Genomic DNA, 144,179 nt, shown 5'->3' on the forward strand with positions numbered 1-144,179 from the left:
CAAGACGCATTCTTCGACCTAGTGTTAGCAAAAAGAAAGGGAAGGCGAAACAAGGAAGCATTTTTTCAGAAAGAAACCTCACGGAAGTTCAAGTCAAACAAGTAATAAACTGGAATCAAGATGAACCAGACAACAACAACAAACGAGGGGGACCTCAAGGCGGTGGCGGCTGGCCTGAAACAGCAGCAAGGGAGCCATGAGTTTCACCCTCTGGAACTGTCAAGGGCTAGGGCCAGACTTGACAGTGCGAGCTTTGAAAGGGCTCATCCAGTAACACAGGCCCACTGTTGTATTTCTAATGGAGACAAAAATGAAATGCAACAGTATTGATAGAATTAGAAGAAGATTGGGTTTCTGTAATGGTTTTAATGTACCACTGGTTAGAACTGCAGGAGGCCTTAGTCTCTGGTGGGATCACTCTGCAACCGTAAACATCCTTTACACCAACGCCCATTTAATTGACACTACTGTGCATGTCAATGGTTTGCTTGTGCCTTGTCATATGTCATGGGTCTATAGTACCCCATATCGGGATCAAAAAGTCGACTTTTGGAGATGGATGGAGAATATGCTTACACCGCAGAATCATCCTTGGTTTGTTGGTGGGGACTTTAACGAGTAGATCTGGAATCATGAGAAGGAAGGCGGGATGGAGGATGTTGCAGGGAAACAGTTGTTTCTGCTGGACTTTATAAACTCAGTTGGGCTTACATACTTGGGCTTCTAAGGACCTGCATATACTTGGAGAGCCATGAGAAGAAATCAGTCGTTGATCCAGGAAAGATTGGACCGCGGTCTTGCCAACCCCAGTTGGCTGGAGCAATGGCCACACGCCAAAGTTACTCATGGGCTAGTCATTGGCTCGGATCATTGTCCCCTAATTGTCATTGCCAAGCCTAAGAGAAGTTCCAAAAAAAAAACAATTTATGTTCCAGGCTACTTGGTTAGAGCATCAAGAGTGTCGTGCTATCATTGAGGAATGCTGGAGAAATCCATTACAGGGACCTTGGCTACAACAATTCCAGTGTAAATTGGGTAGATGCAGACGTCTCCTATCAGAATGAAAAAGGCAATGCTTGAGCAATAATAAGAAGCAGATTAGGGACTTGACTCAAGAATTAGATGATATGCAACATGATTGGTTGGCTAATGCAACAAGAATGAAACCGATAATTACCAAGATCAACACTCTGTGGGACAGAGAGGAAAAATATTGGCACCAAAAATCCAGAATTTATTGGCTTAAGGCCGGGGACGCAAACACCAAATTTTTCCACTTGTCAACTATTCAGAGGAGACGACGTAACACAATTGACTGCATACAAGATGAGGATGGTCGATGGAGCATGGATGAGATTGGTGTGAGAAGAACATTTAATAAATATTTTGAGAAGCTTTTTACTACTGATGGGCCACGTGACATGGAAAGTGTTCTTAGTTGCATGGATTGTGTTATCAATGAGGAAATGAATGATACCCTTCTAAGCCCAATCTCTCTCCAAGAAGTCAAGAATGTTGTTTATGATATGGGAGCTCTCAAACCCCAGGACCAGACGGTTTCCAGAGGGTGTTTGATCAAAACTTTTGGCAGCAAATATATTTAGAGGTCTAAGGCATAGCAGTGGATTTTCTCAATGGTTCTTGTAATCCCAAGGCTCTAAACCACACAAATTTTGTTCTTATTCCCAAAATTTAGGAACCTCTATCGGTCTCCCAGTATTGACCCATCAGTTTATGCAACTTCTCTTACAAAATTCTCTCAAAGGTGTTGGCCAATAGAATCAAGCCCCTACTAGTGATCATGTATGAAGCCCAAAGTGCCTTTGTTGCTAAACGACAAATTCAAGATAATATCTTAATTGCCCATGAAGTCTTCCACTTCCTCAAGCTCAGAAAGGCCAAAAAATCTTTTGAAATGGGAATAAAACTTGACATGAACAAAGCCTACGATAGGGTGGAATGGGATTTCTTGAGGGAGGTTATGCTGAAAATGGGTTTCCATAGTCGCTGGGTTCATCTGATCATGAGATGTGTCACTACCGTAACCTTCTCGGTGGTGCTTAATGGCCAACCTGGAAAGAAGTTTATGCCATCCAAAAGAATCCATCAAGGAGACCCCCTCTCCCCATACCTCTTTTTATTTGTAAGTGAGGCCTTCTCCTGCCTAATCCAAAAATCAGTTATTACTAATCATTTGCGGGGCATTAAAATCAGCAACCCGGGGCCGGTCCTATCTCATCTCCTCTTTGCTGATGACTCCCTGTTTTTCCTCAAGGCTTCTCAACTCAATTTCCAGAACATGATGCGGTTGTTGCATGCGTACTGCACTGCTTCTGGATAGTCCATCAACTTCAACAAATCCAACATTTATTTTGGTCAAAATGTGCCGGCTGTTCTCAAACATAATATCTGCAATACCTTTAGGATGGATGTAGTTACAGATCCCGGCAAGTACCTCAACCTTCCTACCATATGGGGAAGGGCCAAAATAGAAGCTCTTGCTTACATCAAGGAGAGAATCAAGAAGAAGATTGGGAGCTGGAAGCATAATATGTTATCTCAAGCTAGCCGAGAGGTCTTAATCAAGGCTGTTGGCGCTAAAACTAGACAGGTAGTAAATAGACCAACTTAAAGATGAGGTGAATGTTGAAGGTGAGGACCCTCGGTATGTGAAAGGATTCGGTAAGCAGGTAAATATGCATACAGAAGACAAATGTACGTGGTTCACCCGAATAATGGGCTACGTCCACGGAGAAGTATGTTCTCATTACGATAATGTGAGTATACATTGTACATAGGTTTAGACTCAAGGAGAAGAGGAAGAATACCGAAGGCCGAAGGCTGATGCCGAAGGCTGGAGGCCGAAGACAGATGCCGAAGGCTGAGGATCTGGTATGATCCGTGGGTTTTTAAGTGGGCTTATGGGTAAGCCCATGAGGCCCCAGTAACCTGTCCAAACTCCCCATCTTCTCTCTTGAAGGGGAGAGCTCTCCTTTTATAAAGAAGGGAGAGTCCCCTCCTCTTGTGTTTTGTCGATGTGGGACTCCCTTCCCTTTGGCTTGGGAGTGTTTGGGTAGTGCTTGGCCAGATATTGTACAAACAGGAGTCCCCCAAATTCCCGATTAAGGAGGTACTTCTTGATTGGGGACTTGTAGTCATTAATGCACTGGCCAAGTAATGCTTCAGCTCATTCTTCAGCAGTCTGATGGCTGATGGCCGATGCCGAAGGTCGATAGCCGATGGCCGAAGGCTGATGGCCGATGGCTGATGGCGCCGAAGGCTGATGGCCGATGCCGAAGGTCGATAGCCAATGGTCGAAGACTGATGGTCGATGCCGAAGGTCAATAGCCGATGGCCAATGCCGAAGGTCGATAGCCAATGACCGAAGGCTGATAGCCGATGGCTGATGGCGCCATAAGGGATAAGTGTCTCCTGGAAGGTGCCGTTCGGCATGGCTTTGAGAAAAGGCGCTGGAGAAGTGTCTCCTGGAAGGTGTCGTTCGGCATGGCTTTGAGAAAAGGTCGAAGGCTGATGGACGATGGCGAATGCTGATGGCCGATAGCCGATGGCTGATGGCCGAAGGCTGATGGCCGATGCCGAAGGTCGATAGCCGAATCATTGGGGGGATGTGAAGATATCGCACGCGCCGAATGATGATGGGGTGCCGAATCATTGGGGGGATGTGAAGACATCGCACGCACCAAATGATGATGGGTGCCGAAGGCCGAAGGCAGATGCCGATCATTGGGGGGATGTGAAGACATCGCACGCGCCAAATGATGATGGGTGCCGAAGGCCGAAGGCAGATGCCGAATCATTGGGGGGATGTGAAGACATCGCACGCGCCGAATGATGATGGGGTGCCGAAGGCCGAAGGCAGATGCCGAATCATTTTAGGGATGTAAAGACATCGCACGCGCCGAATGATGATGGGGTGCCGAAGGCAGATGCCGAATCATTGGGGGGATGTGAGGACATCGCACGCGCCGAATGATGATGGGGTGCCGAAGGCCGAAGGCAGATGCCGAATCATTGGGGGGATGTGAAGACATCGCACGCGCCGAATGATGATGGGGTGTCGAAGGCCGAAGGCAGATGCCGAATCATTTGGGGGATGTGAAGACATCGCACGCGCCGAATGATGATGGGGTGCCGAATCATTGGGGGGATGTGAAGATATCGCACGCGCCGAATGATGCAAGGGTGCCGAAGGCCGAAGGCCGATTGTAAGAGGTGCCGAGGGCATGGCTCAAAAGGGTGCCGAGAGCACTCGTGAAGGAGAACGACATAGCGTTTTGTGTCGCTTCCCACAGACGGCGCCAAACTGTTGGTGCTAAAACTAGATAGGTAGTAAATAGACCAACTTAAAGATGAGGTGAATGTTGAAGGTGAGGACCCTCGATATGTGAAAGGATTCGGTAAGCAGGTAAACATGCATACAGAAAACAAATGTACGTGGTTCACCCGAATAATGGGCTACGTCCACGGAGAAGTACGTTCTCATTACGATAATGTGAGTATATATTGCACATAGGTTTAGACTCAAGGAGAAGAGAAAGAATACCGAAGGCCGAAGGCTGATGCCGAAGGCCGATGCCGAAGGCTGGAGGCCGAAGACAGATGCCGAAGGCTGGAGGCCGAAGGCTGAGGATCTGGTATGATCCGTGGGTTTTTAAGTGGGCTCATGGGTAAGCCCATGAGGCCCCAGTAACCTGCCCAAACTCCCCATCTTCTCTCTTGAAGGGGAGAGGTCTCCTTTTATAAAGAAGGGAGAGTCCCCTCCTCTTGTGTTTTGTCGATGTGGGACTCCCTTCCCTTTGGCTTGGGAGTGTTTGGGGAGTGCTTGGCCAGATATTGTACAAACAAAGGCAATGGTCCAAGCTATTCCGACATATCCAATGAATGTGTTCAAACTCCCTACTGCAACATGCAAGGAAATTGACTCTCTTTTAGCCTGTTTCTGGTGGGGCCATAGTGAGATGGATGCCAAGACTCATTAGGTCAGCTGGAAGTCTTTGGGTTTGTCTAAATTAAAGGGTGGAATGGGTTTTAGAAGTATCCAGGATTTTAATGTTGCCCTTTTAGCAAAACAAAGCTGGAGAATCCTCCACGAACCTGATGCTCTGTGGGTCCAAGTTTTGAGAGGAAGATACTTCCTTGATGGTAATTTTTTAGAGGCCAGGAAAGGGGGGAGATCCTCATGGGCATGGGCTAGCATCTTGGAGGGGCGTGATGTAATCAAGCAGGGACTCCAATGGCAAATAACAAATGGCTCACAAACTAAACTCTGGAAAGACCGTTGGATTCCTAGCCTTCCTGGGACCCTTGAGGGAGACAATAGCAGGGGCCATTTGGATGACACCTTAGTTGGGTCTATCATTGATCATTAAATAGGTACTTGGAATTTGGATTCAATCCGCCACATGATTTCTGACGATGAGGAAATTTCTATCCTGAGAAATCCCATTGGTCACAGGGAGGACATAGACCGCGTAATTTGGCCATATGAGAAAAGTGGCAAGTACACTGTTAAATCTGGCTATCATTGGGTGCATCACAAAAACCAAGTATTGAACCATCAACATCCTTCAACCTCCATAGAAACAGCCTCGCAACAAATGACAACCTGTGCAAAAGAATAATCAGACAATCCCCCATTTGCCCCATTTGCGAGTCGCATGAGGAGACACTTGAGCATCTTTTGCTTCTATGTCCTTGGGTTAAAAGTGTATGGTTTGGGGGCTGCCTCTCTTACAGAGTCAACCCTCAGGAAGTCACCAATATTGGCCAATGGTTCTCCAATATTCTCAAGATCTATGCAAAAAGCAAGGATGAGTTAAGGTGGGTCACAACACAGGTTGCTTTCACCTGGTGGAACATATGGAAAACCTGGTGTAATGCTGTATTTGAGCATCAAAGACCATCCCCAAAAGCGACAATTTATGCTACCTCAACGGGTGTAACCAGCTTCCTTGCTGCCCAAACGACTCATACCCGCAACAACATTCTGAGTTTGAACAACCATCAAACTACTCCCTCTGTCTGGTCACCCCCATCTGGAAATACAGTCAAAGTCAACGTGGATGCTGCTTGGAACCCGAGAAATGGCAAGGCCAGACTTGGAATCATAATTAGAGACTCCCAACCCAAGTTCATCGCTGCAAAGATAGCTCAAATCACCACAAATTTTGTTAATTAGAGACTACTTATTTTGTTACCTAAATACTGTACTTATCTTTTGGGATATATAAGTTGGTCTCCATTGATACTTGAGTAGAATAATAGTTTTAGGTTGAGGAGTGTAGTCACTGTCCTTAAGAGTAGATTTCGCCCCTCGGAGACAATGTCTCGGTGTAGCAAGGTTGTATGGCGCCCTACCCTCCAGGATACAACAACCTATATATGACCCTTATAAGCGTACACTCGCAATACTTGGGTCGGATGAACAACTCGAATCTTCCCCTTGATAAAAGAAAACAAATTGGAACACAAACTTAAGAATGCGGAGGAGAAAATAATGAAGAAAGGTGCCTAAAATCTCTCTCAAACGTTTTTTCTTTTTGGCGTATATATGCTTATTGACTCCAGTGAATGTTGGGTTATTAACCAAGCAATTAAACCACATTTGCACGTTAAGAACAAAACTGAAGGCTATTGCTCAAATAGTAAAATCTGATTCCAACTAAGCAATTAACTCATTCAAAGCTTTGGAATCACAACCTTCAACGACTATTGTAAACCAAATGCATTTAACTTAATTAAATGATAACATAAATTGATACAAAAAGTTAATGGAAATAGACCAATTAAAACCACAAAAGCGATATCAAAACCGACAACAAATTAATGTCCAATTTATTTAAAACCAATACTAAAGAAGTTTATAATTTTCATAAAATAGAATTAAACCAAACATTTAAAATTTCTCTTTCAACATAAATTAGATACATTAATTTTATATTTTGAAATACTCACAAAAATTCCAACAATACATACAATGCTTACACCTCACATGGTTAAATATTCCAACTCATGCTTTAACAAGAATTGACAAACTATATGCATGCAACACGTCAACTTTGAACAGAATGCTTAGTAAGCATAAGGGCCTTTCTAATGCTTTTGTAAAGTGTAAAAATATATAATAAATATTACATAGGACTGAAATGAATTAATATAGTGAAAGCCATGCAATATGATTTGATAAGGTATGCTATACTAGTTAATAGCCAGACTCCACATATCACGTGGCTTGCCATGAAAAAAAAAATATATAAATATATATTATCAATTATATAGTATGCAAAGGTTAAATATATATATAATTGATATAGTATGCAAAGGTTAAATATATATATATATTAAAAATACAGGGTTTCACATGACTTGGTCTTGCTTAAGAACCGAGTAAAGTTTCAAGCTTTCATGGCGGCAACATCATCTTAAATTTGGAATGAGTGATGAAAATAGTCACTCTGTGTTTTTCCCAAATAAGTATGAGGACGTTTCTTTTTCTTTTTTTCTTTTATAAAAAACAGTTTATGGGAAGGGGAGGCTACCCAATCCCAGGGTCAAGGCATACCAAGGCCTCTTTGAGGACTTACAAAGGGGGTCTTAGCCCCTTTTTCGGTTTTAACAGAATACCCACCAAGAGGGGTTATTGTCGGCCGCATGACTCGAAACTAGACCTTCATAGCGAAGAGAACTATCCTTATAACGGGAGGTTTCTAGATTATATAATTCCCTTCTCAATGATCAATAAGTGTTTTATTTTTTTTAATCAATGTAAGCTGGGCTTTCATTAACGAAGAGGATGTACTTCAGTTTTACTTTAGCTTGGGGGTGTCAGTGCTGGCGTGGCTTTCCTTTCTGGGAGCCAAACTTTGTATGTGATCAATGAGTATGAGAAGGCCAAGTTCTTGGGTTAGTGTTGAAGGAAATGGGAAAATGTATTAGGATTAGATACACCAAGAGTTTGATCCCTTCCTTCCAATGTAAAGAAAATGTATCATAATTTAAGGATGCCACTTGTCATGAGAATTTTCTTACTTTCTAGTTATCTATCTATACGACTAAGTTATGATAGGAAGGTGGGAGAAAGTTTGGTAAACCAGTTGTTTAATGTTAAGAGTATTTCAGTGGCTAGTTCGGGCAAGAAGCCCCTTAGGCCCCGAATTCCGTTTTCAGCGGCCGAAGCTTGTCAGGTCAAGCGGTGGGCTTCACTAGCTTGGGCAAGCCCAAAGGCAAGACTTACCTGGGCTGCTATTTGGGCAAGCTAACCTCACGTTGACGTTATTGTGACGACAACAATCAATTTAAATACTGAAAAAGTTGAAGAAAAAACTAAAAATTTCAGAATTTTTTTATCTATAAATACCTAGACATATCTTCACTTCCCACACCAAAACTCCATACAAATTCCTCTCCTCGTATCTCATGTGAATAGTGGTTGCCCTTGGGTTGCCATGGCAATGTGTGGGAATGCATCAAAAAAATTGCCAAGGAAGTTATTATTCACATGAACATTAACTTCTCTTACCTCCCCTTGCCTTTTACCATGGCAAATGAGTGAAAGTGCTCTAATAGGACAACATTGACACTTCACACCTGCTAGAGGGAACCCTTTATTGTCAACCGGAGTGAGTAAAAGGGCAATTTCGTTATTTAAATATAGAGTAAATTGAATAATAATAATAATAATAATGTAAAAGTTAGGGCAGAATAATTAAACAATACATTTACGAACTTTCTAATAATCCTATACTAACTTTATAAACGAATACATTTGAAGTTATTTTTGTGGAGCCACTCTGTATTGTGATTTAATATCAGATTTAATAATCCAAATTGTCTATATTCACACATCCTTCTTTCATTTCTTTCATCGCATATTAATTTAGGGAACTTTAGCGAGGTGATCTCTCATGTGAGTAGGAATACATCAATTGTAAAAGACCTTCTCTCATTACCTTAATATTACATCTCATGTTAATTTTTCAAGGAAAAGCTTCAGGTTTTTAACTACCAACTCAAGTCACTGTTCGTAGTGTTCGAGGTTTTATATGTCTAAATGGTCTACATCCAAAATATATTAGTCTTTGTACACTGTGCTCCCAAGCACCAAAAGAGTGAAAATAAATAAATAAATCGCTATGTATGGATTTGAACCATCTACATTGTGCAATTTAATACTTTAAGTTACATCAAATCCAGATCACAAGGACATGTTTCAGATTTGAATTTTAACAAGTCACATTCCATCCTTTCGGTTGGGTCCCAACCCAACAGTTGGAACAAGTGCAACAGTCAGAAGGATATGCTTCCATTTGTGTTTAGAGACGACCCATCGTATCTTGATCAAGAAAACAACAATAAATTATGGAGGAGTGTTAGCTTCAGTTACGCGTGGGCGTGTGTCGCATTAGAGATGAGTCAATAATTGTGTGGGGAACACAGAAATCAAAGGCTCGGAATGCATTACGCGTCTACTCGCAACTGATGCTAACACTTTCCCTAGATTCTGAATGTCAAGACCGCATTATCTGCATTAACAAGAAGCTGCAAGTTTTGGAGAAAGATCAACATTCTAATTTGCCATTCAACCAACACAAATACACAAACTTATATTACTCTGTTGCATGTGCATCAGTCAAGGGGCATGCCGAGGTATTGAACCAATACAAACAACAAAATGATATGAATACATCTAGAGTGTCTAAACTACAACATTGTTCAGGCAAGAATTGGCTCCTTATGCAGAAGTGGCAGCTACTTCAGTTTTCCTTTTTTCTTCTTTCAGTTTCTTCCAGTTCTCTGCATTATCTACTATTTCACCAGTTTTGATGAGGTAGCGAACTCGTTGTCCATTTTCCAGAATCTTATGACCCACTCGACTTGCTACATCCTTTTCTTTTGAGTAAAGCATCACATTCGAGCTGTGGATAGCTCCTTCTACCTGGAATATGAAATTTAAAATGTTTCTTTGTAATTAAATGAAACTAGTAAACGAGAAAACATAAGAACCAATATGTTGATGAGTACACATTTTAAGAAAGAAAAAGAACCTTAATAATCTGTCCTGGTTCACCCTCTTCCCTGCTCTTCATATGCTTCGTCTTCAAGTTAATGTCTTTAACTATCACAGTGCTATTGTGCTTATAGATCTTTGTTATCTCTCCAGTTTTACCCTTTTCATGCCCAGATATGACTTTCACCGTATCTCCAACCTTAACATGCATTTTGTGTAAAACAGGAAGGCTGTTTGGCTTGCATTCCTTCCGCTCCCATCGCTTGAGCTGTGCGAGGACAAAAAAGCAACATTTCAGGAAAATGGATGAGCAGCCCAATAAGCTACATGAGAACCCATATTACAAAATAGATTTTTCAAAAGAAAAGGATGTTAAATTATGTGAACCATGCCAAGTGAATTGAAACAAAGTTTTATCTTGGTTTAGCCAGAACAAAATCAAGATAAAGACCTCTCCACCACATTCATGGATAAGTTGCAACAAAATGCCCACTGTATGGCTCTTCTAAAACCAGATGGCTTCGGAGAGTGGAATATCCCATTTAGTGGTAAATTTTGGAGAAAATTATAAGTGAAATTGCATAATAGAAGATTGCTTCCAAAAAAATTACAAGGAGAGCACTACTTTTTTTTTTTCCAAGAGAGAGGAGAGCACCACTTTTAGAAACTAGTAAGTCAGCAATTTCATTACCATCTTTCTCACTCACTTTTTTATCCTAAATTCATAAATCTTTTATTTTTGTTTAAACAGTTATCATATTCTGGTTCTGTACAACAAATAAGTTATTGACAAAGATAAAGAAAAACAAATATTGGTAGAGATAGGACTGGTGATACTAACCTTCACTACAATGAGGCAAGGCTTCGCTGTTAAATTAGCCTGCACATAACACAAGTAGACAAATTGTTATGAAATGGTTTTTTTTATCCTCCCAGTGATCCGTGATTCAAACTCATGCTACAGCGTGAGTAGAATAAAAAAAATTCTCATCACTTTGATATTTAACAATTTTGTTTCTCTCAGATGACAGAAAGAACCAAATATAAAACAAAACCAATATAGAAATATGAGCTCATTAAAAAAAAAATACAACAAAGCATATACTTTAACAAACTTACTAGTAAACTTAAAACAAATTATCAAAATATAACATGATACATTTTGTTTCAAAACTTTATTAGATCCCATTTTTGAGACATTTACATAAAACCATGAAAAGAAATAAAACCATTCTAGTAGAATGAACTGATCGGTGTCACAGTCAGTATGTGGGTTACAAAAAGCCTGCTCACGACTGTGTAAACAGAATGCAAGATCACAAAATGAAGCCAACTCATCATTAAACCGAAAGCTAAAGGTTTATCCAGCTAAAGCATTATTTCATGCAATTAGTTTCATGTCAGTGAAGTAAAAACTATTCATCCACTATATAGGGCAACTATTTTCACTCACAAACCTGGAAAACAAAAAAAAAACAATCCTTTACTAGATGTCATTAAATGCTACCACAAATACCAGGGGAGAAGCTAATCTACAGGGTGTTAGCACATTTTCATTCTTAGGTAGTGGGAATAGCATACGGTAATTGTAGTCAAAGTTTCATTAAGAAACAAAACACTAAGCACCTACTACTAAATCTTATACACAACAAATTCCAAAATGGTCTACCGGCAATCTTCCTTCACTATTAAAACCTCTTAATCAAACCGGCATCCGGTTTCTATTCAAATTTCCAACAGAAGCTTACAAATCTTCAATACCAACTTGGAACATTTTGAATAAACAATCCACCAATGTCAGAACCATAACCAAAAGAACAGTTTCTTCAAATTTTACAAATAACCCATTAAAACATTATCCATTTCCTTATCATCTCTCCAATTCATAGAAAGCCCAGTTTGACATCTTAATCAAGGAATCCAATTTCACAGAGTAAAGGAAAATCACATCAATTTGCACGAACCACTAGAACAAAGAGCTAGTCAAATTTTAAGCAAGACCCATTTCAGTGTTACAAGCAAAAATAACGGAAATACAGAAATAACAAGTTTGAACTTCCAATCCTGACAATGTGAGTATTATTTTTATTTTAGCAGAACTTTTTCACAATGAGTTGAAATTGAAAGCAACAAAATAAAAGAAATTTGATATAAGAATTGAAGGAGAAACCGAAATCGTACCGGGACAGGGTAAAGAGTAGGGGGTAACAGTCGTTGGCCCAGAAAGGAGTTAGAGGAGAGAGAAAGAGAGGTCATGGAGCTCTGAAGTGCAGCCATGGCTGCCATTTTCGTTGCTTGCGTGTACTAGGCTGTGATTGAGAAATGGATAATACAGAGCAGAGCTTAAAAGAGTGTAAACTTGTTGCAATATAGGATTGGAACGAAAACGACGAAGTAGCTGTTTCTTACTCACAGATGGGTTTGGAGGGAGCAAGGGACTATATGTAATTCGGGCCTTATTAGATTTTAGTGAAGAGACGAAGTAAAGCCCAACTCAACTTTTGGGTAAGGGTGATTTTATGGACACCCAAGAATTGTTGGACAACCAGAACTTATCTGTGGTATTCGTGTTGAATTTTTTTTTTTTAATACAAGCGATTGTCTAAATTACTCTAAATTAATCTAATATGTGGAGAAGGGGACTGGAACTTGAATACAAGGGGGCGATTAACTGGCCTATGGTGATGTTCCCAATTTTTATTTATTTTTTGGGTGGAAAAGGTTTGCCTTTTGGTTCAAATTACATAGGAAAGCCAACATGTTGAATAAGTACAAACGTTTTGTAGGATATTAAAATAATAAATTATATAACACTGCAAATAAGGGGAAGTAAGTTCCTTCATTTCCATTGCTTGAGAACGGTATACAAATTAGAAACCTGTCATTTGAGCAAAACAGGGAGGAAGAAAGAGAAAAAGATATGTTACAGAGTAAAAATGCTGAACTGAAATCCTGTGTCACTCGAGCAGAAATCAGAACTACTTGAAATCTGCTAGTTCTAGCCCATCAATGACTGCACATGTATCAAAAGAGCAAAGCCAAAAAACCAAGAAATTTGAAAAAAAAAATGAACAAAAGGGAAAACTATCGTCTATACTTCATAGGTATCAGCTATGCTGTCCGCGGACTCCTCCCTTCGATGTTCAGCCATTTGGATTTTGGTTTCCGGTTGGTTCACGTCGATTGCGACTTCATCTGTTACGGATGACATGGATTTCATGTGCTTCCTGTTGTGCCTCATTTTGAGCATCCGTGATAGCACTTGTACAATGTCTCTCATGGAAGGCCGTTTCTTTGGGGCACGGTTGACACATTTATATGCAAGAGCTGCCACTTCGTTGAGCTCTTGCATATGGAAGTTCCCATTAAGATGGGAATCCACAATTTCTTCCCACCCAACTTTCCCCTCCGTATTCATCGCGGCCTATTTTTCACATAGAAAGTTAATTAGATGAGCAAATAAATAACATTAATTGGATTTTAAGTGGATGTGTACTTCTGCAACAAAAGTCCACGACAGTCTTCCCCTTAGTTTGTTCTTCTAAAACTATACAATTGCAGCTATTTTCTTCATATATATAGACAACCTAGCCAAGTAAAAGTGCGAGCATAAAAAGATACACACATGCACGAAAATACAGCTATGTATCACTATAGCAGACAGACACAAAAATGAAATAGTATCAAAGAACATTATGCAAGTGTAATAGATAAAAAGCTGCCAAAACAATGTCTAATGATCTCTTTATGTTCCTGGGTTATCAATATTGTCACATGGTCAAATCAACCTTAAAATTCCCTTCCCTGTTTCATCTATCCCCTGTGTGTGACCGTGTGCGGTGAGGAGGGGGGGTAGGGGAGAGAGAGAGAGATCTTACAAGCTCAACATATTCCATGAGACCTTGTTGAGGATTTCTTCCAGCTATGAGTTCAAAGAGCAAAACTCCAAAGCTGTAAACGTCACTTTTCTTGGTGAAATTCCTTGTAGATATATACTCAGGATCAAGATAACCAAACGTGCCCCTAATATTAGCTGCATGTTTGTCCACCATTTCTTCTCTTGAAAGTCCAAAATCAGCTACCTGCTTGATCCAGAATAACCCTCTATAATATCATAATTGGCAGCCTAACCTTTTATAAGTTTTATTACTTTAAGTTCATAAATATATGCATATATTAAACAAGTATGTAAAATCCAAAATGCAAAAATTTCTTCCATATTTGGAAAGTAAATCAAATACGCCCTTTACACAGTGTGATATCTTTATGAATCTGCTTGTGGAAAAATGATTCTACAAAATTAAAACACATACCCTGGCTCTCATGGACTGATCCAACAGAATATTGGAAGATTTAATATCGCGGTGTATTACAGGAGGAACTGCCTGGAGTGGAAAATTAAAGTTCAATAAATAAACACCTTGAGCATAAACAGAAACAACAAATCAACAAATAAACACCTTTGAGCATAAACACATGCACAGGCACAAAAGCAATTCATTATGTTTTAGTACAGTAAGATTGACATACTCCATCATGAAGATACTCCAAGCCTCTTGCTACATCTAAAGCTATAAGAACCCTCAAATCCCAGCTCAACGGCTCATGCTTTTCACCTGCACAAAGAAAAGCATGTTATTCTCAATTAAACATCTTGCATATCAAATCTGCATTTTCTTTCAAATTTCAATCTTGTTCTTCTTTCTATTCCTATGTAAACTGAATGCACTAAGACATAGTTAACATCATCCTTTCCAACAATAATTGCAAAGTTAACAATTCACAGCAGTCATTACATGAACAGAAGTGGAATAAGAATATTTCAGAACAGTGACCATTAAAACAAACATAAAAACTTGAGTGATAACCCTAAGAAATTCCATTAAAAGAAACATATTTGAAGTTCTATAGTCATCTTACTGTATAAATGAGAGGCCAAGCTGCCTTTACTCATGTAGACATATATAAGCATATGTTGCCCTTTTTCTGCACAATATCCAATTAGGTTCACGAGGTTTCTGTGATGCAACCTTCCCAATAGCTTAACCTGAGGGGAAAAGATTAAGAAGAAGAAGGTGAGGGACTATAATTGATGAAACAATCCAGAATAGCTTGTATACTTAAAAATGAAATTCATTACATGACATTAATCAAAACATCCTGATGCCATTTAAGAAAGCAAAATACGAATATTTTTCTAAAAGACAGAAGCGAATTGGTTAAGAGTATAAACAATTACTTTGTAGGGACCCTAAAAACAGTAAAATATTAAATGAACATTACCTCAGTCTGGAACTCTTTCTCCCCTTGTTTAGAATCAGTTGCAAGAACTTTAACTGCAACAGTCTCACCAGTTGACATCTGAGCTTTGTACACAGGACCAAACGCACCTTGCCCTATCAATGTTGTAAAGTTATAGGTTGCTTTTTGCAGATCCCTGTATGAATCCAATTAACAAATTAAACTAATATGCCAAATGCGAAAGGGGGTCAAGAACTTAGGTGTGCAAAAATAAACCACCTCTCCTTTAAGAAGAATAAAATATAAAAATTCATTGTAAATTTCAATAGAAAAACTACTAGGCGGTTAAGACTTCAGATTCAGAAGCAAGAAATATACAGTCACTTCATGACGAAACATCTAGTCTTTTTGCAGTTACAAATGTATGGCACTAGGCATCTCACATAACAGTTGAAGCAAAGTATAGTTAATGTCTACACATTTCTTGCTAGTTTGATTGAGTCTACGTGTTTTAGGTAAATGTACACTATCAGGGAACACATTCCTCTGAAATTCAAGGACTCTGTTATAACAATCATAACAAAGTAATGTGGGGTAAACTCTAACAAGCATTCAAGCTATCTACTGTATTCACAAAGATTGATCCTCTGGTGAATGTTTACGACAAGTACCCCAGTTGGTTTCTATCACGTATACAGGCTCAGAATTCAGCCATTACCAATTAGTCAACTCATTATCACTAAGATTCTAAAGATAGAATGCTAAATAATTCCAATAAACATTATTCATATCTTTCCATATGGGACAAGCAAGGATATGATAGAAAGCATATCATCTAAATCAAGAACTAAGGTGCAAGAGAGGAATAGTTTTTCTGGAGACATTACTTGTAAGAATACTCAGGTATTCCAGACATTGAGACCACATTACTCTTCTTAAATCCTTCAAGCCAGAAGGAGGAACCATTGCGTCCGGATTTTACAGGTGAATCTGGACCAACAGTCGAGTCTGACAATATAGTACAAGAGTCAGCACCATTAGCACGGATAGGAATAGTGGCTGTCCTCCGAGAACTGCTGTTCCCTATCTGCAAGCGCCTCCTATGGTACCTAATGCAGAAGAATCCAGAAATTGCCAAAAGCACTCCAATCACTACCCCTATAGATACCCCGATTATCAGCCCAGCCGGCTCACCTTTCATCTCCTCAAATGTACTTTAGTGCCTATTCAATGATCAAAGCCATTGAAGAACCTGCAAAATGACCAATGGACTTGAAAGTTGTGAGGTCAATTTTGAACAATTTGTTTGATATGCACAGCCATCAAAGAAGTCAAAATAAAATAACAAACTCCAAATTATGTATACAAAAAAATCTAGTATTCAAGGAGAAAAACTGTATCTTAAATAATGCAATTTTAACTCCCAGTTCCAAGTTTGAACATGAAATCAACGTTGGACAAGTATAACCTCGTCAATTCACTTTTAGCTTCAAACTAGTTCAAACTCAACTCTGTTTACATTAAAAGCCTTGTAACAGTACTAAGACAGAAAAACAGTTACACGATTAGTATTTTCTCTTTTCTGGGGGCCGAGGGGGAGGGGAGTAAAAACCCAAACAGTTTTTTTTTCAAAATAAAAGCTTAATTAATGTGGGAAAAGCAAAAATCAACAGCACTAAGTAAGATATCAAATGTATAGTGACAGAAAATTACTTGATCTGCTTCCCATTTAACCAAATCAAACTGAACAGAGATCTCCCATACCAAATCAAATTCATGGATATAATCGAAAATCTAAGAAATGGGTCAACCACAAATCCAACAATGCTCTGTTTGGTTGCTCATAAAACCAGGAAAAGAAAGTACAGCATAATCATAAAAAGAAATTAAAATAAACACCCATGTAGCCTAATGCAAGTTATATTGGACCTACTTAAAGTCAGTTTCACTTTTCTTTCCTTTCATTCAACTCGACTTTTCTTTTCTCGGCAACCAAACAGAGATTCAAGAAAAACCCACCAACAGATCATGGCCAGGAAAACAGAAACAACAGAAATTGAACAGCAAAAAGAAGCAAAATCAAAACAAAAAGAATAAATCAAACCAAAACATTGACGTGCAGCTTTAGTGTTTTTACTAACACGCTTTGGATATTACCTGTATATGCTGAGAAACAGTTACGTGATTTGCTGGAGTAAGGAAAAGAACAAGTGAAAGTGTCGAGACTTGAGAGAGAGAGAGAGATTCCAAGGATGAAAAAAGCGAATATGATTATGATGCAGGAAATGAAAATATTTGAAGGGAAACAGAGAAAATCAAAAAGAAAGTTGGTGTGAGAAAGTAATGAAGGAAATGCAGAAAGAAAGCGGAACAGTGAATGATTAATGGTATATGTATAAATATAATGGTGATGGCTGAATATATGTATAAATATAACCGTGACTCGTGAGTCGCCGCTGACATAATGAAATGAAACGCGCCGCCCATTTTTTTTTTTGGTAAAAAAAGGGCGCCTCCCTATTGCCCCTAAAAATGGCCTCGGTTTGTGCGTGGATGGACCAATATGCCCTAAGTCTTCGGATTTGTGATTTTTCAACGTAAGAAAGTAAATGGTAATACAACTTTAGATATTATATTATTAGGCTGTCAATCTATTAATCCGAGTCGTAAACAAGATGGATATTGTTGATTAGGGTGTCAATCAGAATCGTGCACGAGGTGGATTTTGTTAATGAGGTTGTCAACCCAAATTGTAACGAGGTGAATTTTATTTGAGTATGTAACGAGGTGTTAAAGTTATGATGTGTAACAAAAGAACTTTATTTGTAATAAATATGTATTAGTTGAGAGAGACTATTGATTTCAATATATGAAAATTGGTGGGTGCGCCAATTTGATCACTATCCATGGAATGCAGGAATGGTCCAAGAGTTACACATAAATTTGTGGGTCTGACTTTGTCACCTTGAACGAGCAATAGGTTGCATTTGGCTGTCTAATAAGAGATTAGTAGATTGAGTTTATGGATAGGTGACGTTGACTTTAATAGTATTTATTTTCATGTTGGCCTTGGTATGAGTTTTAATTTTGATATCATTAATCAAGAAAATTGGTGGATATGGCAACAAAATTCAAGGTTTCAATGTCATTCGGCATGTAAATCCTGGGTCAAATTAAATGAACAAAAAAAAAAAGGCATGTAAATAATGGGACCAGATAATCTGTGAGAAATTGTTGGCTAATGACTTGGTATAGAAGAAAGTCAAATTATGAATTTTCTGCTGCGAAAACTACGATATACTAAATAGCAATCTACGCACGAGGTGTTTGTAATTAATAATAATTCCCATGAATACATTGCATGATTGCATCAGCTAAAAAGGTCATTCAACGGTTCAATCAAAACGAAAATAGGGTCATTCTCTTTGCTATCAGGGTTTAGGTTTGAGTTTCGCTATCGACAATCTCTTTTAGTGGGTAATTTGTAAAAACTTAAAAAAGGGATATGACTCTCTCTGTAAGTTCTCAAAGAAGCCTTAGTATGCCCTGATATTGGGATAGAGTAACCTCCTCTCCCCCTAAACTTTTCTTCATAAAAAGCAAAAGAAAATACCTCTCTCTTCTTTCTCTTTCTCTCTCTTAAAACAAAAAGAAGACCACTATGCAACGCAAAATTTGATACTTATTCTCTTTTAAGTTTTGGCCACAATCCTCGTTAAAAAAGTGTAATCCTCTTTAGTTAATGGAGTTGTTTAAATCCTTCTGAGTTGATTCAGAATTTCCTCTTGATAATAATAGATCATACCCACACGATACGTTGGAAAATACGATGGAGTTCATATAATAATAACATGTTGTAAAAATTATGTAGAAAATGACATGCGAGGATCAAAGTGGTAAGTACGTTAGAAGTGGGTTAATGTAATTGTCATGCTATTTCTAATTTCTAACCCACGCGATGTGTTAGAAATATGATGGATGTCATAAACTTGAAAATGAATCAAAATGTCACTATCATGGACTAATTCTTGCTGCAATTTGAGTAGAGGACGATGAATATGCAATTGATGCCACATATTAATTCAAGATTACTATCGATATAATCAGTGAAATAGGAGCTTGGGTTATGAATTTTATATTGATGTGCTCAGAATATGTGGGAGGGAGGGAGTTGTTGTTGTTGACCTTAGCAGTTAATGGGTATGAAAAAACTGAGACTGGTGGTGGAGCAACTGTCAACCAAACACACCTAATGGAAGATGAAAACGAAGAAGAAATGATAATCAAAGCAAAGAACATATTTAAGGTGATCACAAGTTAACCCCACAAATGACCTCAATGAAAATGACTGCCTTAGATTAATGTCATGATTAAGATTTGAATTTAAGTTAGTTTAAGAAATTAAGTACAGCAATAATATCATCTTAGACGGTTCCAATTGGTCTGACGCACCCACCTCATGCATCTGTCTGTACCAAAAGTCTTGAATTGCCTGATGAATTAACGTAAGCTTTTACTATTTTTAGGTTAGTCTAAACAATATCATGGTATTAATAATATTGATGTTGCCCCTGTGGATAAGTGTTTGTATATATTCTGTCACATCATTCAATTTCTTCAATTCATGAGTAGCTGTAGTAGCTTTGGACATTAATTAGGATGCAGTCACTTGGAGAGAGATACACATGCACATGCACGGATTATATCACGTGACCACACTTATGTATTGTATAATAATTTTTGTTTATTTTGTTAAAACAAGTTTTAAGTCTAAACTCGAGCCAAGAAATTATGAGAGGAACTTGATTCTAGTTTACTTTATAAAATAAATAAAAACAATGTTGTGTTTTACGCATAATTGGCTGAAAATTAACACAATAAAACATAAGTATAAAAAGCGTACAAACTTGAGAATAAATATATAAACACTACTGATCAAGTAATAGACGTGTTCAAAGACTAATAGAACTATTTCTATCATATTTACTGATCATTTTTCTTGTTAAGATGGGACTTACGTACATAAATGAAAAACATCTGTATAAGATATTGTAAGATATGAGATAAACAATATGTAGTTTGGAAATACAATATACACCTACGTAACATCACGAATACTTGCCCCTTATTATAATCTGAAAATGTGGATTATAACAACAACAACTAGGCCACTCTTATTTCTCCAAATTCCGTGGTGTGGACGTCACGACGGGGGTACTTAATATGATAGAAACAAATGCAACCAACACAGAATAAAACAATGCCAACTTGTTTTTTTTTTTTTTAATGCGGCAATGCCAACTTCTTGTTGTTGTATGTATGTATATTTATGAGACACATGGGGATGATCAAATGATATTATAGCAGAATGTTTTTGTGACGATGATATCGAAGATCAATGCAATGCTTCAAAAGCATACGCATAATGGAAATATTTTTGCTCACCACCACTTTAACTCAAAAGTGTATCTTCATCATCCTTCTCAATACTTAATACGTGTTCATGTGCATAACCATAATTAACTATTTGCTTTGTATTTATGGAATCATGGTTATGTTTATAAACACGCGTGTCAAGTATCGAGAATAATAATAATAATATACCTTGAATTAAAGTGATGAGCAAAAATACTCTCGACGCAGAATATGCAAAATAAGCATTTTTTTTAGGGTTTAAGTGAAAGAGAAGCAGATAAAAGGAAGCGAAAGGTTAATTAAGATCGTACTGCTAGTAAGTGTGTGAGGCGACTGGTGAGGGGCCGAACAGTGTTTGCAATGATGATGTTGTTGAAATGAGCAAATCTTGGATCGCCACCCTTCATCATCATCACTTTATTAACTAAAGCTAGGTGGGGAATTAATTTTCAGCTAAACGGTCGAGTGAGCTCAGACGAAAGTTCGAAAAAGAGAGGCTTCAAAGTAGCGCCTGTCCCTATACCCAGTCTACAACTGCTAAGTTTCTTGAGGAAAATTTTCAAAGACCACCTTTTTTTTTTCTAAGAATTATTTCTATTGCTTCATAAATTTTCTCTTTTTATATCAATTAGGATTCGAACTTTGGATCTCTTCCAACATAATACGTGTAGTTTACAGATAATTTCACATATTCATGTCCTAAAGTCCTGGTATTAATCGTCGGGATTTTTTCGTGACTCAAGCCTTACCATATATAAGGCCTTTAACCTAATGACATAATTGAGTATGTAACATAGAATTTTCTTGTTATTCACAAAAAATAAAAATTACAACCATATGAACCCATGAATTTTTTATTATAATGAAACAAATATCCGTGGGTCAAGTTGAAGCATTGAACTACACTAGAGTGGTGTAAAATTAGCAATGTATTTTTGCAGCAAGTTATATTTGAAACCAAATAAGATTTTCTTATTAATCGTGGGCTCTCCCAAAATATAATAATAAGTGCAAATTCGTAATGTCTCCGTACGGTGTGGTGGGTATTATATATGGTGTGTAGGAGTGGAGCACAAATAAAGTGTCACTTCCCCAATAATTATAAGCATCAAATATGCATAATATTATATATATATATATATATATATATATATGAGGGATTTTTAAAATAATTTTATTTGAGGGACATCATTTAGGGTATTCTACCAAAAAAAAAATTAACAATCCAAATCATCCATTTTTCACATCTTCATTCAGAGATCATCTTTGCAAAAAATCATGCAAATTGAAAATCAGTAAGACATCTAATTAAGACCAACAAAATTATTGAACACGGTGCTTCAAGAAAGTACTTAAATTTCAATAATTTAATTGAGTGGTCAAATGATATAGGATTCAAGTGTTTTTTTTTGTAGAAATGATATTTGAATGAATATCTACAAAATAGACTGTTTGGATTAGTAAAATAAAATGCGGAGTGAGCCCTATAAAGACCTTATTTGAGGAATCCTTTATTAGAAACGCGCTATATATATATACCATTGACTTTGCTCGCATTTAACTTGGATGCAAAGATACATAGATTATCGTGGCATGAGGTTGAAGCAAGCAAGCAAGCATAAGCATTGATGTCCTGTTGGTATCTTCTCTTGGCCAGGGGAGGGGTCCATGGGGCATGTGAGAAGAACATGTGGGAGCATGTGATGTCGTTCTCTTCACGTTCCCATAATCTCATTCCATATCTAGCTCTAAAAACAAACCTAGAACTAGAAGAGGGCCGCCGATACTTACTTGGCTTCAATTCAAACAAACAAATTTCCAAACTTTCAGAAGCTGCTAGGGTTTGAGAAAGACAAGAAGGCTTTTGTTGTTGGGAACTAGCTGGTGTTGGTTTTTGTTTGGGCTCTTGGCCATCTGTGTGGCAATAATTGGGCTTTACAAAGTGTAATTGGCGAGAAATGGGCCATGTATTTTTGTTGGACTGTCCAAAAACTACTAGGTCTAGATATCTCCAAAATCCTTTATTTATTGTGCTTTGCTTACCATTGTGTATTAATGCGAAAGATAGCTTTGACAATCCTTTTTATCGTTAGAAATAAGATCCATCTCATTCTTCTATATCAGCTGGTGTCTAGGAGTTGAGAGAACTTTCTGGTATTAACTAGAGCTCATGGTAGTCTTGTTGCTAGTTCCGTCCATGAGCACGTTTGAATGAATTTTGAAGAGCAATGGATCGGGCCTCACGGGCTGGGCTAAGGCCATTAAAAAACGATATATAAATTAATAATAATCTTCTAAATCAATAGAAGTGGACTGTAACATCGCTTGTTATTACAAACTATCGTTTATGAGGAGAATCTGAACACAATTTCAATTCAAACCATCAAAAGCTTTAAATAAATGGTTGATTACGTTTCATTTTTTTCCCTCTTTGCTGATATAGAATAAAGGGTAAGTTATTATGTTACAGTCGTGGAGACAAAAAAAAAAAAGCCTACGTTTCAGGGCACCGTGAAATAGTATTTGGAAGTCAGCCCTGGGATGATTGGATTCGACTTTCAGCAGAAGTGTTTCTTGGCTTTTTGCATCATTTTTCTCAGTCAAATTGCTCGACTTTCAGAAAAGATGAGTGGAGGAGGGTTGGTTTATATCAACTTCATAACCTTCCCGTATCATACAATCTTGAAAGAGCGGTCTATGTCTCCAGAAAGAGACTCAAGTCCATGTCAAATTTTTGGCAGAAATCAAAGCTCAAGTGGTGGAGGAGGCTCTTCAATCTGCTGAAATAAAAACCCGTTTTTTTTTTTGGTTCCACAATGGCATGCGCTGTCAGAAAGGTTTTGTTCTTCTCATTACTAGAATTAGCAAGTCAACCGGTAGGATTAAAATTGCGGGTCAAATTCGTCATGACATGTTTTATAAACAAGTGAATTTAGAATCAACCCGTCAACCCACGAAATATCCTACTTGACATGTTTACTTTTTTATTTTTTATTTTTATTAATAATAATAAATATGTGACGTGCATATATGGACATATTCAATTCCATTCCACCGTGTACCTTGGGATGTGGATTTCAACCCACCCAAAAGAAAACTCTTAGCCTAAGTCAATCTCCTCATTCTAATTCTCATTTCTTTTTGTCTCCTCTTAATAATTTGTTAAACATGTTACTTGTTAATAACATGTTTAACGCAACAAGAGTTGATCATTCTTGACTCATTCATTATCTAAACACGATATAAACCTGACATGACACGATCCATTGTCAGCCTTTTTTAATTGCTTGGGCTTCTTTCCCGCTCATTTCAAGCTTCCCAATAACCAATGGCGGAGCCACTCCTAGACCTGGAGTGGCCCTGGCCCCCCAAGATTTTTATCCCTTTTTTATTATATTATATATAATATGTAGAATTTGTAATAAACAACTTATAAATTAAGTTAAAATTTCCTCTAAAACAAATTAAACATGACTCAATTAGAAATATTTAATTCTAAATATGTAATTATTGAATACTTAGGTATTTTATATACTTGTATTTTCTACTTTCGCCCCCCCAACTTTACAATTCTAGCTCCGCCCATGCCAATAACCGACTTTCATGGGCAAAGAAAGAAAGCTAGGTGGTAAACTCAAGCATCTTAAGTTGAGATTAAGAGAAAAGAAAATACAATTTTAATAAACTTGAAATTTAATCATGCCACTGTGGACTATTTCTATGTTCTAATTTATTATGGGCCTTTGACCAGAAGAAGAAAAAAAAATTATTATGGGCCAAACATTTATAATTTTTATTTTTAAAAAAATGAGAGAGAAAAGAGGAAAGGTAAAGGCAATTGCACAACTCATCCATCCATATACCATGCACATGTGGAACGCATGCATTTGCCCATCTCATACATCAAACTTCCCATTGACATTTGATCTTAACAACCACAAATTTTGAATACCCAAGAAATAAATACTTTAGAATATGTTCAACTTTGAAAATGGAAGCAAATATTCGAGCACACTTTCAGGTGGGAAAATGAAAAGTTTACACACAAGAAAAAAAAAAAAAAACCTATGATCGCATAAACTTTAGGAATCTATTTTATTTCTTTATAATTTTATAAAATAAAAAAATAAAAAACTTAGGAGGTAGGACCCAATATGGAATATGAATTAATTATAGGGCAAAATTGCATGTGGTTGATTTTCCATTTTAATTCGAGAGCGTAGAAGTCAACAACATGAGGCATCATGTTTCAAATCCTGGACGTAGGTCAAAGCGAAGGCGCAGGTTTGACTTTCGATTCAATCCTGTCGCTATACCTCTAAATCTCGTATTCCAGCTGTATTCATCTGGGCCACACATCATTATCCAACTTGATAACAGTGGTGACGTGGCATGCAAATAGAATTAGAGCTACCTAGATTGTTCCTAATTAATCACGTTTGGGTTGTTATCCCCACAGGTGAGAAATGGGAACGCACTCTCTGCTCTCTAATTTTTCGTCTGTGGCTTTTCCCCACCAGCTTTGCACTTCCCATGTGATTCATAAATTCCCAGCGCTGACAAAATGAAACGGCCTGTGAATTTTTCGCGAGCCACAATAATAATATTAATATTAATATTTCTGTTATTATTTTCTAATTTATGTGGAAATTGGAAGATGCCAAATGCTCCTATAAGTATACGCGACTGAAGAGCAGTTTGGAAGCACGTGAAAATGGGTCAGATTATCTTGAGACCATAGACGACTTGAATGAATCCAAGTTGGGAAGGAGCAAATGAAAGTGGGTTTTAACTTTTAATACGATTGAACAATATGAATGGATATTGTTTCCTGCAGGCTCTGACTGTTATCCATAGCTGGGAAATGTAAGGTCCAAAATGAGTGGATACATTTGCCCAACACAACAAAAGTGGTAGAAGAAAAGTAGCCAAGGTTGCTTTAGGGTTAGGGTTCGGGATACAACCGAATACAGAGTTGTCAATGGATCGAGTATTGGATTGAGATCCGATTTGCATCCGATGTAATTAATTAATATGAGATGGATCTTGTGGCAAAATCTGATAATCTGATTATGTTATGAATCTGTTAACTCGTTAAATTAACGAAACAAATATAGATTTGACATAGTTCGATTTGATGTAATATATATTTTATTTTTACATACTAAATATGTACGTGCATGTAACAAAATATTGTGATTTTGTGTGTAAATAATAAGAATATTTTTCAACTTTTTAGGATAAAGGAATTCAGATCAAGTAATCTGATCCGATATCCAATAATTCAACAAATCGGATATGGATCTAGTTATAAATGATCCGTTGAATTATCGGATAAGATGGAGTTGAATTTTTTTCATCATCAGATCATATCGGATATAGGGTGATTCGATCTATCTTTGACCCATTTACAAGTATTTACATCAAGGATAAATTTTTCTATAGTGTCAGATGCATGACTAATGTCTTTCTTATATATTCATCACAAATCATTGTTGTCGGCATAGCAAAGGTTTCTGTCATTTTTTATAACCATAGCATATAATTCCTCAAATGATTATTATGCTAACATTATATTTAAGCTAACTTTGTCTTAATTCATCATAAGATCTTAGCTTTTGACACTTGCTTTTACATCCTCAACAATATAATGTAGATGTGGTGTGAACGACGAAAGTCCATAGAAATGTGTGCAAGTTGATCACATAGAATAGAAATGTGAAACATTGCTAAAGTGCTGGTTTTAGCTTATCAATCTTTGCCTCCAATTCCTTTATAACCATTTTAAACCTTGGTGACGCAAAAAGGCCAATAATCAAGGCCAAAATGAAAGTGAGATGAGATTAGATTTGATTTCGTTGGGACAAAGCCAAAACAAAGGTATCTGCTTTTCTGCCGAAAAATATATGATTGCAAAATTTTTAAGGATAAGACTATTCTATGATTTTGTTTGATATGATTGTGGCCTTTTTCCCCTCAGGTTCATTGTATGCCGTACCCAACATTCGTTAATCATATGTTGTTTGATTATTGAATATGATTTCATTTATAAATCACGGTTAACGCAATTTCCATATGAATTTGCATTTTTCAGTTATATGCACGGCTTTAAACATCGTCTCTGTAAAAAATCAATCACATCAAAAATTACCTTGTTCGACTGTTATTGGCCTCTCGGTCCACTGTGTTTTCATATTCTTCTTCTATCTTTTTTATGAATGCAAGTCTTTAGAACTCTAGAGTTGGGTGAAATGTGCATTACGTGTGTTTATTTTAATTTTTAGGTTTAGTCGATTTAAGTAAAGAATATTTGTTGAGTTTCTAAATATTTAACCAACGAACTTGTGTTTCTATTAAAAACTGAATAATTATACAACTAGTAAAGTGATTAAATAATTTTCAATTTAATTGATTTTTTTTTTTCATAAATGATCTTTGAAAGATGGCCTCGAAAATAAACACTTCTGATGAAAGTAGTTAATATATAAGATATTTAGTCATATACTCATTCTTAGCACTAATGATATAGATAAATCCGACACCATTTAATTTCTATAAACAAACCCAAAAATGAAAGATGGTCCTATTGAATTTAATTTTAATTATTAAATTATTTTGATGCCTTATTGAGTGTTTTGGTTTTGTTTTTTGTTTTTTTATGAGGTTTTTGGGTTGGGCTTGTTTTAAAAAATCAATGGCAATTTTGTAATTTATAAGAAGTTAAAAGCCTCTTGTTATGTTGTAAGTGGGATTTGGGTGTGTTTTTAAAGTTCATTTCATATAGATTTTTTTTATATATAAATAATTTGAGCCCCTATATTGGGTATAATAGTGAATCTCCCTTATGACATGTTTGCTAATATGTAATTAGATTAGGAGGAATTGAATTGAGGAGGAGTTGGATTGAGGAGAATTAGATTCTGAATTCATATTGAAGTTGTTTACTAAACCATATGGATTGAGGGGAGTTAGATTCCGAATTCCTATTGACGTTGTTTACTAAACTATATGAAATTGGGGTAGGAGTTGTACTAATTACTAAAATGTCCTCGTTGTTAGGTTAAAGTAAATGACAATTTTGAAAATTTTAAAATTGTGTGAGGATATAATCTATAAAAAAAAAAAAAAAAAAAATCCTAATAGTTTAGTTATATAGGAATTAGAATACCACCTCTTACCTAAGAATTGAATTCCTCCAAAATCGGGAATTCAATTCCTAATTTTATACGAGCCCCACTTATGTTTTTTTTTTTTTTTTTTTGAGGGGAAGCGATGGGTTTCATTCCATTCAACTGTGAAAAGTGTGTACAAAAGGGCATGTAAAGGTGGCAAGGAAGTATCTCCTTCAACTTGGGGGGGAAGTCGCTCAAACTAATGGTATGGCCAATGGGATTGCTGTCCGGTCTGGAAAAAATTATGGGAGGTTCTTGTTCCTCTGAAGGTCCGCATCTTTATTTGGAGAGCCGTGCTAAATATTCTGTCCACCAAAGTCAATTTGAAGAGGCGGGGCATCGCTGAGCTGGGGGGTATAACATGAGAATTGTATGGAGACAATAAAGGAGGAATGGCTCCGGCCTGAAAATGGCACTGCGCCTAGGGCAGTTACTGAAAAATTAAAAAGGACCTGGCTCCGATTGTTAGGGTGGAGTAGGTTAAATTTCAATTCATAATTAGTAAACACATCATTAATACATTTGTCAGAAAAGAGAAAACGAGGTATGTGGAATAAAAGACAAAGCTAGAAGACTGCCCTTTTGGTCTTTATTACAAGGAAAGAAGTGGGTGCCACGTCAGGTCAAAGAGTCAAAGGAAAGAATAAAGAAACTTATAAATTCCTCGTGGTAGCGCGTATGCTTCATTAGTGTCACTGCTGGCGTGGGCTCTTTTCGACCACCTTTGTTTGAAACTTTCATTAAATAATTATTTGACAATTTAAGTTGTAATTAAACTCGTCACGCTTTATGTCACGTGATCGTCATCGGTCAAACACGGCTGGATTCATGTCGTTGATTGGAATTGTACAGTTGTACATGTGGCAACAACTTGGATGTTAAGAAATAGCATACTAATCGACGGTTGAGATTAACTTATAAATCATAATCTGATGCTCACCACTTGATAATAGAAGCTAGCTAAACTCGCTTTCACCGTCACGTATCTCCACAAGAAGAGACCCAAAATCAATACTACTTTAATATAAATGCTTATTATCACAAAAGGTCCTTAAGGTTTACGAAACTATCAGATTGCATCCTTAATGTTTTTTTGTGTCACTCGTGGTCCTCAAGGTTAGTATGTATAATCACAAATGGTCCTTGCCGTTAGGTTCCGTCAAAAACTCCGTTAGTTTGCTGATGTGGCATATATACATATCACAAAACATCCCTAAGGTTTACACATCTATCACAAATGATCCTTGCGAAATTTTTTAATTTTTTAATTTAAAATTCATAAAATTTTGGTTTTCTTTTTTATATTATTTAAAAATATATATTGTATTTTAAATACATATGACACTATATTTTTGAAGATGTGGGCTCCACATATATGCCACACCAACAAACTAATGAAGTTTTTTTTAAAATAATTTAAAATTCATAAAATTTAAAAATGAAAAAAATCATTTATATAAGGATTTTAACCTTAAGGACCATTTATAATCCCTAAACCCTTGGTTTTTTTCATTTTTAAATTTTATGAATTTTAAATTATTTTTTAAAAACTCCATTAGTTTGTTGATGTGGCATCTATGTGGAGCCCACATCTAAAATAATATAGTGTCATGTGTATTTAAAATACAATATATATTTTTAAATAATTTAAAATTCATAAAATTTAAAAAATAAAACCAAAATTTTATGAATTTTAAATTTAAAAAATTTTAAAAATTTGCAGGGACCATTTGTGATAGGTGTGTAAACCTCAGGGATGTTTTGTGATATATATATATGCCACATCAGCAAACTAACGGAGTTTTTGACGGAATCTAACGGCAGGGACCATTTGTGATCATACATACTAACCTTAAGGACCACTAATGACACAAAAAAACATTAAGGATGAAATCTGATAGTTTCGTAAACCTTAGGGACCTTTTGTGATAATAAGCCTAATATAAAAAATGTTTCAAATGAGATCTAGAATTAATGTTAATTGGGTTATATATCTCTTTCTCTTTCTCTCCCTATTTTTGTCTAGATGTGCTTGAATCTAGGACTTTTTGGTTCGTTCTTTTTGTTATGGTGTTGTAAATTTTTGGGTGGTTGCAATTTCGGTGGTGATGTCCCTGTTTCCATGGTGGCAACGATGGTTTTGTTGGTTTTTTTTATTTTGGATCAGCCTTCTACCAAACCTTAGTTGTGCATGAACTCTGTTCGAGTTTTATGCGTGTTTGTGGTCTATTTTCAGGCATTTATGACGATTTGTTTTTGGTCCTGTATGACTTTGAGTTGAGGTATACCATTTGAGTTTGATATTGCCATTGAATTCTTGGTATTGATTGTAACCCTTTATGAATACCTTATGACTATTGTATTTATATTGCCTTTGTGGCGTGATTTATAAATACAGTATCTCCTTGATTTGTCATTGTCAAAAACAAAAAATTAGAGTTCATAAACTCGTTTATGTTGACTTAACAAACGCTCAGTTATAAAAATTGAATTTTGAGTTAATAGAGGGTTTAAAACAACAAAAGAAGTTCGTATATATTAAGCGAAGAAAGTCAAGAAGTTTGACAAAGTATTTTGAAGTCAAACTCAGGTCCACTTATTCACGCTCAAAGATCCAAGCTAGTAGAAATAATAATAATAATTTAATTTAATTTAATTAGACATGTTTTAACTCTCATGATCCTAAGTAAATCTTAAACTTTCCTTCTCAAGAAAATTCGCTTAGATTTTACCTTCTCACACTAGAAGACGATGTGACAGAAGGCCAGCCAAAGTCCAAAAAAGAAAAAAATAAAATAAAAATTTTGTTCAACAGTGTCTCACTTCCTGATCACAAGCGCGTATTGGCATCTCCACCATGGCTTTCAACAAACCCAAAAGCCAAACCCAAAAATCCAAAGCGAAGGAGAAAGAGAAGAGAAAGAGAACTCAAAAACCCAAGCGAAGGAGAAAAACAAAGAGAAAGAGCAAGGAATGTTCCGTGTTGTTCAAAGACTGGAGCTTGTGGTCGGCGCAACAGGTTACCCTATAACTTAAAATATAAAACCTCTCAGTCTCTGATCATATCCAAACGTGCAAAGTTGCATACTTTGCAAGTTGCATTTACTGTTCTACTGTTACTTCCGTACAAACTTGCCGTCAAAAACCCTCTCTCTCTCTCTCTCTCTCTCTCTCGTTCTCTCTTTCTCTTTCCTATATATACCTTCCAAGCCTAGCCTCCCTTTCTTCTTTCGAAAACTTAGCAAATTCAGAGCTGCCACAACTTGAAAACACAGGGTCTTGGACCTAACCGGAGGTTACCCACAACCAGAACTTGAAGTCCCAGCCAAAGACCAAAGATACCCAGAAGAAAGAAAGAGAAGACAAAGGTATTTATTCATATAAATTAGTTGTTCATATCATCTATGTATGTTGGTGTGTGTTTGAATTGATTGGTTTTGCAGTATGATTTGTTTGGTAGCTGAGAAAGTTGAGGTGAAAGGAAAGTTGGGTGGAAACTGAATTCTTATGAGCTTTTGTGTTGTTTGTGTGTATTCGGGGTTTTGGGAAATAGAAAAATCAGAGCGGGTAGCTGGTATTTGGCTTGACTGAGTGAGGAAAATCTTGGGTTTTTTGTGTTTTCATCTGTTTTCTATCTCCTTCTCAGAAAGCAAAAAACAGAGCGTGAGTGACTTTGGACCGTTTTGTGATTCGAAGTATTGGTTTTGCACAATCAGTTCAACTGGGTATGGTTTAAGGTTTTGGTTCCAAATGGAAAAAAAAAACTTCTAATTTATCCACTCGGAAGTTAATTCTTTGTTTTTTTTTCTTCTTTCTAATTCATTTGTGTGGATTACCATATAAATTGTATAGATTGACATAGTTTTGTCATTTCTGGAACTGTGTTCTCCATTTTAATGCAATACTTTTTTCTTGTTTGCTTTTTGTTGCTTTCTTTTGTACTGGGGGTCATACTGTTCTTGTATTTGGTCGATTTATGAGGTTGATTCATTGTCTGGCCTTAGGGTTCAATCTCCATATATTGATACCCATCCTTTATCTATCCACTATAGTTATCTCTTTCCAAAAAAAAAAACGAAAAAAGAAAGAAAGAATTCCACTGTAGGTATTTGTTAGTGAACTAACCAATCCATAGAAGGACTAGTGGTGCTTTTGGAAAACTAGAGGCCTTTCCCTGCTTCTTTGAGGGATTTTTGTCAGGGGGTAGGTGGTCATGTTGCCATGTGTTTTGAAAAAGTGTCAGGAATTAGGAAAGCCGGGAATTCTTAGTATAGATATGATCATATGACCTGCAGAAGCAATATTCCATGCCATAAAAGACATTCCAGGTATGATTTCTGGCGTAATAATAATCACTTAAAGAGGTAAAAATGTAAAAAAAACTCTCTGTTTTGTATGTTTATTTACTTGAGAAAACATTTAGACAAGAGAGTTTGTGATTTGGTGATAATTTCTGCTTCACAAAGTTTGGGTATATGAAAGTTTTCCCCTCATAATCTCTTGTTAATGGGATTTTTTCTGTGTCAATATTGCAGGTTGATTTTGTTATCTTGCAAGTTCAGAACTTTGATTCCTATTAGAAGATTGCAAAGCTGCCAACAGTTGTTTCTGGGAAAAGCTCCGAGGCTGATCCTATTATAGTTGATAATTATACCATCGGATTTCTTGTCGCATGGAATAGCTGATGCCAATCTCATAGCATGGACTCGCACCAACATTTTGGATTTGGTGTGACTGGTGCAGGATTTTCATATACAGCTCCACATTCCACTGTTCCATCTTTACCTACAAGGTTACTGGGGTCACTGAAATTTGATATAGGGAATTCACCAAATTCACCCTTTTCTACTCACTTTGATTCTGATACACTTACTACACTGAGTGACGGTCAGGAGCAGCACAGCTCCACGGAGAATCTCTCAGGAGCTAGCCCTTCCTGTAACTCTTCATTTGAAACAAACAGTTACATTCATCAATTAAGCTTCAGTCCTTCTGTGGTCTGTCGTCGAGACAGTCTGCAGCTCTATTCTGGCAGGACTTCTTTATTACAGGATGCAAATTCTAGCCAGAATATAAAACACGCTTTGCAGGAATTGGAGAGTACTTTAATGGGGCCTGACAATGAAGAAGAAGAAGTCACCACAACGAACACTTCTTTTGGAGAAAGTAGCAAGCTGCAGACACAGAGGTCCACTTCATGGATCCAGGAGCACCAGGGTTCACCTGTAGTTCAACGTCAGACATCTTTTGTCTCTAGGCAAAGGCAGTTGTGTGAATTTCAGATTGAGAAACGTCACAAAATAATAGATGAAGGGTCTCTGGGTTTACCAGCAGGTAATCTGAAGGAATTGCTGATTGCATGTGCTGGAGCTCTCTCTGACAACAACATTGATAGTTTTGATAAGTTGATTGAAAAGGCTAGAGGGGCTGTGTCTATCAGTGGAGAACCAATCCAGCGACTTGGAGCTTACTTGGTAGAAGGGCTGGTAGCAAGGAAGGAGGCATCGGGTGCCAATATTTACCGTGCCCTGAGGTGTAGAGAGCCTGAAAGCGATGACTTGCTCTCATACATGCAGATTCTGTATGAGATCTGCCCCTATTTAAAGTTTGGTTACATGGCAGCCAATGGGGCCATCGCTGAAGCCTGCAGAAATGAAGACCGCATCCACATTATAGACTTCCAGATTGCTCAGGGAAGCCAGTGGGTGACTCTCCTTCAAGCACTTGCAGCAAGACCCGGTGGGGCACCCCATGTACGGATTACAGGTATTGATGATCCTCTTTCTCAATATGCCCGTGGTGATGGATTGGAGGCAGTTGGGAGACGGCTGAAAGCTATCTCTGAGAAATTTAACATCCCAGTTGAATTTCATGGAGTGCCAGTTTTTGCACCTGATGTCACACAGGACATGCTTGATGTCAGGCCTGGAGAGGCTCTTGCTGTGAACTTTCCCCTGCAGCTTCATCACACACCAGATGAGAGTGTTGATGAGAACAATCCGAGGGATGGGCTGTTGAGAATGGTAAAGTCACTATCTCCAAAAGTGACCACTTTGGTGGAGCAAGAGTCAAACACAAACACAACCCCTTTCTTCAATAGGTTTGTGGAAACTCTCGAATACTACTTGGCAATGTTTGAGTCTATTGACGTGACCCTGCCGAGGAACAACAAGGAGAGGATCAACGTGGAGCAGCATTGTCTGGCAAGAGATATGGTGAACGTCATTGCTTGCGAGGGAAAGGAAAGGGTGGAACGCCATGAGCTCTTTGGCAAGTGGAAGTCCAGGTTGACAATGGCAGGGTTTCAGCAATACCCATTGAGCTCATATGTCAACTCTGTCATAAGGAGTCTGCTGAGGTGTTATTCGGAGCATTACACGCTGGTGGAGAGGGACGGGGCTATGCTGTTGGGATGGAAGGACAGGAACTTGATATCAGCTTCTGCCTGGCATTGAGTATATAAAATAAAGATACAGAGGTAGCAGTAGAAATAACCACTTCGGTTCTTTTTTTCCCTTTCCTTGATAGATTCATGATGGGAACACACATCCCTTTGCTTTAGTTCAGTGATGAGCGCTATGGTATCAGCCATGTTATATTTTCAATGACGTTGTTTTGGTTATTGTTAATACTTAGACAGGCTGACATTTGTAAGCTGATAGAGAAAAGGATCCCATACCATACCACCAAGCTTGTTACGGCTGTTCTTTATACATATTCTGTTTATCTGTTCTTTTGTTTCTTTGTCAGAGTTGTATATATGTGTACTTGTGATGCAGGGCTTTTTGTTTCTGTTCTTCTTGTCACAATGAATTTTTATTTTATTTTTTGTTTCTTTGTCAGAGTTGTTGATATGTGTACTTGTGATCCATTTTTGACTTCCATAGCTCATGATAGTTGATGAAAACTCATTCCACAATCAGAGCCTCAGCCCATTTCTTGTACAGTCCTCATATTCTGGTAAGCCCGTGAGGTCCATGATCTTTGCCCCTGTTGGAAAATTGTGGTGGTTATCTATTGCAGCCCTGTTGAAAGAAAATAGGGTGTAATTGTTATATTTATAGAAAATTCACAAATAATAAATGTAATTCAATAACAAACTTAGTGCCTACCGATGAGCGAAAACAATGCTTAAAAAACATAGAATATGAGTTAGAAAAATCTTATATCACATAACATCGCTACTATAATAGTAGTCTAAATCATAAGGTCCTGATGAACTAATGTTTGTGTTGAATTCTGTCCAACAAATGGAAGACTCAAACTCTCTTTATAACTCACAAATGATATGGAAACAATTAGATGATGTCATTTAAAAGAGTAATTAGAATCCATACACAAGTTTTAACATACACATATCCTTTTCACTTAAATTTAACATACACGCTAATGAGGTCTAACTGAGTGGAAAATGATTTGCAAACTAGAGGTCTCGGGTTCGAACTCCCATAGCATCTTAATTGTGTGTATGAGTTTAGACCATCGCTTATACTAAAAAAAAAAAAAAAAGTTAAACATACACAACCTATCGTTGATGAAAAAATTAGAATCCATTAAAAAGTCATGTATTAAAAGAAGTACCATTTCTATATAAAAAAAAAGAATAGTTTAATTCTTTTCAGTTAAATTTTCCAAAAATTATAGTAGTTTTCTCTATCACATACGTAAGTCAAAAGTAATGGATAATTTGAATATCTTTATTAAGTAAAGCCCCAAACATATCTTAGAAATCAACAGTACACACTCATTATTATTTGAATTTTGAAACATAGACTTATTAAACCCAATAAGCCCAAACATATCTTAGAAATCAACAGTAGACACCCAGCAAGGCAAGCTCTAGTTCTTTCTTCTTTCTCATACATACAATCCAAACTCATAGGCTCATAGTGGTGCCGGATCAATGAAATAAGAAGCAACACTATCTTTCATGACTTTTCCAACATGTGTGAAGCCATCATCTTTTTTGTAGAGGAGATCCGCCACTCTTGTTATATTAAGAACAAGTACAAGGATAGGCATTGGCACAGAGGTTGGCCTGAGGAACTCCTCGTTGATATCTTTCCACGAATCCACAATCTGTTTGTTGAAGGCATCAATTATTTCCTGATCATCTGACACCCCATATTGCTTCCTGTAACAATCCATGGCAGAAGCAACATGCCCTCTCTCTTTCTCAAACTGCAAAAATATAATCCAAAATTTGTGAATTGTAATTCTGCTTGTGTTAGATCATTGTTACTTTCTTAGGGCTGAGGCATTAAATTGGGTTCGTGATTTGTTTGAATTATCTGTAAAAGATTTGAACTTTTTGTTCTTGAAGCAAACTCTACCGTGGTTTTGGTCGGAGAAGCAAAGCGGTTTTGGATTTGAGAATTGTGGTTAGAGTGGTTATAAAAAAGAGTCTAATCCAGCTTGTCAGAGCAAAAGTAAGATAAGGGATTAATTGTGCTCTATAATAAGCAATAGGAACTCTATAAGGGAAATCGACAAGTACCTTGCTCGAAACAATGTCATCCATGAGCCTACCAATGGTATTGGAAGCTCTAAGAATTTTAGGGTCATTCAACAACCACTCAAAGGACTCCTTGGTTACAATGTCTCCCATGCCAAGTAAAGACATAGTTGTAAGTGTGGTGTGACCAGCAGATGCTGTAGCAACACGCATATATTCCTCCATGCTGGGGATGTATCCTTCGTGGAACCATTTGGCCTCATCAAAGTAAGCTTTAGCTGCATTTTTCCACTGCATATATGGGACATAAATAATACGTAAATTAATTTAAAAAGTGAAAAGTAAATTAAGCTGTGTGTTTAATTAGTTAATTATCACATACAGCTTCTTTTGCATAGTAAGCTCTGTATGCTCTTCCTTCCTTCACCATCTCCTCCTCAATTTCATTGAAAACATTCAAAAGCGTACGGTAGAATATTTGCATGTACTCTGGCAGTTCATCCATGCAATTGACATTCCATTTGTAAATTACACACACCATATTCATCTGAAGCATATCTACAAAGCAAAATAAAAATTTGGTTTGGTTTTGTTTTTATTTAGGGCTTCTTAGATTTAGATCTATGTCCAAAAAGATTAGTTGCCATTGGGTTTAGTCCGCGAGTTTTTGGTTTTAGATGTAGGTCTTTTGACATTTATTACTTTTTTTGTTGTGTCGATTTTACCATTTGAAGTAAATAAGGAAAACACATTGAAAATCTAAATTTAATGAATTATTTCATTGTAATTGAATTCCATAATTTAAATTTTGAATTCTTTCCTTGATAATATTCCTAAAATATGGATAAAATGCAATTTAATCAATAAAAAGTAAAGACCCACATATTATACCAATCGATCAGACAAGCACCCACATTAAATTATGTACATGACATACATGTAAATAATGTTATTATTAGCAACAAAAAAAACTTAGTGGTAAATTGTGTTACCTATAAGTTAGGAACATAAATTAGAAGACTACCTATAAGTCAGATACAAAAAATAGACAAATAAAATTATATGTTACCTATAAAAAAAAAGGTACATAAAATACTATTACACATTATCGAAAATATGAAAAAACATATATATATACCTATGCAATATGCAACATGCAATATGACATAAATGATTAGTACTCGATTCAAGTCATAAGAGGCAACATTGGAATAAAATTTAAAAATAAAAAATAAAAAGATTACACCAAAAAATATTTAAAAAGGAATGTAAATCTTATGCGGCACAAAAGGCAAAAGACTTGGATCAAAAGTCACCAAAAAATCCGAAGATTAAACCCTATTTCTCAATGGGAATTTGGATCTATATAAAATTTTCTATTTTATTTACTTATAAAAATTCATCAAACCTTTGAACTGCTTCCGTAAAGATCTCGAGTTCTTCAAATGTACCGAATGCATCGTAGATATCATCCATTACTGCTATCAGGGCAATCACTTTTGTGAGAATGTTTCTTCCAACGAGGTATTGAGGCTCAAAATAGACCCCCACAACCCAGAAGTATAACTCCACAATTCTGTCTCTTGCAAAAGGCAGCTTCCTTTTGAAGTCTACTTCTTTCCACCACCTAATTCATTGCTAATATTAGTTAATGAATTACTAATTTAATTACATGTGCTAATCTCACATAATTAAAAGATAACCTACCTAATAATCTCACTGAGCTCCTGTTTGTGCAAAGACTGAACAAGATTGAAATCTGACTTGGCAAGTTTTAATAGAGCTTCATTATGTGAAGCTTCATCTTGGTAGATGGACATGTACCGACGGGTGCATAACCTCTCGAGACTCTTTCGGAGCGGTCTCTCTAGGGCTTGAGCTATTTGTTCTGCCAGTTGATAACTTACATGGGTTGTTGCCGACTCCAGATGTTTTGTTGTGAAAACAAGAGCCTCTTCTAGTATATCTTCTCCATGCACCCTCAGATGCGTTGCTTCATAAAAGCTTAGCATTCCCGGCACATCAGCGATTAAGCTTTCCTTGAAGCCTCCATTTTTACTATCTTTGAACTTGTTGAATATTCCTGCTCGATTGCAGTAAATGGACACATAGCACATAAATATTAAGAAATTTTTTTGGCCAAATTCAATCATCACCACCATCATCATCATCATGGAAATGATTTGCAGCATATATATGTTCCAGTGCTTCTTCTATTTCCTTTTCAAAGTGGTACGCCACGCCTAGGCGCTGGATTGCATCAATTAGCTTCATCTGATTTGAAAAATCATCTCCACTGGTTGTGAACACTTCCCTCCTCACTACTAGTTTCAGTTCATCAACTTCTTCTTGCTTATGGGCATAATTTATCTGTACGTTAAATGAGCAAAATACATGTCAAATTTCTTTTGGAACCAAAACAAACAAACAAACATGCATTTAGTTATTGAAACATGATATATAAATTACAATATCTTCAGAATCATAATTGATAAACTGATCCCCCCAAATGCTCGGTTGGTAGTTTGCTGTCCGTCGAACAATTTGATCAGGCTTAGGAATTTTTGATTGAGATGCTGAACCAGCTTCTTGCGACATGATTTGTACTGGTGTAAAAGAATTTCAGATCTTTTGCTTTGCAAGTATGGAAAGATTGCTTATGTACTATTTATAGGGAAGGGATCGAATGTTTAAGGTTGTCCCTTATCTCTTGTCCGCGGGCCTGGCCAATTTGGAAGATATGGTCTTTATGTGCCCTTGCTCTTGTGGGACATCTTTTGTAATCTCAAGTGACCCTCGACCCACCATTTGTTCGAAACAATATCTTGTATAATATAATAGAATATATTGTTAGAAAATTATCATATTTGTATTTAATTTTTTTAATAATTGAATGGAAATTAAATTGTGGGACCCGTGACTTTAACTATATGACTTTTATGAATTTGTATGTATCCATTGAGAATAGTCATGTTCTTAACCGAGGAAAAATAAAATATTATTTATTTTGTTTGTGAATAAAATAATAATACTTTATGTGAAAAGTTGCATTGTTTCATAGAAATTGAAACATTACACTTCTTGGCTTAAGTTGCATTGTTTCATATGTGAAAAGTTGCTTTGTTTCATAGAAATTGAAACATTGCACTTCTTGGCTTAAGTTGCATTGTTTCAGAATAATTGAAACATTGCACTTCTTGGCTTATGGTTGCAACATGAAAAGGCACATTTGTTGATATTTTTCAGTCACATATTTTCTGAACAGAGGCCTTGTTGCCTATAAATAAAGAAGGTCCTACAACATTTCATTCATCCAATTGTCATCCAACAATAGTAGTTTTTAGAGCATTCATAGCATTATATTTTCAGAAATATAGTGAGTTAGTAAGAGAGAATTCATACACAAGTTTGAGTTTGCTTTTCTTGGGGATTGTAGTGCTACTTCAACAAGAAGTCGGTCGTTATATCCTGGGAGACGTTTGCCAAGCAAATCCTAAAAGCACCTGTGAGGAGGCAATTTCGTCTTAAGGAGATAGAACTAAGTTCTAGACTCGATAATTTATAAAGTATTCTTAACATTTTCCTTGTCATTATTTTATTATTTTATTTCAAATTTATAGTGAAGTTTTATTTTTGAAATTCTGTAAATATAGCAATTATCTTTATATTTTACCAACATATATATAAGGCTTTTAAATGAATCAGTACATAACAACAGAAAATACAGATACAAAAATTTGTATTAACCAAAAATACTAACTTGCAGAGATGATAGAGGCTAGCAGATTTAGGTCATTTTCACCCTTATCCTCTTATGTCATCAGAATTGGACTACTTATCCCGAATTTTCTAAAAATGTTAAGATAAAGAAAATATAAACGATGTAGATTTATTGCCAGAGAGGAATACTGAACTCTCAATGATTGTAGATTTATCGTCATAGATTCATATACTCTAAATTGAAGACTTTTCCAAGTGAAGCTTTTGGCTGCATCTACTCTAAATTGAAGATTCTTGATCAACATCAGTCAATTTAAAAGCGACTTTGATAACAACTTAACAAGTCTTTGGATTACAATTTGCACAAGATAATAAGAGGACATCGGATAACAAATGTATGTACGTGAAGTGAATTAGCCGAGCGATAATCAACTTGAGCGAGTGCCATTGAATAACTTGAGCGATTTTATTTTGTGATCAATATCTAGTGCTATTGAATAACTTGAGCGAGTGTAAAAAGAAGAAAATTGCTTCCGCATTTGTACAATTGACTGACTTGATCAATTTATTTGACTTTTCTATGAGGATTTGTACAACTTTTATAGAACGAAAGAGTAAACAACTCCTATAGTAGTGCCTACAACTATGCTATGCTATTTGCCCAATTACCATATTAAAATGTAGAAAATGAAATCAGCAGGCATCTGTTTTTTTTAAAAGTCAAATGGTAGGGACTGTGGCGTAGCCATAAAATTTTCATAGAAGGGCACCTCATATAGTGAAATATATTTTTCTTTAGGGTGATAATGAAACTACCTTTTTACTTGATACAAAATCCCTAAATTTTTTACTCCATTATTGTACATATTATATTAACTATCTACTCATCATGGATCCTAGAAAACAATCAAAATGAAATGTAATTTATTAAAAATACACAGTAAGAAAATTTGAATGGTAATTTAGAGTTGAAGTACGACAATAAGAGATTTCAAGGGGTAGCAATGATAGTGAGAAAAGGAAAATTAGAAAAATAAAAAGAAAGAAATGCATGGGCACTTCAAATTTTGGTTAGAAAAGTATGATTATATTAATAATACAATAGCCTAAAATAAAATTTGAGACGGGGCCTTGGGCCTCATCCACTGGGTAGGGAGATTGCATTCAACCACCTCTCTCAAAAACTCGTAAATCCAATCAACATGACAACTGTTATAAAATTAAGAGGATTTTGTTAAGAAATTTTGGAAGAAGAGAAAATAATTATGGAAAAACAATTCTAAAGAGCTCAACTATGAGTTCCTACTCATCTAATCTTGTATCTAGTGCTTCATTCTCATTAATTTTGGTGCCTATTTATAGGCATATGTAAAACACTATTCACTATAATTTAAAATATAATATAAGGTGGTGAGTCATATGGTAGGTTTCAATCATAACGGTAGGAATTTGTGGGGTAAGGATATAATGGTAGGGATGATCGGCAATGATGGGCATCCATATTATGATAGGTAATGATGGATATCCATATAAATCTTTGGTGATTTACAATAAGGATTTACAACACTTCCCTTTGGACGTCCACCATGCATGGAATATGCCTCATTAAAAGCCTTGCCAGTAAAACTCAGTGAGACAAAAACTGGCCGAAGGAAAAAAAAAGTACATAACCATGCGTAACATAAACATTGTCATGTGTATATAAAAATTACAATGTCTTTTGAATCATAATTCATAAACTGATCCCCTGAAATGCTCGGGTGGAAATTTGCCGTATGTCGAACAATTTGATCAGGCTTAGAACTTTGTGATTGAGCTGCTGAACCAGCTTCAAGCGACATGATTTGTACTGGTGTAAATTTTTTTAGATCTTTGCTCTGCAAGTATGAAAAGGATTGTTTATGTACTTGTTTTATAAGGAAGGGATGTCAACTTTTGAGTGGGATATCTTTTGTAATCTCAAGTGGGCTCAGACCATTTATCAGATTTAGGTCATTATTACCCTTATGCTCTTATCGTGTCCCTGCCAATCATAAGGGGATACTTTTTCTTTTTGTATGGGTAAATACCACGAGGTGTTCCCACATTTGAAGGGTGGGATTAATCCCCGCTCGGGGTTCAGCTTGCCCCTGCCCACAAAGTGCTTCCAACGGGTTTCGAACTCCTGCCATTGAGGCACTAGGTAGCTCGCCAGCTGGAGGTTGCAGTTTGCCAACCGCACCACAATTTTCGAAAGCAAGTTGTAGTTGCTATCATATATATACGAGGTACCCGACTCCAAGCCACCTTGTCAAAATTCAGACACAGACCCAAGAGGTTTGGTCTAGCGGAAATCCTGGCTAGTCATGCAAGTTGGGCGAATGTTAGCTAGATACTCTGTGAGATCCAGCGTTCGAAACTCAAGCTTGTAAAAAACACCCCCTGGGAGAGCTTTATTCGCAAATAGGTCCCGACTCGGAGTGGTTGGACACTTTGCCACCATTTTCTTCACCCAAAAAAAAAAAAAAAAAAAAAAGACACATGATTTTTATCTCATCAATCTGAGGCATAATACTCCAAGTGGGTTAACTGGTGATTTGCCCTCTGAACTTGTACATAACTTCCGATTTATCCCATATCCTTTTTATTTTATTATTATTATATATATATATATAGAAAATACAAGGAAAAACCCTTTTGACGACCAAACATATTTTGTCGCCTATTGTACGTTTTTGGTCACTCATTACGGTGGGTGACCAAATTTTGGTCAGAATCCAGTCGTCACTCAAGGCTCATTGTTAATACTCGAAATGGCGACCAAAAGCAACTTTGGTCGTTCATATTCATAAGCGACAAATAATTCTCGTTGCTGATTTCTCCCAATTTCGTTGCTAAGCCCTTGAATTATTGGCATGAAATTATAAGGGATGAGCGACCAAAGAAACAATTTGGTCACAGTTAACCTTTGGTGTCCTACAGTTTTGGTCTCTACTTTGGTCACTGAAAGTATGAGCAGACCTTGACAAAATAAAATTTGGTCCTGGAATATTGTCTAGTTCCAAGTTTTTGTCTAAAATGTTGAATTATTTGGTCGCCAATATTGAGTTATTTCGTCGCGGAGATTGCTTTTTTTATTTATTCTTTTGCTATAATTAAATTAATATAGTTTTAATAATAATTTTTTATTAAATGTCCCAAATAAAAATAGCTTAAGACTCATCCAACTAAAAAATTTACAAGTACATAACATACATTCACCATAAAAACATACCATACTACACAAAATTTCTTGGCAAAATAGTAATATACCATAATTAACAAATCATCAATGTCATAGCACCTGAGTTCAAAGTCATGTCTTATAAAAAAAAAATAAAACTTACATATTAAAAATAAAAATCATTTCAAGTCTCTTTCGACCAGCAACATTGCCTCACAAGCAAGAGAAACATATGCATCCATATATACCGAGCGGATTAACAACTTGAAAATAATAAACTCCTATCTACTTGTTGAATCAACATGAAGCATCATCCCTTCTCCCAGCTGCTCAAGCCAAACCAACCAAAACAAGGCCAATATTCTTATATGAAACCAAGCAAACCGCCAAGTCAAATTCACGACCTGCAAACATAAGCAAAACCCAACCACATATAAATTCATTCTAACTAATTCAGTCATGCTGATTCACAACTATAATAGAACCTCTGGTGTAAATTCTTTAGTTTATAAATATTATTTCCATATCAGAGTGAAGAAAATAATGAAAAAAAATTATTAAGAGGGAAGATAGTTCACCATAACACTTGAAAACTTGCCAAAGGGAAAAGGAGCAGCCAAGCTAGAATATGTTGAGCATGATAGGCAGCCTTCTGCAAGCATGTAGTTTTAATACTTTAGATGCCTACCTCTCAATGATCAGCGACCAATTTGTTGGTCGCTAAATCTGACAAAATTTTTGGGCAACAACTTTCATTTGCAGATGAACCAAGTAAACTTAGAGACCAAATATTTTGGTCGCATTTAATTTTAGATTTCGCGGTAACCAAAATTGAAAAAAAGGGGACCAAAATTGCATTTGGTCGCGAATTCATTGAACAGTGTCAAAATAGTTTGGTCGCCTTTCGAAAATATTTTGTCGCCAATCAGTTGGTTGAAGTCTTAACCCATGCCTAATCTCACGAAATATTTGGTGACGAAATTACAAAATGTCCTCTCTAATAACTCTATTGGGTGACCAAAGTTGCGTTGGTCACCAAAACTCTGGTCGCAGAAAAGGTTTGTTCTTGTAGTCACATCACATACGCTGATAATTATTTTCAGCAATTATTGGCTAAGAGGGGAAAGAGGGAGGGTTATGAGGAGGAAGTGTCATTGGGGGTTTTGAATTTTTTTTTTCCTTATATTATTTTAGAAGTGTTATAAGATTGATTGATCTTCCAGAGAAAACAAAAACAAAAAAACAAAAAAACAAAAAAACAAAAAAACAAAAAAACAAAAAAACAAAAAAACAAAAGAACAAAAACAAAAACAAAAACAGAAAAGAAAAGAAAAAGAAAAAGAACCTTTAAATTCTAATTAACAATTATTGATTGATGTGTTATCAGATTGGTTAAATTGTATATGCAGCGTATGTTTTATAGTATACTAAACCACCTTTTTTTAATAATTTGGCTGTTGGCTTTTGATTTTTGATTTGTTTGGTCATATTTTGTTTTGAGTTATTTGGTATTTCTTGTTTTAATGTCAGATTGTTGATTTGATGATGCATTATGTCAATTGCCAAGTATTGTATTTTGTATACGATTAATATGGTGGTTTTTGCTTAGTTAGTTGTTTCTTTACTAATGGCCAGTGGTTTTTTCTCTAAGTCCTTCGAAGTCATTTTACACAGAAATAAATTTGTCTTTAAAATTTTGGATATAAGATGGGTTAGAAAATAGGATATGGGTGAAAATAGCAACACTCGATACACATCAATCAATAATTGCTTATTAGAATTTAAAAGGTTCTGTTTTTTTTCTTTTTGGTTTTTCTTTTGATTTTCTGGCAGATTTCCATTATATTTGATCAATCCATCTTATAACACATAAATTATTGCATTAAATTATGCATCGGGCAAGCTTTCGATGTCAAATATTTTCATAACTATTATGTATGTCACGTCACATATGTTGATGATTATTGTAGCTGAGCATCTTCAAGGGAGTAAGTGTCACATCATATACGCTTATGAATCAATGGAGAAGTCAGGATTTCATGTGTGTGGGGGCCTTTTACAAATTATAAAGAATAAAAAATTCGAACTCACAATACATATGAAAAATAGTATATATCACATATGCCAAGAATTGTATTGCTTATTGGTTGCAATCATAAGCGTCCTCGACAAAAGGGATAGACAAATACATTCTAAGCAAGAAAAATTATTTTCAGCTATTATTGACTGAGAGGGGAGAGAGGGAGGGTTATGAGGTGGAAATGTCGTTTGGAATTTTGGAATTTATTTTTAAAGAGTTATAAGATTGATTGATTGGATGTAATGGGAATCTGCCAGAGAACCAAAAAAGAAAAACAAAAAAAGATAAGAAAAGAAAAAGAACCTTTAAATTCTAATAAGCAATTATTGATTGATGTGTTATTAGATTGGTTAAGTCGTATATGCAGCGTATGTTTTATAGTATACTACACCACCTTTTTTTACGATCATCAAGTTGGTCTTGTTTTATACAAAGTCATGTTGGGCTGCTGGGTCTCATGTTATTATAATTTCCTAACCTCTCATTTGTTGAAGTTCATGTGATTAGGGAGTCCTCTTTTTTGTCAAAATAATATAGCCGCGCAGCGTTACTATTTTATTTTACTATTTTATTCAATCATATCTTTGTAGAAAACAGTACACATTATTTGAAACATGGACTTATCAAACTCAATAACCATATCAATGAAAGGGCTAACCCAAAGCATTTGGGTCATCTTATTCAACCAGAGAATACAGAAAGCAAAGCTAATTGTTTTTCATACACACAATCCCAACTCATAGACAGTCCTCTCATGGTGGTGCCGGATCAATAAAATAACAAGCAACACCATCTTTCATGACTTTTTCCAACATGTGCGTAGCCATCATTTTTTTTGTAGAGGAGATCCACGACTCTTGTTAAATTAACAATACGTACAAGGATAGGCATTGGCATAGAAGTTGGTCTAAGGAACTCCTCGTTCATATCTTTCTGTTAGTTTAAGGGAGAAGAGGTTTAGGAAATGGTTGGTTTAGTGTTTAGGACACTAGCTTGACTATGAATAGAAAACTTTTGAAAGAGTAACAAAGTAATTTTATTTGAATAGAGGAGAAAAGGTACAAAGCTTAGATATAGGACAACTGCTAGTTTTTTCAGCTTTTAGCTTAATTACTTTGACTATGCTGTAGGCTTATTTATAGAGATCCTAGCCGACTATCTAAGTTGGCTTTTTGCTTACAGTAACCGACTTTATCTATGCCATTTCCAGCCACATATTGTAGCTTCAACTAGAACTTTCTACTAGCTTCAATTAAGTTAGTGACTAGTGTTTAGGGAATACATCCACTGACTTTGCATTCTAACTTATTCTAGAAAATTATGCTAGGTTGTAAAAATCACCACCAAATGTGCGTTAATGTTTAACACTTCTCCTTAATGCACGTTTGTGTGATTCCGAGCATGTTTTGTAGCATTTCGAATCTTGGTCTTGGAAGTGCCTTAGTGAAGATGTTTGCAATTTGCTCCTCTGTCTTGCAGTACTTGAGCTCAACTTCATTATTTGCTAAGACTTCTCGTAAGAAGTGATGCTTGATGGCGATATGCTTTGTCCTACTGTGGAACACTGGATTTTTTGCCATTGTTATAGCAGACTTGCTATCGCAAAGTATTTCAGTAACTTATGTTTGGCACTCCCTCATATCTTCAAGTTTTCTTCTGAGCCATATAGCTTGGCATGCTGTACTAGCTGCTGCTACTTACTCGGCTTCTGCTGATGATTGTGCCATAGTATCTTGTTTTCTTGATGACCATGAAAATATACCAGACCCAATTGTAAATGCATAGCCTGATGTGCTTTTCATGTCATCCACTAATCCAGCCCAATCACTGTTTGTGTAGCAAAATAATCTTGGATATGTAGTGGACTTATACCATATGCCATAGTCAATTGTGCCTTGCAAGTATCTTAATATTCTCTTTGCTGCTCCATAGTGTATTTAGCTTGGATTTTGCATAAATCTTGATAGTAAGCTTGTCGCGTACATGATGTTAGGTCTTGTTGTTGTTAAGTATAGTAAGCTCCCAATGAGCCTTCTATAAACTGATTCATTAGCTTTACTTGATCCATCTTCCTTTCTTAATTTCTCACTGGTGATAAGTGAAGTAGCCACAGTCTTGCACCTATACGTCTTGAATTCTTTTCAAAAGATTCTCAGTGTACTTTTTCTGGCATATGAAGATTCCATCTTCTTCTTGGTTTATTTCAATGCCCAAAAAATAGTGCATCAACCCAAGGTCACTCATCTCAAATGTTTTCATCATATCTTTTTTGAACTCTTGAATTATTTCTTCATTGTTTCCAGTGTAGATGAGGTCATCAACATATAGAGAGACGATCAAGATATCAGAGTTACCTTGAGTTTTGGTGTAGAGAGTAGGCTCGCTTTTGCCCCTCCTGAAGCATGCGTTGATGAAGTACTTGTCTATGCGGCTATTCCATGCTCATGGCGCTTGCTTGAGTCCGTACAAGGCTTTCTTTAGCTTGAGTGCTTTATCTACTTCTCCTTGCTCAATAAATCCTTTTGGTTGCTCCACATATATTTCTTCTTTGAGCTCTCCATTTAGAAATGCAGACTTTATGTCTAGCTGATAAATTCTCCATTTCTTTTGAGCTGCTAGTGCTACCAACGCTCTTATAGTGTCAAGTCTTGCAACTAGTGCAAAGGTCTCGTTATAGTGTATGTCTGGCTGCTACGAGTAGCCTTTAGCTACTAGCCTTGCCTTATGTTTTTGTATTGACCCATCAGGATTAAATTTGGTCTTATAGACCCATTTAACCCAATGATCTCTTTATCTTGTGGGCGATCAATGAGTTCCCATGTTTTGTTTTTTTTAATTGTTTTGATTTCTTCTTCCATAGCTTTTCTTCAGATTTCTTCTTTTACTGCAACTTCAAAACTTTCTGGTTCTATAGTTATGAAGTTGCAAGTTTCATATATATATATATATATATATATATATATATATATATATATATATATATATCTTGGAGTGATCTAGTTCTTTGTTATGGTTCTGGAGAGCCTTCATGTTGTATACATGGAGGAGTTGTAGGTGGTGGAGTCATACTTAGAGTTTCTTCAATTTCCTCTTTACCCGGTTGTGTTATAGTAACACTTTTCCTTTCAACTTTTTCTATCTCCTAGTTCCATGACTCCGATTCATCGAACTCAACATCTTGGCTTATCATGAACTTCTTAGTTCTTGGACTGTAGACTCGATAGCCTTTAGATTGGGAACTGTATCCTAGGAATATACCAACTTCATATTTTTCTTCTAGCTTGTGTCTTTTCTCCTTAGGAATGTGCACATAACAAATGCATCCAAATACTTTAAGATGCTTTGCTGATGGCTTTATAGTACTCCAAGTCTCAATAGTAGTTTTATTTTGTAAAGCTTTTTTTGGGCAACTATTTAGTAAGTATACTACTGTATATACAGCTTCTGTCTAGAATGTGTTTAGCAAGCCTTTTTCAAATATCATGGATCTTGCCATCTCCATGACAGTTCTTGACAGGACACGCCCCGAATTCCTCGAAACTCGAGACGAATCCTGTGGAAATTCCAGCATCACACTAATGCCGGGCTCACTTACTAAGAACCAAGACTTTCTGCCGAAAATTCGGTAGAGTCTCCCCTGTAAATTTGACTTTTCCCAAAATTTCAACTTGAAAATTTAAAACACAGTTTATAATCCAATTGGCAGCATGCACAAGTTATCAACATGTAAATACAAAATAGGCCTCCGGCCTTCAAATGGTTCGAAACAAACCAACAATGCTCCTAAGTCGAACAATGCATAAACCAAACAATTAATGCTCTCAAACAACTATACGAATACCCTCACAATCAATAAACCGGATTCAAATCCAATAACCACATCAGAATCCAATCACATACACAGAATCGATCGAACCTTTTAAACACAATAAAATTCGCGGCTGCACCTAGGTGAGACCCCAGGCTACCTACGTACCCTTGGACAAGGGATCAAGCCACACGTAGTTCTCATATCAATGGTCACAACTCCGATTCCGATAAAACAAAATGAACACACTCTCAATCTCTTTCTTTACATCAGTTCAATCCCGCAACCATACCCTATCCAAGGCGTATGTACATTGAACACATTATCAATTTCTTCCCTTTATATCAATTCTTTCCATGCAACCATACCCTATCCAAGGCGTATGTTGCCGAACAACACTTCCCAATCCAGGGCTTACACATTCATACATGTACAGGGTACTCACAAAGCACAATCTCACTGATCTCAACCCAAAATCAAATCCACATATACCAATATGTAACATGTATGCCTATAAAAGAGTATATAAGTACATATAATAACACCCACCTCTCACCATCATCATGTACTAGGGAAAAACAATCCAACTGGGGATTGTTGACTAGCTCACAAGTATCCGCCCCCAAATGGCCATGTGGCTAGGGACGAGCCGTCCAACTGGGGGACTAACTCAACCAGCACGTACGGACGAAGAATCAAGACCTGTATGCCTGAAACAGCCCTACGTGCGCAGACTACCCAATCAAGGGTCTACAGCAACATCCCGTCAAGGATGCCCCGGGTTCCGTCATATCCTGACCATATCCACAATTTCTATATATCAGTATCCAAGGGGAGGTACATATGATGATGCACATCATGAATTGGGGGAAACAGTCCAACAGGGGATTGTTGACTAGCTCACAAGTATCCGGCCTCAAATGCCCATGTGGCTAGGGATGAGCCGTCCAACTGGGGGACTAACTCTAACCCAGCACGTACGGACGAAGAATCAAGACCCGTATGCCTGGAACAGCCCTACGCGCGCAGACTACCTAATCAAGGGTCTACAGCAACATCCTGTCAAGGATCCCCTGGGTTCCATCATATCCAAACCATATCTAATCCATATCCATTTCCATATATTCCAGTGTCCATATCCACTGTTTCCAAGTACCCATTTCCACTGTTTCCAAGTGTCATCATCCAAGGGGAGGTACATATGATAGTGGAGTTCATAACCCTTATATAAATATTATATAGATAATATTCTGAAATTGATACTTAGGTGACGAGGGGTAAATTTAACTAAACAAACAAGACACAACAACTCAACAATCAAGAGAACACAAAGAGCGTGCCACAAAGTACCTGCAGCCCTAGAAGATTACTAGTGACAACCTAGGCACTCAGAAGGACCCATCAATCTAGGCATCCCCTGTGCTAGCAACAACTATGGTGAAAGTGTGTGAAGTCATCATTATCAAGTAAACAGCAAACAGCAGATATAGATGACTAGTCAACCACCAAGAACACAAACCCAGAAAAATTTACAGATATGCAAAACAGATTTTGTTTACCCAGAAACCCACCATTGGGAAAAACTGGGAGTCATCAACCGACTAGGCAATCCACTAAGTAGAAAAAGATTCTTACAAAGGAATACAAGCAAGCTCAAGCAAAACCTAGATCTATTTAGGAAGATGAGCTTTACCTCCTTTGTGCAATCTTCTTCTCCAACTTAGCAAAGCTTGAAGCTTAGTTCTTCATGGCAATGGCAGCTCCTTCTCCAACTCGTTCATCCCATGGCACTAGCTTGCAAGCTCCAACTCAAACCGAAACCAAACTTTGGATTCAAGGGAGAATGACCAAATTTCTTCAAGAAACCATACTCTTGAAGAAATCAGTCGTGAATTCGATCTAGATCTAAATGAGAGAATGATTTAAAAGGCTAGATGCAGATTCATATTTCAAAAGCAGTTTTTCAAAAAGAAATCAATTAGAAAGACTCATAGCTGAAATATATGGTTTACTCTTGAGGAAGAAGAAGAGAAAGATGGCAAGCCAATCTTTCCAAAACTTCCACACAAAAGAGACGGCTTCCAAATGAGGAATTCACTTGCCTTTACAGACAAAAGAATCCCTTAGGTCAGACTGACACATGGCAGTAGAGAGAGAAAAGAGAATAGGACAAAACAGATGGTTAACTAGCTGGAAATCCTACAGAGCAAGGATGACTAGTCATAATTTATGAAAACAGTTTTAAAAGCAAGGATGACTAGTCCATTAATCAAATATATAATATATTTCAATAAACCATTAAAACAATATGCATAAACTTTTACATTTGGTCAACCAGGCCCGTGGGGCCCACGACCACCGTTTTACGATCCGAAAGTTCCTATGGGTTCCACAAGTTCTAGGATACACGTCTTGCAAGTTTGGTCTAGATCGGATGATCGGATCACTCGCGATCTCACGATTGGACGGTTATTGTAAAACGCAAACTTTAACTTATTGAATCGGAACATCCAGGGCTCCGATTCATGATCCGCGAAATCCTACACGATCCTAGGAATATCTAGATCAACACTTACTAAATTGGAAGTGATCCAACGGTTCTAACATATCGAACCCGAAAATTACACAATATGTAAAATCCGTTCGGGGTTCAAACGTTATCCGAATTGAGATCCGCAAATTCCTACGCGCTCGTGAGAACCAAGAGATCATTTTAGGACACAATGATAGGCCAACACGTGGCCCACGCGCCACCCCACGCGCCGGCAGTGCGTGGGTGTCCAAAGAATTTCCGGCAATCGGAAAAACTCCAAACCGCCGGCCAAGCTTCCTACCCTAAGTAAAACACCTAATTTGGAACCACTTTTGTTCTTGGACCTACCCCAAAAAGTGGCTAGAAGTGGCCAGAATCGGAAGCCGAAACCGGCAGATTTTCTATCGCTTATTTAACTACCAAAATGCAGAAATTTCTTAAAACTAACACCACTAGCAGCAAGATCAGCTTGAGAGGTTCAAGATCCATACATGATTCGATCAAAACGGTGGCCGGAAACGCTGAAATGAGCTCCGCGAATTTTTCATGAATTTCAGCCGATTTTCTGCCAAATTCGGCAGATTCCGGCGGTTTCAACGGCTGGGCTTGACCGGAGAGGGAAGGGGGTGGCTGCCGGTTCATTTGGGTCCGATCCCGGGGCCAGCCATGGCCTGTAGCGGTGGCGGTGGCTCCAAGGAGCCACCACCTTAAGTTTTCAAAATGAATGAAAAATTGGATGATGTTATAGTCAGGTGACAAATAATGGATTTTGAAAACTTAAGGTGACATTTCGCTTAAATTTTTCTTTAAGGTGACAAATTGAAACTGATGTATAAGTTCAGGTGACATTTCTACAAAAATCCTTTTTTTTCTCTTAAGCTCTCATATCATCATGATCAATCTCACTCTCTCTCTTTGGTTTCTCCCACTAAAAAAAATTGATGGAGTTGTTGAAAACCGAATTCCACTGGTTACTAGTAGCAACCACTTTTTATTAATCAGATAACTTGTTTAATAACCTATTTAAGACGACCCGAATTTGACACGACATGTTTATTAAATGAATCGAGTTCAAATTGAGTATTCTTGACACGTTTATTATTCCAACACGACACGATTCATTACCAGCTCTAACCCTAATCCTGTCATGGGAGAAAAAAAAAACACAACTCCCTTTTGCCAAAACTCGTCCACATTCAACTAGATAATAATTTAATTTAGTAAACTTCTTTTGAGGAGTGTCACTTGCCCATGTTAGCTAATTAAACCATCAAACAAGTATTATATTCTTCTGCTTTATAACTCTTTTTCATCTTCCCAAGAAAACAAAAACATATTGGAAAGGCTATTTGCATGAAGGCTGCACGTGTACGAAAGCGGAAAAAAAAGAAAGAATATATTTTAATAAATTATATTAAAAATTTTGATAAAAAATCTACCTGAACCACAATATTTTATGGTGACTGCACGTTTTGGCTCAAGTTAACTGGTCTTCTACACTGCCTTATAATTAATCGAGCCATCTCATTAGAGCTAGACCTAGGTTTTCTTAAAGCATGAGGCGAACTATATATTAATTCAAATAACGATTATGCACGGCATCAATATATCTAATATATTTATTTGTGCAGAAAGGGAGAAGTCCAACAAGGTGAAACTTTTATTACACTAAGGGCCAGTTTAGGATTGTTGTCATTTTTAAAAAAAGTTACTTCTGATTTGCTTTGAAAATGATTAGCTGTAAAGTAAATCAGCTCCATGTTTGGTAAATAATTATTTTAAAGTATTGTTAGTACAAAAAGCAGTGTCAAAACCGTTTGGTAAATTTTAATATAAAACTATTGTAACTTTGAATAATGACTCAAATAAACATAATGTTGAAAGTGTTATGCGCTAATTATGTGCTGGTAGTGGAGGTGGTGAAAGACATGGAGGTGAAGATGGAGGTGAAAGAGGTGGTGGTGGTTATGGTTGTGGTGGAGGTGGACGTGGTGGTTGTGGTAGTGGTGGTGGTGGGGATGGTGGTTGTGGAGGTGGAGGTGGAGGTGGAGGAGGTGGTGGTGGTGGTGGCGGCGAAGGAGGATGTGGTGGTGGTGGCAGTGGCGATAGTGGCGGTGGTAGTGAAGGTGGAGGTGGTGTAATTTTAAAAAATTAATGATGGTATTTTGGGAATTTTAAAAATTCATTAAAGGCTTATATTTGCTTATTTTGAAAGCAGCTTTAAAAGCAACCTAGAGCCCGCTTTTAAAAGTTTTTGTCAAAAGGCCACTGCTTTTAAAATAATCGAGCTATTTTATTTTTACCAAACACCTTAAATTGTTTAACTTTAAGGTGAAGCAGATTTTTGAAAAAAAAAAAAAAAAAAAGGTGGAGCAGATTTTTGGCCAAAAAAAGTAATCCCAAACGAGACCTAAGTAAATCAAAATTTTATACAAAAGGAATTTAATTTAGTCAACGAGGCCTTGACTTGTAGACCCATGGTCTCAGGTTCGAATTCCCATAACACCTTAACAGTGTGTGTGTGAAAAACCTCATATCCCTTATAATTTAGACTATTGTTTATATTTAAAATAGTTAAAATAATAAATAAATAAAAAGCAAGTACAAACTGCAACTTCCAGCAACAAAAAAAGGATAAGATGTAATAGTGATTTACCATATAATGTGGTTTAGGCTTCAAAGTGCGTAAATTAGTATGGTTGTATCTTTAGTCGTTTATTGTTTTAGTTTGAGCGTTTGTTTGGTTTTTGTGTTTTTTATTATATATTCATGAAACTTTGTTGTATTTTAATTCTTGTACGTTATGATATTTATTTGCTTTAGTACCTCTCATTTTTTGTTACGACATTGCTTGTTCCTAAGTTTTAAACATTGAGGACAATGGTCATTTCTAAGTTTGGGAAGCGAGTTTAGCAAGTAAATTTAGTTTCTCTTAATTTTCTTGCTTGTTTTTCTGTTTTATTTGAGTCTTGCTTTTCTTTTTCCTTTCGAGTCGCTTTCCGAACACATATGATGAGATTGTGATGAATGTTTGCACGACTTGAATGAAAATGTGATTTAAAAAAAAAAAAATTATTATTCACTTAATAGCATCGTTCTAGCATGATATGTTTGAAAGCTTCTATGCACTTGCCATTTGTTTCATAATCCTCCAATTGAAGGATTTGTATGAGCCAAAGAGTTTATCAAGCATGAATTAGACTTGTATAACCATATAATGTGAGCTTTTGAGCCTTGTGCTTCAATTCATGAGTGTTATACACATACTCCTATTTTCTTGTCATCCAAGTTGTTGTTTGATCTCATTATTCATTGATTTGTTTGAGCACTTAAAAGTCATTCATTCTTATGCAATTTGATTACATGACATGTGAGAAATGATGTTAAAGCCCTCTTTGGATCGTTTGAGCCTTTCAAGCTAACCTTGTGCATGCTTAAGCATGATGTTCCATTGTGAACAACTTTGAGCCCACATGTAAACCTTTTCTTTCATTTTGCCAATTATATTTCCTCGCTTTAGCCTGAAAAACAAGTATTTACCTTTCTAGGGAACTCATGAGCTTTACTTGGGATGTGTTTTTCATGCTATGTTTGGGAAGAGGTGTTTCATATTCAAAAAACAAAAAAGAAAAAAAAAATAAAAAAAATCCACTCAATTGGTGAAAGAAAGGAGAAAAATTGTGGTTAAATGGCATTGATTTAAAATTCATTTTTGGGTTTCTTTATTGACCCTAAAAGTAAATTGGTGGTTGTTAAATGTAAGGAGTGTGAATCAAAATAAATGGAGTATAAGGCTTTATGGTCTAATTGATTATGTAAAAAGAAATATATCTCAGCATGATGATTCAAAGTCTTGTAATAAATTGTTGTATGCTCTCACATTGTGAGTTCCTTGGACTTTGTATTATCCATACATTTCATTTCTCACTCACCTTATACCCTTAGCCCCATTACAACTTATGCTAAAGACTTAAATTAATCCTAAATGTCATGTGGTTGAATTGTACTTATCTTACTACTTTTAGGTGTTTGGCATCCTTCTTGAGATTATATTCATGCATGTTCTTCATATTTTCATTACGAGTTAAATCCCTTATGGTTTAACTCTATTCTCATGTTTAAAACTGAGTGATGCATTATAGCCATCTTTTGAGTGATTCATTTGTGAGAGGACAACTTTGGTGAGAATTGAAGTTACATTTATGCTTGGTATGATTTTCGAAGTTGTGTGGAAACTGAAATTGAGGAATGAGTTGCAATTTGCTATCACACTACTACACTTTGAGCATGTTGTGTTTTGAACTTTTCCGCCTTATGAATGACCTTTAAAACCGAGTTTTTGTTGTGAAAACTTTTAAGGCATGTGCACGAATCATTCTCTTTTCGGAAAATGTTCAGAAAGATTGTTTTGAGTCTTGTTTCAGTTTTAGTTTTGCTCGAGGACTAGCAAAAGACCTAGGGTGTGGTTTGGTAGATTTACTAATTCCATGAAGAATTTTGGATACACTCAGAGTAATTCAGACCACACCCTGTTCTTGAAGCGTGATGAAAAAAAAAAACTCTATTAATTGTTTATGTGGATGGCATGGTCTTAACTGGAAACAATGCAGGAGAGCAACATAAGCTATAAAAGTATTTATCTCGGGAATTTGAGATGAAGGATTTAGGTGCTTTGAAATACTTCCTCGGAATTGAAGTAGCAAGGTCAAAAACTGGTATTTTTTTATGTCTCAAAGGAAGTATGCGACAGATTTATTCACTGAAATATGAATGCTAGGATGTAAGCCGGCCAACAAACCCATCAAGATGAATCACAAGTTGTGTGAAGATATGGACTAAGAGCCAAACAATAAAGAAAAATATCAGTGCCTTGTTGGAAGGTTGATATATTTGGCATACAAAAGACCAAATATTGAGTATGCTGTGTGTGTGGTTAGCCAGTTTATGCATTCACCCAGTGTTTCTCTTAAGAATGCAGGTGATCGGATCTTAAGATACTTAAAGTCAGCCTTTGGGAAGGGATTAATGTTTTTAAAGAATGAAAATCTCGAAGTTGTTGGATATACATATGCTAATTGGGCAGGTTCTATTACAGATAGACTCTCTATATTGGGTTACTTTACATTCATTGGAGGTAACCTAGTCACTTGGTGAAGTAAAAAACAAAATGTGGTTGCTCGATCTAATGCAGAAGCAAAGCATTGACGTATGGCTCAAGGAGTTTGTGCATTATTGTCGATTAGAGGGCTCTTGACTGAATTGGGTTTTAAACTAGAGAAGCCCATGCAATTACATTGTGATAACAAGTGAGCGATCGATATTGCTCATAATCCAGTTCAGCATGATCGAACAAAACATGTTGAAGTGCATCGACATTTCATCACAGAAAAAAAATGAGAACAAGATCATCTGCCTACCCTTTGTAAAATCATAAGATCAGTTAGCAGATGTCTTGACGAAAGCTGTCTGTGGACGAGTATTTTAAGACTCACTTACCAAGTTGGGCATTGTTAACGTGTATGCACCAACTTGAGGGTCAGTGTTGACGTGAGTTAACCTAACAAATCAAGGAGATTTATTTCCTAAGTTAATTAGGTGGTTTACTTTATTGTTTTCATATAGTTGACAAACCTTGTATAAAGAGGAGATATTCTTCTAATTAATTACTGTATCTATTTCCTTGTAAAGCACCCTTGTAAACTCTCCTATATATCTCCTTATGCAGAAGAATACAATTAACCTAGAGTATGAAAACCATATTCATATTTTAGCAATACATACAGATATATTTATATTAATGACAACATAAAACCTAACCATTATTTCAAATTTTTATTACCAAATAATGGCGGATACACCAACACTATATTAGCCTGAATATGGAATAGCAACAACTTTAAGAGGATATACTCTGTGAACGGTTGATCCAGTGGATTCAGTCATGTCTAAGTCCTCCCCTCTTCCCCATCAGGCAGCGCCTAGTCGAACTTGTGCACTAAATTTGCCAAAGCAATCTCTTGGACAACTATGGCAAACTGAATTCCTGGGCAAACTCTTCTGCCAGCCCCAAATGGAATGTAGTGGAATTCATTGCCTTTATAATCTATGGCACTGTCCAAGAACCTTTCTGGCTCGAACTCCTCTGGCTTGTTGTATGACTTGGGATCTCTTCCAATTTGCCATGCATTCACTATAACTTGTGTGTTGGCGTTAATGTCGTAGCCATTTATTTGTACATCTTGGGTCGATAGCCTGGGCAATAGCAATGGAACTGAAGGATGTAGGCGAAGAGTCTCCTTGATCACTGCCTTCAAGTAGTGCATTCCAACCAAATCATCCTCTGTAATTATGTCTGTTTTCTTGCCCACTATCCCCCTCACCTCATTCTGCAATTTTTCCATGACTCTTGGATGCCTTAAAATCTCGGACATTGTCCACTCTAAGAGTGCAAATGAGGTATCAGTGCCACCGACAAAAATATCCTACAAGAATTTTAACGGAAAAAATCGATTAAAAAATAGAGATATTTAGTCATATACCCATTCATAGCACTAAAACTATAAATAAACCATACACCATTTAATTTTGATTATTAAATTACTTTGATGCCCTATTGAGTGTTTTGGGCTTTTTTATGAGATTTTGGGGTTGAGTTTGTTTTAAGAAATCAATGGCAATTTTGTAATTTAAAAGAAGTTAAAAGCCTTTTTATTATGTTGTAAATGGGCTTTCAGTATGTTTCTAAAGTCCATTTTATATAGATTTTTTTTAAAAAAACATTTATAATTTGGGCTCCTATATCGGGTACAATAGCGAATCTCCCTAAAAATTAATGTAAAATTAGATATAAACCCAAAAGAATTGGGGTTCATTAGGAGTAACCCCACGTGTTGTTATCTATCTATATATCCATATATATATAAAGGTAGAAGGCCTTAAAAGTAAAACATCAAAAACCCTGAAAATGCTCATGCTTAAAATAAACAATTATACAAGGGATATTCTACTCTAAATTACGGGGAGGGGAATTCGAACTCTGGGATTGTGGTGATTAAAAAATAACCAGCTTTAAAAGAACATTTTGCAATTAGATAAATAACAAAAAATATGAAGATCGCACCCAACTTATGTCATCAGAATTGGACTTATTCCGAATTTTCCAAAAATGTTAAGATAAAGGCTGGTGGCATTTTGTCGTAGCAAACACTAGTTTGAATTAATAAAAGTCTGCAGCCAATCAAACCCTCTCAAAATATTGTTCACATCTAAGTGAAAGTGACAGCTCATACATTTCAACATTCTTTGTAATTATTGCTTTTAGTTTCCTTGATTGAAAGAATGTGAGAGAGAACCCGGCTGCTTCCTTCCAGCCATAGTCATCGAAAAGAACATCGGATAACAAATGTATGTAAAGTAGTGCGACTTTATTTATTTATTTATTTATTTTGTGATCAATATCTAGTGCTATTGCATAACTTGAGCGAGTGTAAAAAGAGAAAATCGCCTCCGCATCTGTACAATTGACTGACTTGATCGATTGACTGACTTGTACTACGTTTATAGAACGAAAGAGTTAAAAACTCCTATGCTATTTGCCCAATTTCCATATTAAAATGTAGAAAATGAAATCAGCAGGAATTTGTTTTTGTGTTTTTTTGGAGTCAGAAAATTTTCATAGGAGGGCACTTCATATATTGAAATATATTTTTCTTTAAGGTAATTTTTCACAGAGTTAGAATATGAAACCATTGATCTGCAAATTAAGGCCATTTTTTACTAGGGTAGACCCCATTAGTGTTAAGACTTAACTATTAAGCTTGAGTAAGAGTATAAATACTCTGTTTAGCTTTCTAAATCAATACAGTGAAAAATCTTCAAAACTATTCAGAAAAACATTTATGGTTTTCTCTCATTTTCTTAGCCTCTGTTTATTATTCTTACAAACAGAAAATATAAACGATGTAGATTTATTGCCAGAGAGTAATACTGAACTCTCAATGATTGTAGATTTATCGTCATAGATTCATCTACTCTAAATTGAAGACTTTTCCAAGTCAAGCTTTTGGCTGCATCTACTCTAAATTGAAGATTCTTAATCAACATCAATCAATTTAATAGCGACTTTGATAACAACTTTAACTTCTGTTTTGGGTTGGCCGTGGACTTGAAGAATTATCAAGTCTTTGGATTACAATTTGCACAAGATAAAAAGAGGACATCGGATAACAAATATATGTAAAGTGAATTGGCCGAGCGATAATCAACTTGAGCGACTTTATTTTGTGATCAATATCTAGTGCTATTGGATAACTTGAGCGAGTGTAAAAAGAAGTAAAACAAATTGATAGGTAACTAAAAGCAAAATAAATTATAAGTAAGAAGGTGAGCTTGGTACGGTGAAGGAAGACGCTGTCCTAATATCGTATTGACGATCTACAAGACTCCAAGATACGACCCTAATACACAAACTCAAGATCCGCTATGAGCACGTTCACATACAGATATGTTTCCAAGTCACATAATCATTGCCCAAAAATACTAATAGAAAGTAGAAAATATATATAAAAGTAGAAAAGGAGAGAATCAGATTGTGGTGGTGATTGTGGTATGTGATATTTTGATGGTATATGAATTGTGAAGGAGGAGTGACCTTTTATAGGCATCCAGGAGCATGTAACCTTCACCACATTAAACTAGGAAATTAAGGCATTCATTGTAGAAATAATACTTGAAAATTAAATATGTACAATCCCCATAATAAATAAAATAAAACAGCCAAAATAATTAAATAAATAAAACAGTTAAATTTTTAAACCTTTTAAAATTCCAGCAGAGTTTGCGGAAGTGGAGAACCATTTGTATATAAGGATGAGTTAAATTGCAAAAAGTGCTAAGGGCCCGTTCGGTAACGTTTTCGGAGAATGTTTTCTTAGAATATTTTCAGAAAATGAAAACAAGAAAACGAATTTGCATTTTCAAGAAATGAAAATGCGTCTGGTAGATTAATTAGAAAACATTTTCAGAAAACGAAACAATGAAAACGTGTATGGTAGTACAATTTGAAATAATAAATGCGAGTTATTTTTATGAAAACGTTTCACATTAGAATGAAAACAACTTTTTTAAGGCCTATTCGGTAATGTTTTATGGGGTTGTTTTCATTTTCAGAGAACAAAAATGAGGCAAAAACACGTTCGGTGGCCCAAAAACAGAAAACACTAAGAATGTTTTCATATAAAATGAAAACAAGTTCATATGTACTATTAAGCTTGGGTAAGAGTATAAATACTCTGTTTAGCTTTCTAAATCAATACAGTGAAAAATCTTTAGAACTATTCAAAAAAACATTTCTGGTTTTCTCTCATTTTCTTAGCCTTCTGTTTATTATTCTTACAAACAGAAAATATAAACGATGTAGATTTATTGCCAGAGAGTAATACTGAACTCTCTATGATTGTAGATTTATCGTCATAGATTCATCTACTCTAAATTGAAGACTTTTCCAAGTCAAGCTTTTGGTTGCATCTACTCTAAATTGAAGATTCTTGATCAACATCAGTAAATTTAATAGCGACTTTGATAACAACTTAACTTCTTTTTTGGGTTGTCCGTGGACTTGAAGAATTATCAAGTCTTTGGATTACAATTTGCACAAGATAATAAGAGGACATCGGATAACAAATGTATGTAAAGTGAATTAGCCGAGCGATAATCAACTTGAGCGAGTGCTATTGAATAACTTGAGCAAGTGTCAAAAGAAGAAAATCGCTTCCGCATCTGTACAATTGACTTATCTATGAGGATTTGTACAACTTTTAAAGAACGAAAGAGTAAAAACTCCTATAGTAGTGCCTACAACTATGCTATTTGCCCAATTTCCATATTAATTTAGAAAATGAAATCAGTAGGCATTTGTTTTTGTTTTTTTTTAAGAGTCAAATGGTAGGGACAGTGGTGTAGCCAGAAAATTTTCATAGAAGGGCACCTCATATAGTGAAATATATTTTTATTTAGGGTGATAATGAAACTAATTTTTTACTTGATACAAAATCCCTAAATTTTTTACTCCATTATTGTACACATTATATTAACTATCTACTCATCATAGATCCTAGGAAAAAAATCAAAATGAAATGTAATTTATTAAAAATACACACTAAGAAAATTTGAATGGTAATTTATCACTACAAAATTTAGAGTCGAAATACGACAATAAGAGATTTCAAAGGGTAGCAATGATAGTGAGAAAAGGAAAATTAGAAAAATACAAAGAAAGAAATGCTTGGGCACTTCAAATTTTGGTCAGAAAAGTATGATTATATTAATAATACAATAGCCTAAAATAAAATTTGAGAGGGGGCATATGCCCACCCTGGGCCTCAGCTCCCTCCGCCATTTGGTAGGAAGATTGCATTCATAAATTACGCCACTAGAGAAATACCAATACAATAACCACAATGGCGCCACTACAACTGCCTAAAAATGGATTACAAACAACACAAAAGGATCCATCGGCAACATCAAACTCATACACACATAGGACAAAAGACATGTTTGGAAAAACCAAGTATAGCACCCACAACCATTGGTGAATGAATCCAGGAATTTTTTAGCGGAGGTGTAATTTTGAAAGGCTAAAAGCTTTATAAAAAAAGATTGACAACCAAATATTCTCATATAAAAAATTGAACTATCCGAATTATTCGAAAGAGGATTTAGACATTTTCTCTTAAAATAACCTTTAACACTCTTCCTCAAGTTACTGTGTGTGTTGTCGATGCCTAAAATGCAAGTCTCAAATTAGGACAAACATGTTCTGGTGAATAAGGTGAATAAGTCAGCCAACTGATGAGGTGTTGAGATATGAGCAGTTCAAATCATGCCTGCTTGGAGTTTCTGATGTTACTAAATGACAATCAATTTCAATGTGCTTTAATCAGTTTATAATAGCTTTTTCTAGAAGCTCTTTAGTAGAAGTACGTTAAAAATATGATTAAAAATCCAAGTGCATTGTGATTTATGATGCACTGTGAAACAAGAAGCTATTACCCTCCATTTGCTTTTCGAAGCTGCAAATAGTTACGGATCAAGCTATAGTGGATAATACAAATATTCTTTATTAAGGTTTAGTTTCTGTCTGGCCCGAAACATAATAATACAGCATAGCAAGCCCAACAACCATCTCTCTCAAAAACTCGTAAATCCAATCAACATGACAACTGTTATAAAATTAAGAGGATTTTGGTTAGAAATTTGGAAGAAGAGAAAATAATTATGGAAGAACAATTCTCAAGAGCTCAACCATGAGTTCCTACTCATCTAGTCTTGTATCTAGTGCTTCATTCTCATTAATGTTGGTGCCTATGTATAGGCATATGTAATACTCTATTCACTACAATTTAAAATATAATATAGGGTGGTGAGTTATATGGTAGGTTTCAATCATAATGGTAAGAATTTGTGGGATATGGATATAATGGTAGGGATGATAGGCAATGATGGGCATCCATATTATGATAGGTAATGATGGGTATCCATATAAATCTTTGTTGATTTACAATAAGGATTTACAACACTCTTCTTTGGATGTCCACCATGCATGGAATATGCCTCATTAAAATCCTTGCCAGTAAAATCCAGTGAGACAAAAACTGGTCAAAGGGAAAAAGAGTAAATAACCATGCGTAACATAAAACATTGTCATGTGTATATTGAACATTGACAAGTGTGCAACACTGCCTCGTGAAAACCTTGCCAAGAAAAATCCAGTGGGATAAAAACCTGGACGAAGGAAAAAGAGTACAGTGTGTGAAGACCTTATTGATGGCATGCTCCCCTTGATGGTAGTAAAATATCTCACTACTACAAAAAACGAAATAGACGACGGGGATCCACCGTGGTTGTAATGCTTTGAAATCCATCGTTAAATCGACCGCCGTCTATTTGGGTGTCAAACTACGACGGCTTTTCACCGTCGTTGTTTATCTGTAAAGACGACGGTTTTTAAAGAAAATGGTCGTTGTTTAAAGGTAAAGATCGTTAATTATAGGATGAAAGACGACGGTTTTAAAAACCGTCGTGTATTGTATGTAAAGATGACGGTTTTTTATGAAAACAGTCATCTTTACATACAATAGACGACCATTTAAAAAAAAAATAGTCATCTTTACTTCACAATAGACGACCCTTTTTAAAAAAAACCGTCATCTTTACATATAATAGATGACCCTTTTTAAAAAAAACCGTCATCTTTACATATAATAGACTAATAGACGACCTTTTTTTATAAAAACCGCCATTAATTATCTGTAAAGATCATGATTTATTATAAAAACCGTCGTCTAATAAGTTCCCAAATTGCTACATTTTAGTTCTTTTTGATTTCCTATGATGCTATACAACGATTTTAACTAGAAAACCAACCATAATGCTTTGTTAATGAATATATACACTCAAAAATAGTTTTTTTTTTCTTCATAAAACTTGAAGATTCAATAGTTATTACATAGTTAACCAATCTTTATTTTACAACAAACATAATTCCTAACAAGACCTACGTACTCCTAATCCAAGCCTTCCTCATCCAAACATACAAATGATGCACAACTGAAGTCTCCTCCATCATCCCTGTAAACAAATCAAAATGAAAAAGAGAGAAAAAAAAAAGAAGCTAAGATTATAAACATAAAAAATTAGGTGGAAGAGAAATTTTACCATTGGACCATATTTCCATAGAAAACTTGTAAAATGAGCATAAAAAAGACCATCGAGAACCTGCAAAAGAAAAAATATATAAATAAAATGATAGTGAAACGAGAAGGTAACAAATTTTCAACAACAAAAAAACATACGACTCACATAGAAAACCTGCGAAAGAAAAAGTTATAAATCTGCAAGCTTCCTCCTCATCTCCTGATAATAAAATCAGAAAATCTAAAAAGAAACCAGAAATATAAAAAAAAAAATATAAACAAACCAGACAAATCAAGAGAGACAGAAAATTTGAAATCAGGGAGACAAAGAACATACTAGAAACGCAAAGAGACTAATCCAGAATTCACTAGCAAGATATAGAGGGGTATTGAGAGATTAGGTGACTTTCAAATCAAACCTTTCAACCAGCTTTGATTCTCAAATACAGAATCTCCCTCTACATCTTATGGATCTGTGAAAATCTCTCAACTCTTTCATTGATATCGATTTTTTGATGATTTTGTAGAGAGTTTCATGAGGGTGTTTTAGAGAGTGCAGGAGGGTTTCAAGGAGGGAGAGATAAGGTTTTCAGAGACGGGGGAAAATCTGAAAATTTGTCGAGCGCGAATTCACTTAAGTAGCCTTTTTTTAGCGTGTTTTAAAAGACGACGCTTGTTAATGAGAGATAAGGTTTTCAAAGACAGGTGAAAATTTGAAAATTTGTTGAGCGCGAATTCACTTAAGCGGCCATTTTTTAGCGTGTTTTAAAAGACGACGCTTTTTAAAAAAAAACTGTCATCTTTACATATAATAGACGACCATTTTTTTAAAAAAAACCGTCGTCTTTACATATAATAGACGACAGTTTTTTTTTATAAAAAGCGTCATCTTTACATATAATAGACGACCCTTTTTAAAAAAAACCGTCATCCTTACTTCACAATAAACGACCCTTTTTTACAAAAAATCGTCATCTTTACAAATAATAGACGACCCTTTTTTTAAAAACCGTCATCTTTACTTCACAATAGACGACCCTTTTTTACAAAAAAGCGTCATCTTTACATATAATAGACGACCCTTTTTTAAAAAAACCGTCATCTTTACTTCATAATAGACGACCCTTTTTTAAAAAAAACCGTCATCTTTACATATAATAGATGACAGTTTTTTCAAAACAACCATGTCTTTACCAAAAAAAGGACACTTGATTTTTAAAAGACGACGCTTGTCATATCTGCTGTCGTCGTTTTTTGGTCAGATTTTAACTCTGAAGAAAACCTTTTTAATAAGACGACGCTTTTTTATTTGTGTGCGTCGTTATAAAAAAATATTCAATAGTACCTCAGTTTTTTAGTTGTTTAAGTCACTTATACACAACGGTTTTTTTGTTACCATCGTCTTTTTAAACACAACGACGGTTTTTTCTTCTACCATCGTCTTTTTCTGGTCGTCTTTTTCACTTTTTGTAGTAGTGTCTTTAAGTCATAAGATAAACCATCTTTCTAAATATTGTGGTCGTCATAGCTTTGATACAACTTTAGTAAATAAATCAAGCTTTCAATTTGATGGATGCTTCCCCTGGCGAATTACTTTATTTTGATAACTGCATACTTGGATGACCTATCACAAATGATATTGATAACAATTTCTTCTCTCATAGAGTAGGCTTGCAGCGCATTTGCTCTTGTAACTTCAATTTATGGATGCTTATTATGATGAATGTCTCCCCCTGATATCTTCATGACTATTTTTCTGGAAAGGAAATAACCATCATGAATTCCTGTAAGTGACATGAAACCAATATATCTTTATAAGTAAATACACTTCAAGTGAATAATCTCTATGCAAATAAGAGAAGTTTTTAGAGTCCGCATATCTAATAAATCCTGGGCTATTTGTAAATCCACTTGAATAGAATATGCCCATATATATTGTTATGCGGAGATAGCGTTGAATATGCATCACATCACCCCCACCGTAATGGTGATGGAGCTGAGCTTGATTTGGAAATACCATGTCCGGTTTAGTATACTGCTAGGAAATCATTTAAGTGCTCAAAGGATAATCCACATAAAAATCATTCAATACTTTCTTAGTATAAGCCGATTGGTGGCCAAGAATCTCGTTGGCATAATGCTCGATCTTCAGGTCGAGACTCTATCTTGAACTCTTCAAGAGTTTTAACCAAGTATTAACTCTTCATGAGTTTTAATCAATTATTAACTCTTTAGGAGTTGTAATGTGTTGCAACATGTCATAATTAATGTACTCACTGAGGCAATTTATACTAAATCCATATTAATATTGAGTACAAAATTGGTGCTTCATGCACTTGTCCTTCAGGGACTTGCTTCATGCAATTTGAATCCTTCAGGGATTTTCTTTCAGGGATTACACTTCATGACCATGGTGATGGATTGGAGGTAGTTGGGAGACGGCTGAAAGCTATCTTTGAGAAATTTAACATCCTAGTTGAATTTCATGGAGTGCTAGTTTTTGCACCTGATGTCACACAGGACATGCTTGATGTCAGGCCTGTAGAGGCGCTTGCTGTGAAATTTCCCCTGCAGCTTCATCACACACCAGATGAGAGTGTTGATGAGAACAATCCTAGGGATGAGCTGCTGAGAATGATAAAGTCACTATTGTAAGTGTATACATTTTGTGTTTTTCTTTTGGCTTCCCTTGAAAATATTGTAATAGGACAATCATTGTAATTTCCCAAGCTCTAAGTTTAGATTAAGAATTACTTGTCTAGGTGTTTTTATTTGGCTACAATATGATGGACAACAATGCGTTTGACAAAGGTAATTTCTGCATTGCATCATATTGCATTCACTAAATTTCTTAAGATTATGACTAGTCATCTTTCTTTCGTATGACTAGTAAACCTTTGCATCAGTAGGATTTCTAGCTCACTGGTTTCCAGCTGGATCCTAACCAACTCTTTTGTCCTATTCTGTGAATTTTCTCTACTGCCATGTATACTATTCTAACCTAGGAATTTTTGGGTAAAAGCCAAAAGAATTCCTCATTTGGCAACCGTCTCTTTTGAGGGTAAGTTTTGGAAAATTTCTTTGCAAACTTTCTCTTCTTCTTCCTCAAGAGAAAATCATCATATTTTTCACCTTTGAGTTTTCCAAATTGATTTTTTGAAAACTGCATTTGAAATATGAAATATGCATCTAGCTAGATCAAACACTCTCTCATATATATCTAGGTCAGATTCAAGATTGATTTCTTCAGGAGTATGGTTTCTTGCCCACTTAAGCTCCAGTACCACATCAATCCCCTGTTGAGGAAGTCATTCAGGTAACATTTTTTTCCTGAAACTGATAACACTAATGAAATATCCCATGATGAGTTGATTTCAGAAGGCTCAAAACCTACATATCAGTTTCCAGAAAAGAAGAGCCGTGGCAAACCTTGAGTACAATATGAAGCAGATATTGTTATCTATCTATATATCCATATATATATATAGGTAGAAGGCCTTAAAAGTGAAATATCAAAAACCATGAAAATGCTCATGCGTTAAAAAAATAAATTTTTACAAGCAATATTCTACTCTAAATTACGGGGAGGGGGATTCGAACTCCGGTGCAGAGTGGGAGCACATCCACTCTAACTAACTTGGCTAAGCCCATGTTAGCTCTTCAATGAAATATTAGAACACCACAATCTAATATAATGAGGGTTGAATAGTAAAAAAAAGGCTTAAATGTTAAAATAGTCCCTATGTTATACTCATTTGGCCAATTTAGTCCCCGTGTTTTCAATTTGGCCAATTGAGCCCTTGTGTTTTATTCCGTTAGCCAATGTTGTACATTCCGTCCAAGTACCGTTAAAAAAATTAATAAAAAATTTATTAAGTTCACTTTATAAATAAAATAACAGAATAACAAAATTTTAAAAAAAATCTGGAAACCCAACAACCTCTATGTCATCTTCTTCTCCCATGCCGCCGCAGCCACCACCATAACCACCATCAGCAGTCCCAGTCACCACCCCATTCTCTCTCTCTCTCTCTCTCTCTCTCTCTCTCTCTCTCTCTCTTCTTGGCCGCATTACCCATGTATAAAAGATTTAAAGCCATTAAGTAGTGAAGGAGTGCTGTTGTTAATTATTATGTTAACTCGCAATTGTACGGGGCAATTAGTAATATAGCAAGACAAGTACGAGGTCGTACCCACGAAGACTGAGAAGTTCAAATTAGTTATGTACGTAGATTACCGAATTCAAGAAGTTAGGAAGTTAAGTCTAAAACAGAAATTAAAGTGAGAGTGATTGTGATTGTGAAAGGAAGTGAGCAAACTGAAATTGCGAATGAAAGCAAATAAACAAGTGTAACAAAGAGTGGTTTTAAGAGTTGGAAAACAGATTTGGAGACTAGGGCATTCGAATCACCATAACAATTCAATTCTGGGTTATATGGAGTCAAGTAACAAGTCTAATTCAGATTCAAAGATTGATTCTATCTAAAGTATGATTAGGCCATGGTGTTTGATCCTAACCTTGTGTTCCTAATTCCCTAATTTGATCATTTGTTGTCTAACCTAAAATTAAGCATTAGGAACCCATTAAGCATAGAAGAACAATTTAAACAACCAAGCATGTATCTAATCCCTGTTGTCGAATGTCCATACATACTCTTCCTATTCATAGTTCAATTCGAATTAAAGCATGGTGTCTACTCTTAATTCAAACCAAGATAGTTAACAAACAAGTTCTAATGGTGATCAATCATTCAAACAAGCATGTTAACTTATAAGCATAATGAATAAGAACATGAATCATGAATCAAACTTGAAACTCCAAACTTATAAACCCAGAATATTCATGTTAGGTTACATCGAAGCCCTAGTTATGGATTTAGTTACTCATAATGGAAAAGAAACTAAAATAGAAATGGGAAAACATAATGAATGCCATAAGAGTAGAAAAACCCTTTTCTGAAGTTCTTGTAGTGTCCAATGCTTCTCCAAGAGCTTCTCCACGTCTAGAAGGATGTATGAAGGATATGGAGGTGATTTGAGATGAGCTTGAGTGAGTGGTGATGGATGAGAAAGAGGAAATTCGTAGGGAAATGGAAGGGAGGTTTTCTGGAGCTGTTTTGGTGATTTTGGGGCAGTTTAGAGTATTGGGTTGATTGCTTGAGTGTTTGGGGTTGTGGGAATGTATGAGGATGATTTCTGGATGATGGAAGTGTGGAGGATGGCTGAAGTGAATTTTGTAGCTTGAAGACTCCTCTATTTATAGGGCTAAGAGGGAGGAACATCATGATGAAATCCAACACCACCATTCCTCATTTAATACAACCCATAACTCCCACTTCATCTTGTCTATGTTAGTGTGGTTGGAATCAATCCCATCCCATACTTCTTTTGCTGCACCTCAAGCTTTCTTCACATGGGATCAAAGGTGATCAATTGTGGCTGCCTTTTGCTGCCAACCCATGTGGTCTTCTTTTGGTTGTTGAACAAAAACGAGTCTTCTGAACCAGACTTGGTGTAGGAAGGCCAGAGGTTTCAAAACGTATCCAATGGGGCTCAAATCTGGATATGTTATAGTAGACACCCATTGGAACAACTTCTATGAAGAAAGTATTCCCATCGGAGCAGTAGAAATATGCGTTTTGGGCCTTGCAATTTGGCTGCCGAACAGAGACTGGAATTGACTTCATTTCATTTATGCTTTACATGCATGCACATGCTTTCTCTATAATAACTCCAGCATGTACCAACTTGATCCTTTAGAATTTCATAGCTAGAATGCCTCCCCACTTCACTCATTATGTTGGATCCAAAGTCAGTTGCAGCATGGGTGAGGCACATGGAGGCACATGACAAAGCTGGCAGCTGCAAATCCTCCTGAGCAGGGTTGAGTGTTGGGCGGGCTGAGCACTCCACAAATGTCCAATTGGGCTGAAATTTGGATATGTTGTACTAGACACCCATTGGAACAAGTTTCATGAAGATCTTCACCTCATCCAAGCCCCATAGCATGCTGATCCAAGGACAAGAAGCTGACCTACGAAATTGGGCTGGAAAGGAGTTGTAGCCAAAATGTGTTTGTCTTTAAGCCCTTCTTCCATTCACCCAAATCAAGCCTTAACATGCATGGATTGCATCATTTCCTATCCAAAGTCATCATTGTTACCTAAATGTCAATTAACTGAAAGATAAACACAAAAAGGATTAAAAGCACAAGTTTAACTCAAACACATAGCCAAATCATAAGCTAGAAGGGTACAAAATGATATACAATTATGAACCGATCAAATACCCCCAAACCTAGATTTTGCTAGTCCTCGAGCAAAACAACACAAAACAAAGTTAAAAACAAAAAGTTAACTAAACCACTTTCGTAGGTAACTCGATTGCATTGAGCGTATGCAACAAGCCTTTAAACCTCTAGGCATCCCTAGTAGGAGGAGTTGTGTCTCCTGAGGGTTTAACAGAAACGATACCCACAAACGCATTACTAACTCTACAAAACAAAGTGGTTAGTAAAACTTGAAATCAACTAATGAGAACGAAAGAAAACTTTAGTCATACCTCCAACACCGTAGAGTTGCCAAGATAGGTGATCAATCAGTGTGTAATGTGGAAGCTATAGCTTAAAGGCACACGGTTTCAAAGCAAGCACACTCAAACCTTGAATAAAGAACATGCTTCGACTCTAATTCTCACAGATAACACTCAATCACTCAGAACCAACGGTTTTATTCTCTCAAACAAGCTAAAGTGAGTATATGAAATAGAAGCACAATATTTGGTTAGATCTCATGAAGGGAATCAAATACTAAGAATAGAGATACACACATACCTACCAACACCCATGAATACATCCTCAAAGATCAGCTAGGTCTTTCACAAGGTTTGTAATGAAAGGTAAGGTTAGGGGAAATGGAAGAATTGGAAGAAAAAAACAGGTAACTTAAGAACATACCAAGGTTGCATTCTTCATTGATCTGCAAGGTAGCATTGACTTATAATGGCATGGCTGCAAACTTCATGGTACCACCTGGCATAGACTTTATTTATTTATTTATTTATTTTTATTTTTTTACACTTAGATCAAATCGAAACACTTTCATCTTCGTTGATTTGATCTGCATCTTCATTAACTTCATTGCACAGAATCACACCATCTTTCATTTAGGCACATGGCAGCAACTTCCTTGCTTCAAACTTTATCTTTGCACACCTTGGTATATTTCTAAGCTATAGGGTATGGCTACAATAGGTGAAGTATCTCAGATTGAGATACAAAGGTAGGGAAATGATGAGGGTGATAGAAGAAAAGGCTTTAAGTGTTTGGCTTCAAGAGGGTTGATGGAACACACATATAGGTAGGGTGAAAAGAAAGCACATCGAATGGTTATGCACACATAGCCTAGCATCACTTCAATGAGTTCATTCATGAATGAGAGTAAGCACATGATATCTGCAAAAGAGAATCATCCTTAGTATTCAATCAAAATGGAATAATGAGATCATTTAGAGTGAAATGAAGAAAATAAATTGGGATGAGAAGTAGAAACACTTTAAACCCTCTCAAGAAAGCAATTGGGCTCAATATAGCTCACTAGGGTAGTCTCCACTATTCTCCTTCGAGAATTTGAGCATGGTACTTTAGCCACCAGAATTCGAGGAGCCAAAGCTTTGTGAAGTGCAAAATTCTGATATGAAAACCTCAATGGCAGCTCCATAGCATCGATTGTATGACATTAAAAAAAAAAAATTAGTGACAAATGAACGAAAATTGAAAACACAAATGAATGAAATTTGAAAACCTTCCCCCCAGACCTGAATTGAACATTGTCCTCAATGTTAAAGCAAAGTAAAGATGATTGAGAACAAGTAAATGATAAAAGGAAAAGTTTAGAAAAAGTTTAGAAGAAAAAAAAAAAAAAAAATATATATATATATATATATATACAAGCAACTCACGGATGACCAGTTAAGGGCCTCAGAAAACACAGCCAGGGGATCCGGGAAGGTTGGAGGGGTCACAATGGTCCCGCTTAAAACCCAAACTTCTTAGACACCGAAGGTGTCGCCTAAAGAACTCCTAGACACTGTATTGACGGAGGTGCTCACTGGGGTTACCAAAAGTTAGCTCATATGAAAAAAAATTATTTAAAGAAACAGAAACTTAAAATGACTAAAATAAAAACAAAACAAGTAAAGAGAAAGGATAGAAATGCTCCCCCTTGATGCGATTAGGTCGATTGCTACCAAGCACCTTCTTCTTGAACACATGGGTTGCCTCCCAAGAAGCGCCTTAGTTACTGTCTTGGCAAGACATTATGTGATAAGCTAAGTTGATGGTACAAAGGGAAGTTGATCCACCACATGGCCTGTTTGAATGCCAGCTGAGATTCCCTCATAGAATGGCTTTAAACGTTGTCCATTTACTTTGAAAGTTGAGCCGTCTTTAGGGTTTTGAATCTCCACAGCTCCATAGGGAGAAACATTGACCACGGTGAATGGGCCTTGCCATCTAGACTTCAATTTTCCTGGAAAGAGACGCAATCGTGAGTTAAACAAAAGAACTGACATACCTTTGGAGAACTCTTTCCGTTGAATGTTTCTGTCATGGTAACTCTTGGTTCGTTCTTTGTAAAGCTTTGCATTCTCATAAGACTCATGTCTAATTTCTTCCAATTCATTGAGCTGAAACTTTCTTGCATGGCCTGCCTTGTCTAGATCAAAATTTAACTTCTTGATGGCCCAAAAAGCATTGTGTTCAAGCTCCATTGGCAGGTGACAAGCTTTCCCAAACACAAGACGATAAGGGCTCATCCCAATGGGAGTCTTATATGCAGTCCTATAAGCCCATAATGAATCATTGAGCTTGGCTGCCCAATCTTTCCTTGTATTGTTCACCACCTTCTCCAGGATGTGCTTAATTTCTCTATTGCTTATTTCCACTTGACCAGAAGTTTGCGGATGATATGGTGTAGAGACTCGATGGGTGATGTTGTACTTCTTCATGAGTGCTTCGAATGGCTTGTTACAGAAGTGGCTGCCTCCATCACTAATGACAGCCCTTGGAGTACCAAACCTTGTGAAAATATTATCCTTCAAGAACTTGAGCACCACCTTATGATCATTGGTTTTGGTGGCTATGGCTTCCACCCATTTAGACACATAATCAACAGCAACAAGTATGTAAGTACAACCAAAGGAAGATGGGAATGGTCCCATGAAATCAATACCCCACACATCGAAGAGCTCCACAACAAGTATGCTATTCAATGGCATTTCGTTCCTGCGACTTATGTTCCCCATCCTTTGACACCTATCACACTTAACACAAAAATTAAACGCATCTTTGAATAGAGTGGGCCAAAAGAAACCAGATTGGAGAATTTTAAGTGCTGTTTTCTTAGCTCCAAAGTGACCTCCACAAGCCAATTCGTGGCTATGCCTAAGTATGCTTTCTTGCTCTTCTTCTGGAACACATCTTCTGATGAGTTGATCCGGGCAATGCTTGAATAAGAAAGGTTCATCCCAGACATAATGTTTCACCATGGAAAAGAACTTCTTCTTGTCCTGAGAAGTTAGATCATTTCTAAGAACACCACAAGCAAGATAATTAACAAAATCAGCATACCATGGTTCTTTGACTTGGGCAGCATATAGTTGTTCATCAGGGAAAGTCTCATTCAAGGGTAGCACAGCTTCTCCTTTTTCTTCAACCACAATTCTGCTCAAATGATCAGCTACCACATTCTCACATCCCTTCTTGTCTCGAATTTCCAAATCGAACTCTTGCAGCAAGAGAATCCATCTAATTAAGCGTGGTTTTGCGTCCTTCTTAGTGAGCAAGTATCTAAGAGCTGCATGGTCAGAATAAACAATTACTTTAGAACCAACAAGATAAGAACGAAATTTTTCTAAAGCAAAAATCACAGCAAGGAACTCCTTCTCTGTTGTGGAGTAGTTGATTTGAGCATCATTCAAGGTCCGGCTAGCATAATGAATCACATGGGGGAGCTTGTTCTTCTTTTGACCTAAAACTGCACCAATAGCAAAGTCAGAGGCATCACACATTATTTCAAATGGTAAAGACCAATCTGGAGCTATGATAATAGGGGCTGAAGTTAGCTCCCTCTTCAAGGTAGTAAAGGCTTCCATGCAAGCTTCATTAAACTCAAAAACAGCATCCTTAGCAAGGAGATTACACAATGGCCTTGTAATGCTTGAGAAATTTTTGATGAACCTTCTATAGAATCCAGCATGACCTAGAAAGCTTCTAATTCCTTTCACAGAGGTAGGGGGTGGTAGATTTGAGATGAGATCGATCTTGGCTTTATCCACTTCAATTCCCTTGCTTGAAATCACATGGCCTAGCACAATGCCTTGTCTCACCATGAAGTGACACTTCTCCCAATTCAAAATCAGATTTGTTTCCTGGCATCTTTTAAGCACTAGAGACAAGTGGTGAAGACAATTATCAAAAGAGGAACCAAAAACTGAAAAATCATCCATAAATACCTCAATGAATCGTTCCACCATATCTGAAAAGATTGACATCATGCATCTTTGGAAAGTTGCTGGGGCATTGCACAAACCGAATGGCATCCTTCTATAAGCAAACGTACCAAATGGGCATGTGAATGTGGTTTTCTCTTGGTCTTCCGGAGCAATGGGAATTTGATTATAACCTGAAAAACCATCAAGAAAACAATAGTAAGCATGGCCAGATAAACGTTCAAGCATTTGATCAATAAAAGGCAAGGGGAAATGATCTTTTCTAGTGGATGTGTTCAACTTCCTGTAATCAATGCAAACTCTCCAACCAGTGATAGTTCGTGTAGGAACTATCTCATTCTTCTCATTCTTCACAACGGTGATTCCGGACTTCTTCGGAACAACTTGTACAGGGCTCACCCACTTAGAATCTGAAATTGGGTAGATGATTCCTACATCGAGTAGCTTTAAAACTTCAGCTCTAACCACCTCTTTCATGTTGGGATTTAGCCTCCTTTGGGCATCACGGGATGGTTTGCTGTCTTCTTCCATTAGAATCCGGTGCATGCACATGCTTGGACTAATTCCTTTGATGTCTGCTATGGTCCACCCAATGGCTGTTTTATGCTCTTTTAGAACCTTAATTAAGCTCTCTTCTTCATGTGAGGTGAGACCTGCAGCAATTATAACAGGGAGAGTTTCGTTAGCACCCAAATAAGTATATTTAAGATGATTGGGCAGTGGTTTAAGTTCTAGCTTTGGTGGGGTGATAATGGATGGCTCCAATTTCGTGGATGATGGTCCAAGAGGCTCGAGTGGTGGCCTAAAGGATGGTGGGTATGGTTGAAACACTTCTAAGGCAGCCACCACTTCTTGGAACTCCGGTTCACAAAGATCTTCCTCTTCTTGTGTTAAGACAGCTTCTAGAGCATCATTAGACTTTCTCTGCAAAATTTTGGAAGAAACCTCATGATCCACAACATCAATTGAAAAGCAAGAATCAAGAGAGATAGAAGGTTGAGATAGAGCATTAAGCATTTTAAATTCAACAGTTTCACCCAGAACAGTCATGGAAAGGGTGCTATCTTTCACTTTGATAACTGTGTCTGCAGTGGCCATGAATGGCCTGCCTAGGAGAATGCGATCAACATGATCTCCATTTGGATTGTCTTCCATGTCCATCACTACAAAATCAGCAGGGAGAATTAGTGTATTAACTTGAACTAAAATATCTTCTACAATACCTTTTGGATATTTTATAGAATGATCAGCTAGTTCAAGTCGTATTGAAGTCTTCTTCATCCCTTCTAAGCCAAGCTTTTGATACAATGAATATGGCATTAGGTTGACACTTGCTCCCAAGTCCAACATGGCTCTTCCAACCTTATTGCCTCCAATGTTAATGGGAATGTCAAAGCTGCCAGGATCAACTAGTTTTGGTGGAAGCTTCCTTTGCAACACAGCACTTACATTCTGGTCAAGCTTTACATCTTCATTTGGAGCGAAATTGAGCTTGTGAGTTTTCAAGTCCTTGATGAACTTTCCATATGCAGGAATCTGTTCAATAACATCAAGCAAAGGAAAATTGATATTAACTTTACTCAAAATATTATAAATCTCTTTAAAAGCCTTATCTTGCTTTGCTTTCTTAAGACGGCCTGGAAATGGAATCGGTGGAACATATGGAGCGGGTGGCACGTATCTATCTTCTTGAAGATGTGGTGGCACAAATTTGTCATCTCTCTTATGCAATTGGAATTGTTTGGATTCCTGAGAATCTGATTTGGCATTAGGAGCAGATTGAGAAGTTTTGAGATGTTCCCCTTCTGTAGCCGTGGTCTCCTCCTCTTCATCTTCTACAATCACAACATCATTTGAAAGATTAGAATCAACTTTACTATCAATGATCTTACCTGATCTGAGCACATGAATGGCCTTGGCTTCTTGGTTCTTTGGATTGATCTCGGTTTGGCTTGGCCATTTCCCAGGTGCTCTTTGAGTTATTTCAGCAGCTAATTGGCCTATTTGAACTTCCAATTTGGCAATGGCAGCTTGTGTAGTTTGCTGGAAATTGGATTGGTTGATTGCCATCTGCTTAACTATATCATCCAATGATGATGTTTGTTGTGGCTTTTGGAATGAAGGGGGATTGGCTTGATTCTGAGTATTCCTCCATGAAAGGTTTGGATGATTCCTCCAACCTGGATTATAACTTTGAGAGTATGGATCATTTCTTGGACCTTGGTTGTAGGAATTTACCAACTTAGCTTGCTCTTGCACAAATTCTGGATATCCAGCCCCAAGTGGACAAGCTATGGTAGCATGGTCAGGAGTTTCGCAAATACTACACACTTCCTTCGGAGGGCTTCTTGAGTTTAATGCAAGAAGAGCATCTAGCTTTTGTTCCAGTTTTGAAATCTGCACACTAGAAGCATCATTAGAACCACTAATAACACGTTTACCTCTTGTATCCGTATGTTGGGTCTCCATTGCTATCTCCTCAAAGAGTTCGTATGTTTCTTCTGGAGTTTTGGTTTTAAAAGAACCACCTGCAAAATTGGTGACTATATTATGACTAGAAGGGGTTAGTCCTTTATAAAACATACGCATTTGAAGCTTCAATGGAATCCCATGATGAGGACATTGGTTGAGCAGCCCATTGAATCTCTCCCATGCTTCACAAAACGATTCATCATCTTGCTGTGCAAATAACAAGATCTTATCCCTAAGCATGTCGGTCTTTTGCGTGGAGAAGTATTTCTCCAAGAACTTCTTTTGAATGGCAGCCCATGTAGTGAGTGAACCAGGCTTCAAAGAATTCAACCAATATTTCGCCTTATCCTTCAAAGTGTATGGAAACACTCTCATTCGAAGTTGATCTTCTGTCACACCTGTCAAGGGAAAAGAACTCACAACATTAAAAATATCCTTTATATGAGTTAATGGATCTTCATTAGGTAAACCATAAAAGGAAGGCAGCATATTAAGATGAGAAGATTTAAGCTCATAATTTCGAGCTACAGTGGGCAGCAAAATGCTTGAAGGAGATGCTGGAATTGTTGGGATATCAAGTTCTCCCATGAACTCATTGGCAGCCATCTCTTCTTCTTCTTCTTGGTCTGAACTTACTTCCGAATTTGAAGGTGAAGAACCAGGAAGTTCAGTGTGGAGAGCAATACTTGTAAATGTGGCAAGAGCTTGCTCTTTTGCAGTTGACAACTCTCTTTCTAGACGATTATGAACTTCAGAGATCACCCGGTTGGGTTGCAACGATGGTCCTGCGTTCAAAGATCTGGAGCGTTGGAACGAAGACCTCACTTGTTCAAGGAACGGTCTTTTAGACATAAACTACCTGAAACAGAAAATTAGATTAATTAGAAACACTAAAAAGAATAGGGTAACCTTGGGCACATAACCAAGGAAGAACTTTCGTTCAGTCCCCGGCAACGGCGCCAAAATTTGTTGTTAATTATTATGTTAACTCGCAATTGTACGGGGCAATTAGTAATATAGCAAGACAAGTACGAGGTCGTACCCACGAAGACTGAGAAGTTCAAATTAGTTATGTACGTAGATTACCGAATTCAAGAAGTTAGGAAGTTAAGTCTAAAACAGAAATTAAAGTGAGAGTGATTGTGATTGTGAAAGGAAGTGAGCAAACTGAAATTGCGAATGAAAGCAAATAAACAAGTGTAACAAAGAGTGGTTTTAAGAGTTGGAAAACAGATTTGGAGACTAGGGCATTCGAATCACCATAACAATTCAATTCTGGGTTATATGGAGTCAAGTAACAAGTCTAATTCAGATTCAAAGATTGATTCTATCTAAAGTATGATTAGGCCATGGTGTTTGATCCTAACCTTGTGTTCCTAATTCCCTAATTTGATCATTTGTTGTCTAACCTAAAATTAAGCATTAGGAACCCATTAAGCATAGAAGAACAATTTAAACAACCAAGCATGTATCTAATCCCTGTTGTCGAATGTCCATACATACTCTTCCTATTCATAGTTCAATTCGAATTAAAGCATGGTGTCTACTCTTAATTCAAACCAAGATAGTTAACAAACAAGTTCTAATGGTGATCAATCATTCAAACAAGCATGTTAACTTATAAGCATAATGAATAAGAACATGAATCATGAATCAAACTTGAAACTCCAAACTTATAAACCCAGAATATTCATGTTAGGTTACATCGAAGCCCTAGTTATGGATTTAGTTACTCATAATGGAAAAGAAACTAAAATAGAAATGGGAAAACATAATGAATGCCATAAGAGTAGAAAAACCCTTTTCTGAAGTTCTTGTAGTGTCCAATGCTTCTCCAAGAGCTTCTCCACGTCTAGAAGGATGTATGAAGGATATGGAGGTGATTTGAGATGAGCTTGAGTGAGTGGTGATGGATGAGAAAGAGGAAATTCGTAGGGAAATGGAAACGAGTCTTCTGAACCAGACTTGGTGTAGGAAGGCCAGAGGTTTCAAAACGTATCCAATGGGGCTCAAATCTGGATATGTTATAGTAGACACCCATTGGAACAACTTATATGAAGAAAGTATTCCCATCGGAGCAGTAGAAGTATGCGTTTTGGGCCTTGCAATTTGGCTGCCGAACAGAGACTGGAATTGACTTCATTTCATTTATGCTTTACATGCATGCACATGCTTTCTCTATAATAACTCCACCATGTACCAACTTGATCCTTTAGAATTTCATAGCTGGAATGCCTCCCCACTTCACTCATTATGTTGGATCCAAAGTCAGTTGCAGCATGGGTGAGGCACATGGAGGCACATGACAAAGCTGGCAGCTGCAAATCCTCCTGAGCAGGGTTGAGTGTTGGGCGGGCTGAGCACTCCACAAATGTCCAATTGGGCTGAAATTTGGATATGTTGTACTAGACACCCATTGGAACAAGTTTCATGAAGATCTTCACCTCATCCAAGCCCCATAGCATGCTGATCCAAGGCCAAGAAGCTGACCTACGAAATTGGGCTGGAAAGGAGTTGTAGCCAAAATGTGTTTGTCTTTAAGCCCTTCTTCCATTCACCCAAATCAAGCCTTAACATGCATGGATTGCATCATTTCCTATCCAAAGTCATCATTGTTACCTAAATGTCAATTAACTGAAAGATAAACACAAAAAGGATTAAAAGCACAAGTTTAACTCAAACACATAGCCAAATCATAAGCTAGAAGGGTACATAATGATATACAATTATGAACCGATCAAGTGCAACGTTTAATAATGAATGTTGATAGTGAAAGAATTTCTAAATATTATTTCAACTAACAAAAAATCTCTAATTATTTAAGAAACATAATGATTAATAGATAAAAAGAAAATGTACAAAAAGAATTGAGCAGGGAAGGGAGAGGAAAGAGAGATGGAGGAGTTGTGGGCATGGGTGGGATGAATCGGGGAGAGAGAATGGGGTGGTGGCTGGGACTGCTTATTGGGGTGGGGGTTGGGTGGTGGTGGTGGAATTAAATTTTCTTATTTTCTTATTTTCTTATTTTTATTGTAAACTGAACTTAATAATTTTCTTATTAATTTTTTAACGGTAGTTTGTTAGAATGGACAATATTGGTTAATGGAGTAAAACACAGGGGCTAAATTAGCCAAATTAAAAACACGGGGACTAAATTCACCAAATGAGTAAAACACAAGGACCATTTTAACATTTAAGCTTAAAAAAAACTATTTGCTAAATTACAAAATAAAAAACTCATTCAATCTAAATAATTAAGGGGAATAACCAAGGTGGTTGGTGTGAGTGGCTCGGCACTCTCATTCCTTAAGAGAGGTTAGGGGTTCGATCCCCGCTCTCGTATGGAGTCACCACTTTGGCCAACACTTTACCCCTTACGGGCCGACCCGGTGTGAGCGGGGATTAGTCTGGGTTGTGGTTAAGGCTTAAAGGTGCCACCCATAGTTGGGGCCCATCCAGGACCACCTCGTGGTTCAGACAAAAAAAAAAATAATTAAGGGGAATTAGTTATTTTCCACTCCACCCTCATATCTCTCTCCCTACTACAAAATAAAAAACCTCATCTCTCTTTAAAAAAAACAAAAATTTCTTTTTATATATCCATATATTAATCTAATTGAAAGAGGCTAGTAATATTAAAAACAACAGATTTTGGAAAAACCTAATAGAAGTCAAACATTTTGGACTTGCCCTTTATAAACAAAAGGCATGGGATGACACAACTATTTATATCATATTTTCCTACCAGATAAAAGTTATGGGTCCCATCCATGTGAGAGAAGTCGTTAAGAACTAACGTGGAATTTTACGAGTGACCAAAACATCTTTTCCTTTGTCCTTCGTGGCAGGCTAGCATGGTTTTACAAGTTTGACAATAAAAAAAATACAGAAATGGTTATACTTTTTTTATTTCTAATAAGATATGATCGCATAACAAGCATATTGCAACACCACTATGCATGTAACACAGAGAGAGAGAGAGAGAGAGAGAGAGAGAGAGAGAGTTAATTACCAAGATGATAGCCTTGGTGCTAACTCTATCAATAGGAGAATCAGCCTGAAGGGAAAGCAGAACGTCCACAAAATCCTTTTGGTCCTCATTCTTGGTAAGACCATCAAATTCATCCATATGCTCTTGAATAATTATTTCTAAAAACTCATCAAACCGTTTAGCCAGATCGTCAAACTTGGCGTCCAAACCATTGAGACGGGCGATCCAAGCAAGCCATGGGATATGGATACGTGACATCACCAACGACAGCTCCTCGGCAAGCTTCTTAAACGTCCTCCCACGTTCCCCGCCATCGCTGTACTTCCTCCCAAGAGCCACTCTACAGATAACATCATTCGTAAGCGTCTCGAGCATTTCACTTAAATTAAACGCTGATGGTACTGAGGAGGGGGATGAGTAGCAGTGCTTAGTTATATTGTCGATCATGGATTTAGTTTCCTCTTCTCTTACGGCACGAAAAGAACGAACCCTTGTGTTGCTAAGGAGATTTAAGACGCATATACTTTTCAGCTGCCTCCAATACTCACCATAAGGAGCAGAGGCCACGTCTTTGAAGTTGTAGCAAAACTTCTTGAAGAAGGTGTTCTTGGGTCTGTTGGCGAATGTGATGTCATGGGTTTTCATGATCTCTCGGGCAGTCTCATCTGAGGAGACCACAAGGACCGGCACACTTCCGAAATGGAGGAGCATGAGCGGCCCGTGGCGTTGAGCTAGGGTTTGAAGAGAGCGCTGAAGGTGCTGGCCTAGTTGGTGAAGGTTTCCAATGATAGGGAGCTTTGGTGGAGAAGGTGGTGATGAGTTTGCGGAAGTGGAGAACCATTTGTATATAGGGATGAAGAAAATTGCAAGAAGTGCTAAATACTTGAAGGAAAAAGGTTGCAACAAGCTTGAGAAGGTTTCATTCAGGAGATTTAACATCGTCTTCCACTTCTTAATTATTTAGGTGGTGTTGTGTTTGTGCTTGACAAATAAAAAGTTTGTAGGGTGCTCCATATATAAGATCACCCCGGACTTTTTGGATGAAAATATCAGGTGAACGCCTATTAAAAAAATATTTTATATTTTATTTTTTATTATTATTCTGTGTGCAGGAATTAATAATAATAATTGGATAATAAAAACGAATATGTTTTTGTTGGGATGTTCTATAAAATAAAACACCATACGAATAATAAAAACAAATATAAGTAAACCAATCGAAGGAGAAATTTTTAAATGTTCCAGGTACACCACGTGTCTGGTGTACCATCCAATAAACATAGAACATGTAGAATTATTATCCAACTTACTGCATTTCTTCTTATGACATGTGGCGGACTGCATTGAAAATATTCCATATGTCTTCCGTCTATTGGATGGTACACCAACCACGTGGTGTACCGAGAACACTCAAAAATTACTCCAATCGAAGCGAGCATGACATATTGGGAAACATCAATTGTTGAAATGGAGTGGGGGTTGATACGGAGATAGGACAGCAGACAGAGAGAGAGAGGATAATTTTTTTTTATTTTAATTTTAATATCTGTAAAAAAAAAAATTAAATTCTTTTTAAATATTATTTCTTAATATTTAATTATACCTAAGCTAAAAAGTGGACCCTACTTTTGCCACGTCATCATTAACAGAAGATCAAATGGTCAAACTGACTGAATGTGTACATTTGTTGAATTTTAAAATGTTATTACGTAAATTGACAAAATTGAAACTCCGTAGCCCATTTCAAGAATGACCCCAAACCTTCAGGGGGTAAAATGATGTTAGCTAGCCCTTTAAAAAAATTAAAAAAAATTAAAAAGTAAACATAAAAAAATCGAAAAAGGCAATAACACAAAAATCATAAGACTTAGGTAACGTTTGGGTTTGTGATGATTAAAAAATAAGCAACTTTTAAAAAACGTCTTGTAATTAGATTAATAACAACAAATATAAAGATTGCACCCAACTTATGTCATCCGAATTGAACTTAAACCGAATTTTCTAGAAATGTTAAGATAAAGGCTGGTGGCATTTTGTCGTAGCAAACACTTGTTTGAATTAATAAAAGTCGGCAGCCAATCAAACCCTTTCCATTATTTTATTGCAAACCCAAATTCTTTGTTTCCCGGCTGCTTCCTTCCAGCCATAGTCATCGAAAAGAACATCGGATAACAAATGTATGTGAAGTAGTGCGACTTTATTTATTTATTTGTTTTGTGATCAATATCTAGTGCTATTGAATAACTTGAGCGAGTGTAAAAAGAGAAAATCGCCTCCGCATCTGGACAATTGACTGACTTGATCAATTTATTTGACTCTTCTATGAGAAATTGTACAACTTTTATAGGACGAAAGAGTAAAAAACTCCTATAGTAGTGCCTATAGTAGTGCCTAAAACTATGCTATTATTGCCCACCTTGGGTCTTAGCTCCCTCCGTCACTAGGTAGGGAGATTGGATTCATGAATTATACCACGAGAGAAATACAAATACAATAGCCACAACGGCCACTACAACTACTCAGAAATTGATTACAAACAATATAGAGGGATCCATCGGCAACATCAAACTCATACAATATTCCTCCTCCTCCCTCAACTAACAAGTTTCTCTCTCTCTTTGACTCCGATGCTTTGTTCTTTTTTTGTTTTGTTTTTTTTTCTCATTCTCTCTTTTGTGTGACCAAAGGGGAAGCTTCACCCAACGCCACATAGGGCAAAAGACAGTCTGTCATAAACACATGTTTGGAAAAACCAAGTATAGCACCTGTTGGTATCATGATTAATCGAGCAACTAGCTAGGCAAGATTAGCCACGTGCCATACTTTGAGAGGTCATCACCTTAGCCAAAGAAGCCTTACCACAAGTCACAAATCTAAGCAAGGCAAGGAGTCTCACATTGGAAGACTACAAGAGGTGTTGACTCCCCCTCACTTATAAAAGAAGACCACTTTCCAGTTAGAAAAAGGTCTTGACCCTTGGGCCTTGGGCCTTCTTCCTTTTATCTTTGGGTCTAACCCCCTTGTACAAATATAAACAAATATTATCATAATGAGAATATCCTTCTCCGTGGACGTAGCCCATCATTCGGGTGAACCACGTATATACATACGTACCTGCCTTCCATGTAATAGTTTTTTTTTTGTTTTCCAAAGAAATTTTGTATGGATTTTTATCTCAGTTGAGTTTAAAGATCCATACCAAGATATTATATGAGTTCAATTACCTGGGATAGAGGGTACAACTACCTAGACTCTAGGATAGAGGGTACAACTACCTAGACTCTAGGTAATTTATGGATTTAATTACCTAGACCATAGGTAATTTATGGATTTAATTACCTAGACCATAGGTAATTTATGGGTTTAATTACCTGCATACGAGGTGTATGCATAGGTACCTTACCTATTGTTAAGGTATGAAATTTTCATGAACTCTTATTACAAATTTTGATGTCGGTATACCTTGGGAAATTTTCAAAATTCAAATAAATAGATTTGCAATTAAATTCAAATCAAATATGATAATTAATGTCCTACAAATCAATAACTTACCAGTTTTACAAATTCATAATGAGTGCTTCTATTTCCACCCTCTTGTCCCATTTCCTCACCCACCATGTAAATTTGAAAAAACACAATTTTATCTTTCCACCCACCATTATTCCTAACATGCCCTTTAATTAATAATAATTATTATTATTATTACCTGCCAAGACAGATAAATTGGAAATAAATTAAGAATTGATGAGGGCATAGCCATAATATGAGAAAAGATGAATAATCATGGGATAGCTTGCAATATTGTCTTCTTTTTATATTAGTTTGATTTAGGTATCTATTTCACTTGTGGAATCATTTTGCTCTATTCATTAACCTGAATGAAAATTAGACAACTTTATAGCTGCATGTCGCATGACTTGATATAATCATGTTAATCAATAACATCAGAGCGTTCTAGTATTCTCTTGAAATGTATTTTGAAACGTATAGGATAGGGTGTCAATTTGAAGAGAGCTAAGTCCTTAGAAGTAATTTTACAAATGGATAAATTTGTTTTTAAAATTTTGAAGATAAGGTGGGTGGGAAAATAGGACAGGTGGGTGGAAATAGCAGCACTCTTCATAATTTACCTTATTTATGTTTTAGGTGCATAATTGGAACAAAAAATTAAAAATTAAAAAAAGTAAATATCAATAAATTAAAAAAGGCATGCAATCTTATGTGGCGCAAAAGTCAGAATACTTGGATCAACAACAACTTCTGTGTGGATTGCACCCAATATCTCTCCTCATAATTGGACTTATGCCAAATTTTCTATTAAACTAACAATACGTACAAGGATAGGCATTAGCATAGAAGTTGGTCTAAGGAACTCCTCGTTCAACGAATCCACAATTTGATTGTTGAAGAAATCAATTATCTCTTGCTCATCTGACACCCCATATTGCTTCATGTAACAATCAATGGCATGGTTGAAGACATCAACGCCCTCTCTCTTTCTCAAACTGCAAAAATAGCACATCCATAATTGGAAGATTCATCTCAGAGTAAATTATAGTTAAAGTCCCTCAATTAAGTTTTATCTGTAATGTTTAACTTTGGTGTGAGCAGATTTTTTTGCCCCTAAATACTACATTACAAATAAAACTAACATACTTTGAACAAAAACTACAGCGACACGTAAATTGTTCAAGAGTACGAAAACTATAAAATTCAACAATGAATATATATTGAGAGATCAAAGTGAGAATCGTGTAATAATTAATTTAGTAGTTTCTTTGTACCTTGCTCGAAACAATGTCATCCATGAGCCTAATAATGAAATTGGAAGCTCTAAAGAATTTTAGGGTCATCGAGCAACCAATCAAAGGCTGCAGCAACACGCATATACTCCTCCATGCTCGGGATATGCATCCTTCGTGGAACCATTTGGCCTCATCAAAGTAAGCTTTGGCAGTAGTTTTCCACTGCATATGTGGGACATAAATATTATGTAAATTAATTAAAATGGTGAAAATTAAAGTAAATTAATCAGCTGTGTGTTTCTTTAATTAATTAACATATAGCTTCTTTTGCAGAGCTAATAAGTGCATTATTTCCTATATTTTTATACCTCTTATATTTGGTTTTTGTAGGAAAAGTTAATTAAAAATAGCATTATTACCTTACTTTCCTTATTTTCAGCTATTATGCTTTCTTGGAAGGGTTTTGACTGAAAATTGACTTTTCGAATGAATTTTTGCACAAAGCCAATTGGAGAAGAATGATAAAATCCATCTACCAAATCGGTTTTATGACAACAATTCTTTTATTTATCTTTTCTTTTGTCATGAACTAATTTTCCTTACTAGGGCTACGATGTAGCCTAACCATGAATATTTAATTTTTATAGTTATATTAATTTTTTTATTACTATTACATGTTGAGTATTTGCTACTGTTCTTAATGCTTTGAATATCTGGCCAATATTTAATTGATTTGATGATCTAAGCAGAGACCGAGAGGAGATGTTTGGTGTTTTCTTCTCGTAACAAATACCATTTCTTGAATGAGTGCCGGAGAGGGACTAACATGACTCATGAAGTTTTCTTGTAGGTTCTCATGGGTAGTAATTAGGGTTAATTGGCTATAAGAATTAAGTGTAATTGATTATGGTGAAATCGGATGCTTTAGTGTCTCATCAACTTGATTTTCCACTGTTAATTGAATTGCTAATTTTCATATTTGTTTTAAATTAGTTTAATAAATCAATCACTCTCATTAATGAATTTTTCAAATACACTTTTTGAATTAATCCTAATTGGTACTTCAAATGAAATTACAGTCTTCGTGGGAACGACACTTCACCAAGCTTAGTAGGAACCATAAGCTACTTTTTCATGGCAGTGGCAGCTTGTCCATCAGCTTCTTCACTCCGTGGCACTGGCAGCTCAGCTCCAGAAGAGCAGATGAATGCAACTGTAGATTCTAAGAAAAAATCGATTTCTTCAAGAAACCATTTGAAGAAATAGATTTGAGAATCTGACCTAGATCTAGATGAGAATATGATTGGCTATTCTAGATACAGATATTTAATCTTCAAAGCAGATTTCAAATGCAATTTGAAAATCTCATTCTTCAACTTCTTGTTGCTTATGGGCATAAGTGATCTGCATCCACGAAATTGAATGAGCAAAATACACGTCAAGTTTCTTTTGAAACAAAACAAAGAAACATGCATTTAGTTACTGAAACAACGTGTATGACATATAAATTACAATGTCTTCTTAATCAAAATTCATTATAGCTTTTTGTTTGGATTTCAAAAAAGAAACACATGAGATTTTAAAGGAATCGTATTGCAGCATTTTACTGTTTTTCATTAAAATAGGCATATGGTAACATTTTAGTTTTCAACTCAGAAATGTTTGGGTTCTACTGGAATCAGGTCTAGGTTTTTTTAATTTTGGGTGTCTTTAGTGTCTTTTTCTGAATGGGTCTTCTATCTTTGTTTGCAGTCTCAGGTTGGGCTTCAATGTGTTTTGCGTTTGGACCAATGGCGGCATATGAAAACACATTCATGTCATTTTAAGAAAAACACATCCTCTAACCACCCTACTAGAGTCCAAATCATCATAATTTTCATATCCTTGCTCAAACCATTTTGGAAAGAAAAAAAAATCCCGTCAAATCGATAATCGTTTTTTCATCTAAATTGTCAGTACAAATATGGTACTCATATAAAAAGAAAATGATACTGTTGCTAAATAGATAGTTAAAATAAATTGATATGAATAAATTGTTATGTTACCGGCTCATACATAATCTACACATAATGGACGTCTATAGGTGGACAGGTGCACACGGTTGCACAATAATCAATTTATTAAAATTAGTGTTTGATATAGAACGTCTTGCAAATTATAAATATGAATTTATTTCTACGGGAACCTAGTCCTGTCAAAGGACAAAAAATGCAGCTCCCTTTTGCCAAAACTATATAATAATTTAATTTAGTAAACTTATTTTGAGGAGTGTCACTTCCCCAGGTTAGCTAATTCAACCATCAAACAAGTATTATATTCTTCTTCCCAAGAAAAAAAAAAACATTGGAAAGGCTATTTGCATGGCGGCTGCACGTATACGAAAGCGAAAAAAACAAGAATATATTTTATTAAATTATATTAAAATATTGGATAAAAATCTACCTGAACAACAATATTTTATTACGCCTGCGCCCAAGTGAACTGGTCTTCTACACTGTCTTATAATTAATCGAGACATCTCATTAGAGCCAGACATAGGGTTTTTTTTAAGCATGATGGATGCGGTATGCTAAAATCATCGCTGCCTTAGAGAATGGTGAAACATTCAAAATACTCAAAAATGTCATTGATTAATGCAAACATTAAGAATTGAAATTATTAATTAAATGAGGATAATATGGTAAATTCACATTTTTTTTTCATATTAAAGAAAATTAAAATTAAAAACAAAATCAGATAATAAGTCCTACTTTTATGGAACATAACTATCCATATTATATATTCTTAATTTTAAAAATAAAATAAAGGAGAAAAAATAAATAAATAAATAAAAGGAACCAAATCTTCAAAACTAGAAGGAGCCCTGATATGGTGGCATCTCAGCACAAATCACTTTTTGATACTCTCAAGGAAACTTCCTTGGAAAACAAAGTCAAATATATATTATATCTATATACATAAAGCAAAAGGCAGAGAATGATGAAACATTCAAAATACCAGAAAATGCCCTTGATTAATTTAAATATTAAGAATTGAAATTCTTAATTAAATGAGGATAATATGGTAAATTCACAATTAAAAAAATTAAAATTAAAAACAAAATCAGATAATAGATCCTACTTTTGTGGAAAATAACTACCCATTTTTTATTTTCTTAATTCTAAAAACTAAAAAAAGAAAACCAATTGGGGTGTGGCAAGGGGCTAGTATTATATAATATAACAAAAGAAAAACCAAGGAAATTAAACAAAGATAAACCAATATGCCTTTTTTTTTTAATAAAAAAAATCAAAAAGCAAAAAGGCTCTCAAACACAACACAAGAAGACTCTCAAATGCAAGCAAATTTTTATTTTTATTTTTTGTGATTCTCTTCTTCTTCAACACAGAGTTGGAAAACAATCCTCCATAAGACCAGACCAGTGCATTTCTTTCAAGATTTTTATTTATTTAAAAAATGCTTCCAAATAAACAACTTTATGGAAATCTCAAAAGACAAAAAAGAAACGGAAGAAGACATTTTTCCAAGTGTAAGAGGATCTTTGAATAAATATTTTGTTAAAAAGACCAATGCTTCACTTGAAAATTTACCAAATGCATCTAAGCAGTGTTTAATTTAATAAAAATTGTAATTTTAATGTTTAATTTGTCTAAAGGGGCACACTTTCGAAATTTGCCCAGGGCCTTAGAAAACCTCGGACCGACTCTGCTAATAGCAGCCCACTAATAGATGTTTCACTATAAATAGCACAATACAACACCTCTTCAACTCATAGGAGCCCTTTGATACATTCAATTAAGAGCACATTGATCATTTCCTCACACTTAGGAATAAAATGTCTGCTCAAGTTTTAGCTGCATCCCAAGCTCAAAGCCCAAATGCGACTCCTGATAATGTTAAGCGACGTTCAGCTAATTTCTCTCCTAGCACATGGGGCGATTATTTTCTGTCATATGCTTCTGTGGTAGGAAATTAATTAATCCTAACAATTATTTATGGGCTAATAATACTCATCATGTGCTATAGCTGCGTCGTATATTTTGAATATGTTATTATTATAAGTTAATTTTGATTAAAAGTTCTAACTTCCATGCACCGAGGTCATACTTTTCTTAATACCCTTTTCAATTTGTTCGTGTAGGAAACAGACATCAAAGCAGAGCAAGATGTCCAAGAACTGAAGGAAAAAGTGAAGGGGATGATAATGGCTCCAATGCTTAAAAATCCATCAAAAAAATTGGAGTTAATTGATGAGATTCAGTGGTTTGGTGTCTCCTGCCATTTCGAAAATGAGGTTGAGGAAGTTTTGCAGCAAATTCACAAGAACTCTTACGGCGGCGATGAAGAAAATGATTTTGACCTTTTCACAACTGCTCTCCGTTTCCGGTTGCTTAGACAGCAAGGTTACAAGGTTTCATGCGGTTAGTCCTCTCTCTCTCTCTCTCTCTCATATGTTTCGTTTTATAATTCTAGATTAATTAATTTTCTTCTTCTAATCATGTACACATTTTGGTGGAGCTAGCAGACATGTTCAACAAGTTGAAGGATGAGGACGGGAAATTTAAGGAAACACTTGTGGATGATGTAGTAGGACTGCTGAGCTTGTACGAAGCCACACATCTTAGGATGCATGGAGAGGATTTACTGGATGAGGCGCTCACCTTCACCACAACTCATCTTGAGTCAGTGGAAGCGCACCGTTTAAGCCCCTTGCTTGCAAAACAAGTAACCCATGCCTTGTATCAACCATTCTGGAAGGGCTGCCAAAGGCTAGAAGCTAGGCGTTACTTGAAGGAAGTTGAGGTTCCACCCCAAAACCAATTGGCCATGGGGGGAGTAGCCCAACTCCTTATAAACCCAGGCTAGGTCCCTTAACATTTCAATGTGGGACAAACACTCTCAACATTACTTGGCTATCTTTGAGGAGGAACCTCATCCAGCAAATGAAACTCTCCTAACTTTGGCAAAGTTGGATTTCAACCTAGTGCAGCAAGTCCATCAGAAAGAACTAAGTGAAATTTCAAGGTTAATTAATATATATATATATATATATATATATATATATATATATACTGAATATATGAATATATTAGTGTTCATCGATATACTAATTAAGTTATTATTATGTAATTAAATGATAAATTCAGGCGGTGGAAGGATTTGGACTTTGCAAACAAGCTTCCTTTTGCAAGAGACAGAGTAGTTGAGTGCTACTTTTGGGCTCTGGGAACCTACTTTGAGCCCCAATATTGCTTTGCTAGGACATCATTAAGCAAAGTTTTTGCTGTGACAGCCGCTATTGATGACATTTATGATGTGTACGGCACACAAGAGGAGTTAGAGCTCTTTACTGAAGCTGTTGAAAGGTTTATTGAAATCGAAACCCAATTAATTTATAAGTTGTTTAGATTAGTCATTTATTCTTCTCTAAATACTGATTAAGTCATCACTATATCTGGGGCCGGTCTTGAGATTTTGAGGGCCCTGTGCAAAACTTAAACTAGAGCCCTCACATAATCTAATATGAAAATCCTAAAAAACAATTGCCATAACTTAATGTCATTAAACTATTTTTTTAATAACTAAAATTCATCATCAATTAGCATGTAATAACAAACACAAATCAAATTCATAAACTTTTTAATGTTTTCCTTTCATAAAGTTAAATATTCAGTAAAAAAAATTAAGAGTTCAAGAGAAAGAAGAAGGCATGAAAATTATATCCAGTAGTCAATTATCCTGTTTTAAATACTAATTAAATCATCACTAGTCTATATCTTATTATTAACTTATTTTAATCATCAGGTGGGACATTTCAGCTATGGACCAACTGCCAGAGTATATGAAAGTCTGTTATGGAGCAATGTTGGATGTATACACTGAAATCGAAGAAAAGCTTGGAAAGAGGGAAATTTATATCGCATCCACTATGCGAGAGAAGCAGTAAGCCTCATTAATATGTTTTAGATTACAGAGTTGCAAGACCATAAATTAGTATTCTAGTTAATTTCCAAGTTAATATATGTACAAATAATAGTTGATATCTTATATTTCTTTGGGTCGGGCTTCAGTCCAATTTTCCTGTTACCAAATCCCCTGTGCCCCCTGTTTCCCCCTTAGTTTTGCGACATGTGGCACATAACTTAACAGGAGTTTAACTCTGTTAACTCTCTTTTAGCTTTTTTTTTTCCTTTAATTAAAATCATTAAAATATATTAAATTAGAATACACGTTTGCACGCCGCTTCATCTTCTACGCAACGTACAATCAGACTTCAACCCCTACGTCTTCTATGCACTGCAAAACTTCAGCCTTCATCTTGATTTCACAGATGAAATGTCAAGTTAGAGGTTACTCTGATGAAGCCAAATGGCTCCACCAGAAATACACACCAACAATGAATGAATATATGGCAGTAGCACTTGGTACATCCTACATGATGCTGTCAACGACGTCCTTCATTGGAATGGGAGATATTGTCACAAAAGAGTCCTTGGATTGGGTTCTCAGTGACCCTAAGATTGTGAACTCTTTATCAATACTTGGCAGACTCATGGATGACATGAAGTCCCATAAGGTACATATTAATATAAATGCAACCTTTTCGTGTTTATTTATTTCCCCATACCCCCTTTTAACCTTAAAATTCATGTCTATATTTACGTAGTTTGAGCAAAAGAGAGGACATATTGCCTCAGCTGTGGAATGCTACATGGAAGAGTATGGTGCCACCGAAGAAGAAACGATAATCGAACTCGGAAAACAAGTAAATAAGGCATGGAAGGACATAAATGAAGAGTGGATCAACCTCACCACCATCCCTATGCCACTACGATTGAGAATTCTGAATTTTGCACGTACCAATGAACTTATGTACAAGCATGAAGATGGCTTTACTCAAGCTGGAGTTGTACTTAAGGATCTTCTGGTGTCTCTGTTTATCAACCCTGTGCCCATATAGGCCTAAAATCAAATTTGGTCTTCTTGTCTTTGCTATAAAGAATAAGGTCTCCACAAGTCCTGTCTTTGCTTTTTGGTGTTTAAAAATAGTAATTTGGTTTGTTTTGGGTCATTTGTAGTCATGGGCGTTACTCAGAATAAGACTACAGTATTTGTATTGTATTGACCCTTTGTTTGTCAGCCCATTTAGTGCTTTAGATTTTATGTGGCATATAGATTAGTTTGCAATTGATGTTCTGAATAAAACAAAGAAAGGAAACACGTCTATGCATAGTCGCGCACATTCCATTGTCACAAGCAGTGCCTTCCTTGCAGTGGTTGGAGCACTTGCCGGAGTTTTGATTGTGAGGCATTGGATTCACACAATGAGCGTTGCAGCATATCTCTGAGCTACTGCATCTCTTCCCACAAGAAGCACAGTTGGATATGTCTGTCCTCATATCCACACATTTTTTGTTGCAGCAATCTGGCCCTGCGCTGCCTTCAGTTTCTCTACAAGCAAGAGGGTTTTGGTCGCATCCACCACCAACCCGACCCGGAGATGACTGAGAGGCAAGGAACCGGCATGTTGACAGAGATGGTAATGGCTAAAGCCATAATGAGCATGGCTAGCATAAAGAAAACTTGGAGAGATTTCATAATCATGTCATATTTAAAAATAAAATAAAAACTCCCAATCAAAAGAAGAAACTACGATACAATTAGAATTCTAGCAACACAAAGACACCACCGGAACCACCTCAAACACAATTATCAATCTACAATCTAAACGATGAATAACTACAATACTAACAGAAAAAAAAAAAATAATAATAATAATCACTATCGAAAACAGAAAACTACAATACAATTACGTCAACTAATTTTTCTATATGGGTTTGCCATCAAAATTCATTGCAGAAACTACATTACTCTGTTTATAATTCTGCTATATTCTACCGAAGACAAAAGAAAACAAAGTAATGTAGATATAAATGAAGTGTCATTTTTTGTGCAAGACACGTGCATGAATATAGTCATTTTGCTATCGATAATAGTTGTTAAAGTTGGTTATTACAGGAGTCAATTCTAGTAATTCAGTATGCCCCAAAGTCAAAATATGTAATGTAATTTTAAGGATATTTCATTACCTTTTACGGTAAATCATAAGGCAATTATATCGATTTATGTAATAGTCTCATTAATAGTTATATACATAAATGACAAGTCCATAGGCTATGAGATGCAGAAAGCGATCTAAAGAAGTTAGGTCTGTAAGACATTTCCCTATAACTCACTCTCTAAAGAGTTCCTAGTCATATGATCATTCAATTGGGCATTGACGATCTGCAAAGACCTGTATACATTGTATTTGCTTAATTGAGAGGGTGATGTCTCAAGTCATTTGTGTAGAGACACTAAGATAAGCGTATGGGTGTTCACTGAATGCGATCAATCGATAGATCTTATATGGAAGTTTTACTTACATATCAAACAAGATCTTCATAGTTGCAATAATGTAAATTAGTGCTCGACCTGAGGCACCACAAAATAGTTGAGTTCCTTGGAGAGCATGACTCTACGGTATGGTTAGGGTTCCTGATTAATTCATGGAGGCATGTGAGTGTACAACAAGGGACCTCTACCCTCAGTAAAGAGGGAGAATGCTGTGACGATATGATTTAGGAGTCTTCAGCCGAAGCACTAGGTATGATTGAGAATAGAGATTCCAATCGTACTTGTATGAATCATATAAGCTTTGAGTTCACATTAAGGGCTTGACATGTTTTTCATGCCCTAATTATGTGACCAAGAGCATTGAGTTTGAGAAGGATCGTATTACATTGTACTTCCAACTGAACAGGTTCTCCACCTTATTCTACATTGGCTTGGGTAACTGTGACTTGTTGCTAGACGTCACTCACAGTTTGTGGAAGCCCTGAGGACATGCCATAACTTGGTCCTCACAATAGGGAGAATTAAAAAGGAGTTTTAATTCACAATCGATTAAGGAAGAGTATGAATTGACCACTGCCTCGCCGATTAGAACCTAATGGATCGCACACCCATAAAGGTGAGAAATGGAAAAATAATTTGAAGATGATGAGCAAGGATTAATTAGTTAATAAAGATTAATTAATTAATCAAGATTCGGGAATTTTATTGGGCCTAAAATTGGATTTTAGGTTCAAGGCCCATTGGCTTGTAGCATAAGTTGTAGGTGACTACATAACCACAAAGGCCCAATAAGAAGGCAAAAACGTCTAGCTAATGGGTTTGACCCATTTGGTGACTCACATGGATCATTTTAAGTTGGATGTGGGTCATGGGTGACCCAACTTAAAATGCCTAGCCTATAAATACATAGCCAAACCTTTAACTTTCAGATATTGCAATACATGATAGGTTTGGGAAAAACTTACCTGTACTAGGAATACTATTGTGGCACTATCTCAAGTCAATTCTCCAAAAATTGCATTTCAATAACATTTAATACCGTTCCATTCCATTGTATGACAACTATTGAACTGGTTACGGACCTATCTACAAGTTGTGTTTGGCTACATACTGTATGAGAGAAACCAGTTTGGTTTATATATAGTGGCATCTAAAATTTGATTGGCAATAATTGAAGACGACAAACGGTATCCAACCTTGTGATCCCTGCTAATGAGTTCACATCTTTTTTTAATGGTGTTCGCAGTTTGCAACATAGAAAATGAAACAAAGGATCATCCTGAATGTGACTCTTAAAAATATATTCCACATAAAAAAATATTTGGATCCATAATAATGGGTTAGCGTGCTATATGATGACCAAATACAGAAATAAATAATGTATTAAAAAAAGTACAGATAGGCCGAAAATAAGGAAAACATAAGCTATTCTAATTATTTTAAGGAGTGTTGTTTTATTTGTAGCATGCGTGGTAGGTACGACTATTTTATTATTATTATTTTTTTAGAGTGCTGCTATTTCCACCCACCGGTCCTATTTCCTCACCCACCTTATTTTCAAAATTTAAAAACAAATTTATCCATTTGTAAAATGACTTTTAAGGACTTTAGATTATAAAAAAACACCTATTCTCCTTCATCCTTGTCAAATCCCAACCCCTCCCTCTCTCCCTCATCCCGACCAAACCCAAATCAAAATTGCAATAAAGCTTCAAAATTTTCAACTGGGTCCAATCCAATTCCATCAGATTTCTCCTCAGTTTCTGAACCCAAGGGCACAGGCTTTCTGTTCCATTTGCTCAGTTTGCTCTTCATCTTCTTTCTAATTTTAGCATTTCTCTCCGTTATTGTTTTCATTCGGTGGAGAGACGATGAACATTGAGAGCGATTTTCTTTATTTTTTAATTTTTAATAATACTTTACAAAGGATCCCACACGTTTTGATTGATAGGGGTTGAAGGTTTGAAGCATGCTTTGAATGAAAGTAAGGAGAATTTGCTTGAATTAATAATTAAATGGTATTTTAGGAATAATGGTGGGTGTAAAAATAGGATTATGTTTTTTCAAATTTACACGGTGGGTGGAAAGATAAGGTGGGTGGGAAAATAGGATTGAGGGGTGGAAATAGCAGCACTCTTTTTTTAATACCTTGGATGCATATATGCATTAACATATGACACAAATCAGGTCATAAATTATGCGTTTTTCGCGTCCCTTTTTAATTATATCTTTTAAATAAATAAATAAAAGACAAAGTGAGAGTTTATTAGAAAATCCTTTCCCGGGAAACCAAACAATGGACCTTTCAACTACTGGATTGTCAGTAAGGAGAAATTATAGAGTGATACGATATCACCACGTCAGCGGATGATACTCCCACTTAAAATCTAACACATGTCAATTTTAAAAAAATATTTTTATTTTTTTCATAGTTGTACTTTGTCTTCCAACTTTACCCTAAATTTTTTTTTTTTTTTTTTTTGAGAAACATGAAAAAGAAAACAAGATTGTAGCAGTGTCCCACCCAGATCCCATTGGCAATCTGCCTACCACGCACTGCCGCCCCTTAGCTGCAGTCCCCCTCCATGAATAACAACATCAAACAACACCACCTAAAAAGTGGTTGATAAAATTAACAGAAAGATGAAAAAATAACTAATTTACTTGGTTGCCCATAACATCCATCATTACCTTTCTTTCAATAGTGGGTTCTCAACTTATCATCATAGGAGATTCTTTTGAAGATTTCTGATTTGCACTTATATATATTCAAGATTTTTGGCTTTTTCTTAATGCCTTTAACTTTTTTATCGAGAATGAGAGGGAGGGAAAGAGGGGTTGGGGATGTTGGATGAGAAGGGAGAGAAAGGTTGGGGTGGGTGGCGAGGGAAAAGAGAAGACAGCTTGGTGGCGGGAGAAGCGAAGCACAGGGAGGACAGTGGGAGAGGGGTTAGGTCTAATTAATGTTGAAGGGTAAACTTGGAAGACAAAGTCCATGTGTAATTGTTTTTTAATTTTCTTTTAAAATTGATACGTGTTAGATTTTGAGTGGGAGTATCACCAGCTGACGTGGTGATACCGTCTCACTCTATAATTTCTCGTCAGTGAGCCCACAAGCAATTCCACACTTTTCTTAATAGATACATAGATATACACTAGCCCCTTGGTGCATGTGCGAATTGGTTTTCTTTTTTCTTTTTTATTTTATTTTTAGAATTAAGAAAAGATAAACATGGGTAGTTGTGTTCTATAAAAGTAGGACCTATTATCTGATTTTGTTTTTAATTTTAATTTTTTTAATATGAAAAAATGTGAATTTATCATATTATCCTCATTTACTTAATAATTTCAATTCTTAATGTTTGAATTAACCAATGGCATTTTCTGGTATTTTGAATGTTTCACCATTCTCTGCCTTTTGCTTTATATATATAGATCAATACATATTTATATCAATACCATTATTTCATATTTTGATTACCAAATAATAGCGTAAGATATGATAATTTCTTATTTGTTGTGAATAAACTTGATCTAATTTGGATACACCAAACACTATATTAGCCCAAATATGGAATAGCAACAACTTTAAGAGGATATACTCTGCGAACGCTTGCTCCAGTAGATTCAATCATGTCTAAGTCCTCCCCTCTTGTGCCATCGGGCAGCGCCCAGTTGAACTTGTGCACTAAATTTGCCAATGCAATCTCTTGGACAGCCATGGTAAACTGAATTCCTGGGCAACCTCTTCTCCCAGCCCCAAATGGAATGTAGTGGAAGTAATTGCCTTTATAATCTATGGCACTGTCCAAGAACCTTTCTGGCTCGAACTCCTCTGGCTTGTTGTATGACTTGGGATCTCTTCCAATTTGCCATGCATTCACTATAACTTGTGTGTTGGCTTTAATGTTGTAGCCATTTATTTGTGCATCTTGGGTCGATAGCCTGGGCAATAGCAATGGAACTGAAGGATGTAGGCGAAGAGTCTCCTTGATCACAGCCTTCATGTAGTGCATTCCAACCAAATCATCCTCTCTAATTATGTCTGTTTTCTTGCCTACTATCCCCCTCACCTCATTCTGCAATTTTTCCATGACTCTTGGATGCCTTAAAAGCTCGGACATTGTCCACTCTAGGAGTGTAAATGAGGTATCAGTGCCACCGACAAAAATATCCTACAAGAATTTTAACGGACAAAATCAATTAAAAATTAATGGAAAATTGTATATAAAACCCAAAGAATTGGGGTTAGGAATAACCCACGTGTTATATATATATATATATATATATATATATATATATATATATATATATATATATATATAAAGGTAGAAGGCTTTAAAAGTGAAACATTCAAAAACCCTGAAAATACTCATGCTTCAAAGAATTTATTTTTATTTTTATACAAGCGATGTTCTACTCTAAATTATGGGGAGGGGGATTCGAACTTGGGTGCAGAGTGGGAGCACATCCGCTCTAGCGAAATTGGCTAAGCCCATGTCTGCTCTTCAAAGAAATATTAGAACACCACAATCTAATATAAGTTGAATTTTTAAATAGCTAAAATTACTAAAATACCCATGTCACGTCAACAAGTTAACGGTGTTACCAAAGAAATTGATAGAATGAGGGAACGTCGGACACGAAATGAAAGCACAAGGGGCACATTGACTCAGTTGAAACTATAGGGGCAAATTGAGATTTTCGGTACGCCTAAAAAATACCAAGTTAGTCCAAAATGTTTGACTTATATTAGTTTTTTACAAAATATTTTCTTTTTAATATTACTAGCCTCTTGTCAAACAACTCATCTTTTTCTTTGTGTTTCTTGGCTGGCTAGCACAAGTTTGACAATAAAAAATTTCAGATATGGTTCAATTTTGGTTAAACTTATTTATTTCTTTAGATATGATCACATAACAAGCATAATGCAACATCATTCTTTGAACAAACTGAGTAATTCTAGCATTACTATGGTGAAAAAGATAAGACAATCCAACACCACTATGCATGTAACACAGAGAGAGAGAGAGAGAGAGAGAGAGAGAGAGAGAGAGAGAGAGAGAGAGTTAATTACCAAGATGATAGCCTTGATGCTAACTCTGTCAATAGGAGAATCAGCCTGAAGGCAAAGCAGAACGTCCACAAGATCCTTTTGGTCCTCATTCTTGGAAAGACCATGAAATTCATCCATATGCTCTTGAACAACTATTTCTAAAAACTCATCGAACCGTTTAGCCAGATCGTCAAACTTGGCGTCCAAACCATTGAGACGGGTGATCCAGGCAAGCCATGGGATATAGTCTCCAATATGGATATGCGACATCACCAACATCAGCTCCCCGGCAAGATTCTTAAATGTCCTCCCACGTTCCCCGCCATCGCTGTACTTCCTCCCAAGAGCCACTCTACAGATAACATCATTCGTAAGCGTCTCGAGCATTTCACTTAAATTAAACGCTGATGATACTGAGGAGGGGGATGAGGAGCAATGCTTAGTAATATTGTCGATCATGGATTTAGCTTCCTCTTCTCTTACGGCACGAAAAGAACGAACCCTTGTGTTGCTAAGGAGATTTAAGACGCATATACTTTTCATCTGCCTCCAATACTCACCATAAGGAGCCGAGGCCACGTCTTTGAAGTTGTAGCAAAACTTCTTGAAGAAGGTGTTCTTGGGTCTGTTGGCGAATGTGATGTCATGGGTTTTCATGATCTCTCGGGCAGTCTCATCTGAGGAGACCACAAGGACCGGCACACTTCCGAAATGGAGGAGCATGAGCGGCCCGTGGCGTTGAGCTAGGGTTTGAAGAGAGCGCTGAAGGTGCTGGCCTAGTTGGTGAAGGTTTCCAATGATAGGGAGCTTTGGTGGAGAAGGTGGTGATGCGTTTGCGGAAGTGGAGAACCATTTGCATATAAGGATGAGGAAAATTGCAAGAAGTGCTAAATACTTGAAGGAAAAAGGTTGCAACAAGCTTGAGAAAGTTTCATTCAGGAAATTTAACATCTTCTTCCACTTCTTAATTATTTAGGTGGTTCTGTGTTTGTGCTTGACAAATAAAAAGTTTGTACGGTGCTCCATATTTAAGATCACCCCGGACTTTTTGGATGAAAATATCAGGTGAACACCTATTAAAAAAATGATAAATTAATGATTTTTTTATTATTCTGTGTGCAGGAACTAATAATAATTATTGGATAATAAAAACGAATATGTTTTTGTTGGGATGCTCTATAAAATAAAACACCTTATGAATAATAAAAACCAATATAAGTAAACCAATCGAGGCAAGTATGACAAATTGAAAAAAATATTAGGACTTCTTGGATATAGGTCCAATTTTATTAAGATATAATGGATTCAAGACATCAATTGTCTATTGTTGATTACAGTCCACAAGTATGACATATTGGGAAAAATATTAGGACTTCTCACTAAATTTTAACTAAAAAAGGAGCATAATTATAGATGCTCTTACATGTGCCATTGAATAGAAAAGGCACATATATCAAACATATCCCTAAATCACGTTTTCTCCTAAAATCATACCAATTTATGTTGATTCATGCTTCTTTAATGCATAAGTTTTTGGGTTTCAATTTATGTCGACTCTAGAAATTTAGAGTATTCTCACCTTGTGTCGTCAATTACAGCACCTATGTTATAGGTTGTGAGGTGTATACTTATACTGTAGGTTTTCAACTGTATTGTAGGTAATTTTTGGGTCAACATAGAAATAAAAATACCTATGCTATAGTGTAGGTAATGGTGGGGTCCTATACCTGTGGTATAGGTAAGGTGTTGTAGGTAAGGATTGGGTCTCATACCTCCCTTTGGATGCAAATAAGTGTTGGGATCATGGATCACACATCAGAAAATACATATACGTCTGGTAATTTTACTTGGAGCATTGCATTGGATTGGATTTGAACTTGCTGGAAAAATGTACAACATTTGTTTCATTTATCTCTAAGGTCGAGCTAATGTGAATACAATTATGCACTGCATATATAGTTTATTAAAGTAATTATTGTCATAGAACCCAGTTTTTTACCCTATTTATGACCCTATATTAAAAGCATAAAATATCCTCATTATAGTGTCCATCCATACCACGTAATTATCATTTTTTTTCTTCTTATTTATGTTGTTAGGGTAAAATTGAAATCACAGAATAATTAAAAAGGGCTAACACCATTTTACCCTTTGAAAATTTGGGGGTCATTCTTGAAATGGAGTGAGCGTTGATACGAAGATAAGATGAGAGAGAGAGAGAGAGAGAGAGAGAGAGAGAGAGAGAGAGAGAAGTTTCTATTTTAATTTTAATATTTGTCAAATATTATTTCTTAATATTTAATTACATCTAAGCTAGAAAGTGGATCGTGCTTTTGTCACGTCATCATTTAACAGAAGACCAAACGGTCAAACTGACGGAACATGTAAATTGGTTGAATTTTAAAACGTTTGAGCATAAATTGACAAAATTGAAGCTCCATGATCGATTTTAAAGAATGACTCCAAATCTTCTTGGGGTAAAATGATGTTAGCCCTTAAAAAAAATTAAAAAATTAAGAAGTAAACATCAAAAAATAAAAAAATGCACAAAACTCAAAAGACTAGCGTTTGGAATTGTGGTGATTAAAAAATAAGTAGCTTCAGAAAAAGGTCATCAGAATTGGACTTATCCCGAATTTTCTAACAATATTAAGATAAAGGCTTGTGGCCTTCAATAATTGGTGCCTTTTAGTTATATGCATTTTGTTCGTAGCAAACACTTGTTTGACTTATTAAAAGTCTGTAGCCAATCAAACCCTCTTAAGATATTGTTCACATCTAAGCGAAAGTTACAGCTGCTACATCTGATGGGAAGTTTAGGATTTCTCCTGTACTCTTTAATTATTGCTTTTAGTTTTCTCTTGCTTTCCATTATTTTATTGCAAACCCAAACAATGGTTCACCATTTTTAATTCTTTGTTGCCCGGCTGCTTCCTAGATTTGCGGTTAAGCATTTCTTATGAAGCCACGATTCGCACAAATTAGCTTTTGATATCTTATATTCAACTTAATAATTGAAATTTGGAAACCCACGTGTCTCCTTAGCTGTAGGATTTAGTTTACAAATTAGTTAGATTGTTATTTATACAGCTAAGCATTTAGTTTAGACTTAATTATTTTGAATATAAGCAATAATTTAAACCATAAGAGGAAGGGGTTTTTTCACACACACACACTATCAATGTATCATGAGAGTTAGAATATGAAATCACTGATCTGTAAATTAAGGCCATTTTTCACTAGGCTAGACTCCATTGGCGTTAAGACTTAACTGTTAAGCTTGGGTAAGAGTATAAATACTCTGTTTAGCTTTCTAAATTAATATAGTGAAAAATCTTCAGAACTATTCAGAAACACATTTCTGGTTTTCTCTCATTTTCTTAGCCTTCTGTTTATTACTTTTAGAAACAGAAAATATAAACAATGTACATTAAATCCATGTTGTCTTAGTAGCCGAAAACCAAGAGCAACAGTGTAGAGATCACCACCATCATAGTCATGATATGTAACGTGCATACGTTGCAAGGCTTCTTCGATTTCTCTTTTGAAGTGGTAAGCGACGCCAAGGCGCTGGACTGCATCAATTAGCTTGAGCTGATGTGAAAAATCACCTGCACTTATTGTGAATACTTCCTTCCTCACTGCTACTTTCAGTGGTCCACTTTCTGCTGCATATGGTCATAAGTTATCTGCTACAACACAACACAACAAATTAGTATGTTCACAAATACTATTACCTCTACCGTTTGCATCAATATCTCTGGTGATGATCGTTTAACATAATTAATTATGAAACGGAAAATACTTGGCTCCTTGTAAGAAGAGCGCAGAAACTTTTCCTTTTGTAATTTTAATGAGTTAGTTTTGGAATGATCCCTTATTAGAAGCCAAGCACGTAGCATGTTTAATTTATGAATTCTTAATTTTCCTTGAGCTGCTTTTTGAGTAAAGACAGAACAAGATTCTGTTAATGTATGCATTTTGAATATTCTTTTGACTTCCCTTGATAATTTTGTAATAAGATTTTTATTGTATTTATCAAGCTCAAGTTTAGATTAAGAATAGCATCTCTAGGTGTTCTAACTAACATCTATCCTATGGAGGTTCAAGCAAATTGACAAAGGTAAATTGTGCATTGCATCTCATTGCATTAAATTGATTTCACATAAAATGATGACTAGTCATCTATTTTCTTGTATGACTAGTCATCCTTGCTCTATAGGATTTCCAGCTAAATAACCAATCTTTTTGTCCTATTCTCTTTTCTCTCTCTGCTGCCATGTGTTGATTCTGACCTAGAGAATTTTTGTGTTGAAATGCCAAACAATTCCTCATTTGGCAGCTGTCTCTTTCGTGTGGAAGTTTTGGAAAGTTTTTGTTGCTCTTTGTCTTCTTCCTCATGAGAGAACCATTTCATTTTCATCTATGAGTTTTTCCAAATTAATTTTGAAAAACTGCATTTGAAATTCGAATCTGCATCTAGCTCATTAAAACACTCTATCATTTATATCTAGGTCAGATTCAAGACTGATTTCTTGAAGAGTATGGTTTCTTGAAGAAATTGGTCATTCTCGTTTGAATCCAAATTTGGTTTCTGTCTGAGTTGGAGCTTGCAAGTTATTGCCATGGGATGAACGAGCTGGAGAAGGAGATGCCATTGCCATGAAGAACTGAGCTTCAAGCTTTGCTAAGTTGGAGAAGAAGATTGCACAACGGAGGTATAGCTCATCTTCCTAAATAGATCTAGGTTTTTCTTGAACTTGCTTGTGTTCTTTTGTAAGAATCTTTTTCTACTTAGTGGATTGCCTGGTCGGTTGATGACCTCCAGTTTTTCCCAATGGTGGGTTTCTGGGTGAACAAATTCTGATTTGCATCTCTGAAATTTTTCTGGGTTTGTGTTCTTGGTGGTTGACTAGTCATCTTATGAATTCTGGGTTTATGTTCTTGTAGTTGACTAGTCATCATTATCTGATGTTTGATGTTTATTTGATTATGTTAATTTCACACACTTTCACCATAGTTGTTGCTAGCACAGAGGATGCCTAGAGATTGACGGGTCCTTCTGAGTGCCTAGGTTGTCACTAGTAATCTTCTAGGGTTGCAGGTACATTGTGGCATGCTCTGTGTGTATTCTTGATTGTGTTTGTTTATGACTGGCAGTTGACTAGTCATAAGTATATTTGGTCAAGTCTTGTTTAAATGTCGTAGAAAATTTACCCCTCATCACCTAAGTACCAATTTCAGATTCCTTAAGATTTTGTTGAAACATATATACTAATGTTTATTTACCGTAGTAACAGAACACATGTAGCATGTTTTATTTGTTCTTAACTTCCTGTCCAACTTTCTCTAAAAAACTGTAAGATCTTGAAACATATTTCCACAATCACTAATAGTAGTAGAAACTAATCATGTCTGATAGAAGCGATTGGGTTTGGTTGAGTAATAATTATTCTATCCGATTAAGTAATTTTTAGGAATTATGGGGCCGGGTCCCTTTTGCTTATGTCCACAACACACTCTTACTCATTACACGTGCAGCAATATTATTATTATTATTATTTTCTTCATATGATTAATGACAAGGAAAGATTCAAAACTTCTCACAACTTCAACAGCAACATTGTTGTAAAGTAGTAAAGAGTCGTTTACGGTAACTAGTTCTCGTGAGGAAGTAAAGTAGGGCATCCACACTGGTGCAGCCCCTTGCCCCAATGTCTGGGTTGGCGGAGTTAGGTTTAGATCAAGAGAAAATGGGAATGAAGATGCCATTTTATTTATGAGTTTGAGGAGATAGGTTTATGTGACACCCCGACCCAATTTTAACCGTCTATTTAATTAATTTAATTTATTTATTTGTGAAATTACAATTTTGCCCTTGGGATAAGCTCACGTTAGTCACTTTTTGATCCGTAACGATTTTTGAGATTTGAGTGGCACAGTTGCATAGAGCTCGTTGAAATGAGTTTGTAGACACATAGTGAGCTCAAATTGAAGTTTTAACCAAGAAGTTACGGTCAACGGAAGTGCAGTGGCACAATCGTAAATTTTTCAAAGTTGGATTTTTAAAAAAGGCCCGGTCAGCTTCTCTCTTGCATCTCTCTCCTTCCGCCTCCGCCAATCTCTCTCTCTCTCTCTCTCTCTCTCTCTCTCTCTCTCTCTCTCTCTCTCCTCTTTGTAAGCACAACCGACCAATGTTTAGTCGGCAACTCTCTCCTCCGACCATCTCCGGCCAAGATACCACCTCCATTCGAACCAGCTCAGCTCCCGCTCTCTGTTCCTCCCCTTCTCCGACGAGCCCAGTAGCTTCAGCACTGGCGAGAGCTCGAGAAAGCTCTGGTTTTCTTCGAAAATTCCGTCGTCATTTCCAACGATTTCAGCCACCATTTTTGTCGATCCAGGTATGCTTCTCCACACCTACTCAACGTGATCTAGCTGATGGTTTAGTTGGTTAGGATCAAGGTCTAAAATATCGATGATATCAAAAATATCGGTAGTCCAAAACACGGAAATTTCGATGGAAATATCGGGATATCATCGATATCGATAAAAATTGAATAAAAACCACGGAAATTGTAAGAAAAACTTGGAAATTTTTATTAAAACTTTGGAGAATGTTTATTTAGTCAATTAGTTTATCACAAAAAATTAGAAGGAAATGCATTGCATGATGGATTTAACTAATTTAAGTTGATTATACATCAAGCTGGCAAAAACTGTGAGTGTAGAAAATATGTAGTAATTAATGAAAAAAGATTAAACACACCATAATCATGTATATATAATGATTTACTACAATATTTTACACTTTATACATTGCATGGTAAGATACATGAGTGACTTAGTACCACATAGAGTTCCTATGATGTTCAAATGTTTCACTATCTTCATCATCTCTATGTGTAAAGTAAGTGTATTGTGAAGAGTAGTCATCAAATGATAAATCCTCAAAATAGTTTTATATGTAATTGTTAACATGCCACCCATATAAATATAAATATTTTAGCATATTATCACAAAAACATAATTGATATGGTGTTTAAGGTGTTGGAGGAGTAAAATGGCAAGGGTTCAAAACCTCTTTGTGTTTTTTTTTCTCCTTTTTTTTTCCCTTTTTTTTCTTCTTCTTTTTCCTTTTTTTTTTCCTTACATCGATATTTTCCGATATTATCGTCGATATTGTCGATATTTATACGATATGTACATGGATATGTTTCGAAATATCCGTGATTCGAAAAAATCGAAATATCCTCGATATTTCGTCAATATTATCGATATTTAAGATTATGGTTAGGATCGATTTTGAAGTTTTGAAGCTCAATCAAGAACCTAAATTTTGACCGGTTTTTTAATGCGTTTTTTGGCCACTTCCCAGCCAAATTGGGGGTCGGCCCAAAACCAAATGTTGCTCCCCTAATTGTCCCGATCACGTAGGTATAGGTATTGTCGGGTGTTTCGAGAATTTTCTGGTCGTTGGAATTTTCTCAAGACACCCACGCGCTGCTGGCGTGTAGGCCATGGTTTAGTGGCCCATTTTGTTCTAAAACACTCCCGATGTTGTCCCGAGCACGACGATATGCTCAGATTCGAATTTGGTTATCGTTTGAGGGTCGAACGGATTTACGCATATTAGGCGATATCCGGGTTCGATATGTTCGGACAGTTGGATCGGCTCCATTTCCAAATATGTTGTTCTATGTACCTCTAGGATTGTGTAGGAACTCACGGATCGAGAATCGGAGTCCCAGATACTCCGAATCAATGATTCAAAGATCATGTAAAACGGTGAACATCCCATCATGCGATCGAGAGTGATCCGACCGCTCGATCGATACCAAACTTGCAAAACGGGTTTAGCAGGCTTGGTTGAACTCATAGGAACTTTCAGGTCGAAAATTGGAGATCGTGGGCCCAGCGGGCCCAGTTAACCATACTTAGGTAGTTTGACCACTAGGTTGACCGAGAGTTTTCCGAGGTTATTCCACCTTCCGAAACACGTAGTTGGACCTTAGAAACTCTGCGTTCGTCATGCACACACTTGAGTCCCGGGAAAACTAGGAGTTTGTTTTAAAGTTCTAGATTTGAAGTGCTTTATTTCATCTAGTCCTCATGTTATTCAATAGGTACTCAGCCTCAGCGTGCTCAGCAAACAGGAACCTTTCAGGGTCACACAGCTTCGGACTTTCTGTGAGTGGACTTTGTTTTGAATAAACATTATTTTCAAAAATTACATTACCATGCATTTAAATTGCATTATTTTGACTATGGATTTTATATATTGTTTTAATTATGAAATTAGCAGTTGTTTGATATTTGAAGTTTATGATTATTTCGGGTATGGTTTGTATGCTTTGAGAAGTTACTATATACCTTATGATTAGATAACTGGGCAAGGGGTTTATGAGGGTTTGCACCATGCTAAGTACCCTCCCCTGGTTACTGTACCCACACATGGTGTTGAATTTTTCGGCGTGTGGGCTCACTTGGTTATGTTAGTACTTTATCACATGTGGCATTGGATTTTCCGGCGTGTGATAAAGCAGTCTACGCTCGTTGGACATAGTTTGGTTTGGTTTAGCCACACGTGGCGTTGGAATTTTCGGCGTGTGTGCTATAGAGTAGTAGTCCCTCGGTTGGACAGCTCATCCCTAGACGCGGGATAGAAAGTTGAAACCCTATGGGTTAGTCAAGGTCTATATGTATATAATTATATATATGTATACGCTTAATTGTTTTAAAGGCTTTCCTTACATATTACGTTTTGTAAATCTATATCTCGGGAAAGGGTTTGGTTAGAGTCAAAAGAAATTGAACTTGGTTAGAACTATACTATATTGGGAGTATGAGAGTACCTCAGTTTCATATTGATTACATATGAATGGTTTCAATTGCATGTTTTTAGCATCGTTTTCCAAACAGTGGGGTTAGTACGTTGTTTTCAATTATGATAAAACTTTGTTTTTGGCCATTCACAATTTTCTGTTTTATGCCTCCCAGGCAGTAGCTTGATCTGAGCCGAGCGGCCGAGCCGAGACTTGAATTTCCGAGCCCTAAACTTCTATAGGGCAATCTTTATTTGTCTCTATTTCTATTGAACTTTGTTTTCGGTTATAAACTGAATTTCTTTAGAATTGCTCTGTTATCGCCCATGTTAGGGTTGGATGTAAGGCTGGAGTCCTATTCTATAAACTGTGTGCTTTTGTTTTGTGCATGCTGCTGGTTGGGTTTGTTATTGTGTTTTGACAGGTTGAAATTTTTGGAAAAAGTTCGTTTTTAGGGGAGACTGTGCCGAAATTTCGGCAGGAAGTCTCGGCCCTCTTTTCCTTTGTTTTTGGAAAAGAGGATGTTGTTAGTAAGTGGGCCAGGCATTGGGTTGATGTCGGAAAAACCACAGGATTCGTCACGGATTCCGAGGAAATTCGGGATGGGTCTTGTCAATTTAGATAGAGAGAAATAGGAAGGAATAAAATTGGCAGAGCTAGGTTTTTTGTTTTATGAGTTATGATTTTTTTCTCCCATTGTTTCCTTTTATAAACATCTATTATTATGACACCCATTGTTTCCACCTCGAGCTACACACTCGTAATTTCCGGCTTTCCACCTCAAGCTACACACCTGTGTTTTCTAACTTTCCACCTCGAGCTACACACCCATGCTTTCTGGCTTTCCACCTCAAGCCACTTAATTAGAAAAAAGAAAAAAAAAGAAAGAAAAGAAAGAAAAAAGAAAGAAAAAAGAAAGAGAGACATGAGAGAAGATAGAAGGAAAGGAACGAACAATAAAGAAAGAAAAGAAAAGAAAAAGACATGGGAAATTCTACTTCTAAATATCAAATAGTGTAGCATATAATCACAAAGTTGTATGTAGCATGGTGAAAGAACCAACATTTTATGAATTTTAAATTTATTTTAAAATATATATATTGTATTTTAAATACATGTAACACTATATTATTGGAGATGTGGGCTCCACATATATGACACATGAGCAAACTAAGGGAGTTTTTTAAATTTATAAATGAAAAACCAAAATCTTAAATGAAAAAACCAAAATTTTATGCCCCAAGGTTTTTTCATTTTTACATTTTATGAAGGCTTTATATCACTAAACCCTAAACTCTTGGTTTTTTCATTTAAAATGCATACAATTTTGGTTTTTTAATTTTTTTTAATTTTTTTAATTTTATGAATTTAAATGAAAAAACCAAAATTTTAGCACAGTTCATTTGTGAGCACACATATTAACCTTGAGGACCATGAATGACACAAAATAAAATAAGAAGGATGCAATCTGATAGTTTCGTGAACCTCAAGGGCATTTTGTGATATAAAGTCTTTTATGAATTTTAAATTTTAAATTATTTTAAAAAATATATATGTCACGTCAGCAAACTAACGGAGTTTTTGACGGAACTTTCGTTGGAGCAATGATTCACAACCTCAGGTAAGTGATAGAAATTCTTTCAATCATCAATTTTCTACAACTAACGCATTTAATGCCAGACCCTCTTTGAGCGATACTCTTCAAGCATTTATGCAGGAACAGCAGAAGCAAAATCAAAGGTATGATACCTTATTTGGTCAAATGGTTGAAGAAAATAAAGAAATTAAAAGCCAAATTTCTAAATTGACAAATTCTTTTGCAATAAATGAAAAAGGAAAATTTCCTTCTCAAACTCAACCAAATCCAAGGAATGTTAATTCCAAATTGAGTGAATCAAATGAATATCATTTTCCTGCTCCTTTTCCCCAAGCTTTAAATCCTCCAAAGAAATTGAATCAAAATTCTGAAATTTTGGATGTTTTTAAAGAAGTCAAAGTTAATATTCCTTTGTTAGATGCTATTAAACAGATCCCTTCTTATGCTAAATTTTTAAAAGATCTGTGCACATTTAAAAGAAAGCATCAAGTGAAGAAAACTGCATTTTTGACTGAACATGTGAGTGCATTGTTGCAACATAAGGTCCTTCCTAAATACAAAGATCCAGGAAGTCCTACTCTTTCATGTGTAATTGGAAAAAATTACATCAATTGTGCTTTGCTTGATTTGGGGGCTAGTGTAAATTTATTGCCATATTCAGTATATTTGCAGTTAGGTCTTGGTGAATTGAAGCCCACAACAATGAAGTTGCAACTTGCTGATCGTTCTGTACGAGTGCCGAGAGGGGTAATTGAGGATGTGTTGGTCCAAGTGGACAAATTTTACTACCCTGTTGACTTTGTTGTTTTGGATACACAACCTGTTTTGCATTCTGAAAATGAAATTCCTGTCATTTTAGGACGTCCATTCCTTGCTACATGTGATGCACACATTAGTTGCAGAAGTGGGGTAATGAAACTCAGTTTTGGTAACATGACATTGGAAATTAACATTTTTAATGTTTTCAGGCGACCTTATGAAGATGATGAATGCGCAGTGGTGAACTTGATTGAAGCTCTTGTGCAAGATCAATTTGAGAAGACCAGTATTTCTGAACCTCTAGAGTCTCTTTTATTGAATTCTAAAGAATCTGAATTACTTGAGGATCCGGAAATTGCTTATCTTAATCCATTGTTTAATTCCTTGCAGGTTGATAAATGGACACCAAAATTTGAGAAGCTTCCACCTCGGAAGGAAAAGACATTACCATCAAATGTGGAAGTTCCTAAGCTGGAATTGAAGCCTTTACCCACAGGACTTAAACATGCATTCTTGGGGTCCAACAACACTTTTCCAGTGGTAATATCTTCTGAACTTGACTCTTTGCAAGAAGGTAAGTTACTTAATGTGTTGAATTCTCATAGATCTGCCATTGGTTGGACTCTTGCTGACATTAAGGGAATTAGTCCTCTTGTTTGTACTCATAAAATATTTTTAGAGGATGAAGCCAAGTCTTCCAGGGAGGCACAGCGTAGGTTAAACCCAATCATGAAAGATGTTGTTAAAACTGAGGTGTTGAAATTAATAGATGCAGGTATTATTTATTCCATCTCTGATAGTAAATGGGTAAGTCCTACTCAAGTTGTACCTAAGAAATCTGGCATAACTGTGGTTGAAAATGATAAAAATGAATTGATACCTACTAGAGTTGTTTCAAGTTGGCGCATGTGCATTGATTATAGAAAGCTAAATTCTGCAACTAGAAAAGACCATTTCCCTTTACCTTTTATTGATCAAATCTTAGAAAGGGTAGCCGGTCATGAATTTTATTGTTTCCTAGATGGATACTCAGGTTATTATCAAATTGAAATTGCCATTGAAGATCAAGAAAAAACTACTTTTACATGTCCTTTTGGTACTTTTGCTTTTCGTAGAATGCCTTTCGGATTATGTAATGCTCCTGGTACTTTTCAAAGATGCATGATCAGTATTTTCAGTGATATGGTTGAGCAATTTCTTGAAGTTTTCATGGATGATATATCTGTTTTCGGTGATTCTTTTGATAATTGCTTGAGTAATTTGGAAAAAGTGTTGGTTCGATGCCAGGAGAAAAACTTTGTTTTAAATTGGGAGAAATGTCATTTTATGGTTTCTTCTGGAATTGTTCTTGGTCATATTGTTTCATCTAAAGGAATTGAAGTGGATAAAGCTAAAATTGAATTGATTTCAAAATTGCCAGTTCCAAAAACTGTTAAAGATGTCAGATCATTTTTAGGTCATGCTAGTTTTTATAGGAGATTTATTCAGAATTTTAGTGCAATATCTAGACCCTTGTGTAATCTCCTATTAAAAGACAGTAAATTTGAGTGGTCTGATTCATGTCAAAAGGCTTTTGATAAATTAATTGAAATGCTCACATCTGCTCCAATTATGCAACCACCTAACTGGACTTTACCTTTTGAAATTATGTGTGATGCCAGTGATTTTGCGGTTGGAGCTGTTTTGGGGCAAAGAAAGGATAAGAAGCCACATGTCATCCATTATGCAAGCAGAACCTTGAACAGTGCTCAGATGAATTATTCTACAACTGAAAAAGAACTCCTTGCTGTGGTATTTGCTTTGGATAAGTTTCGTGCTTATATAGTTGGATCACCTATTGTTATTTTCACTGACCATGCAGCTTTAAAATACCTTTTTGAAAAGAAAGATGCTAAAGCTCGACTGATTAGGTGGATCCTACTACTTCAAGAATTTGACATCACAATCAAAGACAAAAAGGGAGTAGAAAATGTAGTGGCTGATCATTTGTCTAGATTGAGTTTTGAGGATTCCATTGAAACATTGCCAATTAATGATTCTTTTCCAGATGAGCAATTATTTACTATTTCGGAATTACCTTGGTTTGCTAACATTGTTAATTTTCTTGCTACAGGTAAAATTCCATCTGATTGGACTGCTCAAGACGAGAGGAAATTTCTTACAGAGGTTAAAAATTTCTTTTGGGATGACCCCTATCTGTTTAAATACTGCCCTGATCAGATCATTAGGAGGTGTGTACCTGATAATGAAATCCATGCAGTAATTTCTTTTTGTCATAATGAAGCATGTGGTGGTCATTTTTCTATAAAGAAAACCACTGCAAAAATTTTGCAGTGTGGATTTTATTGGCCTACGCTTTTTAAAGACACTAATTCTTTTTGTCGAACTTGTGACCGTTGTCAAAAGTTAGGGGCAATTACCCGTAGAAATATGATGCCTTTGAACCCAGTTTTGGTAATTGAAATATTTGATTGTTGGGGCATTGATTTTATGGGTCCATTTCCTATTTCTTTTGGATATCTTTATATCTTGGTCGGTATTGATTATGTTTCCAAATGGGTAGAGGCTGTTCCTTGTCGACATAATGATCATAAAACTGTTTTGCGGTTTTTAAAAGAAAACATTTTCTCAAGATTTGGAACACCTCGAGCTATAATAAGTGATGGGGGGAAACACTTTTGTAATAAACCTTTTGAGGCTTTAATGAAAAAATATGGTGTCACTCATAAAGTCGCTACCCCATATCACCCACAAACAAGCGGTCAAGTTGAACTAGCTAATCGGGAGATAAAACAAATTTTGAAAAAAACTGTGAGTCCTAACCGTAAAGATTGGTCTTTGAGATTAACTGATGCTTTATGGGCATACCGTACAGCATACAAATCCCCCATAGGGATGTCACCGTACAGACTTGTCTACGGTAAGGCTTGTCATTTACCAGTTGAACTTGAACATAAGGCATATTGGGCAATTAAAATGTTTAATTTTGGTTTAAATGATGCAAGTTTGAATAGGAAGCTTCAGTTGAATGAGTTGGCAGAATTAAGGAATGATGCTTATGAAAACTCTCGAATTTACAAAGAGAAAATGAAGGTTTTTCATGATAGAAATATTTTGAGGAAAAACTTTGAACCATCACAGAAAGTTCTCTTATATAATTCAAGATTGCATATTTTTCCTGGTAAACTGCGTTCCAGATGGACAGGTCCATTTGTGGTCACAAAAGTTTTTCCTTTTGGAGCAGTAGAGATTGAGGATCCAAAGAATGGTAATGTTTTTAAAGTTAATGGTCAACGTCTTAAACCATTTTTGGAGAATTTTGTTTTGCAGGATGACACGATTCACTTGGAGAATCCTGTTTATCAGGATTGAATTTTCAGACTATCTTTACTTGGTATCATGCTCGACCTAATCGCTTCAAGGGGGAGCATTCCAATCCTTTCTCTTTACTTATTTTGTTATTATTTTAAGTTGTTTTTTTTTAATAATTAAAATAATATGAGTTGACTTTTGGTAACTCCAGTGAGCGTCTCTGTCAATACAGTGTCTAGGAGTTCTTTAGGCGACACTTTCGGTGTCTAAGAAGTTTGGGTTTTAAGCGGGACCATTGTGACCCCTCCAACCTTCCCGGAACCCCTGGCTGTCTTTTCTGAGGCCCTTAACTGGTCATCCATGAGTTGCTTGTATACTTGTGTGATTAAGGGTTCCTGTTTCTTTTGTTTGTTTGTTATTTGTTTTGTAATTGTATTTTCTATTTCTTTTGTATTTTAATTCTTTTTTTTATTTACTTTAATACCCTTCATTTGTTGTTATAACATTGCTTATTTCTAAGTTTTACACATTGAGGACAATGTTTCATTCAAGTTGGGGGGGAGTGGAATTAGTTATCACAATTTGTTTCTAAAATTTTCTCACCAAAAAAAAAAAAAAAAAAAAAAACCCTCTATGCTTGTTGTCATCGAAATATATTTGCATTAAATTGAGATTTGATATTCATGCATGAATTTAAAATTGAGAACACTTGAGCGATACGATAACTAATCCAGTCTTTAGTCTTTTTCATTTATTTCTACTTAATGAATGATTTATGAGCTAGGCTTTGAAAAATTCACACTCACACTAATGCGCTTGAGAAGATAGAGTTTGAGATTTATTGTATTTATCCTTGTTGTCTTAAAAAAAAAAAAAGAATAAAAAGAATAAAAAAAGAACTTTCACTTAGTAACCGGGCCTCTTGCCTAATCAGTAGTGAGTGTTCGCGTCAAACCGTGAAGTTCTTAAAAAAAAAAAAAAAAAAAAAAAATGCATGTGTGACTTGTTTAGCTTTGTAGCCTTTTTAACTCGAGTTATTAAGCTCATCGGGGTGTTTCAACACCTAATGCCTTAAAGCCTTTGTGTTTGAGAGTCATTGGCCTAACACTCGCTACATGGGTTAATTAGAAAGCTTAAGGGAGCTAAACATTGCACAGTCCACATAATAGCATGTATATATTTATTTATAAAATAAAAAAATTAAATAAAAAAAAATCTAAGATAGCAAGGATGGTGTGATTATGATTGAATTTTTGTCTTCTCAACTGTGTTAGTTCACTTTACACCAAAGCAAGCAAATGAAAAGTTTATTAATGGTGATAAATGACTTTGACTTTAGATTGGGAGAACTTAAAGTTTTGGATTTGTGTTCGCTCTTTTAAATTTGTTCATGAATTGAGAATCTTGGTTTTTGAGCTTTGACATTCTTGATGATGATTTGGCAGGAGAGTTACTTAAAATTTCAGATGTTTGTGGGTATCATCCCTATAAACCCTCACGAGACTACAACTCGTCCACTAGGGCAACCTAGGGGTTTAAAGGCTTATTGCATATGCTAAATGCAATCGAGATCCCTACGAAAGTGGCTTAGTTAGTTTTCATTTATGCTTAGTTTTTAATTTTAGTTTGCTCGAGGACTAGCAAATTATAGGTTTGGGGGGTATTTGATGAGCACATAAACTATCACATTTATTATCCCTAAATATATTTGTTAGTAATTGATTTTCTTACAATTTTAGTTAATTAGGTTTGTTTTTCACTTTTGCACTTGCTTACATACCCATTACATAATTGATGATGATTTCATTATTTTATCTTAAGGTTGAAGAAGATCATTGGATGCTAGTAGGCAAATGGGTGCAACACTTAACCAAAAGAAAGGATTGAATAACAAAAGCAAGTAGAAGTGGAGCATCAATTGAAGAAAAGAAGAAATATTAAGATGAGGGTTACGGTTGTGCATTGAAGAAGATGAAGAATTTGGAGAATGGAGTCATCAACACTATGGAATAAGTAATGGAAGCAAATTGGCAATTGGTTTGATGGCAAGTGGAATACATATTAAATTCATGAATGGAGGGGTTTAATGAATTTAGAATTGCTCCCATTTTCCTATAAATAGGAGGAGCTATGGCATTGTAAAAGCACACCAAGCTCCACAACTCTTGAGCTTTCTCTCTTCCCTCCATCTTTCTAAGTTTTAATTTCTGTTTTTAGTTTAATTTTATTATGGGGAACTAACTCCCTAGCTAAGGCTAGGGAGAAAGCTTTTAATATAAGTGTGTAATTTTATTAGTTTGATCCAAACTTAAGCTTTAATGTGAATTTGTAGTTTTTGTTCAAATGGAATTTGTAGTTTTCTTTTTAATTAATTGATGGATGTTTGATAATCTATTTCATGGGTTCAATCATGTTTTTCCCATTGTGTAGTAAAAACTTTCATGCTTTTAAAAGAGAAGAGAATTACCAAAGATTAATAGAATTTTGATGAAGATTATTTTTTGATAGTTTGTTGCCAATGGTACAAGTTATGCTTAGAATACTTCTAAAGGAAATTAAAAAGAGCTTTAATTATTTTGAACAACTACAATGGAAAATATTTTGTGGATCAAATTATTAAGAGTTGCATGCTTATGTTAAAAGTGGAACCCCAATGCCTTAGTGTTTTAATCAATTAAATTTTCTCTAAATCAAATCTTGCATAAATATACTTTTCAATCATAATTGTTCTTTTTCAGCTCTGTTATCTTTACACCGCTCTCTGTGGATACAACACTCGGACTTCCGAGCTACACTGCTATACGACACCTCCCTTGGGTTTTGCAAAGTGGTGCGAACACTTCACTTTAAATTAAACACACACAACCTATCATACATGAAAAGTTACATATTAAAAGAACTACCATTTCTATCATAATAAAATAATTTAAATTTTTTAAAATTTAACTTTCCAACAAATTAACTATGTATTTTTCTGGGGCTTCAAACAAACGCAGATTTCCGGGGGAGGAAGTTGATGAGCAGCCTATACCAATATCTAAGTCCACTTTAGAGCATAATTTATGTGAAGTTCTATTGACGACTTGCTTTGATTTGGGTGGGTGTAGTTTTAAAGGGCTGCACTTTAGAGGGAGTGTTCCATCTAATCACATTGAGAATGAGGGGGTTGGCACCAAATCCTCTCTGGTGTCTAGCTCTGACGGGAAGGTTGCTATACAGAAGAGAAAGGGTTTCAAGGTTGGGGGTCAGCGTGTACGGGGTAGTCCTAAAAAATCTGGTGCAGTGAAAAGAGTGGGGGATTCGAGTTTGCATACTTCTACTGGTATTGTTGGCAAATCTGTGATGGGCTCCGGTGAAAGGGCCCATCATGAGAAATGACAATATTATGCTGGAATGTTAGTGGTTTGGGTAATCCACGAACATTCCATGGTCTGAGGTTTCTCCTCAGAGACAAAAGGCCCAGTGTCATCTTCTTATCATAAACCAAGAAGGCGACACAACAAATGGCAGGGGGTAAGTGCACAATTAGGCACAATGGGCTATTTTAGTGTGAGTCGAACCGGTCGCATTGGTGGTTTGGCCTTATTGTGGCAACACGGGGTGAAGTTTTCTATTCGGTCCTTTTCGCCAGGGCATATTGATGCCATGATTGAGGGTGTGATACAAACTCGTTTCCGTTTTACGGGTTTTTATGGTAACCCGGCTCACTTCGATGTGGAAACATTCTTGGAAATTGTTACGATGTTTGGTGGATGGCTATTCTAGTCTGTGGGTAGTAGGAGGTGATTTTAATGAAGTACTGGAGATTAATGACTATTTGGGTAAACGATACAGGCCGACGTCACAAATGCGGGATTTTGGCATTGCCCTTGAGGAGTGTGGGTGGATGTTGATGAATTATAAAGGATACAAATATACAAGGACAAATAATTGGTTTGGGGATGACAAAGTCCAACTTCGTTTGGATAGGGGAGTGGCAAATGTTGCGTTCTTTCTCTCTTTTCCTGGGGCTATTGTACATCATGTAAACACTTTGGTTGCAGACCATCTCCATGTCTTCATCCATCTTGGGGGCTCAGATTCGATGTGTTTGGGTACGCAGATTTATGTTCGAAGAGATGTGGACTGAAATTGAAGGGTGTAATGAGACAGTTGCTCAAGCTTGAGGAGAGGAACAAGGTGATGTTGTTACTAAGATAAAAGCTTGCCAACAGTCCTTGCTGGGTTGGAATAAATCCAAGGTGGGCCATATTCCCATGCAGATTTGTAGTGTCTAAGGGCAACTAGATGGCTTAAAAAGAAAACCTCAAACAGATGATGTGGTGCAATATCAACGTAGGTTGGCTGGCGAGTTGGATATGCTACTCGCTAGAGAAGAGATGATTTGGAAACAAAGGTCTCGAGTTTCTTGGATTAAATATGGGGATCGGAATACAAATTTTTTTCATGCACATGGTAAACAAAGAGGAAGGAGAAATTTCCTGAAAGGTGTTGGATGATCATAATGTGTGGTATACTTCTATCAAAGGTGTTGGATCTGTTTTTTGTGAGTATTTCAAGAAGCTATTTACAACTAGTGGTGAGAATAATTTTAGTGACTTATTGGCAATAGTGCAACTAAGGTGACTAGAGAACACAATGAAAGACTGAGCCAGCCTTTTACTAAAGCTGAATTACTGAGTATCAGCCAATAAGCCTATGCTCGCTCCTCTATAAATTAATATCAAAAACCTTGGTGAACAGAATGAAGGGTTTCATGCTGGTTATCATCACGGGGTATCAAAGTGGTTTTGTTCCTTCTTGGTTGATTACTGACAACATTATTGTTGCTTTTGAAAGCATTCATGCCATTTGGAGAAGGGAGGGAAGTGCACTAAAAAAAGATGGTGTTGAAGCTTGATATGTCAAAAGCTTATGATAAGGTGGAATGGAATTTTTTGGAATGCATGATGAAGAAATTGGGTTTCAACAATAGATGGGTGGATCTTATTATGGATTGTATATCTACTATATCCTTTTCCGTGAAAGTTAGGGGGTCGGCAACGGGCCTATTCACTCCTACTAGGGGATTAAGACTCGCCCTATCTTTTTCTGATTTGTGTGGAAGGTCTCTCAGCATTGTTGTCTCAGGCTTAAAGGAATAAGCAAATTCGGGGTGTTGCCGTGGACCGAAGGCACCCCCCCTCTTTCTCATTTATTTTTTGCAGATGATAGTTTATTATTTTGCAATGCCCATTTATCTAACTGTTATAAGATGTTGCTTCTTCTCAGAACCTATGAGAGGGCGTCAGGCTAACAAATTAATTTTGGGAAGTCTGCAGCGAGCTTTAGTCCTAAAACATATCTAGTCATGAAGTGTCTTATTTCCATGCTGGGAGTATGTATTGTGGATTGTCATACACGGTATTTAGGGTGCCTACTATTACTGGATGGAGTAAAAATCGATTGTTTAATTATGTGGAGGATATGCTGTGGAACAGCAGGAAAAGAAGTTCTTATTAAAGCAGTGGCTTAGGTGCTCCCAACATACACAATGGGGTTGTTTCAATTGCCAAAAAGCTTATGTCATGGATTATTAGCGATGGTTACGAGATTTTTATAAAGGGTCGTCTATTATATGTAAAGATGACGCTTTTTATAAAAAAAACGTCGTCTATTATATGTAAAGATGACTGTTTTTTTTAAAAAGGGTCATCTATTATGAAGTAAATATGACAGTTTTTTTTAAAAAGGGTCGTCTATTATATGTAAAGATGACCGTTTTTTTTAAAAGGGTCGTCTATTATGAAGTAAAGATGACGGTTTTTTTTAAAAAAGGGTTGTCTATTATATGTAAAGATGATGATTTTTTTTAAAAAAGGGTCGTCTATTGTGAAGTAAAGACGACGGTTTTTTTTTAAAAAGGGTCGTCTATTATATGTAAAGATGACGGTTTTTTTAAAAAAGGGTCATCTATTATATGTAAAGATGACGGTTTTTTTTTTAAAAAGTCGTCTATTGTGAAGTAAAGATGACGGTTTTTTTTTAAAAAGGGTCGTCTTTACAAACAATCCACGACGGTTTTCATACAAAACCGTCATCTTTACATACAATACACGACGGTTTTATTAAAAACCGTCGTCTTTCCTCCTATAATTAACGATCTTTACCTCTAAACAACGAAGATTTTCTTTAAAAACCGTCGTCTTTACAGATAAACAACGACGGTGAAAAGCCGTCGTAGTTTGACACCCAAATAGATGGCGGTCGATTTAACGACGGTTTTCAAAGCATTACAACGACGGTGGATCCCCGTCGTCTATTTCGTTTTTTGTAGTAGTGAAGGATAGGCATTGGCATAGAAGTTGGTCTAAGGAACTCCTCGTTCATATCTTTCCATGAATCCACAATTTGTTTGTTGAAGACATCAATTATCTCTTGCTCGTCTGACACCCCATATTGATTCATGTAACAATAATCAATAGCAGAAGCAACATGCCCTCTCTCTTTCTCAAACTGCAAAAATAGAATCCAAAATCCACGATTGTAAGTCCTTCTATATTTAATACTTTTGGTCCATCTGTCGAAATCCCTTTGCCTTTTTTTGTCAAAACTTAGGAGTAAACGTATCCACGTATGTAGCATATACTTCTCTGACCTCTCACACCTCCGATTTTCTTCTCATAATTCATCTTAAATTGAAGCTCTAATGAAATTTTCTAGGTAAAACTGAAGTTGCAACTTCAAATGAGGATGAAATATGAGAAGGAAACTGGATAATGAGAAGTGAGGTAAAAATATATATGGTGTGAGTAGACATTTTTTGCCCTAAAAATTATAGAATTTGACGGAAGGACCAAAGTGACACTGTATTTAGTGTCTAAGGATTATGGATGACATTCATAGCCATTTAACGAGTTATATGGATGACATATATATGTGTTGAAGCTGAAGAGCCTATGTCATCCATATAACTCGTTAGACATTCATAGGCATTTAACGAGTTATATGAATGTATATATATGTCATCCTATGTCATCCCTGACTTAAACCCTTCATTACCCACCATGAATGTATTAAATTTCCACTCACCTCATTCACTGACTACTATAAATCAACCATCAACTTATTTGGCAAAGGGACCACTACGACATATTTCTTTATCCATTTCATTAAAAATTTAGTTATGTTTTCCTTTGTAATAAGTTGATAGAACTCTAGCTAAGGATAAAAGGGAATGTCCTTTGAGTAAGTTTGTGAATTGTTCTTTAATCCAATATACGGTATGAATTGCTAAATTATTTTATTTTTGGTTTTTCAATATTTTCATATCCTTTTATTTTGATTGATGTTAAGTGCTACTATCTTTTCATGAGTTCAATTATATTTTTCTCATTGTTAAGAACTGACTTAGCATATGCTTTTAAATTAAAAGATTAGATATTAAGCAATTCCATTTTCTAAACAATCATTAATAAAAATAACATTGAAAAATTAAATTAGTTTTAATTTCTTTTCTTTTTTTTGGGTAAATACCACGAGGTGTCCCCACCCGAAGGGTGGGATTAATCCCCGCTCGGGATTCGGCTTGCCCCTGTCCACAAAGTGCTTCCAATGGAGTTCTAATTTCTTTATCTTCCTGTTAAAGTGTCTCAATGATAATTTTAATCGAGTTATAATTTGGATTAAAGGGCATGAAACATATTTTGCTTCAAGAACTGAACTTTGATGCCTTAGCATTTCCATTATTGATAATTCATTTTTAAACTCAATCTGTACAACACTCAAATCAAATTACTTTTCTATTTTGCTTGTCACTTTTATTTTGGTGCTTTTAATTATTTCTTTGTATGCAGACATTTGCCTACCTGCTCCTTGAGGATACGATACTTGGACTTCCAAGAATATTACTACGTGTGACTACTTGCACTTGGGTAGACGCAACAATAGGTATAGCACAAACAAAGCAAAACTCTCCCGTAGAAAGACACATGAAACCTCAAAAGAGTTGATGCGCTTATTCAACACCAAATATCATACCCTAAAGCCAACTCAAGCCCACAACTAAGGCTTGGAAGAAGGCATACCCACAAAATAAAAATAAAATTAAACTGTTGACACTGTAGTGGAGACAGAGTAAACACCATCAAAACTGCTGCAACCTAAGAACCTACAACAACAAACAAAAAACCCCCCCATAAATTCAGAGTAAGAAAGAGAAATGGGTTGAAAGGGAAGAGGAGAAAAGAAGAGGGAGAAGGGGGAGGGGGCAGAGATCACCTCCCCCCTTGTTGCGCTCAAGTGAGGCTAGAGTTTGGGCTTTTTGTTTAGCAAGGCTACCGGTGATTCTGTGATTGCCAAAAATTGCTATAATTCTGTGATTGCCAAAGATTGCTTGAAACAAGCTATTTGACTTTATTTACTTTAACACTCTTCCCTAAGTTACTATGTGTTATCGATGCCTAACTTGCAAGTCTCAAATTGGGACAAACAAGTTGTGGTGAATAGGTCAGCCAACTGATGAGGTGTTGAGATATGAGCAGTTCAAATCATGCCTGCTTGGAGTTTCTGATGTTACTAAATGACAATCAATTTCAATGTACTTTGATCAGTTTATAATAGCTTTTTCTAGAAGCTCTTTATTAGAACTAGTACGTTAAAAATACAATTAAAAATCCAAGTGCATTGTGATTTATGATGCACTGTGAAACAAGAAGCTATTACCCTCCATTTGCTTTTCGAAGCTGCAAATAGTTATGGACCAAGGGATAGTGGATAATACAAATGTTTCTTTATTAAGGTTTAGTTTATGTCTGGCCCGAAACATTTTAATACAGCATAGCAAGCCCAACAACCAACTCTCTCAAAAACTCGTAAATACAATCAACATGACAACATCAATTCTTGGGAATGACCTTATTTTTAAGATTAATTCTAAGGAATGACGCAATTCATAGAGGCACGGGTTCAATAAAAAGTGAAGCAACACTATCTTTCATCACTTTCCCAACATGTGTGTAGCCATCCTCCCCTTTGTAAAGGAGATCAACCACTCTTGTTAGATTCAGAACGCGCATGAGGACCGGCATTGGCACATCAGTTGGTCTAAGGAACTCCTCGTTGATATCCTTCCACGAATCCATAACCTGTTTGTTAAAAATAAGAAGCACCTCTTGCTCTGGCACCCCATATTGCTTCATGTAGCATTCAATACTAGAAGCAACATGCTTTCTCTCTTTCTCAAACTGCAAAAATAAATACATAATACAAATTATCTTACCTAATTCTTATTTGTACCAAGGTAGAATATCTTATTATACGTACCTCGTATCCACTAAGGTCATCCATGAGCCTAAAAATGATATTTGAAGCTCTAAGAATTCTAGGATCATTCAACAACCACTCAAAAGCTTCCTTCGTTACAATATCTCCCATGCCAACCAGAGATGTAATTGAAAGCAAGGTGTTACCAACACAAGCTGTTGCTACACTCATATACTCTTCCATGCTTGGAATGTAGTCTTTGTGCAACCATTGGGCCTCAGCAAAGTAGTTCCGGGCTTGAGCTTTAACCTATGCCATTTGTTAAAAGCATTGAAAAGTAAAGTGAGTTGTGACTGTCGAAAAAATCCCATGGGACAAACCCAAAATAGATTAACAGCAAATAAAGTTGTGCATTTGCATTACGTACAGCTTCTTTTGCATAGTGAACTCGGTATGATCTTCCTTCTTTTACCATCTCCTCCTCAATTTCGTCGTAAACATTCAAGAGGGTATGGTAAAATACTTGCATATAGTCTGGGAGTTCATCCATACAATTGATATCCCACCTGAAAATTACATAAACAACATTCATCTTAGGCATACAAGCTGGTAGGAGTTATGCAACAAATAAATCAGCTTCAATAATTAATTAGAAAGCAGATTATAAATTTTTTCCTATTAACCTTTCAATTGCTCCAGTAAAAATCACGAGTTCTTCGTATGTGCCAAATGCATCATAGATATCATCCAAAACTGATACCAGGGCAATCACTTTTGTAAGAATTTTTCTTGTTGCCATATAATGCGGTTCGAAATAGACTCCAACTATCCAAAAGTACAGCTCCACGATCCTATCTCTTGCAAAAGGCAGCTTCTTTTCAAAGTCCAGTTCTTTCCACCACCTATAATTAATTCACAATATTAAGTGTATAGGGTGCACTAATTGCAAACTATTTTATGTTCACATGATTCAAAAACTTACCTAGTAATCTCACTGAGCTCCTTCTTGTGTAAAGATTGAACGATATTGAAATCTAACTTTGCAAGTTTCAGTATAGCTTCACTATGTGAAGCATCATCTTGGTAGATTGACATGTAACTCCTGGCACATAACCTCTCCAGACCCTTCCGCAGAGGTCTCTCTAGGGCTTGAGTTATCTGTAAAGCCAGTGGATTGCTTGCTTCCGTTGTTTCTGCCGACTCAAGGTGAGTGGTGGTGAAGACAAGAGCCTCTTCTAGTATGTCTTCTCCATGGACCCTTAGATGTGCTGCTTCATAAAAGCTTAGCATCCCAGGAACATCAGCAGTTAAGCTCTCCTTGAAGTTACCATTTTTATCTTTGAACTTGTTGAATATATCTGGTTGATTGTCAGAAAAAATGGGCGCATATATGAGACATAGAATAATATTATTATAGCCGAGAGCCACTCACATCACATTCCACACATAAATTAATTAATTTCTTCATCCCTACCGCAAGAAACATTAAATCCATGTTGTCTTAGTAACCGAAAACCAAGAGCAACAGTGTAGAGATCACCACCATCATAGTCATGATATGTAATGTGCATACGTTGCAAGGCTTCTTCGATTTCTCTTTCAAAAGGGTAAGCCACGCCAAGGCGCTGGACTGCATCAATTAGCTTGACCTGATGTGAAAAATCACCTGCACTTGTTGTGAATACTTCCTTCCTCACTGCTACTTTCAGTTGGTCCACTTGCTGTTGCATATGGTCATAAGTTATCTGCTACAACACAACACAACAAATTAAATTAGCAACTTCGTGTTACGTTACAAGTTTTTGAAAAGAATAAAACGCATATAAATAAATTGAATAACATTACAATGTTTTTTTCATCATAATTGAGGAACCGATCTCCCCAAATGCTTGGGTGATAATTTGCTGTCTGCCGAACAATTTCTGGCTTAGCACTGTGTGCTACTTGAGCTGCTACTGGGAAAGACATGGTTTGCTTTGTACTGAAATATTGCTCATATGATTATGTATATATAGGCAAAATGATCAAGTCCGGTCCTGAGATTTTGAGAGCCCTGTGCGAAATTTAAACAAGAACCTTCACATAATCTAATATGAAAAAAATAAATTTAACGCCTCTTCGAAATTGATTTCTCCATAATTAGAAAATGAAAGCACCTCATTAACTGTTTTCCCTTATAGCTTTCTCTCACAGCAATTTTTAACAATAAGTGATTTTCTCATAGTTTACCAAACGGGCTAGGCTTCCCAAATTGTTTTAAAAATCACTTATCACCCCAAATAAGCAATGCCAAACGGGCACTAGATCAATGAACTTCTGGTTCATAAAATCATAATCTTCAACTTCTGGTTCATTACCATTGTAAAACAAAATTAACTAATAACCCAACATAAATTAAATAAAATTAAATCTAAAAATAATAATAATGAAAATGAGTAAAGTGATATAAACGAGGAATAATTTAAAGAGTTATTTACACTAACACCCCCTAAGGTTTTCAATGTTTTCATAAAACCCCCGGAGATTTTAAAAATTACATGAACACCACCTTAGGTCTTAAATTATTTTCACAAAACTCCTTTCCATTGATTTTTCATCCAAAATTTATGATTTTATATTCAAAATTTCTTCAAATGACAAAGTTAGCCTTTAAGATTAGATTGCACATACATTTGTTGAGGTTAATTTTGTTATTTGCAAAAGAAATTATGTATGAAATCATCACATTTTTGGATGTAGAATCAATGAAAAGGGGTTTTTGTGAAAACAAATTGAAACCTCAGGGGGTGTTCATGTAATTTTTAAAACTTTAGGGGGTTTTGTGAAAACACCAAAAACCTCAGTTGGTGTCAGTGTAAATAACTCTAAAATTAATTAATTAAAAACTATGAAATTCCAAGATAATCCAATATTAATGTGGATTCAATATGTAGAAAGAACTACAAGTTGAAGAATCATATTTCCAAACCATTTCAATGTGCCTCAAAGTATGCTATTTTTCCATGAAATTATAAAATTTGAGTTTTTGATAATTCATCTCATGGATATAGAACTTCAGGTTCTATGAAGTTCAAATGGCAAATAGGCACAAAGAAGTAATGAATTTCAGGTTCACATATAGTATTAAGATCCATGAATAGCTATGAACTTCAGGTTCATATCAATATATATTCAAAACTACAGGTTGAAATACGTAGATCTAATTAAATTGAATTAATAGTTGTGCTTTGAATGTATATGCGCACTAAAAACTTATGGTTCCAGTTCTTGACATATGCAGGCCTCATGAAATTCTGATTTTGATTAATACAAACTCAAGGATTTTCATGTCTTTATGTGCTTTTTAAATTGGTGGAACTTTACGCCATCAATTATTTGGAATAAAAAAACCTTTAGATTTTGGTTCAATCAAAATGACTCCAGGTCCTAATCTAATTATATGATGAGGATCGAGGAACTTCAGGCTTTGATCTTTTGTATAATACAAACTCATCATAACAAGTTGTAATTAATTAAGATCATGTTTAGAAATAAATAAACAAAATAAATAAATAAAACATGGCATTATATTCATGGGTAATAAGAATAAATTTTTTTTTTCCTTAAAAGATCATGATGAAGTCTAATGGTAAGTACAAAGAAATTTCATACCATGTGATGACTTAGTAATAGTAACTCCCTTTGCCCTGACCGAACCCCACCTCTGTACCCTTTTCCGACCAACCTCATCAGATCCAATCGACCTCTTCTCAACCTTCCTCACCGGTCCGATCCCATCAGACCTCCACTACTTGGTCAACCTCGTCGGCTTGAACCACTTTAAAAATAATATAACGAAAAAGAAATCCAAAACCCCCACCGACACTTCCTCCTCACAACCCTCCCTCTCTCCCCTCTCAGCCGCAAGCCCCCCTTCTGTCTCTTCTCCCCTACTAACCCACCCACCCCTCCTTCTTTCTACCTTCTGTTTTTGGTTATGTTATTTCTGATTCTAATAATTTGGCTGTTGGCTTTTGATTTTTGATTTGTTTGGTCAAATTTTGATTTGGGGTTATTTGGTATTTCTTGTTTTAATGTTAGATTGTTGATTTGATGATGCATTATGTGAATTGCCAAGCAGAAAAATTAAGTATTGTATTTTGTATACGATTAATATGGCGGTTTTTGCTTAGTTAGTTGTTTCTTGACTAATGACCCCTCTTCCTTCTAAAAACCATCAACCTCACGTAACCAGATCTAAGTCTTTTAGGAGCTGAGGGACATTTTCTATTTTTCAGGGAGTTTGGGGCGGTGGGTTGTGTGAGTTGAGAGAGAGAGGGTCGGGATAGGTGAGTTGAGATTTTTTCTCTAAATCTATATATAAAGCAAAAGGCAGAGAATGGTAAAACATTCAAAATACCAGAAAATGCTCATGGTTAATGCAAACATTAAGAATTGAAATTATTAATTAAATGAGGATAATATGGTAAATTCATACTTTTTCATATTTAAAAAAAATTAAAATTAAAAGAAAAATCAGATAATGGATCCTATTTTTATGGAATACAACTACCCATTATTTTTTTTAATTCTAAAATAAATTTAAATTTTTTTAAAAAAAGCCTCTCCAGGCGGGGAAGCGCATGCAAAGAGGCTAGTGTTTAGAAGTTATTTTACACAGGGGTAAATTTGTCATTAATAATTTTGAATATAAAATGAGTTAGAAAATAAGAGATGAGTGAAAATAGCAGCACTCGATTTAACTAATCAATAATTGCTTATTAGAATTTAAAGGTTTTTTTTTATCTTTTTGTTTCTTTTTATTTTCTGGCAGATTTCAATCATATCCAATCAATCAATCAATCTTATAACACATTAATTATTGCATTAAATTATGCATCGGGCAAGCTTTCGATGTCAAACATTTTCATAACTATTATGTATGTCACCTCACATACACTGATGATTATTGTAGGTGAGCATCTCCAAGGGAGTAAGTGTCACATCATATACGCTCATGAGAGGGAGGGTTATGAGGTGGAAATGTCGTTGGGGATTTTGGAATTTGTTTTTTTCCTTATATTATTTTTAAGACTAAATTGTAGCAATAGTCCCTGGACTAAGGCCAAACTTTACTTTTCGTCTCTTATATTGCTAAATTGTTACGGTGGTACTTTAGTTATGACTCCACTTTCAGAAATCGTCATTTTCGTCATCTCAGTCAGCTTTTCTGTTAAAAATGAGGGCATATTTGTCTTTTCATGTGCTGAATTGAACAGAGACGCCATTGACAATTTTTTTTTTCTTTCCTTTTTTGCTTTCTTTCTTTTTGAGGCTTTTTTATTTATTTCTATTTTGTTGTTTGGTTTTGTTGGAGGATTTGGGGTCTGATGTGTGTGTGGGGGAGAGAAATCAGGTGGGGGAAAACAAATCTGGGTGTGGTTATGTCTATGGACACGTGTCAAGCATTGAGGATGATGGTGATGGTACACCTATGGTTAAAGTGATGAGCAAAAATGCACCCGAGGGGGAAGAACAAATCTAGGCGTGGGGGAGGAGAGATCTGATAATATTGTCCCTAGTCCCATTGATTTTGTTGGGTCAATTAAATCTTGTGAGGAAAATGGGTCCAATTAATCCTCCAGCTCCAGGCATGAAAATGACGACCAGTTTTAAACCAAGGGAATGACGCTTTGATTAATCAAATCTTAAAAAATAATATATGAATTGGGTGTTTTGGGGGTGGGGGGAGGAATCGTGGGGAAGAAGAAATGGGAGGGGGAAGGAATTTCCCCAAAACTCCAGAACGACCATCGTATTGCAGACATTATTTTATTTGATTCAGCGACCCTTCTGGTTTGGAAAATTTGAAGTCTTTGTGGGTTTTGATTGGGATAAGCTTGAATTTTTGTAAGAAAAACATTTCCTTTGCTAGTTGTCCAATTCATTATTCATATGGTTTCTAAAATACGAGGAAAATTATATGTAAAGGATAATTACAATTAATTGAAGGTGGAAAATAATGTATATGCCAAAATATCCTGTCTCCTTGAGAAGCTGTGGACAGAAGACCCACCCATCACTCTTTCATGTATATTGGCAGCGTGCTACTAAATTAATTGGACCATGGCCCGCTAATTAACATTGAAATCGGGGTGGGAAGAAGAAATGGGAGGGGGAAAGAATAAAAAATGGGAGGGGTTAGACATTTCCCTTGGTAAGAATGGGGAAAGAAGAAATTGGAGAGAGAGAGAGAGGAGATTTATTTTTTAATTTTTTTGTGTGAAAACACATTTTTGCCCATGCCAAGTAGTACTTGTCCATGCCATGTTATTATTTTTAACGGAAAAGTTGACTGAGATGACGGAAATGATGATTTCTGAAAGTAGAGGCATAATTAAAATACCACCGTAACAATTTAACAATATGAGGGACGAAAAGTAAAGTTCGGTCTTAATCAAGGGATCATTGCAACAATTTTGCCTATTTTTATAAGATTGATTGACTGGATGTAATGGGAATTTGCCAAAGAACAGAAAAACCAAAAACAAAAAAAGACAAGAAAAAGAAAAAGAACCTGTAATTTCTAATCAACAATTATTGATTGATGTGTTATCAGATTGGTTAAATCGTATATGCAGTGTATGTTTTATAGTATACTACACCACCTTTTTTCACGATCATCAATGTGAAGACCCGTATTTTAAAAAGGATAAAAGAAGATATTTATCATTTGGATAAACTTAGACGATATTATCTTTTTAAGATATTTATCTTTTGGATAAAGTTGGATGATATTATCTTTTTAAGATATTTATCTTTTGGATAAACTTGGATGATCTTATTTTATTTGGATATTTATCTTTTGGATAAACTTGGATGTTCTTATCCTTTTAATATTGAAGTTTATCCTATCCCTATAAACACTATAAATAGGAGCATAACCTTATAGTACATGAGAAATTAGAAAAGAAATTTAGAGAGAGAGAGAGAGAGAGAGAGAGAGAGAGAGAGAGAGAGAGGGGTGATCTTGGAGGAGATTTGGGGCTTAGCTTGTATTTTCTTAACTTGGAGCAATGCTTTGTAATCGAAGTAGGGATTTCTTGGAGGGCCTTTACGGGGATTGATCTAATTAAATTTCATGAGCACTATATTATGCATGATATTATTATTTGAAAGGCATAATTATATCATGTCATGGAAATTGGCTGAAATTCTTGGGTTGATAAAGAAAGTATGGAAAAGAGGGTAATGGAAATAGTCTTTTGTGTAGTTGAGTCTAACTCTCAGCAGGTACCAGGTCTCAGGGATCCCACAGTGCACATGGTTTTTATTGGGTGATTCGGGACTGACGACAAGGAGTTAGACAAGATGATTAACAAAAGGGGAATTATGGGATGATTGAAATGGCTGTTAGTTCATATAAATGGGCATTCGGGACCAAGTGGTATAAGCATGGTATGGGACGTGCAAGTCTGCTTGTCCAGTTATATGAATTAATGGGATTAGATGAGAGTGTTAGAGCTTTATTTATTAATTGTAAAGTTGTAAGATTTTGGGATTTATTTTTATAAAAGAAGTTTATTTTAAACCCTGTTTCGGCTTTCTTTTTATTTTATTTTACTTTTTATTTTCTCAAGCACCAGGGGCGGGATTTCCACCGACCCCCGGGTCCGGGGCGTGACAATCAAGTTGGTCTTATTTTATACAAAGTCAAGTTGGTCTCATGTTATTATAATTTCCTAACCTCCCGTTTGTTGAAGTCCATGTGACTAGTCTATAATTGTTCTATATTGGATTGAATTGTCCCTCAACTTGACCCAATTTTAGAATGTTGTCTGAGTAAAAAGTTCAATGCTAAGATTAAGAAAAATATATAGAGTAATGCATTTTGGATACACAACATTGACACACTTAGTGACATCCGCTGATGTGTCAATGTATCATTTGCTCTTCTTTTCTCCTCGTTTTCTGTTCAGCGAATGATACATTGACACATCAACGGGTGTCAACTAAGTGTGTCAATGTTGTGTGTCCAAATAGCATTACTCATATTCTCAAAGCTGACAAAAAAAACAAGAAGGAGATATTAAGAACACCAAAAAAGAATAGAAATTTGAAAAATAAAGTAAAATTGAAGTCATTGTTTTCTCATCCATCAATCGTTTGTCTGGATATAATGATCATGATCCTACGATAGTAGTAGTGTAAATTATAAGGCCCTAACAAACTACAATTGTGTTGAATTCTTTCCAACAAATGAGTTTATCTTTTGTAGAAAGTTGGAAAGCCAAAAGATGAAGATATATATTTGTCCAAGTTCATGCCAAGTGTGAAGAGAATTGCTGGCAGATTTTATTGAAGAATTGATTGTGGGATTATTGTGATTATAAAGAGAAGTAAGGAGGAAGAAGAGAAGACAAAATTGTTGAAGCTAAAGAGCTTCACTACTACAAAAAAGGCAAAAGACGACGGGAATTCATCGTCATGTATCCGGTTTTCAAACCGTCATGAAATCGACCGACATCTTTTACAGAAGCAAACCACGACGGTAAATCCCCGTCGTTGTTAAAACCAACAACGTCATTAACAAATAACAACCGATGTCTGTATATTGAAAAATGAGCCCAAAAAAATTGTCAAGGATAAGCATAGACAACCAATTTTAACAAACAAACGTCGTTTCAAAACCAACACATGACGTATTTTAACAGAACATGGCCGTAAACAAGTGATTCCACGACGAAAACTAAAACTCACAGCCGTTACGTATACCTTTCACGACACATGATCAACAAGAAACGTGAAATACAATTATGACGTCTTTAAATAAACAACAGACGACGTTATTGATGCGTCTACGTCACCACTATGTATATAATCGTCGTGAAATAGATTTTCCACTTCGTTTTCTCCATAAATGTTGACGTGGAAAGAGAGGTTAGGGTCATTACTTACGACGCATTTATGTCTACAGACAACGTTGTTTTTAATCGAAAACGTCGTTTGAAAATAAAAGATAGTCGTATTTCCGAATTTATACGTCATCTTAAACAACATGATCGTCGTCTAATATATCTGAAATGGAAAATTTTGTCAGTCAATCGCCATGTAAAAGGATGTTAACGACATGATCTGAAAATAAACAACGTCGAAAAGAGGTTAGTATCATTACTTACGACACATTTATTTCTATAGAAGACGTTGTGTTTGATGGACAACGTCAACTTCGTCCACATATAAAAGACAGCCGTGTTTCAGATTTTATACGTCATCTTTACCAAAATGACCGTCATCTAATATCTCTGAGACGGCAAAGTTTGTCAGTCAATCGCCATGTAAAACTTTTTTAACGACGTAAGAATAAAATAAACGACGTAGATATTTCTATATAACGTCATTTTTGTAAAAGAATGACGTCCAAATAGATCTTTACGTCGACAAATTTACCTTTGGATTTCAAATACCGTCGTGAATTGTTCCATTTCCACTTTGTTTATGAGATAACAAGCTACGTGGTACAGATTTAAAACGACGAATTTTGAGTTGATACGGACGAGTTCATATTCTTAGACGTCGTCTTTTGTAATGTTCATGTTAGATATCTTGACACGGAAGCCTTTTGTGGCCTTAAAAGACAACGTAGATTATATGTTGATGGTAATAGATATCTCCCTCACGCTGCTCGTGGAAGCTACCCTTCCTCATCGCGACCACTTTTAAGCCCTCATCTGGGTATTAAGAACACGTATACTAAGCATGAAACCAACATATACTAAGCATGAAAACATTGCCTACATAATTTTCAAATTCGTATTGATAGTTATATCACAAATTCCGGCGGGAATGGATTTTAAAAATTATAACCGGAACATTGCCTACACAAACATTCTTCTCAAATTTGTATTGATAGTTATATAACAAACATTCTTCATACGTGTGTGCTAACTTCGCGGGAAACACCAGGGTTATTTTTTTGAGTGTTACATGACCTTGTATGACTATTGTATGAATCTAGATGGTTGTTCCTCATTGTTTGAACCTCATAGGAGCTCTTCATTTATGTAGATGGACACTTTTCTAAATTGTAATCCAATGTGTAAACAAACTATGGATTTATGCGTGGTTCATTCATTCTATTCAATAATTTATTTTCAAACTTTTCATTAACACGCATTACATACCACTTATATTTCATCATATTTATATCTTATTATTAGTAAATTTTGAGTTTTATTTGTTCAATACATTCATTGATGATGTACATAACATCTATGAAAGTTTTACACCAAAATTATGTGTTTCAATGCATATATACGTCATTTTTTCCCAATACCTAAAACGATAACGATATATCCCCCGAAATATTCGTAAATTAGAGACCCGATATTATCTGCACTGCCGATATTTTAATCCTTGCCATCCAATACACATGGGACATGTGGAAATATTCTCCAATACATGTGTATGTAAGAAATAAATTAATATATAAATAACCGAGACATAGTTATTGGCATATTTGCACAGCACATCCCAAACAATGGACATTTCAACAACTCGATAGTCAAGGAGCCCACTCGATAGTCAAGGAGTCAAGGAAGGCTTGGATTAGGAGTATGTAGGTCTTGTTAGGAAAAGAATGTACTACTTAATTACCATATGTATCAATTGAATATTTATATTTAATTGGTAGGAGTTATGTTTGTGTAGAATAAAGATTGGTTAACTATGTAATAACTATTGAATCTTCAAGTTTTATAAAAGAAACTATTTTTGAGTGTATATATTCATTAATAAAGCATTATGGTTGGTTTTCTAGTTAAAATCGTTGTATAACATCATAGGAAATCAAAAAGAACTAAAATGTAGCAGTTTGGGAACTTATTAGACGACGGTTTTTATAATAAATCATGGTCTTTACAAATAATTAACGACGGTTTTTATAAAAAGGGTCGTCTATTATATGTACAGATGACGGTTTTTTTTTTATAAAAAGGGTCGTCTATTATATGTAAAGATGACGATTTTTTTTAAAAAAGGGTCGTGTATTATATGTAAAGACGACGGTTTTTTTTTTTAAAAGGGTCATCTATTGTAAAGAAAATATGACGGTTTTTTTAAAAAAAGGGTCGTCTATTATATGTAAAGATGACGGTTTTCATAAAAAAAGGTCATCTTAACCTACAATACACGACGGTTTTATTAAAAACCGTCGTCTTTACTTCAACAATTAACGATCTTTACCTCTAAACAACCACGATTTTCTTTAAAAACCGTCAACTTTACAGATAAACAACGACGGTGAAAAGCCGTCGTAGTTTGACACCCAAAAAGATGGCGGTCGATTAAACGACGGTTTTCAAAGCATTACAACGATGGTGGATCCCCGTCGTCTATTTCGTTTTTTGTAGTAGTGAATTTTTCCATGACTCTTGGATGCCTTAAAAGCTCGGACATTTTCCACTCTAGGAGTGTAAATGAGGTATCAGTGCCACCGACAAAATATCCTACAAGAATTTTAACGGAAAAAATCGATTAAAAAATTAATGGAAAATTAGATAATAAACCCAAAAGAATTGGGGTTCATTAGGAATAACCCCACGTATTATCTATCTATATATCTATATTACCTGGCATTCGTGTCGTGTTATCAGTGTTCGTGTCGTGTTCGTGTCAACCCGCTTTTCTTAACGGGTTGACACGACACGACATGATAAGAAAACGGGTTGAAAATGCCTAACACGAACACGACCTGCTATGATTCGCGAATCACACGACACGACACGATTAACACGATAAGAATTAAAATAAATAATAATAATAATAAAAACAGAAATATTAAATAATTAAAAATCAACCAGTTGGTTTTTTTGAAAAAAATTATACATTTTTTAATGATTTTGAAGAGAGAGAGAGAGAGAGATGGGGTAGTGAGAGAATCGGTGGAATGGGGGAAGAGACAAAAGAGAAGAAAGAGAAGAAGAAAAAATTAAAAAAATAAAAGAAAGAGATAAATTTACAAAAATGCCCCTGAGCTTAACGAGTTAACGGGTATTCGCGAATTTACAAGACACGACACAATAACTTATCGTGTGGCTAACGGGTTGACACGATAGCAACACGACACGATAACACATACCCGAATACTGAATTTTTTTTGCGAATTCGTGTCGTGTTATCGTGTCGTGTATGATATTGCCAAGTCTATCTATATATATAAAGGTAGAAGACCTTAAAAATGAAATATTCAAAATCCCTGAAAATGCTCATGCTTCAAAGAAATATGTCAAATTACTAAAACACCTATGTCATGTCAGCAAGTTAACAGTGTTATTGAGGAAATTGACGGAATGAGGGAACGTGGTACATGAAATGATATGCACGGGGGGCACATTGACTCAGTTGAAACTGTAAGGGCAAATTGAGATTTTCGATACAGCATAGGGGACATATCAACAAATAAGCCTAAAAAAACCGCATTAATCCAAAATGTTTGACTTATATTAGGTTTTTACAAAATATTTTCTTTTTAATATTACTAGTCTCTTGTCACACAACACATCTTTTTCTTTGTGTTTCTTGGCAGGCAAGCACAAGTTTGACAATAAAAAATTTCAGATATGGTTCAATTTCTGTTAAACTTATTTATTTCTTTAGATACGATCACATAACAAGCATAATGTAACATCATTCTTTGACACTACTACATTTTAGCCCTTGCGCGACGGTTTTTTGCGCGATGGAGGATAAATCGTCCCACATAGATATTTTGCGCGACGGGTAACATAAATCGTAGCGCAAAATTGTACGACAAAATTAATCGTCGCGCAAATTACTGTTTGCGCGACGAAAACAAAGAGCGTCGCATAAAGTAGCTGGGAAAATGCGCCGAAAAATTTATTTGGCGGTGAACTTTGCGCGACAGTATTTCTCGTCGCGCTAAGGTATTTTGCGCGACAAGTAAAAACTTTCGTCGCGAAAAAAAAGGCGCGAAGAACGGACTACTGTCGATAGCATTTCGCGCCAAAAAATTGCGCGACAGAGGATTGCGCGACAAACATTTCGTCGCACGTTGTTTGTGCGACGAATTATTGTGCGACGGATAGAACTACATCGTCGCGCAAAAAATCGATGTTGACAGTACCTTGCGCGACTGGGAAATAACCTTTGCGCGACGGTGACGTGGTTTGCACGACATATGTTGAACTAATTATTCGTCGCGCAAAACGGAAGAATCTTGCGCGACGACAGAGGTATCCGTCGCGCAAACTCGTCGTCTATACTAAGCTTAGCACGTCCATGGCAGAGGCAAACTGCAGAAAAAATTGCAGTTTGCCTCTGCTGTTGCTGCATCTTTCTCAAGAGGTTTCGGCACACAAAATTCGTCATTTTCATTTCGTTTATGAGTTGAGCTACTTCTGCCTTTGATACGGTCATTAGGTATGCATTTTTTATCGTTAGTGTAAAAATTTTACTGTAAATTCATACTAACACCATTAATTTCTTTGTATATAGGAATATTATATGTGATTAGCGATTGGAGGAGAACGATTTAGAAGGTATTTTCGTTGTTTTATAATATAAAATGTATTACATTATATTTATATTGATTTATGAAATTATGTTTATAATATGATGTTAAATTATGAATGTACGTTAATGTACAAAGTTAATTGAAATTAACTTTGTACATTTTTTTTTTTATAAAGCTTAGTTCCCGTTCGAGGTTAGTTGGACCGCGCATGGGTGGGTAAACCACGACTACGGTCCAATTAATTCTTGAATTGTCCCATATTTTGGACAGTTTGGAAATGCATAGTCATGTCACGTAGTTTACAGCTACAGGATTAGGTTTCGATTGTGGAGATTTCGGTGTCGTCTCGGTACGTTCTTCGGGTGGTACGTAGGTATTTTATATCTACGGTACACCTCAAGAACTGTACCGAGATGCTGCCGAAATTTATCCACGTCGAAATCTAATCTCATGTAGCTGTAAATTACATGACATGGCTATGCATTTCCGAATGGGATAGGGCCCTTACCGGAGGCATAAGGAAAGATTTTGTACGAATACAACATGATTGTTGTATTGTGATTGTGGTTCCAGGAAAGATGAGCAGGAGGTGGATACAAAACCCGGATAGGTGCGCAGGCGAATACTTGGATGGAATCGAGGATTTTATTGACTTTGCACGGACACACAACCCAGGTGCAACTAGAATCCGGTGTCCTTGCAAGAGGTGTAACAACATGTTGTGGGAGACAATTGAACATGTTCGATTTCATTTAGTAAGAAATGGAATGATTGAGACATACAGCACTTGGAACCATCACGGGGAACAAGTAGACATCGCTTCGTCTTCAGGGGCCACAAGAATGGACAATGTTGAACCTATTGTGGATCCTAATGAACAAGTCAGGGATATTATACATGATGCTTTTCCATTTGCATCGACCAGCAGCACTCAGGAAGGAGAAGATGATGTGCCTACACCAATGGACAGTGCAGAGTTCGAACAGTATGAAAACCTGTTAAGAAATGCCAACCAGGAGTTATACCCGGGGTGCGAGCGCTTTTCCGTTCTGACGGCGATTGTGGAGCTAATGCACGGGAAAATAAAGTATCGTATGTCGAACTTGTGTTTCGATTACTTTTTGGGGGTTTTCAAGAAAATGCTTCCAACAGACAATTGTTTGCCGAAAGATCACAGACAGGCACAGAAGATGTTGAGTGGTCTTGGATTGGGTTATGAAAAGATCCACGCTTGCAAAAATAATTGCATGTTATTCTATAAAGAGTATGAAACGTTGGATACATGCCCTATATGCAATGAATCGAGGTTCAAACAGACATCTCAGAATAGAATGAGTAAGATTCCACAAAAAGTCATGCGTTATCTGCCCCTGAAACCAAGGTTGCAGCGATTGTATATGTCGACGCATACTGCCACAGACATGAGATGGCATAAGGAAAAACGGGTAGACGACGATGTGATGCGGCATCCTGCAGATGGGGAGGCATGGAAAGATTTCGATCGAACGTTCCCCGAGTTTGCTGCTGATCCCCGAAATGTGAGGTTGGGACTTGCGACTGACGGTTTCAATCCGTACGGGGTTCTAAACCAACACCACAGCACTTGGCCGATTTTCGTATTTCCATATAATTTGCCCCCTTGGAAATGCATGAGAAAAGAGTACATGATGATGACTGTTTTGATAACTGAGGATCCTGGCAGGTCAATCGATGTGTACTTAAGGCCGTTGGTTGATGAGCTCAAAGATTTATGGACAAACGGGGTGCGCACGTACGATAAATCTACTAGGAAGATGTTCACTTTGCGGGCGGCAGTTATGTGGACTGTGAATGATTTTCCCGCATATGCAATGGTTTCGGGGTGGAGCACAAAGGGTTATATGGCATGCCCTGTATGCAAGGAAGATGTAACTTCCGGTTGGCACGCTGGAAAAGTGTGTTACCTTGGGCATCGAAGATGGTTGCCATGGGACCACGAGTGGCGGGAGAAGGATATAGAGTTCGACGGGAACAAAGAGCGTCGCGCAAAACCTAGAGAATGGTCCGGTGATCAGATCTTAGAAGAGCTTAACCATTTGGATTTTGCTCCGTTTGGGAAAACAGTTAGTCGGACCAGACCTGCTACACATATGAACTGGACGCACAAGTCTATGTTTTTTGAGCTCCCATATTGGTCGAAACTAAAATTGAGGCACAATCTCGACGTTATGCATGTTGAGAAAAATGTGTTTGACACATTGATGGGAACGATTCTAGATATCAAGGGCAAGACAAAGGACACTCCGAAAGCGCGTCTTGATTTGGAAAGAATGGGCATACGAAAGGGTTTATGGCTGAAAAGGGGCAGTGATAAAGCTATACGGGATCTTGCATTTTTTTCCATGAAACCGAATGACAACAAAGAGTTTCTACAGTTTGTATCGTCTGTAAAGTTTCCTGACGGGTATGCTTCTAATATCGCACGTTGCGTGAGGGTTGACGGGGGTAAATTTACTGGACTCAAGAGTCACGACTGTCATGTGTTTATGCAACGCTTACTTCCTGTGGGGATTCGACACCTATTGCCGGAAGATGTAGTCAAGCCAATCATATTGTTGTCCAGATTTTTTTCCCAACTGACGGCAAAAACGTTGCGAAAGACAGACATTGATCAGTTGCGCCAAGACATTGTCCAAGTCTTATGCAAGTTTGAGATGATATTCCCTCCGGCTTTCTTCACGAGTATGATTCACGTGATGGTTCACTTGCCAGAAGAGGCATTGCTTGCTGGTCCAGTCAACTATCGCTGGATGTATCCAATAGAAAGGTATATAATCATCATCATTTGTGTATGCATCATTATCTCATGCTTACTACTTGCTAATTTCGGTTTATTTTGGCAGGCTACTCGGAGAGCTGAAAAAAAGCGTACGCAACAGAGCGAAGCCCGAAGGATCAATTGTAGAGGCTTGGGTTCAATATGAGGCGCTTACTTTCTGTGGAATGTATTTAAAGGATGTGGACACGGCTTTCAATCGACCTCAGCGCAATAATGACGGAGGTCTGAGAAATGAGCAACTTTCTGTTTTTGCCCAAAGCGCACGACCCTTTGGAGATCCTGTACGAGGAGAATCGTTTTCCAGAAATGACATGGAGGTAGCTCATTGGTTCGTATTGAACAATTGTGATGAGATATTGGCATACTTAGATGAACATGAAGAGATGATGAAGCGAGAACATCCATCACATTTGTATTCCAAGAAACACCGTGAATTGTTTCCACAATGGTTTTTGGAATATGTAAGTTATAAGTGTTTTCTAATTCATATATATATTGTGCTATTACATTTTTCCAAACTAACCTATTTCGGTTTTTTTTTATAATATTAGGTGAATAAGTTGAAATCAGAGAATTCCCCCACTTACAGTGAAGAGTTATATAACTTGGCATTCGGCCCACTCCGAGCAGAATTGTTCTCAGGTTGCCATGTTAACGGCGTCAAGTTTTTAGGTCATGCACGAGATGACAAGTTGTGTACGCAAAATAGCGGTGTCCATGTTCCAGGTGGAGGGGAAAGTACAGACATTGATTTCTATGGCAAACTCACAACTGTCGTGCAATTGCTTTACAAAGACCGATACCAAGTGATCATGTTTAAGTGTCGATGGTTTGATACGAACCCAAATAGGCAGGGAAGTATTAAAATCGATCATGGGTTACTATCTGTGAACATGAGCAGAACTTGGTATGATGACGACCCTTACATTTTGGCAAACATGGCAAAACAAGTTGTGTATCTAAATGACCCTAAAGCGGGGAACGATTGGAAAGTGGTTCAGCATATGGATCAGAGGAACGTGTATGATATACCAGAACTAGACCCATCGGACAACGACGTCGACGTCGTTGACCAACGTTTAGACTCTTCCATGGAAAATGATGCACATACACTTTTCGATACAAATGTTGTTCAAGAACCATTTCAGATTGACGGAGTGTCTTCAAGAGAAATACCGATTCAGTCAATTACAATTGACCTCGGTGATCTTCCGCGATACGATCCAACCATGGGGGACGACAACGACGATGATGTACTTATGGAGGAGGCGGAGGAAGAGGAGGAGGAAGAGGATTGGGAGACGGATAGTCATGATAGTGATGATAACGAAGGTTATTATAGTTCATCTGATGAATAATGTAATTTATTTGTAATTTAACGAAATGTACATGTTCATCTGATGAATAATGTAATTTATTTGTAATTTAATGAAATGTACATGTTTTCTCTTTGTGTCAGTAACTTTTCCTAATTAACGTCATATATTTGCATAGAGTTTTGTAAAAAGACAAATGAATAAAGGTATAACAAAATACAAATATAGTATGAAAAAATATAAATATAGTATGACAATTATATGCTTTATCATATAAATATATGATATCCAAACCATATAAATATATGCTTTATCACGTCCCCTAAAACAAGTTGTGATCATCTTTTGCATATATAGTAAATACGAATATAGTATCAACAAATATTTACACTAAATATCAAGTTATAAGTGTTTTAAAATAAAACAAAATTTTGCGCGACGAAAACATCTAATGGCGTCGCCCAAACCCATTTGCGCGACGATTATCTCCGTCTCGCAAGAATAATTGTCCAAAAAAATTTACAAGTGTCCGGGAATAGTTTCGAAGTGTCTTTTGCGCGACGGACAACACCAGCGTCGTTATAGTAACCCTTGCGCGACGATATGTTTCGTCTCGCAAGGTTAATTTTCCCAAAAAAACACAAGTGTCAGGAAAAAATTTAAAACTGATCTTTGCGCGACGACATGACGAATAACTCGACACAAAAATGTTTGCGCGACGAAAAATCATTGTCGTGCAAACTATTTACAGGCGAAATATTTCACTTCGTCGCGTAAACCACTTTAATTTTTTAAAAAATATTTCTATACATGACACTTAGGAATTTTAACTCAGTATTCACTAGTATAAATAATTTGAAATGAAGATCAAACTCTGTCATTGGATACATATAGGGTGAAGGAGTGTATCCGTAAAAAATCTTCGAAATCGGGGTAAAATTGACCGTTAAATCGTGATTTTTCCTTTATAACCGTTGAAAACTTTTGTCCCGTTACGCAATCTACATACCTTTTTTTTTTTCGATTTTCGGCGTATACGATCTCTAAGTAGAAACAAACAAGTGTGATGGTTGGATCGATGAAAAAAGTTTTCTATAATGCGTATATGATTCACACAGTATAGTCACTAACTATTAAAAGTTTATATATAAACTTGTTAAGTAGAACATAAGATTTTGTGATATCCACTAGTGTAAATATTTTGAAATGAAGATCAAATACTGTCATTGAATTCAAGTTGGGTGAAGGATTGTATCCGTAAAAAATTATCGAAATCAGAGTAAAATTGACCGTTAAATCGTGATTTTTCCATTATAACCGTCGAAAACTTTTGTCCCGTTACTTGATCTCTACACCTTTTTTTTTCCCCATTTTTGGTGTATACGATCTCTAAGTATAAGCAAATACGTTTGACGGTTGGATCGTTGAAACGGTTGGATCGTAGAATGTGTATGCTATGAAAACAATTTGTTTCAAATTTTATAGAAGAAATTGCGCGACGGGTAACTGTCGTCGCGCAAAACATGTAGATGCGACGAACAGAACTTTATTCGTCGCGCAATGGGATGATGTCGTTTAGGGTTTTATGTGATCAGGGTTCAGAGTTCAGGGTTCAGGGTTTAGGGTTTAGGGTTTAGGGTTTAGGGTATGATGTTTACGCGACGGAAAATTTTGTCCCCGTCGCGTAAGGTGGTGAAATTTTTGGCGGTTCAATTGCCGCTACTGCAACGACGTTGCGCGACGATGGGAGTTTATTTCGTAGCGCAAAGTTAATATTTTCAGTTTTGCTCGAAAATTTTAATCGAAAACGCACCGTTTAGACACTTTACTGTTTTGCGCGACGAACACTTTATATTTCGTCGCGCAAAGGTCTGATAATAATTCGACAGTTTCAGACCTTCTGGTTCATTCTTGCCGCCGCTGTCTCTTCTCTCTCTCTCTCTCCTCCGGCCACCACCTCAACTTTCCACATTAACGACCGGGCGATCACCGCCAACGGACTCAGACCTTTCCGAGCCGCCGCCGCGACGATTGGGTTCGAGAAACCGGCGGGAATTTATCCGGTTTTGGGCGAATATCTCCGTTTTCGTTCTCCCTCCTCCGGCCTCCAAATCTGACGACTGAGGTATGCATTTCCCCCTATTTTTTTATTGTCTAGCTGATGGTTGGATAGGATTTGTTAAATTTGTAGCGTACGTTGTCTAATTTTGTAACTAAGATTTTGGCCGGATTTCGGGATGAAATTCCGGCCACTTCCGGCCATTTTTTGGCCTAGGTCCGAGAAGAAAACTGCCTCTATTCGATGTCCTGAACCTAGGGTAGGAAGATTGGCCCTTAATTTTGAGATTTTTCCGGCGATCGTTATCGCTTTTTCACATACATGCGCTGCTGCCGCGTGTGGCAGCGCTATGGAACTGTAGCAAAATCACATTGTGTCCCAATGCGATCCACTAGTTGTCATGAGCGTGTAGGTGTGTTCGGTTTCCAATTTGGATACCGTTTCAGCCTCGAATGGATTTCGCCTATTGTGCGATTTAACGGTTTGATTTGTTTGGACCATTGGATGAAACTCAAACTCATGTATGATGTACCTTGTATGTGTAGGATCGTATAGGATTCAACGGATTGTGGATTGGAGTCCCGGATACTCGGAAATCGCAAACCGTACGCCAACATATATGCGTTAATTAAATTTGTAATATTGTTAAAATATGCTTAGTTTATATTGGTAAATTTGATTTATTTGTATGTTTGTTAGCTTAGTTTATATAATGACCCTAAATTGGAATAATTTTTATGTTTTATAATTAATGAAGAATGTTTTATATTTTTGTTATATTTTATTTGTTTTATTTGTTATATTTGTTATATTTGTTATTAGACGTTGACTCTATTTTAAATGAAATGAAATAAATGTTATATTTGTTATTAGATTGGTGTATTACAGTAACTATTTTTTTTAAACTTTGGTGCTTGTTTTTATTGCAAGATGTCAAACCTAATCAGCAGAAGTCATAAGCCGGTGCAACCTTCACGTAGTTTGCCTCCCCCGACTATGATGTCACCGTCCTCTGGCCCACCACAGTTGCCCGACTTGCCAGTGGGTCCCAGTGCCCCCCATGCGCCGGCGTCATCAGAGTCATCAGTGGCGCAACCAATGAGCGCCAGGCGGCGTCATCGGCTTTCCAGCACCACCGACGCCACTTCGAGCGGACCAGGTAAAGATTTCCTTCAACTACATATGTTTCGTACCAATATTTTAGTCAAATTAAACTAACATTAAT

The 144,179-nt window shown here is 36.2% G+C and overlaps 8 protein-coding genes, 1 non-coding gene and 3 pseudogenes across 12 annotated transcripts in view; 6 read left to right on the top strand and 6 right to left on the bottom strand.

Moving 5' to 3' along the window:
• Positions 1-9,565: 9,565 nt before the first annotated feature.
• RPL24 (Translation protein SH3-like family protein) lies at positions 9,566-12,383 on the bottom strand. The gene is made up of 4 exons (XM_088251390.1): positions 12,209-12,383; positions 10,869-10,907; positions 10,065-10,295; positions 9,566-9,955 (listed from the first exon to the last, which is right to left on the bottom strand). Exons 1-4 carry the CDS (start codon positions 12,311-12,313, stop codon positions 9,752-9,754), a joined length of 579 nt encoding a protein of 192 aa, XP_088107516.1. The 5' UTR covers positions 12,314-12,383; the 3' UTR covers positions 9,566-9,751.
• A 464-nt stretch (positions 12,384-12,847) lies between these two features.
• CRLK1 (Protein kinase superfamily protein) lies at positions 12,848-17,668 on the bottom strand. Of its 3 annotated transcripts, none has more exons than XM_021955433.2 (8): positions 17,426-17,668; positions 16,156-16,520; positions 15,311-15,464; positions 14,948-15,074; positions 14,558-14,643; positions 14,341-14,412; positions 13,906-14,109; positions 12,848-13,451 (listed from the first exon to the last, which is right to left on the bottom strand). In XM_021955433.2, the coding sequence occupies exons 2-8, from the start codon at positions 16,467-16,469 to the stop codon at positions 13,119-13,121; spliced, it is 1,290 nt and encodes a 429-aa protein (XP_021811125.1). In that variant the 5' UTR covers positions 16,470-16,520; positions 17,426-17,668; the 3' UTR covers positions 12,848-13,118. The 3 variants fall into 3 exon arrangements, with proteins under 3 accessions (XP_021811125.1, XP_088107452.1, XP_088107453.1); XM_088251326.1 differs by lacking the exon at positions 17,426-17,668 and adding an exon at positions 17,202-17,332; XM_088251327.1 differs by lacking the exon at positions 17,426-17,668 and adding an exon at positions 16,982-17,176.
• A 13,097-nt stretch (positions 17,669-30,765) lies between these two features.
• LOC110754384 (scarecrow-like protein 21) lies at positions 30,766-34,690 on the top strand. Its single transcript, XM_021955441.2, has 2 exons — positions 30,766-31,223; positions 32,391-34,690. Exon 2 carries the CDS (start codon positions 32,556-32,558, stop codon positions 34,308-34,310), a length of 1,755 nt encoding a protein of 584 aa, XP_021811133.1. The 5' UTR covers positions 30,766-31,223; positions 32,391-32,555; the 3' UTR covers positions 34,311-34,690.
• Positions 34,691-35,739: 1,049 nt separating this feature from the next.
• On the bottom strand, positions 35,740-39,105 carry LOC110745631 ((-)-alpha-pinene synthase-like; annotated as a pseudogene). The gene is made up of 6 exons (XR_015835176.1): positions 38,780-39,105; positions 38,018-38,680; positions 37,719-37,937; positions 36,693-36,831; positions 36,353-36,601; positions 35,740-36,036 (listed from the first exon to the last, which is right to left on the bottom strand). The product of XR_015835176.1 is annotated as a (-)-alpha-pinene synthase-like (transcript).
• An 18,526-nt stretch (positions 39,106-57,631) lies between these two features.
• On the bottom strand, positions 57,632-82,256 carry LOC110757056 (cytochrome P450 736A117 pseudogene; annotated as a pseudogene).
• On the top strand, positions 77,460-77,566 carry LOC148295047 (small nucleolar RNA R71). The gene has a single exon (XR_015835612.1). It is a non-coding gene; the product is annotated as a small nucleolar RNA R71 (small nucleolar RNA).
• Positions 82,257-89,897: 7,641 nt separating the features above from the next.
• Positions 89,898-93,023, top strand: LOC110765202 ((-)-germacrene D synthase-like; annotated as a pseudogene).
• Positions 93,024-97,944: 4,921 nt separating this feature from the next.
• Positions 97,945-100,551, bottom strand: LOC110747082 (cytochrome P450 736A117-like). The gene is made up of 2 exons (XM_088251818.1): positions 99,537-100,551; positions 97,945-98,634 (listed from the first exon to the last, which is right to left on the bottom strand). The coding sequence occupies exons 1-2, from the start codon at positions 100,464-100,466 to the stop codon at positions 98,020-98,022; spliced, it is 1,545 nt and encodes a 514-aa protein (XP_088107944.1). The 5' UTR covers positions 100,467-100,551; the 3' UTR covers positions 97,945-98,019.
• Positions 100,552-110,099: 9,548 nt separating this feature from the next.
• Positions 110,100-117,383, top strand: LOC148295048 (uncharacterized). The gene is made up of 3 exons (XM_088252365.1): positions 110,100-111,591; positions 112,066-113,982; positions 117,121-117,383. The coding sequence occupies exons 1-3, from the start codon at positions 110,100-110,102 to the stop codon at positions 117,381-117,383; spliced, it is 3,672 nt and encodes a 1,223-aa protein (XP_088108491.1).
• Positions 117,384-122,760: 5,377 nt separating this feature from the next.
• On the bottom strand, positions 122,761-127,085 carry LOC110757058 ((-)-alpha-pinene synthase-like). Its single transcript, XM_021958579.2, has 8 exons — positions 126,900-127,085; positions 125,094-125,301; positions 124,723-124,993; positions 124,231-124,606; positions 123,932-124,150; positions 123,676-123,814; positions 123,309-123,557; positions 122,761-123,229 (listed from the first exon to the last, which is right to left on the bottom strand). The coding sequence occupies exons 2-8, from the start codon at positions 125,214-125,216 to the stop codon at positions 122,936-122,938; spliced, it is 1,671 nt and encodes a 556-aa protein (XP_021814271.2). The 5' UTR covers positions 125,217-125,301; positions 126,900-127,085; the 3' UTR covers positions 122,761-122,935.
• Positions 127,086-138,206: 11,121 nt separating this feature from the next.
• Positions 138,207-141,055, top strand: LOC148295049 (uncharacterized). Its single transcript, XM_088252366.1, has 4 exons — positions 138,207-139,567; positions 139,644-140,040; positions 140,131-140,911; positions 141,039-141,055. The coding sequence occupies exons 1-4, from the start codon at positions 138,222-138,224 to the stop codon at positions 141,053-141,055; spliced, it is 2,541 nt and encodes an 846-aa protein (XP_088108492.1). The 5' UTR covers positions 138,207-138,221.
• A 2,895-nt stretch (positions 141,056-143,950) lies between these two features.
• LOC148295050 (uncharacterized) overlaps positions 143,951-144,179 on the top strand; it is a 1,711-nt gene continuing 1,482 nt past the window's right edge. Inside the window, exon 1 of the mRNA XM_088252367.1 lies at positions 143,951-144,113. Coding sequence (XP_088108493.1) covers positions 143,951-144,113 — 163 coding nt within the window. The remainder of the gene's footprint in view (positions 144,114-144,179) is intronic.

This window comes from Prunus avium, chromosome 4 (assembly GCF_965620075.1).
Source record: "Prunus avium chromosome 4, drPruAviu1.hap1.1, whole genome shotgun sequence".
NCBI classification, from domain to species: Eukaryota; Viridiplantae; Streptophyta; class Magnoliopsida; order Rosales; family Rosaceae; genus Prunus; species Prunus avium.

What these genes read in the sequence shown, in the direction of transcription:
- RPL24 (XM_088251390.1), bottom strand. Translation starts at nt 12,313, where the DNA reads ATGGCAGCCATGGCTGCACTTCAGAGCTCCATGACCTCTCTTTCTCTC. An exon ending in CTACTCTTTACCCTGTCCCG is followed by an intron (nt 10,908 to 12,208) that starts GTACGATTTCGG and finishes TGTTATGTGCAG; the next exon opens with GCTAATTTAACAGCGAAGCC. An exon ending in AACCAGGACAGATTATTAAG is followed by an intron (nt 9,956 to 10,064) that starts GTTCTTTTTCTT and finishes TTCATATTCCAG; the next exon opens with GTAGAAGGAGCTATCCACAG.
- CRLK1 (XM_021955433.2), bottom strand. Translation starts at nt 16,469, where the DNA reads ATGAAAGGTGAGCCGGCTGGGCTGATAATCGGGGTATCTATAGGGGTA. An exon ending in AGAAAGAGTTCCAGACTGAG is followed by an intron (nt 15,075 to 15,310) that starts GTAATGTTCATT and finishes TTTTCCCCTCAG; the next exon opens with GTTAAGCTATTGGGAAGGTT. An exon ending in CTTGGCCTCTCATTTATACA is followed by an intron (nt 14,644 to 14,947) that starts GTAAGATGACTA and finishes TTCTTTGTGCAG; the next exon opens with GTGAAAAGCATGAGCCGTTG.
- LOC110754384 (XM_021955441.2), top strand. Translation starts at nt 32,556, where the DNA reads ATGGACTCGCACCAACATTTTGGATTTGGTGTGACTGGTGCAGGATTT.
- LOC110747082 (XM_088251818.1), bottom strand. Translation starts at nt 100,466, where the DNA reads ATGTTAAATTTCCTGAATGAAACTTTCTCAAGCTTGTTGCAACCTTTT. An exon ending in GCATCAAGGCTATCATCTTG is followed by an intron (nt 98,635 to 99,536) that starts GTAATTAACTCT and finishes AAATTCTTGTAG; the next exon opens with GATATTTTTGTCGGTGGCAC.
- LOC148295048 (XM_088252365.1), top strand. Translation starts at nt 110,100, where the DNA reads ATGGTTGAAGAAAATAAAGAAATTAAAAGCCAAATTTCTAAATTGACA. An exon ending in ACCTACTAGAGTTGTTTCAA is followed by an intron (nt 111,592 to 112,065) that starts GTTGGCGCATGT and finishes TTTCATCTAAAG; the next exon opens with GAATTGAAGTGGATAAAGCT. An exon ending in TAATGTTTTTAAAGTTAATG is followed by an intron (nt 113,983 to 117,120) that starts GTCAACGTCTTA and finishes GTAGTTTTAAAG; the next exon opens with GGCTGCACTTTAGAGGGAGT.
- LOC110757058 (XM_021958579.2), bottom strand. Translation starts at nt 125,216, where the DNA reads ATGTCTTTCCCAGTAGCAGCTCAAGTAGCACACAGTGCTAAGCCAGAA. An exon ending in TGGATTTAATGTTTCTTGCG is followed by an intron (nt 124,607 to 124,722) that starts GTAGGGATGAAG and finishes ACAATCAACCAG; the next exon opens with ATATATTCAACAAGTTCAAA. An exon ending in ATGACCTTAGTGGATACGAG is followed by an intron (nt 123,230 to 123,308) that starts GTACGTATAATA and finishes TTATTTTTGCAG; the next exon opens with TTTGAGAAAGAGAGAAAGCA.
- LOC148295049 (XM_088252366.1), top strand. Translation starts at nt 138,222, where the DNA reads ATGCGGCATCCTGCAGATGGGGAGGCATGGAAAGATTTCGATCGAACG. An exon ending in TGGATGTATCCAATAGAAAG is followed by an intron (nt 139,568 to 139,643) that starts GTATATAATCAT and finishes TTATTTTGGCAG; the next exon opens with GCTACTCGGAGAGCTGAAAA. An exon ending in CACAATGGTTTTTGGAATAT is followed by an intron (nt 140,041 to 140,130) that starts GTAAGTTATAAG and finishes TTATAATATTAG; the next exon opens with GTGAATAAGTTGAAATCAGA.